The 126,154-nt window shown below is 37.5% G+C and overlaps 1 protein-coding gene across 2 annotated transcripts; it reads right to left on the bottom strand.

The window, feature by feature from the left end:
• Positions 1 to 11,234: 11,234 nt before the first annotated feature.
• LOC127504706 (netrin-G1) lies at positions 11,235 to 86,994 on the bottom strand. Of its 2 annotated transcripts, none has more exons than XM_051879639.1 (7): positions 86,859 to 86,994; positions 78,201 to 78,794; positions 49,195 to 49,838; positions 34,107 to 34,279; positions 21,434 to 21,460; positions 21,154 to 21,198; positions 11,235 to 13,281 (listed from the first exon to the last, which is right to left on the bottom strand). In XM_051879639.1, the coding sequence occupies exons 2-7, from the start codon at positions 78,471 to 78,473 to the stop codon at positions 12,986 to 12,988; spliced, it is 1,458 nt and encodes a 485-aa protein (XP_051735599.1). In that variant the 5' UTR covers positions 78,474 to 78,794; positions 86,859 to 86,994; the 3' UTR covers positions 11,235 to 12,985. The 2 variants fall into 2 exon arrangements, with proteins under 2 accessions (XP_051735599.1, XP_051735590.1); XM_051879630.1 differs by lacking the exon at positions 86,859 to 86,994 and adding an exon at positions 86,121 to 86,463.
• Positions 86,995 to 126,154: the final 39,160 nt, after the last annotated feature.

Here is a 126,154-nt window from a genome sequence, read left to right as displayed (position 1 = left end):
CAGGATGTCCCTCCATCAAGAAAGTGTCATTTCACGCCATCTGGTTTTATTGATTTTGTCTTCACACTCTTTTTTTACACCCTGATATTTCCTTCAGGCCTCTTCCTCACTCCAAACATAGCAAGTTAGACACACTTGTGTTTAAGTTATTTGTAGGTTAGCTTTTTCCATATGATTCAGCCCTTGTTGCACTTGCAGACAGGGTCCCTTATGCTCTGATACCACTACATGTTTTCAAAAGAGGATAAATGCTTTCATTCCAGACACAGGGATCTGGGGCACAATATATTATTTATAGTCTCTGTTGGTGTGATACATAAATAATTTGTTCCAGAGGGCTAGTGGGGGTTGGATCGGGGGAGGTGATTTGCAATTTAAGTCCAGATATGCTTCTTATGCCATTGAGCTACTATTTAAGATACAAACCAGTGCTATGATATGCCATGCCAGCATATCAGAGGGTGGTTACACTGCACCGTCTAGAGAGATTCTGGGCCGGAGACACTAAAGCCAAGTTTACACTACAGGTGGCCGGTGAACTGGGAGAACAATAGAGTGAGCGAGCTTTATAGTTACTTACACAGTGTTTATCTGATATGAATAAACGTCGGCAAATTATATTTGAATGGATTGTTATTGCTGCTTCCATAGACATCAGTGTATATTTCATTGGTTGTTGCGTCGCGACACGTGACACCACAGGATATCGAGTCGGCCGACAGCTCCAGATATTTAGCATGCTAGATATTTGTCTGGCGTCTGCGAGGTGTCGGTGATGCGTCAGCGAGCCTCTTTGATAAGTCGTTGAGTAGTTCATACATAAAGATTGGCGAGCCCCGATCGCTCACTGATTTCCCCCGATCACAGCCCGACCTGTCGGCGAGCAAACTTGCAAATTGGGCTTAAATCGGGCTTAAAATCCTGTAGTGTAAACTTGGCATAAAAGATTCAGAATATTCCAAATGGATTTCATAAGCAAGCAAGAATGTTTATGATTGGCTAAGCTGTTTGGCAGGCAATTAGTGATCTTGTAAAGTCGTTTTTTTTTACAGCAGGTTTAAGGCTGCCACATGAAGTCTCTGAGCTGCCTCCAAGTTCTGTGTAATGACACAATGGCACATAAAAGCAGAAATAAAATATGCAGCTCTGACTCACCTCAGCCCCCAGTATCAGGTTTCATTGTCATGACAGGGTAAATATTTAAATTATTGTTATCTAAAACTTAGAATACATTTATACTTTCATAAATTTCTTTCCATTTAAAGTGCCCCTATTATGCTATTTTAAAAGTTCCTAATTTTGTTTAGGAGGTCTCCTACAATAGATTTACATGCATTATAGGTCAAACAACACTTACGTTTTCTCATAATATGCATTGCACATTACCTCATTTCTCAAAGAGTCTGAAAACAGTTTGTTTCAATTCAGTCTCTCAAAACCCCTCCTTACAGCCAGCCTATCATATTGTTTACAAGTTCAGTATAGAGTACAGCAAGGCTCAGTACTAGGACCATTACTTTTCACCTTGTACAGGTTACACATGGGTGATATCATTAGGAAACGTGGCATTAGTTTTCACTGTTACACTGATGATACTCAGCTCTGTATTTCTTCGCGGACTGATAAAATATACCAATTCATAAAACTAACAAAATGCATAGTTGATATAAAAAACATTGGATGACTAGTAACTTCCTACTATTAAATTCAGAAAGAAACAGTGGTTTTAATTATTTGACCAAAAACCTCTGCATGTAATAATCTAGAATAATCTCTAACACTTGCTCTGTCAAGTCTTCGTCGTCAGTTAAGAACCTGGGTTAGTTCCAGAACCAGAAAATTTAGTTCATGCATTCATGACCTCAAGGATAGATTATTGTAATGCTCTACTGGGTGGTTGCCCTGCACGCTTAATGAACAAACTCCATTTGGTCCAAAAAGAACCAGGAAGTATGACTACAGTATATTAGTCTGGTTCTGTCAACATTGCCTTGGCTCCCTATTTAACATTGCATATATTTTAAAATCTTGCTAATTACAAAGCTCTAAATTATTTATCACCTCAGTTCCTGAGGAAGCTCTTATCGTATTATAGTCCTTCACGTCTATTGCGGCCTCAAAATTCTGGTCAGTTGATAAAACCTATAATATCAAAATTAACTGCGGGCAGTAGATCCTTTACCTATTTAGCGCCCAAACTCTGGAACAGTCTTCCTAGCCTTGTTCGGAAGGCAGACACACTCTGTCAGTTTAAATCTAGATTAAAAACTTCTATTTAACCTATAGCATACACATAACATACTACCACATTTCTATAAATTCAAATCCATTAAATGATTGTTAGGCTGCATAAATTAGGTCAACTGGAACCGGGAACACTTCTCATAACACCTTGTACTTGTTACATCGTAAGAAGAATGGCATACACTAATATTAGTCTGTCTGTCTCATTCATATGTCTCATCCATATTTCAAGGTTACTGTAGTTCGCCGGATCTGGGCCGTATCCAGATCATATGCACCTAGACATGACCACAACGTAGCCCTAAGTGTCAGCAGAGACCGTGTCAACTAGACAATCCTTTGTGAAGACCTTGTCGACAGGACAGCTGTCGGCACAGATTGTCAGCAAAGACAACAAGAACCAGACAAGTCCTTTGCACAGACCCCGATGGCCAGTTTCGACTCCATACCGATGTGATGAATCCTATTTTCAAGCAGAAAGTACTCGATGAAATATTTAATTGATACCAATCCACAATCTGACTTCTGACTTGTGATGCAGCCTGGAATCATAATCACACAATGTTCATTTGTTGGCCAGAGGAGAACTGCACATTAAAAAAAGGTAGATTCTAGAAAAAAATATATATTTACTAACTTTAAAATCTTGACTAAAATATTACACTATATGGGGTATAGTAAGTTGTCACAATAGAATCTGTTGATTCTATTTAAACAGCCTTTATAGACTTTTCAGCAAAATTGACACAATAAAACAATTGTTGTTTCGACACAAATTGACACAAAACAAATCATGAAAGAGCAAAAATGAATTATTAAAATGTGTCATATTTTTGTCATATAACAATTGTTGTAATCTATAAAGTTATAACACTTAAAATACTTGTGCCCATCTGACATTTATGAAAATTAACCTGTCCTGTGAACATAAATCTAAAATCTACCTTCATTATACATGTGACTAAAATTTTGAATTAGATGTTTGAAACCATTCTGCTAAAGCACTGCCACAGGGAAAACACATTTGTGTAATTGGACATTTGACTCAAAACCTTTAATCAAGCTACATTTTGCAAGAGACTTCGCAACAACATCCCTGTATGACAACTAGCCTGGTATCTCCTGCATATGCCTTTGCAGTAAGACAGCAGAACTTCAGTTGCATGATCAATCATTTTCAAATGCATTTCAGGAGTGCCGAGGCTCATAACTCAGGTGTCTCTTGATGAATCAAAGTTTGATTAGTTTATTGCGGTCTCAAAATTCTGGTCAGTTGATAAAACCTAGAATTTCAAAATCAACTGTGGGCAGTTGATCCTTTTCCTATTTAGCGCCCAAACTCTGGAACAGTCTTCCTAGTTTGGGAGGCAGACACACTCTGTCAGTTTAAATCTAGATTAAAAACTTCTATTTAACCTATAGCATACACATAACATACTATCACATGATCAATCATTTTCAAATGCTTTTCAGGAGTGCTGACAAATCAAAGTTTGATCTGGGCAGTGTGGCTTTCTGTGTGATTATACCCTCAAGTGTATACATAACTATGAACAAAACGTATTTATATTCAGTCTTCACAAAACACAAAAGTTCAATTAGAACATAATGCATGTTTTCGTGACACTCACTTCTAAGTGCTTGTGTTAACTGCTAAATATTTGATGACTGAGTGACCTAAGCGCTCTGCATTATGCATTAATGATGCCGTGTCCATCAAACTCTCTTCGTGATGCCCATTTGATGAATCATCGCTAAATACAATCCCAGATGTCTCCACTCACCACAACTATCCTTCTGAACCGGTGGCATCAATCTCAGTATGTAATGAAACACAAATTTGTAGTTGTTTATTTATTTATTTTTTACCAGTGATCTCTCTCATTATACTTCCACAGAAGCATCATGCCTGTTCAAATTCAGGTTTTTGACTTTGTTTATGCTGATAAATAAGCAGGATGTACTGAACCCTACAATCTTCATTTCTATTCCTTTCTACGTCTCCATTTATCTTTATTGTAATTTTGCAGCAACCGTGGCTCCATCAACATACTACATATTGAGACAAAGGTTATATGCAAATGCACTCATTATATCTGATAAGGCGGATGTTGATGAAGAATGTAGTCTCGTCCTCATTTTAAGACCGAAGCTTTCTGAATTCTTTCATCCTTTTAGTTTCTAACCATATGGTTATTTTAGTCCAGCAGCATTGTTATATGCAATAATGCTTAGCTGCAGTTGAAACTGGATTACTTGTTCATTGTGTGCACTAACTAACAAGATCATTGCATATAACCTTCCATTCTGGGCTGTTGCATAATGTCTGTGGTGTATGGACATGTGTCATTTGCAGCTTAGGATGATTTTGCAGAAAACCTGAATTAAAAACACAGAATTCATATTTTCCACATTTGATAAGATTAAAAATACAATGTCAAAAGCACAGAAACACAAAAATGTTTTAAAGCCCTGTAGCCAATAATTGTATCCCTTAAAACTCATCTTTAATCACCAAAATGACACATTCAAACATTTCCTGTGGAAAAAAAAAATCTTCATGCCTTAAAATAGCTTGAATGTAACTCTACACCCTTGCCTCATTTATTATATGTGGATATATGAATATGCTAATTAGCCCCGCCTCCACTCATTCGCACAAGCTCAAGAGATCCTTTTTGTGAACTTACTGAGGTAAACGCTTTACAATGTAGTTGCTGGTCTTTTGCAAGTTTCACAGAAAAATAAGGAATTATGCTGTCTTTATGTTGCCTAAAGCATTTTCCAACTTTTTGAGGGCATTGTATATCTGTCTATTAATCTTGCTTTTTTTCTTAGCCCCACTGGAAAATTGTGTTTTTAAGCATAAATCCCCAAAAATGTTAGTTATGAGATGTTCTTGTTTAAAACAGGAAACAAAAATGTTGCCAGTTAATTAAAAAAAAAAAAAATTAATTAAAAAAAAATAAAGATTACAGTTACAGATTACAGATACAGTTTTAAATAACCATTTTCTATTTTAATATTATCTATTTTAAAATGTACAGAAGTTTATAAGCTGAATTTTTAGCATTGCTACTCTGGTCTTCAGTGTCACATGATCCTTCAGAAATTATTCTAATATGCTGATTTAGTGCTCAAGAAACATTTCTAATTATTATTAATGTTAAAAACAATTGTACTGCTTAATATCTATGTGAAAACCACAATACATTTTTTTTTCAGGATTCTTTGATGAATAAAAAGTAAAAAACAAACAAACAAACAGCATTTATTTTAAATGTAAAACCTTTTTTTATCAAATAAATCTTTCGATTTTTTTTTTTTTTCAATGCAAAACAAAATAAAAATTACTGATTAAGTTTTAATGGTGAAATACCATTCCAGATCATTCAGATTCCAACTTTAACTCCTGGTAATAAACATTATTATCCCAATTTAGTATTTTAGGGATGAAGGTATAACATTCCTCTTACCCTTATCTGAACTTGTACACCCTTCACTTAAGCACTGAGGTGAGCCAGAAAAACACAGTAGCTGCCTTCACAACAACAGCTGCAATCTGATTACGTTTCCCTTATTACAGAAGAGAGGGTGCCAACAACTGAAATATACAGTGCAAGAGACATGAAAAAAGATCTCAGACGCTCACTAATGGCTTTGACCCTGGCTAGAGTGCTTATAAAACCCTAAAACTGTCTCCTAAATGGAAAATGTATGACGGTGTCACATCTCCCTCACCTCACATACAACTACAACATTTGGAGTTAATCCTTTTAGATTTATACTTTATTGATTTAACAGGATGGGAAGTAACCTGATTAAACAAAACCTAACCAGATTAAACTGAAACAGAAAAAAATGTGTGCATTGTTATGGCTGCTATTTAAAGAATCACAACCACAATGTGGCCATTGTCTGAATCAATTTTTAGTAAGACAGGAAGTTATTGTTGCTCACCAGACATTGCCTATATACCCCATATATTTTTCTATATAGACCATTAACTGACAGGTCACCAATGACTAAACTGTTGATTAATCAAGTTTTAAAGTGCCCCATTTTGCTATTTTAAAGGTTCTTAATTTTGTTTTGGAGGTCTCCTAGTTTTACATACATCCAATGTCAAAAACACTTTCATTTTCTTATTGCACATCACCTCAGTTCTCAAAAAGTATGAAAACGGTTCATTCTAAGATCCGGTCTCTCTAAACCCCTCCTTACCAGCAGCCTACTTTGCTCTGATTGGTCAGACAGCCCGGTCTGTTGTGATTGGTCTACCGCTTACAGCGTGTGTTGGAATCGAAACTATTACCATATCTGAATTTAAGCTCCCAAGGCTTCCTCAGCGCTGGATACACAGTGATATGACCATTAAAGATGTTGTTTTTTTTCCCATATCAGTTCCAGCGAGTCCTCATCCTTTTGAAGTGCATGCAAAGTGGATTCACAGCATTGAAAACAGGGTCTTCTCGACATTTTGACAACACAAACCAAACTCTTTCAGGCCTTAGCTACAACTACAGTGTTTGAGGGCGGGCCAAAGTAGTCGTCGTTCACGGGCAGCCAATGAAGACCATAGGCTGGCATTATGCAATGCCATTATGCATTTGTTACATTGTTACATAGATATGTAGCAGGAAGTGAGACTAGAATTACTGACTCATTTCAGGCAGTTCAGAATTTATTCTTTTTTTTAGGAGACAATAACTTTATTGTCTTGCACTTTGATCTTTAAAACTTTGCAGACCTTTTACCTTCACAAACAGCTATATTACACACTGCATGAAAGGTAATATGCAAAAAAGCATAATAGGGCACTTTAATTATGTATTGTATGATGCTGACTGTGGCAGAATCCAATAAATGCATTGACTATATATGTCCTAACCTTGAGTCACTGAAGAGAATTGAAAGGCATGACACACACTGGGCCAGACAACTGAAACGAAGCTCCCTGTGGTTAATATCCAGCATGGAGGCATCCGTGTCTTTGGTATGTCTTCTCCTGTGTAGTCATGCTAGATTATAGCTCCCATTAAAACACTTAGCACTGATCTCTTCATAAACCAACACAATCTACCACTAATGTGCAGTCAGCATTATTCTTAGTGTGTGTGAAGGTGGAAAAGAGGGGGATCTGTTTAAAAAAATAGCAAGGATGTATAAAAAAATTGAGGATTTATAAAAAATTGGTTCAGGTAACACTTATAATAAGGTTCCATTAGTTAACATGAACTAATAATGAACTGCACTTCTACAGCATTTATTAATCTTTGTTAATGTTAATTTCAACATTTACTAATACATTATTAAAATCAAGAGTTGTATTTGTTAGCATTAGTTAATGCACTATGAACCAACATGAACAAACAATGACCAGCTGTATTTTTATTAACTTACATTAACAAAGATTAATAAATACTGTAACAAATGTATTTCTCATAGTTAGTTCATGTTAGTTAATACATTACAATAAGACTTATTGGTTAACATTAGTTAAAGTGTTACCGACATTTATACACTGTGTGCAGAATTATTAGGCAAGTTGATTTTCTGATCATATTTTTTTCAAGCACATTTTACCAATTCCAAACCACATCAATCTTAATAACTGCTATTAATTTTGTAAGTGATATATAATTATTCATGAAGGCTGGAAATGAAAAACACCTTATATTCATCAGGTGTGCCTAATTATTAGGCAGGTTTTCTTTTACAGGCAAAATGAGCCAAAAAACAGATTTAACTCAGACTGAAAAGTCAACATTTATTAAATGCTCATGAGAAGGATGCAATACTAATGCAATACTAGAAATTGCAAAGTTAAGGCATGACATTGGACAGCAAAACACTCATTGGGTCAGCAGGGTCAGACAAAAACAGGTGGAGAAGAAAAGACACGTTAACTGCTAAATAATTAAGAATTAAGGTGAAGAATTAAGTGTGAAACCATCAGGAACCCTTTAGTCTCCAGCGCCACCATTCTCCAGAACTGCAACCTAACCTAAGCCTCTGAGATCCTGACACCTTGCACTTCTGGAGACTCCAGGTAGGTTGCAGCTCTGGAAAATGGTGGCGCTTGAGACTAAAGGGTTCCTGATGGTTTCACACTTAATTCTTAATTATTTAGCAGTTAACGTGTCTTTTCTTCTCCACCTGTTTTTGTCTGACCCTGCTGATCCAATGAGTGTTTTGCTGTCCAATGTCATGCCTTAACTTTGCAATTTCTATTATTGCATTAGTATTGCATCCTTCTCATGAGCATTTAATAATTTTTGACTTTTCAGTCTGAGTTAAATCTGTTTTTTGGCTCATTTTGCCTGTAAAAGAAAACCTGCCCAATAATTATGCACACCTGAATATAAGGCGTTTTTCATTCCCAGCCTTCATGAACAATTATATATCACTTATAAATGATCAAATACAAAATTAATAGTAGTTATTAAGATTGATGTTTGAAATTAAAAAAAAAAAAAAAAAAAAAATTATCAGTTTCCACAAACAATATTAAGCAGCAAAGCTGTTTCAACATTGATAATAATTATAAATGTTTTGTGAGCACCAAATCAGCATATTGGAATGATTTCTGAAGGATCATGTGACACTGAAGACTGGAGTAATGATGCTGAAAATTCAGCTTTGCCATCACATTAATAAATTTTGAAATATATTCAAACAAATCAGTTATTTTAAATTGTATTAATATTTTACAATATTACTGTTTTTACTATATTTTTATATTCTTGGAGAGAATAGAGACTTACAACATTAAAAAATTACAGACTCCAAACTTTTGATGGGTATTGTAAATGGTTTTTACTCATCTAATAAGATACAACATACAGTTGTGTCTATACTATGTAATCATGAGTTAGAAACACCTGCTATATATTATAATTCATTTAAGGCATGACTTTATATTTTAGGTATTAATTTCTGTATTTTTTATAAATTGTAGATTACATTGAGTAATTACAACCCCACTGTATATGTCATAAGGGAAAAGAGTGAACTACATCTCTTATGTACTGTAAGCTAGTTTTTACTCCAAAAAGTGTAAATGAGCTGCTGCATTCACAAAGTGTCACACCCTGCTTTGAATAAGGCATTACAGTCCTGTTCCTCAGAGATGGATGTGGCCATTACTCTCAAGAAAGCATCATTCTTGGTAAACAGGCCACATCCTGGAGAAAAAAAGCATAATGTTTTACGACAGTGTTATGTTATCTACTCTGAGTCTCCTGTACTTTGAAAAACATTGTGCTTCAATAATCATCCATCAAATGTCCATGAGCTATGCACACATTCTTGATACACTATAACCTTTAAAAGTTTAAAAATGGTCCAAAAAGTTGGAGGAGAACCAGGAAGGCATAAAAGATGTTTTACAGCCTTGCTAAAATGTACCTCATGTTCTCTCTCATCTCAGGTGTGGGACATCTTGGCCTAGTAACATTGTCAGGGACAGTCTCAAGTGGGAAGCTCCTCATGCTGTTCTGCAGCTTTGAAAAATGGGACCTTGAGAGTAAGCCATTAGTTTTGTAAGCCATTGATAATCCCAACGTGATGTTATAAAGACCATACTCAAAGAGATTTCACAGTCTCTGAGGTTTTTCGTGTAGTTTTGAAATAGCACTGTACAATTATTTGTCTGGAGTTTGTGTGTATATATATTCGTGCCGCTGTTGTTTCAAACAGGTGACAAATAATAGCCTCAGGATTTATTCACAGCTTGAGGGAAAGTCAAAGAATTGTTTCCCCTTTTTAGTATGCAGAGCTTTCAAAATGCACAATCAGGAACGCATTGTGTAAAAATAGCTGCTAAAATGTATAACAATAGTCTCGGTAGAAAAGAAGCTGTTTTCTAAAGAGCATCCAGTTATTATTGTGAAGTATGAGGAATGAGAAACTGCATGGGCCCTCATTGACCCCTGATGTCCATCAAAAATAGAGGTGGTAGTTTGCTGGAGGGAGTTTGCATTCAGTCTCATTACAGACTCATTAGCATTCTGACTGCATTTCCATTCAAACCTAATGAGATGCAGTACAGCTTGTTTTTGGGGGGGGGTGCAATGTTTATACTCATTTATCTGGCCAATCTTAAATTTCCATCTTGGAAGTGCAAAGTGTTTCTAATTATTTGACCACATCTATTAAGCTGAACGAAATGAGTCGAACAAAAATGGCCAACCTGGACCTAATCATCAATGGAATTTACAAAGGAGTAAATGGACATGGCAGTTATTTCTCAAAATAAAATGACATCTTCACTTATACTTGTCTTTTGGGAGAAAAGTTATTAAGATCAAGGGCGATTGAGGATTTGATTTGATTGAAATGAAGAGGCCTAATCTCACTAATGTAATCTATCCAGCCTCAGACCCGCTTTCACCGTGTGTCACAGGCACAGAATGACTTCATTTCCATTTAAGTGCCCAGCGTGGACTTGAAAATGATTGCCGTATCACGACTGCGTGTTATTCCTCTCAGTGAGTGACATTCTCCAATCCATGCTTCGTCAACACACCTCTCTTACTCATTCGTTTTGTGATTTACATTTGATTTCAGTCTCTGCTGGAAAACTTTTATTGCCGTGCCCTTAAATCCAGCCCTGTTACTACTATTTTTATGAATTGATTTCAGTTGAAATTTAAACTATGTCAGAAAATGTGCCTTGACTATAGAGTATCAGCTACTGAGTAAGTGTCATTTACATTTATGCATTTGGCAGAAGGCACTTTCATTGCATTGCATTGAAAGTTAGGTTTTTTACCATTTTTTTACCAGTTCATGCTGGGTTGCAAACCCTTGACCTGTACTACAGTTTGAGCTACAGGAATGTTAACCAATAACCAGCAATTGATGGGTACATTAAACACGAGTGAGAGACAAAAAGTAAGAATTTAAAAGAGAGTTAAAGATAGTAGCTATATTTTGCACATTTATTTTGATCTCAAATACAATAAAAACCACAAAATTATGAAATTTAAAATCGCTGTGATTTAAAATATGTTAAAAGTAATTTATTCTTGTGATGCAAAGCTGAATTTTCATCATCATTACTCCAGTCTTAAGTGTCACATGATCCTTCACAAATCATTCTGGTATGCTAATTTGCTGCTCAAGAAACATTTCTTATTATTATTGTTAATGATGAAAACAGTTGTGCTGCTTAATATTGTTTGTGAAAACTGTAATGCATTTTTTCCAGGATACTTTGATTAATATAAAGTTCAAAAGACCAGCATTTATTTGAAATAGAAACCTGTTGTAACATTATAAATGTTTTTATAATGTTTTGCGTGTCATTGATTGTCTGGAGCTGCTGTGCTGTTGGCGACTAACAACAAACTCTTGTTTGTATTTACTCTTGTGTACTGTACGTTCATTTTTTGTGCTTCCTTGTCGTTCGTTCATCATCTGTGCGAGTGGTTAGGATTGAAGGGTGAGTTTTGGAGGCGGAGCAATGAAGAGAGGGGTGGGTTTGTTTGGGTTGATTTCAGATATCAACAATGTCCAACAGCGTTTTTGAAAATCTACTTACCCCACCTTTAAATTCTGATTTCAGAAAACTGACGAGGGAGAACAATGGGCTTACATGTCTTTCATCCTTTTGTTGTGGTTATGTTATGTAGTCCGAGTTCAAAATTCGCCCACTTTGGCAGGTGAATGTTTCTACGGATTCAAGGATGTGTTTGTAACATTACACGTTTCTTCACAATCGTCATCTGTTTGGAAGAGTGCTGTTAAATTCCATATCCCTGCAATTTGTGGGATCTCTAAAGCAGTTGCGAACTTTGAAAACCCCTGAAATGAAATCACCTGCTATCTTGAATATTTTCTTTCATAAAATGGTCATAAACAGTTATTTTTCTTCTTTAATTCACAAACATAGTTGGCTTCAAGCAACAAAGGATTCCTCACCAAAGCCCTTTGGTGAAACCTCTTGTACAGTACAGTCGGTGAGAATGTAAACGCATGTTTTAAGCAAAACAATTAGCAACTGAACAGGGATATGCAACTCCATCAGGGCAATAATAAAAAGGCCGACCCAAATTCTACAGGTTGTCGCAGTGGTGCAAAAAGTCACATTGTTGGACAAGGTCTTTCTTCTTGTTCTAATTCTCACTGTCATGAAAATACCCCAGTACAAAATTTCAACAGTTGTCGCTCATGTTACTGTATTATATTTGATCATTTCTGAAAAACTGAATCATTTCTTGTGTGACATATATCATGGGTCTTTTACATGACTTCACAGAGTTACAGGAAGAAGAGAGAGGGTCAGGAAAAGGTAAAGTGTGAGAAGTTTGACAACCAGTCGTGGTAGTGTGTGTGTAAATTTAGGTGGCAGTCTACAAGTTCATCTTGATTCATCTTCACATCAATGATTTGTCTCCAAACAAATTGTATTGCGGTGTTTCAGCGCTCTGAGGTTTGAGATGAAGTCTTAATCTGACGGATGGCTTCAGAGCAGTGTAACATTGAATTGATTTGATTTCATCCTAACATTTTCAACAAAGACAGTCATTAGTGTCAGCATTTTGTGTTGTTGTTCTTGTTTCATTTTTTTTTTTTTTCTCTCGCAGTTTCTTTAGTTTTTTCAGTTTATCCATCATCTCTGGCAAACTTTAATTGACATAGTACTGAGTAGAAAACCTTGTGGTTTTGTTTTTTCTTCTGCATCAAGGGAGCATTTCTTTTTAGCCATGATGTGTCCTCTATCAGAAACTCAGGATTAGAGCCCCTGTTGAGAATGTCTTTGGGGCAAAAGCATTCCCCTCAGAGTGATGTAAGGCCCCGGGTGGCCAGCAGGGAGGGGATGAGAGATAGAAGAGCCAGCGGGAGAGTCTGGGCCCACGGGTGGGGGGCGGAGGGCCGGCTGGCTGGATTGCTGCTCCTCGCAATAGTCACCCTGGCATTGGGCCTTCTCGCACAGTATGCCGCCGAAACCTGCCGGACACTGGCAGTGCTGATGGTGGTGACACACACCACCATTCTGACAGCGCAGGAGAACGTTGTTACACACTTGAGCTGTGGGGAGCATAGAAAAAGAGAGGTGAACACACATCGCTTTTCTCCCCCCACCAGGAAACACTTTCCAAGAAAAAAGTGCATCCATCAAGATGATCATCAGGTTGCTGTGTGTGTGATTGTTTATGATGGGCACTGGTGAGAGGCTCAGCGGTGTATTTTAAGGACACCACGGTGGATGTTAGTCCCACTGTAATATTGCAGAAGTGATATGATTAATCATAGAGTGGTAGGTGCGATTTGGGGCAGGAAATATATTGTTGTGTGACACATTTTTCAGTGTGTGACCAAAATTGCAAACACCACTGCTGACTTTTGGCAAATCTCTGGCATTAAGCTACCGGTGAAAGTCCAAATGCTGCACTGCTGGTAACGCCAGTTGATTAGGCCTTTTAACATACTGTATGAAGGTTGCAGCAAACACAATCAACACCTTTTGTTTATGAACCGTTCAACAATGCTTTGATGCTTCTGTAATGGAATCCATAATTTAATTATTTTAAAATAAAAAATAAACGTACCATATATAAGATTTGAGGTTTTCCCCCTCCAAAATTCAAGTTCAAATTTAAGACAAACAGGGAATTGGTGTGCAATGAAATATACGCCATAATGCCAGTCCTGTCCGAATTGCTCTAATCTCCCTTTCCTTTACCTGTCAACAATCTCTTTAGTGGAAAAAATATGATTGCTATTGCATTGTACTTGCTTCCATTATCAAGAAAAATATTTGCTTTGGGAGGGGAGACAGGACTATTTGCCCAGAAACTGAGTGTAATTACATGCTGCTTTCATTCAGATGGATTTCATGTAGGTCCTCTGAGAAGGCACAGCAAAAAAAAAAAAAAAAAAAAAAAAAAAAAATCCTCATTTAAAGCAGCCCAAGCTTAGGTTAGCTGATTTAGAATGGTTTCCTAGTCTGGCCAAGCTGGAGTTTAGCTGGTTTAGTTTTTTTGTTTTTAAATCCGACCCCTCTGAAACCAGTATGACCAACAACGTAATTATACAACAGTGTAACTTTTATAATAAACACTGCAATGTTCCATAAAAATATAAGGACTGTCAATTTTGATTTCATAGTCACTTTATTGATGTTGTTAAGAAGGTGGTGAAGTAACTTCTGCTGTTTGATTGCTTTAAAATCGGATTAATGTAAGATTGCTGCAAATAACGAACATGGCATCTGAATGCTATTTTTATTCTCTGCTGTTTTTCGTTATTTCCTGATTGATTCAATCACGGGTTTCCTCTTAATTATTTAAGTAACCTTGGGGTACTAGAGCACATTCACACGTGCACAATGTGTGTGTGTGTGTGTGTGTGTGTATATATATATATATATATATATATATATATATATATATATATATATATATATATATATATATATATATATATATATATATATTTATTAGAGAGAGAGAGTTAACCACATGTAGTTAACCACACAATTTTGTGATGCTGTTTGTGAATGTTCAGAATGTGTTGGTAACTTGTGATCATAGTTGGCAAATGATGCCTTTGGGAAACGTACCAGAAAATCGGCTTAGGCTAGTTTCATATGTTCTTGTCAGTAGAGAATGTATGTGAGGTTGTGCTATTTCTGCAATATTATTGACTTGACTGCACTCACACTATTGGATGAGAAGTGAACTGAGCTGGATGATGACATCACTGTTTTCTCCAGAGCTGCTTTATAAATGAATTGAACTCATTCCATAACTGATGAACTTTACACAATCATCCATCTCAGTATTGTATAAAGTGCTATAGAAATAAAGGTGTTTTGACTTAATCACAGCTAAAGGGAACTGTTAGGCCTGACACAAGTGTGTACAATATATGTACATGGCCATAAAAGGTTACTACACATTAAAAAATATTTGGCACAAAGCCACAGTTTTTTTCAGTAGTTTAAAAGTAGAGGGTTTTTTTTGCACTATACTTGCAATTCTACTATTATACAAACAAACCGAAATACATCACTCCAAAAGAGCCATTTTTAAGCATTTTAAGTGCTGAGGATGATTTTAACACTGAAATATCACTTTTTATATCATATCTCTCCACGAAAAGCCCATCTGGCATGGTTTAATGGGTGCTCAAAAAAGCTCAATGTCCATTTTGAGTGACAACTCTGAAAAGATTTTGCTGGGATTTAAACTTTAAATCTCCAGGCTTGAAGTTTACTTTGTTCACTATGTATGGGATTATCCAAATGCTGACAGGCCTCCAGAGGACCCTACAAAGCTATTGTCTTTCCAGCAGCATCTGTACCCAAGATTAGTTTTGAGCGCAGGGTGCGGTTCAAGTGTACCCAGAAGACAGACTTGCTGCTGCTGCTCCTTTGACTGCTTTCTTCAAATATGTACACGCGCACTGAGGGAGCATTGAACACACCCGCTCACGTCTGTCCCAGTCTTCATCTTCATTGTGAAAGACGTGCAAGGTCATCCGTCACATAGAGAGTACAGTGGCGTGGATTGCATTTACACTTGTGTTGCGCTTTACCTTCTGACCTAAGAAAAAAAATGAAGTGTGAACCCTGGCCGAGGTCTGTCTCTCCCTGGGAGACATATGTGCTGTATCGCACCTTCGCAGAGTACAGTGAATTTTTAACACGCCAACAGAACAGAACAGGCAGCTCCTGACTTGAGCAATAGTGACGCACGCATACGACAGATCTATCCGTTCCCTGACAGGTCAGAGAAGAGGTTTCAGTGTTCCTTATTGACATGAATAATCTTAAAGTGCCGTACTGTGAATGAAACGAAGGATCTTCTTCAGTTTATTTTCTGCTTGCTCTTACTGTTTATGTCTTAATTTGATCACTTGATATTTTATAATTAAATTCTCCCAATTCTCTTTCTTTTACCTTGCACTGTTTTGTACTTTTTTCGAAGATGAAGGCATGTCACGCAATCCCACATATCAGTTAGATATTAGAGATTTTTTTCAGTCGATATTGGATATTTAATTGTTCATGCTCATTTCCCTTATTTTTACATTTAGTTTAACTAAATGTTATATGACGACAAAGGAAAGGTTACACTTAAAAAAAATACTAATTATAATACTGTTAAATGTAAAAAGGAAATGTAAATTCACCCCTGTACAGTAGAGGGCGCAGCTCATACAAAACTTTCAGCTGTGCTGCTATTCTCTAGGAAGGAAGTTCAACACTCTTACTTCAGCAATAAAAACAAATTGAAACATAAATATGATGTTTATCTAGTCAGTCTGCTTACTGAATTGGATCACTGAATGTCAGCAGCAAAGACATTAGTTAATAAAGTGAGATTAAATAAATATTTGTGTTCTTAATCTTTATTAGTTACTGGTTTTTTTTCTAGTCACTAATTATGTAACTCGCGTTACTTGTAATGCGTTACACCCAACACTGCTTTTTAGTGTTTTATTTTTCATTTATTTAGACAAACTGGTATAGATTTGAATTTTCGGTCATTTTTTTGGTTAATACACATACCATGAAAGTAATTCACAAATTTACCTGCAAAACAACCCTAACCATTTGGAAAACCACTGGTTTAGAATAAAATAAAGAGAAATGTCACTAACAGAATGGAAATATAAAATATTGTACCTGTTGCTTATCCTCTACACATGCTATTTTAAGTTCCCACTTAGTCAGTCACGTTCGGGGTCTCGCCATGGGGTCTCGCCTGAGAGCCCAATCACCTCCAAGTGGAAACAAAATGAGCCAATGAACATTGGCCAGTGAGATTTGCATGCCGAGTCACACCTACCCGGATGTAAGGGTATAAATAGGACCGGCATTACTCACTTCATTCATAATTTGTTTCGGAGCCGAGCGGTTGTACAGTGATCGCTCATTCCATTAAACTTTCAAGAGAAAGACTACATTTCTACAGAAAAGAAAAGAGCAGACATCAATTTTGATGGCTATTAAGAAGATCCTCTCTGAAAACAGCAATTTTAATTGTTATTGCTTACAGCTCATCGAGGGATCTCTCACCCAACGGTGTTGCGCAATCCAGCTTGCTTTGCACGGAGAGTGCAGCGCTTCACTCCTCAGCTTTCCTCCACGCTTTGGCGTTCAGAGCAGTTTCCCTAAAAGAGCATGTCCATGTTGCCATTGTGGTCACAGCTCTCCTTCTTCAATACGGAGGCACAAGTCCCCTCTGCTGCTACCCGACCCCCCGCCGCTTCTCATAGTAGAGCCATGGATCTGGTTAGCACTTTGGGAGATCTGAGGGTTACAGTGGGAGCTTCTTTGTCGGGCCAACCCCCCACAAGCCTCCCACTCCTCTAGCATGCCACGTGCCGTTGAGTTGCCGAATGTTGGCATGGGTCCCTCACGTCAGGCACCTTGTGTCTCATTCGATGCTCCGAATGAGGATCAGATGTCGATTGCTGCATTGGAGAGTGGGCTTTTGTCCTCTGGAGAGGATGAGGGGGCTAAGCTGCCCCCCTCCTGGGTGGTTGCTCATGCTGAATCGGATTCAGAGTTGACGGCCGTACTTTCCCAGGCCGCAGCTGGCATCAGGCTTGAGTGGACTCGCGGTTGGATGATTGGTTCCTGGGTGCGGCGCGCAGTTCACGGCCATGTGTTGCTCCAGTGCCTTACTTCCAGGAGGTGCATGAGGAGGTTCAGAATTCGTGGAAGGCACATTTTACTGCTGAAGCCGATCCTTTGCCTCCTCTGCTCTAACTACCTTCGATGGCGGGGCCTCCTAGGGTTATGTGGACATTCCACAGGTGGACAACTGATTTGAAACTAGGCTCTGGTTCTAAACTCAGCACTCAAACTGTCTTGGTGGAAAAGGGGTAAAAGAGCTGCACAAGGGGACTGACCTGGCCGTCTCTGGACCAGGAGATGGTGAATGTACCTCTCCTTCCCCCAGAGGAGGGCCAGGCCGGCTGTGTGAAGGATGCGATAGAGCCTATCCCTCCAGCTGAAATTAAGTCAGGATTTTATAGTCCGTATTTCATTGTACCCAAGAAAGGCGGGGAGTTATGACCAATCTTGGATCTGTGTGTCTTGAATTGGGCCCTTCACAAGGTCCCATTCAAGATGCTCACGCTGAAACGCATTCTCACATGCGTTCGCTTCCAGGAATGGTTTGCAGCAATCGACCTGAAGGATGCGTAGTTTCATGTCTCGATTCTACCTCGAAACAGAACGTTCCTACGCTTTGCGTTTGAGGGTTGAGCATGTCAGTACAAGGTTCTTCCCATTCTTACCCTGCTCAGGGAGGTGGGCATTCGCATCTTGAATGCCTGGCTAATTTTGGCCCAGTCTCGGTATCAGTTATGCTCAGGCACCTCAGCCATCTGGGGCTTCAGGTCAACTAGGAAAAAAACAAGCTCTCTCCCTTTTTTCGGTGTGGAGTTGGACTTTGTCAGTATGACAGGCGCGTCTCACTGATGAGTGTACACAGTTGGTGCTGAACTGCCTGAATACGTTCAGGCAGAAGACAGGGGTTTCAATGAAACAATTTCAGATGCTCCTGGGGCATATGGCATCCGCAGCCACAGCCACGCCACTCAAATTAATACATATGAGACCTCTTCGGCACTGGCTACACAGCCGAGTCCCGAGATGGGCATGGTGCTACGGCATGCTCCATGTGGCCATCACACTGTGCTGTCGCCAAACATTCAGCCCTTGATCAGACTTTGCCTTTCTACAGGCTGGAGTGCCCCTAGAACAAGTGTCCAGGCATGCTGTTGTCACAACAGATGCCTCCACCACCGGCTGTTGTGCTGTATGCAGTGGGCATGCTGCCTCGAACATGACCTTGACTGCAGTGGCATATCAATTGCCTCAAGTTGCTAGCAGTATTCCTTGCCCTGCGCTGGTTCCGACCGTTGCTGCACGGCAAGCATGAACTGGTCCCGATGGACAACACTTCGACCGTTACATCAACCGTCAAGGTGGTCTACGCTCCCGTTGCAACTTGCACGCCGTCTACTCCAGAGTCAGGAGCGGCTCAAGTCGCTGCGCGCCATTTAAATTCAGGGCGAACTCAATCGTGCTGCTGATGAGCTTTCACACCAGCTCACGTTCCCGGGAGAATGGAGACACCATCCCGAGGTGGTCCAGCTGATCTGGAGTTGATTTGGGGATGCACAGGTAGACCTGTTTGTCTCCCAGGAGTCCTCCCATTGCCAGTTGTTCTATTCCCTGACCGAGGGGACCCTCGGCACGGCACTGGCCCTGGGGTCTACGCAAGTATGTGTTTCCCCCAGTTAGCCTTCTCGCACAGACACTGTGCAGGGTCAGGGAGGACGAGGAGCAGGTCTTGTTAGTTGCGCCATACTGGCCCAACTGGACCTGCTTCCCAAAACTGAGGTGCGCTTATGCTTTGAAGTGGAGTCTGTTTGCTGAACCTGTGTCTTTCCCTGGGCAGTTCTGCTCTGCCCCGTCTCTGCATCGGTAGTAGCTCCTCCCTGGTTAGGTAGGACCTACCACAGAGATCTTCCATATGTAGCTGCCCTTCAGGTCAGTCCATATGTGTAGCCACCACACGTTACCTCCCTTTTGGCAGGGTGTGGTCTTTTCTGGCGTCCCTCTCCATTGGACTAGGCACGCTTCCCCAGCGTTAACACACTGGTCATGGCTGAAAATCAATGGGAAATGAGAACCAAAGCACTCTTCCCCGTGAAATGTCACGTTAAAGGAACAGCAGCTATGACCATCCCCAGAGTAAGCCCTGTCTCTTCCATCCCCTTCGGTATGGAGGACTACCCCTTTGTCTTACTTTGGACGCTGGGTAGGTTACGACATTGTGAGAGCAGTTGCCAAAAAGGCACACCATAGCTTGTCAGCATCTGCATCTGTTCAGTGGCTGTGGCGCTTTCCATAGGGACCCCATGACATCATTTTGATGTAACGTCTCTGTTCCCTCTTTCAGGGAACGGAGGGTTCATTAGTAACCTAGTCATTCCCATAAATCCTAAACTGTCTTATGTATTTATTAACATTTACTACTCTCTAACTCATAAATAATTCTCAAATGTATCTCACTGCCCAGTGCACAGGTCGCTTTGACGTATTTTCCACCACTATTTTCTTTCCTGTGCATCTCTTACAATCTTTCTTATGGTTTGATTGGCGGTTTCTCCACTGTATTCATATGCTCAAGAGATTATCTCAAGTCTCTGAAATCAATGCCCATGCAGTAAACTTACCACCATCTCATATATTCCTCACTTCTTTCTCTCAGATACTTGAGACTAATTACATTGAGAGGTTATCACAATACCCTGATATCCAGGAGGTCATCATTAAACACTGCTGTCTGCTTACTAACAGAAGGGTTGGATCTAGAAGATGTGGGTGTAGAACAATCTCTGTTTTGTTCTGCTTCTGGTCCTGACAGAAAAGAGACCATTCTCTGTCACTCATAATCAGCAGGCTGCTGAAAATGAGAAGCCTTCAGTTTTTCAATCCTCTTTTTATAAACACTCCATGAAATCAAAGGAGTTGTGTGGCTTTTAGTTTATCCTTAAGCTTTGAGACCATCTAAATGTTAGTGACAAAAAATATTTTAACAGCCTTTGACTAACATTAGCAACTATCAAGTCATACTTCATGGCCATGATTTTACTTTTTACTTTTTATTTTAAGTTTTCTGATTATAAGCATCTCATTGTTATCAACAACCGAACAACAAACTAACCGCAGGCGATGAGTCACACAAAATTGTTTCATGGGCTTCTTGTCTGTTGAGATTTGAGGCTAGACTGAAATCACATAGGAGATCAAAAGTAGAAACAAAGGCGTTTTGTTAGTATGAGGGTTAGGATACTCAAGCTGGACAAAAAAAAAAAAAAAACATTGGTTGGTTGTTTTACAGGCATTGTTTTATAAACCAAAAGTCTTACCTTGATTTCGGTTTGCTGCTCCAAGCGAAGAAGCATTTGGCCGAACTTGATGAAATAAAAAAAATAAGAATCAATTTATTTCTAATTTAAATTATTTAAAATTAGGCAGTATTATTTAATAATGTACAGTAGTGCTCACAATGACTTCAGTCAGTTCTGTCTATTTTAAACTTTCAATTAGGACATTTTAATATTTTACAAATCTGCATTTTCATTTACTTAAAATAATTATATGAAATACAAATTATGTTCTTTACACCATTATGAGTGAATAACTCACCAGAGGTGCCAAGATTGTTTGGGATACCTGGGGGAAAAGAAAGAACTCAGGTTAGCATCACTTAAATTACATTTATAGAAGCTTTTTACAGAGTTTAAGAGTCAGATAAATATATGAACAAACAAACAAAATAACAATCAAACCAGCTCATATGATTCTGGCCACTGTGATTGTAATGAGCAGTTCTGTGCTACACAGCATCATCACTGGAAATGACAAAACTGGCTCGAAAACTGTTGTTTGTTTCAAAAAGCACACTTGCTTTGGCATGCAGGGCTCAACAATAAGGATTTTTTTTCTGCTTGACCAGTTTGGCCTGTAGATTGTTTACATTCACATGACATATGTTTATCATATGTTCTTTTTTATTATATATTTATGTTTATTTATTATTATTATTAGTCAATATTTATCAAGTTTTTTTTTTAAATATACTTTTTTATACAATTGTTATTTTTTTATAAAGAATATTTGGAATAATAGCTGGAAATTGTAGAGTAGTTATAAGTATACAGGACTGAAACTCAAAGATGGTAATAAATTGGAAAATGATGGCATACATGGCAAAACATTCCACTTAGAAAAATAGTAAAGTCATCACATTATGAAATAACACAAAGATAAGTATATGGGATTTATACGGTATAGAAACATTCTTATATTTTAGCTTTAAGTTTTTAAAACAGTATTGAAGCAGTTCCCATTAATTAGTGGTGCTGTTAGTTAGCACATATTTTAATAATGATTTGACTTTTCTATCCATCAGATTCTTTTTTATATTATTTTCAACCATCAACTATTACAGGTGCTGGTCATATAGTTAGAATATCATCAAAAAGTTGATTTATTTCAGTAATTCCATTCAAAAAGTGAAACTTGTATATTATATTCATTCATTACACACAGACTGATATATTTCAAATGTTTATTTCTTTTAATTTTGATGATTATAACTGACAACTAAGGAAAATCCCAAATTCAGTATCTCAGAAAATTAGAATATTACTTAAGACCAATACAAAGAAAGGATTTTTAGAAATCTTGGCCAACTGAAAAGTATGAACATGAAAAGTATGAGCATGTACAGCACTCAATACTTAGTTGGGGCTCCTTTTGCCTGAATTACTGCAGCAATGCGGCGTGGCATGGAGTCGATCAGTCTGTGGCACTGCTCAGGTGTTATAAGAGCCCAGGTTGCTCTGATAGTGGCCTTCAGATCTTCTGCATTGTTGGGTCTGGCATATCGCATCTTCCTCTTCACAATACCCCATAGATTTTCTATGGGGTTAAGGTCAGGCAACTTTGCTGGCCAATTAAGAACAGGGATACCATGGTCCTTAAACCAGGTACTGGTAGCTTTGGCACTGTGTGCAGGTGCCAAGTCCTGTTGGAAAATGAAATCTGCATCTCCATAAAGTTGGTCAGCAGCAGGAAGCATGAAGTGCTCTAAAACTTCCTGGTATACGGCTGCGTTGACCTTGGACCTCAGAAAACACAGTGGACCAACACCAGCAGATGACATGGCACCCCAAACCATCACTGACTGTGGAAACTTTACACTGGACCTCAAGCAACGTGGATTGTGTGCCTCTCCTCTCTTCCTCCAGACTCTGGGACCCTGATTTCCAAAGGAAATGCAAAATTTACTTTCATCAGAGAACATAACTTTGGACCACTCAGCAGCAGTCCAGTCAAGACGCTTCTGACGCTGTCTGTTGTTCAAGAGTGGCTTGACACAAGGTATGCGACAGCTGAAACCCATGTCTTGCATACGTCTGTGCGTAGTGGTTCTTGAAGCACTGACTCCAGCTGCAGTCCACTCTTTGTGAATCTCCCCCACATTTTTGAATGGGTTTTGTTTCACAACCCTCTCCAGGGTGCGGTTATCCCTATTGCTTGTACACTTTTTCTACCACATCTTTTCCTTCCCTTCGCCTCTCTATTAATGTGCTTGGACACAGAGCTCTGTGAACAGCCAGCCTCTTTTGCAATGACCTTTTGTGTCTTGCCCTCCTTGTGCAAGGTGTCAATGGTCGTCTTTTGGACAACTGTCAAGTCAGCAGTCTTCCCCATGATTGTGTAGCCTACAGAACTAGACTGAGAGACCATTTAAAGGCCTTCGCAGGTGTTTTGAGTTAATTAGCTGATTAGAGTGTGGCAACAGGTGTCTTCAATATTGAACCTTTTCACAATATTCTAATTTTCTGAGATACTGAAATTGGGATTTTCCTTAGTTGTCAGTTATAATCATCAAAATTAAAAGAAATAAACATTTGAAATATATCAGTCTGTGTATAATGATTGAATATAATATACAAGTTTCACTTTTTGAATGGAATTAGTGAAATAAATCAACTTTTTGATGATATTCTAATTATATGACCAGCACCTGTATAACAGGCCTGACATTTCAAACCATTGCACCTATGTGCTGCTCTCCAGTCAGTCTATAGGACACTGTTCAAAGAATAACAGCACTGAATATCTCAGCATGCTACGGCTGCAAAACCACAGACCTACCAGTGTTTTCAGCACAATGCTTGACTAGCAACAGTCACTTACAGCTATTTCATCATCACATTATGTTTAGCCCTCAAAAGATCTTAGGCTCAGACGTGGTTGAATTCTTGCGTTCAGCTCTCACGACACATTATAGGCCTCATTACAGCGTTAGCGACTCAAGGCTAATTGGGAATTCTGCTCACCTGAGCTATGAATGACAAGTCTGGAAAACAGGAAGAAGTGGACAGCTGGTAGATGAGCTCAGTGTGCATTGATTAAACCAACGCACATCTTATTTATCACAAAAGTACCAAACACACATAATTCTTCGCTTCTCGAGCACCTGTTCTTCCCACATGGGACACAACAAGAGCACAGAATTGAAAATCCGCCTCTGCACGCAAAAGATCAAGATCTTAAGGTTCTGCCTGGTTAAGGCTGGCACACATGCATTAAGTATTTCAGGCATTTTTTTTTTTTTTTTTTTTTGCTGTTTATATGGAGAATACTGCTGTGTGCAATGCTAATGTAACATTTGTGCATAAAGGAATATAATAAATTCCACAAAATTATGTAGTACACAGAGCATATATTCATTAGAAATCATCTCCCTTTCAGTTCATGAGCTGGAATTTCAACTGAATTGGTCACGTTCCACAGGATGTTGAATTGAAATTTAAATTGGATTGATAGGAAGAGTAATTTACAGAATTGCAAATAAAGACATTTCTGCAGTCACACAACAGAAGAACTGCATTAGACAAAAAGAACACAATGGGTAAGTGTAGAGAAATTCTTAGGTTTCATGTGGTTTGACGTTATCATTCTATTAATTTCTGTCATTGCTTGTGATGTGGCATTAACAACCACTCAGAAAGTTATAGAGACTGACCACAGTCAGAGCTGGTTTGATTACATTTTTCCTGCATATTTGCTGTCCGAAAGCTGAAAGATTAATTAAAAGTAAAGCATACACTGTAACGAACACGCCAAACTGGAAGATAGCCTTAGGGCTCAAGTAAAGGAGTTTATTAACAGTAGTGGTACAAGACAAATATGCAGGTGAGTATATGGTTAATAACACAGGAGTAAAGTAGCCAGCCTACTTTACTCCTGTGTTATTAACCATATACTCACCTGCATATTTATATACACAGGTGCATATTATATTACACACACACACACACACACACACACACACACACACACACACACACACACACACGTTGACAACAGAAGAGTAACACAGGTAAGAATCTGGCAGACTGGATGCAGGATCACAACAGATGAGCATCACAGGCAAGTATATTGTAGACTGGACATATATAGGATAACAACAGTTGAGTAGAGTAATCACAGATACAGTGCTCAGCGTAAATGACATTTTAGACTACAAATGTCTAATTTAACAAGAATTCAACCACAGGTGAGTCTAAATATTCATTACACATGTGTCCAGCAGGCAGTTGGCTATAAAAGGGTGTTAAAACCCCTTCCCATTTCATGCTGTCAGCAATTGCACCACATGGAAGAGAAATGTCACAAGACCTGAGAAAGAAAATAACTTCTTTACACCAAAAAGGTGAAGGCTACAAGAAGATCAGCAAAGCTTTACTTATCAGTCAGAATACTGTAGCAAAAGTGGTACAAAAAATTAAAAAAAGTTGGAACTGCAACCATCTCACAGAGACGTCCAGGTCGTCCACAGAAGTTAACACCTCGACAGGAGTGTCTTCTGATGAGAAGGGTTGAAGAAAAAAAAAAAAAAAAAAAAACGACATTCACTGGAGTTATCTAAAGAAGTAGAAAGCCAAACTGGGGTGACTATTTCCCATGACACAATACGGCATACACTACAGAGGAATGGCATGCACGGGTGCAGTCCACAAAAGAAGCCTCTCCTAAAGCCCAGGCACAAAAAAAAAAAGCCCGCCTTGAGTTTGCCAGGGCCCATGCTGACAAAGATGAAGACTACTGGGACTCTATACTCTGGAGTGATGAGACCAAGATGAATGTTTTTGGAACTGATGGCTTCAAAACTGTATGGCGTCGCAAAAGTGAGAAATACAAAGGAAAATGCATGGTGGTGGGAGTGTCCTTATGTGGAGCTGCATGAGTACTGCTGGTGTCGGGGAGCTGCATTTCATTGATGGCATCAAGAATTCACAGATGTACTGCTCTATACTGAAAGAGAAGTTGCTACCAACACTCCGTGCCCTTGGTCGTCGTGCACTTTTCCAACATGACAATGATCCTAAACACACATCTAAGGCCACTGTTGGATTTCTGAAGAAGAACAGGGTGAAAGTGATTCAGTGGCTCCTGATCTGAACCCAATCGAACACCTATGGGGAATTCTGAAGAGACAAGTTGAGCATCACTCTCCAACCAGCATCCAGTCTCTAAAAGAGGTAATTCTTGAAGAATGGAAAAAGATAGATGTTGCAAAATGTTGCCAACTTGTTCATTCCATGCCTAGAAGACTTGGTGCTGTCATTAAAAATCATGGACGCCATACAAAGTACTAGATGTAGAAGTTTTTGTTGTGGGGTGTACTCATTTTTGCATCACCCTAATTTGAGTAAAACTGAAAAATGTGTAATCCAAGTTATATTATTAACCTTACTTTCATGTTATAAGTTAAACAGATGTTATATTAAACTTAGTCTTGTCAACATTTTGGAAATTGTTTTTGTGTTCATTGAGATATTGTTTAAAATGTTACTTTTCAAAGGGGGTGTACTCATTTACGCTGAACACTGCAAGTATTGGATGTTGGATAAAAGGTGAGTACATCAAAAGATACACAAATCTCCAGGGAAATAAACTGAAACAAGATTTTCTTCAACACAGGCTGCTTCTAAACAAGTCTCAAACAGAAGATAACTAAGGGAAGTATCAAACAGTAACTTTTACTTGCTGCCAAACTGACGTCCATTTCACATCCGTCCATATAACTTAAATCCACAGGTAAAGATCCATATAATTGTCCAACAAAAGGGTCTCAAAGTACATAGGAACAAGACTTGTAAGCATCAACAGAGAAGAACAATCAGCAAACAGAAGGTGAGTCCATATAGAATACACAAAGACTGACCGGTTATACTGTGCTTATATCCAAGTTCAAAACTTGGTTGAAACTCTGGAGCCAGAGTAGATTCCTGGGCTGGAGCAGACTCTGTGCCATGCTCAGGGGCTGAGGTGGACTCTGGAACGAATGCTTGGAGTGGTGATGGACTTGTGTGTGTCAGCTAATTTGGACGTCATATCAATGCTTCTAAACATTGTTCTCCTGGAATGGGGAATATCTGCACTGAAGCGACAATACCTGGGTTTGGGTAAAAAAAAAAAAAACAAGCCTAGAGCAGGACATATCTGATGTTGAAGATAACCTTCTATCCTCAGAAAATTCCACAGGAACAGACATTGAAGACAGAGAGGATTGCTGATATGTGGTATCTCCATTACTAAACTCGGGGGAGCCACACAGACACAGCTCCAGATCTAGATACTGCTGCAGAGAGATTTTTTAAATGCCTACTTGTATCCAGGAGGCAAAGTGGTTGTCTAGTCCACTCCAAAACATATCCATCAGATAACTGTCATCCCAGGTTAGTAAAATGGCAATTCTGAACAAATTCTCTCATATACATTTCAATACTGCGCCCATCTTGAAAAATTGAGCAAAATTTAGCCTCCGCAGTGACTCCCACTGGGTCCATGTTTGTAGGTTCTGGTCTTTCTGTAACGAACACACCAAACAGAAAGATAATGTTAGGGCCCAAGTCCAAGTGTTTATTAACAGCAGTGGTACCAGACAGGTAAATATGCAGGGGAGTATACAGTTGATAACACAGGAGCGAAGTAGGCTGGATACAGGTTGACAACAGAAGAGTAACATGGGTAAGAATTTGGAAGACTGGATGTAGGATAACAGTTGAGTAGTACAGGTAAGTATCTGGTAGACTGGATGTTGGATAACAGGGGAGTACATGAACAGATACACAGATCTCCAGGGAAATAAACTGAAACACAGGATTTTCTTCAACACAGGCAGCTTCTCAAAAGGGCCAACATAAACAGTCTCAAACAGAAGATAACTTAACTTGCCACCAAACTGAAGTCCATTTCACATCCATCCATATAACTTAAATCCACAGGTAAATATCCATATAATTGTTGAACAAAAGGGTCCCAAAGTACATAAGAAAGAAAGAACAATCAGCAAACAGGAGGTGAGTCCATATAGCATACACAGAGACCAGACAAAGACTGACCGGTTGTGCTGTGCTTATTTGCAATTGCAAACACAAAGTTAATTAACAGCAGGTGTGTCTCTCATTAGCACTCTGATTGTGAGTGAGGAAGTCCAGCAGAGAGGGAGGACCGATGCACTCATGACATGCACCATAGTCCGTATTTATAAACCAAAAAAATTATTCAGACATTTTATATATTTTATATATACTTTTACTAGTGGGTGCAGGACACTATAGTTCATTTATGTAAGTAAGGATAGTAAAACAATGTGACATATTATAACCAAAAATTATTCATACAATGGACTACCAGTAAAATTGATAACAATTTGGAACCAAAAATTATTCAGACACTTTGACCTGACCATGTTTTGCTTAAGTGTTATCTTACATAATTAAGATGATTTTTTTTTACAGTTTAACTCTGAGATCTTGTCATATTGTATTACCATTTTTTTAAACTATAGTGAATAAACTGTATTAATAAATGAAATGTTCAAGGTGTCTGAATGAATTTTGGTTTGACTCTCATATATATATATATATATATATATATATCTATATATATCTATATCAGGGTGTTTCCTCTGAGGGTGAGGGTTAGGGATAGGCAAGGGAGGCAGTGCCTCCTCAAAAAATTAGGATAAAAAAATAATCCATATTACAAAAATAAAACAATGCAAATATTACAAAATGTGACAATAGAGAATGAACAGAGCCCCTAAAGCGTGCAGGTTTTGTGGGGAATAATAGAGAATGAATGAGGGAAAGTCACGTGAGAGGAAGCAGTGCCTCCATCGCGCTATGATTGGATATGATTGGTTTGTGCGATAAATCCCGCCTCTTGTTTACGTACATGATGACTGCAGAGGTTTTAGTGAGCAATCAGCTTGGTGAAATTAAAGATACGTCTTCGTGTCTGTGACAATGTTTACCGAGCATGACTGATGATCCAAAATAAGTTGACTATTAAAAAGAACAGCTGAAAATCAATGCACAAATAAAATATATTGTTTAAATTGTTACTGCCTTTATTATTTTGGAATATGTAAAAATGCTTGAATGAGATTGACTTAGTTTTAATAAACAGAACATTAATTATATTGTAAATGTAAAAATACAAAATAGAATTGTATTTGTTCTTTTTTTCTTTTTTGATGTAATGTTCATTTAACAAGGAAAATGTGACACTGTTAAAAGTAACAGACATGAATTTACATTTACATATATATATATATAGTAATACAATCAATCAGCAAACGATCAAATAATCAGTTCTCATAATCATTACAGTGTGTTGGATGCAGGAGAAATGAGCAGGAATAAAGATCTCAAAGGCCAAATTGTTATGGCAAGGCGACTGGGTCAGAGTATCTCTGAAACAGCAAGGCTTATGGGCTGTTCCTGGTCAGCAGTGGTGAGAATTTACCAACAGTGGTCTGAGGAGGGACAAACCACAAACGGGCGACAGGGTGTTGGCCGCCCACGGTTCATCGAAGCATGAGGGCAACAAAGGCTATCCTGTCTTTTCTGAGCCAACAGAAGGCTTACTGTGGCACAAGTCGCACAAAATTTTAATGATGGTTATCGGAGGAATGTGTCACATAGTGCATTGCACTCTGCTCCAGGGGCCTTGTAGAATCCATGTCTCAGTGGGTTGGCACTGTTTTGGCAGCATGTGGAGGACCAACAGCATATTAGGCAGGTGGTCATAATGTTTTGGCTCATAAGTGTATACTATTTAAAAAAACAAAAAAAACAAAACACTAATGAATTTTTTAAAATATTACTTATTTTTAATCCACTTCCTTAATTTTAAATGCATAGTTCAAATTCAAATCAAATTCAGGAAGTGAACAGGAGTTTAAAAGGCATTCTCAGTTCTCATATATGATGATAAGCAAATGACATTTTGATAGTGCTAAAAAATAGTCACAAATTAGTTAACCCAAACCCAGTGTACCCCCAAAAATCGACCCTTCCAGCCTTGTTTTATACATAGAGAGATCTCCTCTACTCTGTCTGGCAGTAGGATGCTGGTGTAAAGGCACAGCTGGACACTTTCTCTTTCACACAAAATGTTCCTTCCTGACTCTCTATGCCCATCCTACCAGACAAAGACATTTTCTGCTGAATTATTAGACGCGTGGTCACGTGGAGCTATATAGCTATATAGGGTCCTGCCTACCATGAATCTTAACATAGAGATAAATTGCCCTTGTGATTACAGCAGAAGACTTGATGACAGATGAAAGCCATTACAGCTTAATTAAATTCTGTACTTTCAGCAAATTTATCTTTATGTGAGAGCCATATGTTTCATAACCTCACATGTAATACAAGCTGCGTAGAAGAAGTGCCGTGTCGCTGCGATCATGATCATTTGCAGGGAAGGGGGACGATGCAACAGTCGAAGGCTATTGATTTCACAAACCTGCAGGAGCAATAATGTTATTTTGATTTCATATGCAAGCCTGTTGCATTGTGGATTTCTTGCCAAAACAGGTGCTAATATTGCTTTTGATATAGGTGGTCCTTGGTTTCCTCTGTTGGGCACAGATGTGTCCTGGTATTGGGTTTTTAATAACTGGCTGTCAGTCTGAGCTTTGCCCCTGCATTATGAGGGCCTTTATAACAGGGGGAAAGGCTAGAACAATATTAAAGGCTTTCAAAAGCATGTATACTCATACACCGCCACCTACACACACACACACACACACACACACACAAAAAAAAAAGCACTTCAGGTGCACTGAATCTAATATTGCCATAAAAGATCATGCATGCATTGCTGCACAGTGTTGAGAATGCAAAGGAGAATATTCATAAACCGAAATGTCGCAGCTGCCTTCCACCTCGTGATGCAGCATACCATAAAATGTCCTTTGCTTGTGTCTGCATAAGTATATAGCTTGTGCTTGATGGTAGTGACTTAGTTTTGAGTGGACCTGCACTGAGGGGGCCAGAGGGTTCTCCTCCCACCATCTGGACAGTGCTGAGTCTCTCGCTGTCCCTGAGCTACAGTTACTGACTTCATTAGATTTATTAGGGCAATGAGCCCCCTGCCTTGGGCCGAGAACTTGACAGATGTGCCACTACTCAATGCCAAGATGAAGCTAAAGAAGAGGATGACTTCTAGCTCTCAATGTTGGGAAAAACACCAAGAAGTCCACAACATAAAATTAAAGTTTATACCAGAAGCTTTTTGTCTGAGGAGGCAATGGAAGCAGTACCTCCTCCAGAAAACTGATGAATATATAACAACCTGAATTCTGGAAAAGTTGGGACGTTTTTTAAATTTGAATAAAATGAAAACTAAAAGACTTTCAAATCACATGAGCCAATATTTTATTCACAATAGAACATAGATAACATAACAAATGTTTATGCACAAAATGAGCTCATTTCAAATTTGATGCCTGCTACAGGTCTCAAAATAGTTGGGACGGGGACATGTTTACCATGGTGTAGCATCTCCTCTTCTTTTCAAAACAGTTTGAAGACGTCTGGGCATCGAGGTTATGAGTTTCTGGAGTTTTGGTGTTGAAATTTGGTCCCATTCTTGCCTGATATAGGTTTCCAGCTGCTGAAGAGTTTGTGGTCGTCTTTGACGTATTTTTCTCTATAGGTAAAAGATCTGGACTGCAGGCAGGGCAATTCAGCACCTGGACTCTTCTACGACGAAGCCATGCTGTTGTAAAAGCTGCAGTATGTGTTTTTGCATTGTCCTGCTGAAATACACAAGGCCTTCCCTGAAATAGACATCATCTGGAGGGGAGCATATGTTGCTCTAAAACCTTTATATACCTTTCAGCATTCATAGTGCCTTCCAAAACATGCAAGCTGCCCATACCGTATGCACTTATGCACCCCCATACCATCAGAGATGCTGGCTTTTGAACTGTACGCTGATGACACGCTGGAAGGTCTCCTTCCTCTTTAGTCCAGAGGACACGGCGTATGTGATTTCCAAAAAGAATGTCAAATTTGGACTCGTCTGACCACTTTTCCATTTTGAAACAGTCCATTTTAAATGAGCCTTGACCCACAGAACACGACGGGGCTTCTGGACCATGTTCACATATGGTTTCCTTTTTGCATGATAGAGCTTTAGTTGGCATCTGCAGATGGCATGGCGGATTGTGTTTACCAACAGTGGTTTCTGGAATTATTCCTGGGCCTATTTAGTAATGTCATTAACACAATCATGCCGATGAGTGATGCAGTGTCGTCTGAGGGCCCGAAAACCACGCGCATCTAATAAAGGTCTTCGGCCTTGTTCCTTATGCACAGAGATTTCTCCAGTTTCTCTGAATCTTTTGATGATGTTGTGCACTGTAGATGATGGGATTTGCAAAGCCTTTGCAATTTGACATTGAGGAACATTGTTTTTAAAGTATTCCACAATCTTTTTACGCACTTTTTCACAGATTGCCCATCTTTACTTCTGAGAGACTCTGCCTCTCTAAGACATCCCTTTTATAGCTAATCATGTTACAGAGCTGATATCAATTAACTTAATTAGTTGCTAGATGTACTCCCAGCTGAATCTTTTCAAAATGTCTTGCTTTTTCAGCTATTTGTTGCCCCCGTGCCAACTTTTTTGAGACCTGTAGCAGGCATCAAATTTGAAATGAGCTCATTTAGTGGATAAAAGTGTAAAATTTCTCAGTTTAAACATTTGTTATGTTCTATTGTGAATAAAATATTGGCTTATGTGATTTGAAAGTCTTTTGGTTTTCATTTTATTCAAATTTAAAAAACGTCCCAACTTTTCCGGAATTCGGGTTGTATATTATATTATATTATATTATATTATTACAGCAACACCAATGTGTAATGGTCTCAGTCTGTTTTGGTTTCGTTTTCATTCTGTTCCCTGTGTTGTTTTTCCTGAGTTCTGTTTGCTAGTCAGTTTCTATGGTTTCTAACTGGATTACGTTCACCTGTTATTCATTTAGTTACCTTGTTATCTCTGTGTATTTATACCCTTAGTTTCCTCTGTTCATTGTTCCATGTCATCTTAGTTTTACTTAGTTGTTGTTTATAGATTTCCTGTGTTCTCTTGCGTTCCTTGAATATTGTGATTAAAAACTTAGGCTATTGTAGTAATTCTCCTGCGTTGTGCATTTTGTGCAACCAAGTGAATAAAATTTCAGAGGCTGATGCAATAAAGCCTGAACATGTTTTCTAAATGTAGTTCCAAACGTAGGTTCGGGAGGAGCCTAAACATTCAGTCCTGTCAATCATCATTACGAGCATATATAAGCAGCAGTCACTGTGTCATCCCAGCAATAATTCTTCCAGCATCCCTCCTCCTCCCCATCTCCTCCTCTATTTATCTTATTCTCCCTCTACGCAGTACTGTAATAGGGGGGGTTTAACTCGGAGTTCGAGCCGAGCCTCGGGTTTGAGCCTCCTTCGAGGACAGCAAGCCAAGTTTGTTTTACCATTAACCATTCAGACTGAATGGGCAGGCGAACTTGTGAATATAAGGTAAAAATGTTTAAAATTATTATATTATCATTTCAAGTAGGGTTAATATCTTTAACTAAAACTATATATATATATATATATATATATATAAAACATTTCCATTACTTGAAACTAAATTTTATTCAAATGAAATAAAATATTAAAAAAGTACACTTATCTTGTTTCAGCTTGCAACATTTCTCATTTTCTTTTAGTTTAAGTATTAAAACAAATAAAACACTGATTTCAAAAACCCACCATATGCTACTGGTTTATACATGTGCTGCCTACAGGCTTATTGTTGGTCTTTTTTTGTTGTTGTTCTGAAAGTAAAATGTCATTTGGAACAGGACTGAAAAGGTCACGTTTCAGTGCTTGATGGAGCACTATGCTTTCCCATGAGTCATGTTGAGAGGGAGATGGCAGGATGTACTCACAGATATTGGCAGTACCCTTGGGGATGGGCAGGTAGGAGCCCATGCTCCAGGCTCGGCCCTGGTAGTGTCTCTTGCAGCGTGCACAATCCGGCCCCGTGGTGTTGTGTTCGCACTCGCACCCCAGCTTCCCTTTGTCAAAAACACAGCTGTTGGCATGGAGATTGCACTTGCACCTAGCAGGACGGAGAACAAAACATCATAACAAACGGGAAATGTCAGCCCGAGCTACCGTTTCTATGTTGGTGGCACGAACAAAGAACCAGGCGCAACGTTTGACGTCTTATACGAATCGTAATATTAATTTCTTTGCGATGCATTTGGAGCCTCTTTGTGGCATATCCATTACAAACTCCAACCTTTAACGTAGGCTTCCCATGATGCTGCGGAAGAGAGCTTCATTATGCCATTAAAAACAGAGCTCATTTGACTGTGCCCCTGTGGAGATACTGAATAGAAGCGTGGGTCACATCTGTGACACAAAAGCAGAATGAAAGCCTCTCAGTGGTGGGGCTTTAACATTGAAAAAAGGGAAAGAATAAAAGAAGTGGAAAGTCTATCGACACTAACAGCACCTCTTCAAAGTTCCTCTGATGTCTGCTGGGAAAGAGATTTTGACAAAGAGTGACTGTTGTTTTAGAGTGTTTAGAGAGCATTAAATGTAAGAGGAAATCACGTTTCTAAAGGGTGGAATTTATGTCAAAACAAGTATGCCTTCCATGAATTTTATTTTATATGAAGACGCATATGAGTAGTTATTCATCTAAATTCCCAGTTAAAATAAAGAGAGCTTTAGAGACACTGCGGCGATTGCGGATGATTATCTTAGCTGCCACTTGAGATGAGTGGTCTCACTTTCCATATCTACTCTAAATATAATTTGCAGTCATTGATTTTGCCAGGAGACAAAAGGTTACAACCGTGTTGTGTACTTTTGACCTCCGCCTCCCTGTGTGATGGGCAGCGGTTAATGAGATCATTGAGCATTCAGGATATGCTACACCTCTCTGGAGGGTTTGTGTTCGGTATGATATCAAGGCAGTATTTGTTTTTCTGCAGCGCATTCAAGGGAGGACTTTTGCTCTTTGGAGAACCGCGGCAGTGAGGATATGTGGCTACCTTCTGCTGTGAACTCGAGACAGACGTGTTACAGAAATACATCCATTCCAATTGACTTTCTACTTTTTGTGACATTGCACATTAATGATTAATAACTGCGGGAAAACAACAGAAAATACTCTAATTTCAGCTTTCACTGTGGTCTGTTAATGTCAAATGGAGCTACAGTAAATGCTTTCGTCTGCATTGCCTTTCTTGACCCCGTTCAATGTTGTTCATTTAGACGATTTTATTTAGTTATTTATTTTTTAAAATAAGTCATTCAGTATTATCATGCAGTGAACTTCTGTGTATGTTTTAACATTAATATGAATAGGCTACTTTCCAATTTTGCCATTACAGAAGTGTACATATTCATATTCGGCTCTCTGGAGTATCATAAAAGGTAGTCAATTAAATCTCTTTCATATCTCTAATCTGTAGATGTATCTAACTGCCCTTCATCTAGATAGTAAAATTCCCTAAAGTGGTGTGCTTTGAGATCTGACCCTCGGGTTAATTAAAAACCAGCCGAAACTGGATCATCAAGCCGATGTCACGAAGTTCAGTGTATCCGTGGCGCAGCGGCGAGGGACGTGATGCTTTTGCCGTTGGCATTGTCATATTGAAATTGGAGGGACCGTTGAATATCATTCCGAGGGTGCCGCTGGGAGAATGCCTGGCACGGCAACCGTTTGTGCTGGCAGAAAGATGAAAATCCATTTAATAATTCTTTATTGGCCTTTTTTCTCCTTGCTCTCCCACAGTGGGCTTTGGCCATTATCTAAGAGTGGCACCGCTCAGTGACTCATTTAACTCCACTCTCCTCCCTCCTGTTATGAATCCAGGACGTAAGTGTTTTGCCTTGCGCACTTACTCTCTAAAGATATGGCTCAGGGCGTTATGCTGAGCGGCATTGTCTATGAGGTGTAGTTCATAACTCATATTCATGAATTTTGGCCACAAAGGGACTTCTTTTCACTATTCGAATGAATCTGAGAAATGGTTTTGAATAAAAATAATCTACCCTTCTTTTATAACATTTTAACAGAAGACGTGCGTGGCTTACATTATGAAATCATATGATGCAATGCTGTCTAAATGTTAGTTCTCACACAAAGGCGTCTATACTCCCATGCCCTATTACTATGAAACATAGCAACATCTGAAATATATAGTCTGTCTTCAGAGGAAGTAGAAAGCAGACTTTCATGTCAGTTCCTCTTTCTATGTTTCATCCTGACCTTGGTTTCTCCTGGAATGTGTTTTCCATTGACAGCCTCTCCCATTTTCCATTTTTTCTATGTTTGAGTTCCCTATACCTCAATGCACAGTATTTAAGAGACACACACTACTAAAATACAGCCTTTGTTAATGCAATTGCAGTTTTTTGCCTGGTCCCAAATGTGATGTAATATGGGAACTTGGTTAGCTCTGCTGTCTTTATGCCAATACATCTGTTCTTAGCATCTTTGATAGTTTATAGGGTTTCTTTTTTTCTTTTCGTATTTTCTTTTTTATTATACTCCATATACAGAATAATTCCAGAGTGGGAGAACAAATAACAGAAGCTATTGTCTGACAATTTCTTCATTATTGTTATTGTACTTGAATACCATAAGTTTATTGCTGAAAAAATACATATTATCTTGTAGTGTTATTACTTAATGGCCTCTGTTATTTTCAAGCCGAAGTGCTTTACAACCTCATCTCAGTCCTGCTGTTTACTATCAATTGTAAGCCTTATTTTGTATTGTTTGCAAATGCCTAAGGCTATGAAGGCTGTAATGTGAAGTCTTATCAAGCAAAGCTAATTGTTAAAAGAGATCATATTAACATATACATTTAAAAACATTATTTCTGTATGTTATTCACCGTATGTTAAGGAAACATTACATTTTATCATTTTGCAAACAATATTGGAGCTTTACTTTTAAATGTTCTCTGAACATTCTGAAACAAGTAGTAACATTTAAGATGAACATCCAATATTATATATTTTGTGCTAACCTTTTGAGAACTTTATTAAAGACCAGATAACTTTGAACAAACATTCTATTAACGTTACTGGAAGAATGTTTGTTTGTAACTTTAAGAGAATCTTGCCAGAATGTTAGCCAAGGTTCTAAGAACATTTCCTGTTAACTGGGTATAGTACTTTTTAAAATGATGAGAATGACTACAGCCATGCCAGTATAATAAAAGCTGTTTTATATTTACATGAAGCGGGTCATCTCATGGAAAGATCACATGACCACATGAAGCCCTTCACTAAAGTCTTTTCTGAGCAGCAGAAGCCTGCTTAACTTCAGGTAGTTTATTAATGCCAAAGCTGAACTGCCATTAACTGTATTCTTTAAAATGTTGTTTTCTAACTTTTATGAATTCATACTTTTAATTGATTTGAATTAAATATTTCACATTTATTTGGAATTTACCATTTAAAGATTACTCACTTTAATGAAAAATTTAAATGTGTACATTTTTTACTTATACCAGAAGAAAGTAAAACTTACATATTTATCTTAGAATAATTTTGAGCATGTACAGTAAGTAAACTTTACCAGTGTCTGTAAAAATCATAGTTTTACTCATGCTGTTTGACCCCTGGAAACTTTCTTCACCTTCTGGCCTTGAGGATTAGAAGAGTCTTAGATGTCTTTGTAGTGAGAAGCAGACTTGGACTCCAAATGTAAACTCTAGTGGAGGCACAGAGACATCTGACAGCCATCTCATAAAAAAGGAAGGTGAGAGAACCCCGTACCTGTCTGTCTTCCTGAACTTCACAGATGTAGCTGAAGGTTCGCTCACTTTTGTATGTCAACCAACCTTAGTTACTGGAGAACCTGTCCGGCTCTCGACATGTACCCTAGCAGCTTTTGTTGAGCGACAACCAGTATCGAGTGGAGAAGTAAACACAAGTGAAATGTTAATGTGCAGGAGGAAAAGGAACAAATTTAAAAGTGTGAATCTCATCAACAAAATTGCTGAAGAAAATGTTCATTAACAAATTATTTTTTTTTGATGAAAGATAATAAAGACAAAAAATATGCATCATACGGAGCCCCTAAGGGGACACAGTGGTAAAAACTTTTGCGTTCCCCAGAGAAACTTTATTCTGTTCTCACCTAAGCTTACGCTACGCCTACATCATACGTCCTACATCGGGTCAGAGGTCACCCTTCTGCCGGATCTCGACTCTCTCGTGAACTCACGTATGGCCGTTGCCAGTGATTATAGTTTATAAAGTTTTAAATATGGATATTGTTCTTACAAAAACCCATCGCTTCAGAAGGCATATATTAACCCACTGGAGTCGTATGGATTAATTTTATGATGGATGAATGCGCTTTTTGGAGCTTCAAAAACTCAGGCACTAGGACTGGGACAATACATTGTTTCTCGATTTGCGATACAAAGAATCTGGAACGATTCTGATATTTTCTGATGTATCATGATTCTCTCTCAAATCGATTCTGAGCTTAGTTTTTAACAACAGATGGCACTACCTGCTTTAGAAACACTCTGCTTGCTTCCAGTTCCTTTACACAAACCACTTAAACCTAAACAAATCATTCATAAAGTTAGAAAAGGTTGAAGCGAATTACAAGGGTGTTTGCAGTGGGCTGTGTTAACATTAATCTCGTGTCATAAAAGCATTCTGAGCCGAGGTGCAAGTGTATTTAACCACTTTCATGACTCAGCCGAACGCACGAGCGCTGTCCAGCAGTCTTCTTCATGAGCATTTGTGTGCGGTTAAAAACCAGCCTAGAGTGCCATCTACTGTTAAAACTAAGCTCAGAATCGATTTGAAAGGGAAGATATCAGAATCGATCCAGAATCATTGTATGTGTTGAGAATCAATGTATTGTCCCAGCCCTATCAGGCACTATTCAATGCCATTACAAAGCTAGGAAGAGCCAGGATATTATTTAATATAACTCTGTGTTCAGCTGAAAGAAGAAAGTCATATACACCTAGGATGGCTTGAGGGTGAGCAAATTATGGGATTATTTTCATTTTTTGGGTGAACTATTCCTTTAAGTCAGAGTAAAACTGATGATGATGAAATGTGTAAAATGTGTAAAAATAACACCGTAAATGACCAACATTTACGTTGGTCATTTGACTGTTTACGAGGCTAGTGTATGAGGATCGGCTACTATGTCTAGCTGTCACCCACCATATAATAGCAGGTCCAGTGAAATACTTCAAGCCTAGCCTATGTTATATCTTTATTCAGTTTTACATGATACTACAGCAAGTATCACAATTGCATTTTGACATGCCCAGTGCCGCGGGTGTACTGAAACTTCAATAACGACCCTAAAAGTCATGGCCACATTATTCACCATTGTGATGCAGTTGAAATGAGGATTCCTATTAGGACTGACTGACTCTGCGCGGTGGCCAATTTCCTCACTCGTCTGGGTGGAATGTAATACATCTCAGGCAAATTGTTTGTGTCTCACCTCAAAATGTAGTCGACCCTGGAGGGGCTCTCCAGATTTCAGGGGAAATATTAGGAATTCATCACAGCGTAATTCGCCTACTCCGATTATTCCACTGCATCCAAATCCGATTTGAATTTGTGGCACTCTTGTTGGCATTGCTGGGAGCTACGCCTGCAATTTGTTTCAACGACAGGCCCTATTATGGAGCATTTACTCTGATCTGCATGAATATTATGCTAATAAGGGACTCTGTCCCATCCCTGCTTTGATCAAACACAACCTCTCCCTCATCTTTAAAGCTGCTTGGATAAACAGTGAAGTGGGGACACAGCATATGTGGAAGTATGTGATAAAGTGCTGTGATTATTGATAAATATAGTGGTGGAACGGTTTCTGGAAAATGGGGAATTAAACGGTGCGTAAATATAATTGAAAAGACTGACATTGCTGTGTTTTTCAATCTAATTTGATCTGTGTTTGTATTTATATTCACATAAGTTCTGTTATAAGAGAAATTCGCATAATGTTGATTCCGAAGCAGCTGGGATAAATGAATAATGTAGTGTTATTTTGGAGAGTGCAAAATGTGTTGATATTCAAGTTTACTGCAGTGCCTCAAGGGAGAGTTTATGTTGATGTTTTTTTTCCAGTTGCTCGTTTATTATTGATGACTGCAGCAAAGCTTCTCATTAGGCATTATTAAATATCTTAGATGTGAATCAAAAATGACTGGCAGGAAACATGGTCAGTTGTGACAAACATTTGTACTCAAAAGCTCAGCCTATGACTTTCAAATCATGCCTCATGTGAACGTGGCAATTTGCAGTTTAAAAATCTGAATTGCCATTCATTTATGCTTCTGAAGAGTTCACAAGGGCATGTCATCATCGACTGATGCCTTCAGAATAAAATATTACATTCAATAAAAGAAATAATTCAATGTTTTTTTTTAATGTATATATCTGCTGTTGTGCATTAGTTCAGAGAACATAATTCACAAGAAAAATGAAATTGAAAAATGAGGATAACAGAAGTGTTGAGCTAGAAAGATCTTTGTGCAAGATGCTGTAAGTTGGTACTCGTTGACGTGTGAAGCATTTATTTTAGTATTACAACGCGAGAGTCTGCTGGGACTAAAACAGCCAAAGTGATGCAGCTTTTTCAGGGATTTTTTCTTTGGAGCGTTTCATCTGAATAATCTTTCCTCAGATCATGCATATTTAAATTCAGCTGAAAAATTGCAATGGCCTAAAAATATATTTTATTGAATATGAGATAATCTTAAAAGTGGAGCACTATGTAAAAGGGATCTTGAATGCCGTTTTTAGATCATGAGTTCTTCTATGGCCTGTTTTTGTTTTGCTGTTAAAAATCTTATGAATAGCAGTCAATAAATGTGTAGTTCACCTAAAGATAAATGTCATTAACTCACCTTTTTTTTTTTTTTTTTGTAGAACACAGAAGGTGAATTTTGAAGAATGTGCTGGTTGCTCTTTTCTATATGCAGTTACAATAAAGGAAAAAGTGTCTTTCAGTCTTCAAAAAGGATGCAAAAGCATAGATAATAATAAAATAAAATAAGTGGTTCATATAGCTGTGCTCAAAAGTTTACATATCCCTTGCAGAATCTGTAAAAATGTTAATATACTTAAACAAAATAAGAGGGATCATGAAAATTGCATTTAGTGAAAATTTTTCATTTAGTACTGCCCTCCAAAAGCTTCAGAATATACTTTCATGTTTCCCAGAAGACAAAAAGTAAAATTTACCCTCATCCAATTTAAAATGTTTACACCCCCCGGCTCTTACTGCTCTTAATGTTTCTTTCTTGAGTATCAGTGAATGTTTTCAGCTTTTGTAATAGTTGTCTATGAGTCTCTCAATCATCCTCAGAGTGAAAAGATGGATCTCAAAATCATACACTGCTGAAAAAGGTTCAAATATGCAAAATATGCTGGAAAACCAAATAATATGGAGGACTTTGAGGATTTTTCACATTGGGCAGTTTAACTGCTCAGGACAAACAAGGGACTCGTGAACAACTATCACAAAACATAAAAATAGTGACTTGATGATGTTATGCCTGATTGGTGTATATATATGGAAATTAAGTGAGATCCATATATATATATATAATATATATATATGGATCTCAGCTAATTTCCATGCCCTTATATATGTCATTACTATATATATATATATATATATAGTAATGACACAGTATTAAGAATCAAGCATATGTAAACTTCTGAGTCTTTCTTAGAAATTCAGCTATTTTTTTAATGTCTTGTTTACTATACGTAAACATCTGTTATGTGAAATATCTAATTCAAGACAGTACTAAACAAAAAAAATAACATGCAACTTTTATGATCCCACTTGTTTTATTAAAATTATTAACATTTTTGCAGATTCTGCAAGGGGTATGTAAAGTTTTGAGAACAACTGTAGAACAAGTGCACTTATTTTCAGTCTTCTGAAGAAAGCAGCTTTGTCAAGATAAGATTAAGTCAGATTTATTTGTATAACACTTTTCACAATACACATAATTTCAAAGCAGCTTTTCAGAAAATCGTGATGTTGATGTTTAGAATATCTTAATATCTTCTTGCCTTATAGCTGGCATTTAACAGATTAGAGCTAGGTGATGATATTGTTTACATTTTGTAAAGTGTACTGTGTGTATGCAGATATAGTTGGATGTACTTATATATTGAACTTTATAAAAGAGTTGGGCGATAATATAGCTTACATTTCGCAATGGTAAACAATCAAGCAGTTAAAATTCCTTATATAGAATCATATGACTCCAGAAGTCTTTATGCTGCTTTTGCATCCTTTTAGAAGACTGAAAACCCCTCATTCATTTAATAAACTGAAGAAAGTAAGCTTTGAAACAACAAGTGGGTGAGTCCATAATTACATAATTTTCATTCTTGGGGGAACTATCACTTTAATAAATAATGTGCTTACATGCACGATTTTACATGATTATATTTAATTAATGTGTCTATGTCCATTTACGTTTTGTTGGAAAAACTGGAGAACAACCAGATGAGTTCAAAATCTAATGCAAACATGCTTTTCTTGTGTTTTCAGGTTTTAATGGGCTTATTTTTTATTCTCAGGGTCTTGTTTAGATTAACACACTCAATCTTAGTTTTAAAAATGTTTGAAGGACATGACTGCAGTTTTATTCATTTCTATCATTAGAATGTAAATGAAAAACAGCTAATTAATTTACAGCATAACATTACTATGGAGCTGTAGATCCTGTTATGAATCCTAACTGCACGTGTTTATGTATGTATTATGTATTATCAAATTTCCCTCCTATATCTCTCTCTTCTGAATGCTAGAGGGACTTCTGAGGCATTGCTTCAAAACTACTAACCCCTTCCAAGTGTATAACTACACAACCCTGCAAAAAACCTACTCTGTAATATTCTGCTCTGTGTCAGAAATTTTTGGGATTAAATTGAATTGAAAACCCACAGGCAGGAGAAGATATTGGATGTGTCTGTATTCACCTCTGATTTGCCTCAGGAACTAATAAATGGCAAAATATGGTGACTGCAAAGAAGCAGAAGCCTCAGATTGAACACTTACTTAATCGTAATCAAAAGTTGTTTGCTGAAACGTACATCACGTTTCCTTTCTTACCACTACCTAAAGAAGTTCTCTTGCTTTATGTGAAAGAATAATTTTCGAAATAAGGCAAAAGAGGGTAACACTTTACTATAAGTTTTCATTTGTTAACATTAGTTAAAGGTGTATATATATTTTGTTCACTTGAGTACTTACAATATCCCAAATGTTTGCAACTATTTGTAAAACGTGAGAAAATTGCAATTTTAACCAAGGCTCCGGGACGTGTGAGGAGTCGCCTGTCAGTTGCGTCATACCCGCGTTACCCTCGGTTTCCAGTTTTAATTTGTAGAAACCATGGAAACACCACAGACGCTTTAATATTTACATGTTTTAATAGGCAAGAGAACAACTGTTTTGATATATTTATAGACAGAAAACTAAACACGTTTAGTCTTATTGCGTAATCTAATTTTCTTGATTTTTTTTGCGAGTTACCGTGCCTCAGAGAAAAACACTATTTTGTGAAGTAGCTAACATAGCATAATCAGATGCAGCTTTATTTTTAGTAACAGTAATACAGCATTTTCTCCATCATGCAATACGTTTTAAAAGTAATTGCATGCCATTTATCAACACAAGCCATCCAGCATTCAATATGATATTCTAAAATCGATCTATCTTACTGCAGTGAGCAACAAGTGTCTCACAGCCGCCACCAAGCGAACACACAGAGTAACGTTATAACATTTTCAACACACTCAAATGTATCTAATATGATAAACAGAGCTGCGTTACCTCATACTCATGACCGGAAAAGCGGAAGCAGCGCCGGCGACTGTGGCATAATAAAAGTTCCGCTGCTCGTGAGGCGTGTGTTGCGCAATCGCTCCAGCGGCCTCGTTCAGCGCCCGCAACACTCGGTCCTGCTCTGCTTCATTCTACAGTAACGTTAATAATCGCATCCATGAACATAATTTCTTCCCGAGTCCTATCCCGATTATTTCTACCAGCTATGATGTGAAAACCTCATGTCCAAAGATTCCGCGCTCAAACTTGCCGTCATCAAGCTACGCCTTTGTTTTGAATAGGCCTCTAGCGACCTCTAGCGGACAGAAAATATTACATATTGCACCTTTAATGCATTAGCTAACATTAACAATGAGCAATATATGAGCAATATAATTCTTACAGTATTTATTAACCTCTGTTAATATTAGTTAAGAAAAATGTTCATGCTAGTTCACAGTGCATTAACTAATGTTAACAGATACAACTTTCGATCTTAAAAATGTATTAGTAAATGTTGAGATTAACATTAAGATTAATAAATGCTGTGCCAGCATGAAGAACCTGATTTCGCCAAGTACAACATGTTCTTGGATCAACATTCCATTCAACCAATCAGATTTGAGGGACAAGTTTACAGTTTATGACAAGTTTAGGCTTACAATCAGGGTTTGGTGCTTCTACATCAGTGTTATTCACCTATCATTTTCCTCTAATTTTAGGAATAACTTATAGGTAGGGTTAGGTTTAGGGGTAAGTATATGGTTGGGACTAAATTTTCGGACAGGAATATTGTTTCAGGATAGACAAAATGTGTTGACCCAGGATCACGTCTAACTTCAGGACAAAAAACTAACTTCAGGACAAAAAAAAACAAAATCAGGACGTGCGTATAAGTATTGTTCATCGTTAGTTCATGTTAACTAATGTAGTTAACTAATGTTAACTAATGAAACCTTATTGTAAAGTGCTACCCAAATGACATACTCCTTGTTAAAAGAGAAGATCAAAGAATTTGACTATTTTATCACAGAATCGGTTTGCCAGTATATTTTAATTGATGCATCACATTTATGGTCTTATTGAGTGAAAACAGAAAGCAGTGTTTTTGAAGTATAATGACTCAATTGTAGCTTTTAATGAACACAAGACTTAATTTGGACTAGACTGTGGAAGACATAGTTCATAAGGAGACTATAGGTGGAGATCCTTCCCAACATCAAGCACCACAACCTCCATACCTCCCTCTTCTCACAGACTCTCAACACATCAAAGCCAAATATGCCTTCATTAAGACATAGAGCAGCTTCTTATCTCCTCTTTGCTCTGTTTTAAGTTCCAAAAGTCAGCGTGAGAGGTGCTGACAAACTCATCTTATATCTATAAGGTTTTTTTTACACAAACATATTTTTAAGTGATCGCCTGCTCAAAGTTGACAATCGACCTGAACCACCTTTTTTTTTTTTTTTTTTATATATATTTTCTGGTGTGCAGAATTCTGTCATTGACAAAATACATTTTGTTAATGGAATTGGACATACAGTCAAACCAAAATTTATTCAGACATCTTGAACATTTCATTCATTAATACAGTTTATTCACTATAGTTTAAAAAATGGTAATAAAATATGACAAGATCTCAGAGTTCAACTGTGTCAGAAAAAAATAATCTTAATTATGTCAGATAACACTTAAGCAAAACATGGTCAGGTCAGAGTGTCTGAATAATTTTTGGTTCCCAATTTTTTTTATCGATTTTACTGGTAGTCCACTGTATGAAGAATTTTTGGGTATAATATGTCACAGTTTACTTTATTTAGCTATCCTCACTTACATAAATGAACTATAGCGTCCTGCACCCACTAGTAAAAATATATAAAAAATATCAAAAATGTCTGAATAATTTTTGGTTTGACTGTACATATTTGGAATGATACGAGGGTGAATAAATGGTGACAAAATTTTCATGTTTGGGTGAAACATTAACAATCTAATATATATATATATATTAACATTGTATTGTTTACATTGCAGTGAAGCTGTCTGCATCAGGTCAAACAATTTACCAAATGTGAAAATTTTTTCTTGTTTTGTTCATTTATGCCTCAGTGGTGGACCATGTGCATGATTTCCCAAGCCTAACTTAAGATTTGTCAGCTCATTCAACTCAATAAGCAGACAGTTCCTGACACGAGAGGAGTATTGTCTACTGTGGCGTGCATGTATATGACTTCCTTTGAACTATAAAATGAGTTTGAAATATTGTGTAATGGGTCTCCAAATGGAAATGTATCAGTCTAGTGTTCTCTAAACTCTAAAGGTGTGCTTTATGAAGGATCAAAAACCATGCGCCACCATCTACATAAAATACCCTCAGTAATCATTACAGATGCAAAGTCATATTAATGTCGCCCAACAGGCACACTTGCATGGTGATGTGTCCCCAGTGGTTATTATTTAATCAGCAGTAAATGGTCTTAATTAGTAGATTAGTCTCTTTCCAATTAGCTCACTCTGTAATTGCCCTAATCTACCACTGCAGTCCTTTGAATCCTAATTTAGAGCTGTGCATTTAGATTCACAAGGGACCTATCAAATGCATCATTATGAACCAAGTTATTCTCACATAAACCAACTGCTTATGAGCCATTCCGGCCCAATTTGGAGAGCAGCTGCTGTGTTTTTGTTTCTATTGTGCCGTCATTTGACTTGTGAAGACATTATGAAGTCAAGCTGCAGTTTTTGCTTTTTTATGCAAGCTTAATGAGACCTTTGAGGTCCATTTTTTTCTTTATTGCCCATTGCAATGTCCCTCATCCAGCTTGACTTCTAATTTTAGAGTAGAATGAGAGTGGTCACTCATTATGCTTATTCTGTCATTTGACACAATGTGGAGGCCTGCAAAAGAGCCACGGCTACATGCATAAAACTTGGCATAATTTTATCCTGAAAGTGTGCTTACAAAGATTCATAAAACCAAGTTTTTTTTTTTTTTTTTTTTTTTGCAGTTTGGAAATGATATATCCGTTAAATGAAAGGTTATTGCTCTATCATATACACTCCTACACTAAACCCAACCCTAAACCTAAAACCGACAGTGTTAATAAAAGCAAACGTGAGATAAAAGCACATTTTAGCTTGTTTCAACAAGTCTTTGAGCTTTTTTATCATGATTAATGTTTCACTGGAGTTGTACCTAAGTGCTCTGCCTCGCAAGTACAATGCTATCAGGTGAGCTACCTAGCAAGTTTACTACATCAGAAAAATCATATATAGCTGGAGCTGGAGCTGGTAATGTGATTCAAATGTCAAAATGTATTTGTTTACGAATCATGCATCATATAAAATCATGCAAATCATGTAAAAGTGTTTTAAGGTCATTACATTATATTATGCATGGAACTGTGCAAAAAAAATTTTGGTAACACTTTGCATTAAGGTTCCCTTTGTAAAGGTTTATAAAGGTGTTTGTTAATGACTAATAACTCATTTACAAATGCATTATAAGTCGTTGATAAGCAGTTATAACTGCATGAATAACTTTAACGTATTACCTGCCAAATAATGAGCTTGCATGTTATAAATGTTTAATAAATTTATTTATTCACACATATTTTACTCAGAACCAGATTTCTGGTTATTTCATGATGCATCAAAAATATACTGTTATGGTGAGACTGAAGAATGATTTTTTTTGTGGTTTTCTCAAATAATATCTCATGACTTATGTCACTTTTCTCACTGTTGCTCGTCACACTTTACTCTGTGCGTTACCCATGATACTCTGAAAAATGGCCATGATGCCTATTCAGAGGAATGTTTAAAAACTGATTTCATGTTTATCAAGATGAAATGAACTTTTTTGAAAAACAAACAAACAAACATACAAGCACAACCATAACTTAAGAGATATTAATAATAAAATATGTGAATACATTATTAGTTACCTGTGAACCCTAATGAAGGGTGAACCATTTATTCATGAGTTATAAATATTAATAACTTGTGAAAGTGAACCTTAATGTAAAGTGAAGTCCTGTGAACGCATTTATTCATGATTTATAAATGTTAGTAATGTGAAAGTGAGCCATAATGTAAAGTGAAGTCCTGTGGACCATTTATTCATGATTTATAAACGTTATAAATAAAGACATGATTCATGTGTTTCCACTTTACATTAAGGTTCACTTTCACAGGTTACTAACGTTTATAACTCATGAATAAATGGTTCACCCTTTATTAGGGTTCACAGGTAACTAATGTAACTACATTTTTCATTATTAATATCTCATCAAGTTATGGTTGTGCTTGTATTTTTTTTTTTTTTTTTTCCCAAAATAAAGTTTGATTATTTCATCTTGACAAACATGAAATCAGTTTTTATACATTGCTCTGAGAGGGAGCATGACCTTTTTTCAGAGTATCATGGGTAATGCACAGAGTAAAGTCTGATGAGCAACAGTGAGAAAAGTGACATAAGTCATGAGATATTATTGAGAAAACCACAAGTAAATCACCCTTCAGTCTCACCATAACAGTATATTTTTGCTGCATCATGAGTATAATATGTGTGAATAAAACATTTATTAAGCATTTATAACATGTGAGTTAAAAATGGCTCACTATTTGGCAGGTATTACGTTAAAGTCACCCTTTTTATTCATGCAGTTATAACTCCTTATCAACGACTTATAATGCATTTGTAAATAAGTTTTTAGTCTTTATAAACCCTTTACAAAGGGAACCTTAATGTAAAGTGTTAACAAAATGTCTTTATTAATTCATAATCTGTCCCTGTAATCATAATTTGTGTGAAAAAGAATACAAGTTGTGAGTGTTATATGCCACTAGTATTTGGAATTTAGCAAAAAAGTTTTTTGGGTTTTGCAAAAATTTAGGTAGAGACAAGTTTTTCCAATGAGCCTGGATTGAGTTTGTCTTCTTAACGAATACAAAATTAATTCACCTCAATCATGCATAAAGGTTGTAAATGCAAATTTTATTTGCATTTAATTTATATACTGATGTTTCCATGTAGTATTTTTTATATATCTCTTTTATTATCAATATTTTTAGTTTGAAGCAAAAATACTTAGATGGAAACCCAATGATAGGCATGTTCTGTTCAATTAAGATTCAGCCTCAAAGAAGCATTAACTTACCTGCCCTGCACTTTGATGTCCGAGATGGCGTAGAAGTATCTAGAGAGGTTGTTCTCATCCACCATTGTGGCTCCGGTGGCAGGCCGTAGAAGTCTGATGCGAAGGTCAGTGAGGGTGAAGAAATCCCTTAGGTTCTTGGTGGTGTCCAGCTGCCCATACAGAGAAGCCATGTTGTGCAGTCTCGGGCCAGCAAGAAGGGCGAAGCGGTCTTTGATCTCAAAACGTACAGTTTTGTCGTACTTCCACACATAGCCCGTTGAATAGACCTCAGTGCAGATGATTTCTAGCATACTGCTTTGGGTCAGCTGATGTACTGCTTTTGGCTCCATAGTAAAGGCATCCAAACAGTCAGCTGCATAAAACTGATACGGCTGCCACGTACGACCGTAATCCAGTGACTTCTCCAAGACTAATTGCTCAGGTCGGCCTGACTCGAAGGTAAGGACAATGTCATCTGTGAGTTCTATTGTTTTGTTCCAGGACAGTGTGATGTTGACCTGAAGGGGCTTTGGATATTTCTTCCAGGAGGTCGACTGCCAGAATGTGGTGGGGTTTCGTCCTTCAGAGTCAAACATGAGCTCGGGCGGGTGGGCCAGCTCCTCGGTTTCAGCGTCGCATTCGTTATTACACATATATGGGTTTTCCTGAAAAACACACAGACCCGATTTGTTAATTATGCAGTACGCTAATAGTAACAGGTTTCCAGTTAGACACTGGCATTCATTTGAGGTGAAGAGAGGGAACCCACACTGAGATGTTTGATTCTCCACATGAATCACTGTGTTAATGAACATATTCTTTGGTGAAAACACTTCAGTCTCCATTAACACAATAAGTTGGACATTTTCCTGAGGTGACTGCTGAGTATGGTGCTCAGAATGGCCATTGCGTGCATTCGGAGCGGTGTGTCTCACGAGAGCTGCTCAACGGTTACCCGCTCACTCGCTACCACCCAAATTGCTAATGTAATTGATATTCTTGCTTGTTGGCCAGTTGGAATGGGAGTGGAATTCCGATGAGTGAAGTTGAAGGTACACACAGAGCTCCATGCATTTTTCATGTGTCTGTGTCTGCCCTGCACCGCTGAGCCGCTCTGTTTCAGATCAACTTTTTCATTAACATTCAGCACACCTCTGAGCCATAGCACAAATGACAATCAGCCATGAACTTTGAGGAGACGGCCATTAATTTCCGTCTTGTATACATGTTTGATCGGCTGCAATTGTCATAAATCTTGTTTTGTTTCAGGCACAAACAGCGGCGGAATGCAATTACAAAAGATGCATAACATCTAAAGGCTCTTGAGACAAAATATTCAGCTTTGTTTGTGGAATAATTTTATCCCCATCGCTGCTGTCAATGGAAGAACTGACAGATTGTGATGCTTCCTCACATCAAATTAATTATCTACTCTGCGTTGTTGGATCAGAATGTGTTTCCCTTGTTTGTTTTGTCCAGGAATGTTCACAGGGAGATGCTGTGCCGAGCAAAGACTGTTTCACTTGGGCACAATCTACTTTAACAAAAAAAATCATTTTCTGGTATTTATGTCATTCCAAACCCATATATTGGTTTCCATGAAACACAAAAATATACATTTCTGAAGAATCCTTACACAATTCTTGCCATACAAGGAAAAATTGTAGCAACCAGGGGCTTTCAAGCTACAAAAATGACATTAAAAGCACCATAACAGTAGTTTATACAATGTATATGTCATATTCCTCCTACTTCTAGCATAATTGTTCACCATTCTGAATTGATTTTTAAATTTTCATTCCAGAAATTGAAATGCGGTAGCAAACAGAATGCAGAATTGCAATTTAAAGCAGCCTGCTATGCTGCTTGATGTTGCAAACTGGTATTCGTTATCATATTATTTCAACTTATTATTGTAATCATAAACAAACTGGTTTTACTGTTTACTGCACTTTGATATTCTTCTAGTTATTTACCTTTAACAAATAATGAATCGGAAGTCTCGCACATTCACACGAAATACCTAACTTTCAAGTTGAAAAATAAGGTGGACAGAAATGTATATGTAGTTTTTATATAATTCTTTATATTAAAAGTCTTTCTTTCTTTCTTGCTTGCTTGTTTGCTTGTAGCTCAGCAGGTCTTGGCCGAGCAAGAACAATGTAATGATTCTTCAAAAACATCTAATTTTGTGTCCCACAGAAAATACATATGGGTTTAAGAACAACATGAGAGAGATGAGGGTCATTTTTAGCTAAAATCTTCTTTTAAGTCTTCAGGTTACTGAATCACCGACACCCCTCTGTGTGCATTTAAAGCAGAAGAGATTTACCACCTGCACACATATACTTTCATTGATTTCTTCCTCCACCACATTACAACACTTACATACCCTGATATAGACAATACTGAGTGGCTTAATGTGACAAAGAAGGCCAGACCTTCCACTGGATTCTCCTGCAATGGCTCCCTGACCAAAAGCTGCTGCCTTATTACAATCAATACGTGCTCTCCTCTTAGCACTTGAGGATAGAATGACCAGTGTTGAAGGTGGCCATTGAAAGATCGATGTAGATTATATCCTATTCCACGTATGGTCTCTGTTAGAGGAGGAAAGACAGTGCAGCGGTGCTCATTAGAATAGCTGACATCTCCATCAGCAGCACTGGACCACAGCAGTAATTTCCAAAGCTGCTCTCTATTAATCCCTGTTGATTAGAGTACCGCCATAGAAGTGTGCATCACAGACACTTCAACATAAAGGTCACGTTAGACCAGCCGCTAATGAGGTCCTGTCTCATAAAGCCAAAGGGGCAATCCAATATTGTGTCTCGGATAGCGGTCCAATGGTTTGAACTAGGGATGTTAGGGCATTCATCATACGATCGTGTGTTAATTGAGAATTTGTGAGCTCCAATGAAAGCATTCAATGTTATTACCCCAACTGACCTAGAGCAGAAAAACAGGTTGTAAATTTCAAACCTAAAATGAATTATGGTACGGAAATGGAAGATATGGAAGATGGAAGATATATATATATATATATATATATATATATATATACATATATATATATATAAGATTAGAAGATTAAGACATCATAGCAACAATAACTGAAATAAAAATATAATTATATACACTACTATTCAGAAGCTTGGGGTCAGTAAATATTTTCTGAATTTTTTTTTGTTAAGCAAGGATGCATCAAATTGATAACTGACAGTAATGGTGGTAAAAAAAAAAAAAAAAAAAAAAAAAGCTTTGTCATTACAGGAAAATATTACATTTTTAAAATTATTACAGTAGAACATAAATTTTAAATTGTGATAATATTTCCCAATATTACTGTCTTTATTTTTGATCAAATACTGTAAATGCAGCTTTGATGAGCATAAGAGACATTTTTAAAAACATTTATAAATCTTACTGATTTAAGTGCATAAGCTATTAAACTAATGTAAATATTGTGTTTTTGTCTAATAATGCCACATCATGTGCAGTTTTCTAGGGAAAAAACAAACAAACAAACAAAAACAATAGCAGATGTGATACACATGGGGGCTGTAAGACTGACAGGCCAAGCACTATTGATGCAATCCAGGACAGTGTATGTGGATAAGGAACATAAATTCATTGCCCAATGACAGCCGGGCCTGATGAATAGGTCCAAGCTGCCCCACAAATCAGCTGATGTAACAAATGTTTGAGAATCGGACCCCAGATCACAGACTGAAGCCTCTAAATTCTCCATTACATCTATGCTCAGAATCACTACCTGCAACCAAGTTTTTAAAGAACAAATTGTTTCCTGTGATAAAATGCACTGAAAACCATGTATGCAATTTCAGTGTTTCATGGTTTAGACTCTGATCAAGGGAATGCCTGAGGAAGCCTGGCTTCAACGTCATGTCTGATTAATCATCTTTATTAAGCTCTCTTTAGTTCTGCCTAGACAAAGACAGAATATGCTCCTCATGGAATTTACGAAGGAAGAGTGTCAATATTTCACTTACAATTCAGTTTCTTTTAATATGTAAATCTTTGGCATGTATAGATATAATGCATTAAAATGATTTGATACTGTGGTTATGAGTTCAGAAGATCTGTAATACCCAGAGAAAGTTATTAGCATTCCCATTCATCTTAATAGCAGGTGCTCGGCTACAGTGTTGTTAAATAAAACTATTAAATATGGTTATAAATATATGATTAAAAGCTTAAACAAAATGAAAATTAGAAATGTTGCCTTGTCAACTAACTGAAATAAAAATAAATTGTGGCTTAATAGAAATATTAAAATGATAAAAACTCAGCTAAAAAATTAGTTACAATTTCTAAGCTTAAACTAAAATGAAAACTGATATGACACTACAAATTAATTCAAAATTTAAAAAAATACTATAATAGTAGCCTATATAAATAATACTAAAATATACAACGTAACAGCGTGTAGACTCGACAACACAAACAATACCGGAATATAAACTGAAAACAATTTGTATGTATTTTACGAGGTGGCTAATTCGTACGACCTCACTCGTACGATTTCTTAAGCTTTTTGCTAAATCGTACGCATTTTACGAGTTGCCAAATTCATATGAATTCGTACGAATGAACTATCCCTAACCCCGCCCCTAAACCTACCCATCACTTGGGTTTAGACAAATCATATGAATTCGTACGAGTGAGGTTGTATGAATTTGTATGAATTAGCCACCTCGTAAAATACATACGAATTGGTCGTGAGATAGCGTTGGATTATATATACAAAGATAACAAGCTCATGTGCGATCAGATTTGCTGATTGAATGAGTGTCCATAGAAATGGACCAAAGGAACACAGGAAACAGTAACTGAAGAGAAACAAACTAATATTCCATGAAAATGAAACTAAACAAACAGAACGTGACAATATGGTAATGGGCGTTTCGTTTCCCACACGCACTTTAATGCTGCATTCACACGGGGCGTCAGCGTCAACGCTTGACGGAGGGCGTGTCTGAAGCTTGCACTGACGCGACTGTCATTATAACAGCCAATCACCTTACTTTCCGGTGTTGCATGAACACAAATGGCTAGCGTCTGTGATCTGATTAGCTGACGCCTGCGTTGGCGCTTGAAAAGTTGAGAAATCTTCAACTTCTGCCAAGAGCAACACGACGGAACCCGTACGTATTTTATGAGGTGGCTAATTCGTACGACCTCACTCGTACGATTTCTTAAGCTTTTTGCTAAATCGTACGCATTTTACGAGTTGCCAAATTCATATGGCTACAATTGGCTAGCGTCTGTGATCTGATTGGCTGATGCCTGCGTTGGCGCTTGAAAAGTTGATAAATCTTCAACTTCTGCCAAGAGCAACGCGACGGAACCCACAATTTAGTTCGGCAACACAATGACGTCACCCATTCAAAGTAAATGAGAAGCACAAACACCAACGCCCCATGTGAATGCAGCATAAGCGTTGGACCAATCACAACAGACTGGGCCATCTGACCATTCAGAGCAGAGTAGTCTTTTAGAAAGGAGGAGTTTAGAGAGACCGAATCTTCGAAGACTCATTTTCAGACTCTTTGAGAAATTAGATGATGTGCATTGTATATTATGAGAAAATCAAAGTGTTTTATGACCTTGGATGCATGAAATCCTGCTGTAGGAGACCTCGAAAACAAAATTATGAACCTTTAAAATAGCATAATATAGAGGCACTTTAAAAGACAGACAATATGGAAAGTTTTTAAAACCAGATGGCGAACTTCTGGTATCTACCAGCAGGGGGTAATGGCATCATGCTAACCAGCCAAACCTTGACCCTCTTGTTATGACCCCACTCAAACTTCTTCTCCAGGTCACCTCACTCTCTGAAAGCAATGATTTCTGCTTTATCTGCTCTCTAGAATGGGCCTTTCCCACTGCACTATGAGAAGGATTCAATTACAACAAGGGTCTTCACAAGCAACTATATGAGATTGAGTCCCCAATCTCTCCCAGAGGAACAAAATTGCTAAGGCTTATATTGATGTAGGGTTATGGGTTAGCCCAGAATCACAAGGATACATCACATCCTGCCTTACACAGACCTAAAGCAAGGTTTTGATGGCCGAAACTAATGCAGACTCTGTCAAGTTATAGCAATCTTAGCTATGTCTATGGTGATGTTGAGCCATGCTGGCTGGAGGGGCCTGATAATGGAGAGGGCTGAGAGGAGGGACAGTGAGAGATTGTAGGTGCTGGCGATTTGACAGAAACTCAATAGCACTTTAATGGTCCATAGTCATTGAGGTGCTTTACTGCAGTGCAGGACTTACCCCACTGACCATGGGAGAAATGAAGCAAAGCGGTGGCGAACTCTGAAGCCAGCGAGACCTGCACACGCTGCAGAATAAGATCTGTGGCGTAGGCCTGACAGATTGCCAATAGGATATGTGGAAATCACTTCATTGGCTGTAAAATGAAAACATTATGATAAGATCCTGGGCCAAGTAAATCCCCACAGGATCTCTACGTGTTAAATATCTGTGGCATTAGGTCACAGGAAATACACATCTGATCAGGTGTGGGAAAAAATGATGGATTTGTGCTGCCACATTTGTTGTGCTGCCATTAAATACTCTAATGTTCAAAAGTTTGGTTCACCAAAGAATCCTGAAAAAAAAAAAAAAATATTACAACTAATAAAAAAACTATCAAAAGAAACTATTGATGATAATAATAAAAATGTTTCTTGAGCACCAAATCAGCATATTAAAATGATATCTGAAGGATCGTGCGAGTAATGATGCTGATAATTCAGCTTTGCTACCATAGGAATAAATAACATTTTAAAAACCAAGAAGAAGAAAAAGAAAAACATTTTAAATATGAATAATGTAAAATCCAACACATATCACGCATACCTAATTTCTGGTTGTTAATATTCTATTATTAATGTACTGGTTCTATTTCTGCAGTCGTTGTGCAGTGTAGCCCCGCCCACACCAAAATCTCTCCTCATGTATATTAATCATCCAACATCTACTTGGAGAGACTGATTTTGGAAGTTCAGAAACATCTGATATTACATAACAAATTCCTCATTTTCCACAAGGAAAACCATAACAAAGAATGCTGTCTGGAGAAGCAATCCAAAGCCATAACATTAGGTTGGTATGTGTTTTTTTATGCTGTGCAGAGTGTTGTGAACTTGACAAACACTGAACTCTTCCACACGCTGTTCTGATTGGCTGTGATTTCTGTGATTTTGTTTGTGTTGTGTTGCAGAGCATTTTCTCGTTTAGTGTGGGCCGATAAATTGCTTGTCTCGTCTGGTTAGGACACAGTGTTGTTTTAATAATTTGACAGGAGTGGTGGAAGCAGTGGTTGCATCTAAGCAGAAGTGTACACATTGCTGTCTTTCCTCCATGCCATGCAGTGTGCCCTTTAGTATAAAGACTTTGAGAAAGCAGGGATTCTGAAAACAGCAGAAGGATCCTGAGCTTTGAAGTGAACTGAAAATCAAGTGCAACATGTTGTTAAGCTTCAGACTAATTGGGATTCACAGAGCATACAGAGACCAGGAGAACTTTACATTAATTAACAACTGGCCTCATTATCTATCCCATGGGGCTTCGTCCGGCTGGGGTAAACTTATCACCACTTCATTATCCAGAGGGGGTGGAAGAGGCTGGATGCACCAAGCTGTCAGAATTCAATCAACAGTTCTTCCCACCACTTCAATGTGCTAGTCGTCTGTCTCTCATGTTTAACAGTACATGGAGTTGGGTTGGGTTGAGATGACTTGTTTCCTGATGTGACTGATTTTTCTCCTCCTTGGCATTCAACAACAACGAAAAACTACATTGTAAATTAATTTTTATTAATTTAACTTTAACTTTTCTTTTTTTTTTATATAATGTACAATTATGCATTTAGTACTTTTTTTCAAAGCTAATTATACTGCATTCAAGGTACACACTTTATCATTACATGCTTTACCTGAAGTACTAAATTAATCTTCATGAATGGATGATGTTAGATTAAATAATGCTCAAATGTCTGTGTCAGTCTGGATCTGCATTTCTGTATTTGTTGTTACAAAATGTTCAAGAACCGTATTGCATTAACTCATTTAATCAAATTGAACAAGCAGCACAAATCTATTTTTTTCCCAATGTAAATGTTTTTTTTTTTTAATTCATTAATTGTTTGATGGCAAGTTGTTGATTTACATTTAAATACAGATAAATATTATGTACACATACTGTTTCTTAGTTATACCCTATAATTAACTTGTTTTTATCAGCTCATTTATAAAATGTAAAGTGAGGCATGCCTAAAGTAAGCAAATCCAGCCGCATGTAAATATTCATTTTAGCAAAATGCACAAATGCAAGCCTAGAATTTTTTTAGAAACTAATATATTGATATAGCTAAAACTATAGCTCGTTTTGTAATCACTAACAACCAGATTTGTTTATGACATGACCATTAAGGTGTAATTAATTAAATTGTTTTTTTCAGTGTACAGAAGAGAATAATAATAAAATATTTATTCAAATGAGTGAATAAATTCACATACATACATGAACAAACTCAGGGTTATGGGATTAGTTTTGAGTTCACAAAACCAAACTAATACGATCAAACTTTGTTGGTACCATGATGCTGATCATCAACTTTCTCTGTAAACTCAGGCTTTGATCCTGAGATAACGGAGCATGTAAACATGAAAGTGTGACATCAGTATAGCGAACAGCCAATCACATGCCTTGAAACAAAGAGAAACTGCGATTCACTTCTCACGAGAGTCACCGTGATTCAGTTGTCTCTTAAAGAGATTGAAGAATATGAAGTATATAAATGCAATTACACAGCAAGAAAACATCTTGCTGTATCAGTGCTAGTGAAAGTTGTGAAATTAGTTAATATAGTTAATAATAAGGTATACAGAGACTTGAACATGTAAGCCCTCATGTAGTCATTTTTAAAGCTATATCTATCGATATATGGGTATATATTTATATTATGGGTATATATTTATGTTCATTTAAATTAAATACTTAATAATAAAATTGCTTATGTGTAATAGATTAGGAGTAGAATAATTATATAGATAATACAGTACTGTCAAGGTCACCATCTATCTCACCTTCCCCGGACTCAATCACCTGCACCTGATCTCCATCACCTCATCAGCACAGCAGCATTTAAGCACACGCTTCACCCTAGCACATTGTCTGGTCTCGTTTGTTTGTATATGGACTCACTTACCTGTCAGCACTTACCTTTCTCCAGCGTCTCCCTGATCCTTTGTGTCTCCAGCGGCTTCCCCGTCAGACTCTAATCCCTGGACTCCTTCCACATTCCACCATCTCCACCTAAATGTGTGCTCGGCTGCTCACAGCTACAATCTCCTCCAACCATCTACAAAACAAAGAACTGTCAGTATTCTCATTCACTATTACTATCCTGCTTTGACTATATTACTCACCTGCCTGTTTACCTTCCATGCTATGATCATTAAAGCCTCATATTAATTTCTACGTTGTTGTTAGTCTGTGTTCCATAACAGAAGACCAGACCTACTAAAAATTAGCAGCTATGAAAAAAATGTGTGGGACTTCGTGGGACAGATCGCGTCGGCAGCGCAATCCAGCCGCAATCTGTTTTTCTACACCTCAAAATTCTGCCTCCTCTTCCAGACCAGCCTCTTGGAAGACGACAACATCAAGGCTTTGTACAAGATTGGGGCCAACTATGTCAACCCCCCAGGAACTCCCCAATCTTGCTGGGCTGAACTGGAAAGAGGCAATCTCCATATGTTGGGAAAGCTTCATTCCCATATATGCTTTCCAGCCAGCCCAAGAGCATCGTCCCAAGATGGCTACCATTCCAGAGTCTCGTCCCAAGATGGCCGCCACTTCAGAGCCACGTTGCAAGATGGCCGTTACTTCAGAGCCTCATCGCAAGATGGCCGCCACTTCAGAGCCTCGTCGCAAGATGGCCGCTGCTCCTGAGCCTCGTCGCAAGATGGCCGCTGCTCCTGAGCCTCGTCTCAAGATGGCCGCCGCTCCTGAGCCTTGTCCCAAGATGGTCGCCACCACGTCTGAGCCCTCGGTCAAGATGACGCCACCACGCCTGAGCCCTCAGCCAAAATGACTGCCATGCCTAAGTCCTCTCCAGAGCTTATGGAGGACCTATGGCTGATAGACTTTTGGTCTGAACCGAATCCAGTCCCCGTCCCGAGTCCAGAGGCGATTCTCTTCCTCATCCAGGGTCCAGAGGTGACTCCCTTCCTCGTTGAGAGCCTAGAGATGGCTCCAGTCCCCAGGTTTGCTCCAGAGTCCCCTCCAGTACCCGAGTCTGCTTAAGAGTCCACTCCAGACCCTGAGGGTGCTCAAGAGTCCGCTCCAGTCACTGAGTCCGCTCAAGAGTCCACTCCGTTCCCTGAGCCTGCTCCGTTCCCTGAGCCTGCTCCAACCCACGAACCTGCTCAAGATTCAGCTCCAGTCTAGAGACGCGTAGATCCTCCAAAAGAAATTTTGGGGTCCTGCCATGGTGCCCTGAACCTCCTGATCCGCCATGGCGTCCTGAGCCGCCTGATCCGCCATGGCGTCCTGAACGGCCAGCTCCGCCCTGGTTGCCTGAGTGCCCGGCTCCACCCAGGTCACCTAAGTTGCCGGCTCTGTCCTGGAGTCTTCATATCTACCTGCACCATCACCGTCACTCTCCTGTCAAGACTCCAGGATGTCCGCCCTCCCTCCGCGGTTGTTCCATCTACGGCGCGAGGACGCTCCTACCGGGAGGCGGGAGTACTGTCACGGTCACCATCTATCTCACCTTCCCCGGACTCCATTTCCCATCATCCCTCTTGTTGCTCACCTGCTCACACTCAGCAACCACCTGCACCTGATCTCCATCACCTCATCAGCACAGCAGCATTTAGGCACACGCTTCACCCTAGCACATTGTCTGGTCTCGTTCATTTGTATATGGACTCACTTACCTGTCAGCACTTACCTTTCTCCAGCATCTCTCTGATCCTTTGTGTCTCCAGCGGCTTCCCCGTCAGTCTCTATTCCCTGGACTCCTTCCACATTCCACCATCTCCACCTAAGTGTGTGCTCGGCTGCTCACATATATGATCTCCTCCAACCATCTAAAAAAACAAAGAACTGTCAGTATTCTCATTCAGTATTACCATCCTGCTTTGACTGCATTACTCACCTGCCTGTTTACCTTCCATGCTACGATCATTAAAGCCTCATACTCATTTCTACGTTGTTGTGAGTCTGTGTTCCGTAACAAGTATATAAATCATATAAAATAATTCTAATAAATTAAAATATAATAATTATAAATTATTATCTATAAAAGCCAGACAATTGTGTCTTTAAATATCTTTTACTATGTAATGACCTTTAATTTGGATCAAGAGAAACTGGGGGAGTGACTTTATCGCATCAGAGATATGTCACTTTACTCAAAGCTGATTGGTCCAAATTCGTTTTAAGATCTCTTACCTGGAACATAACCTGCCCCAGAGCAGTTTAGCCATGGAATGTAAGTTACTATGAAGATGAACACCGCTAATAGTCAAACCACTTTCATGGTGTCTAAAACCCAGCGCTGGCACAAACTAAACTGAAACATACCTAGCTATCCACCTAAACTGGCTTTATGATATAGGCCTGAGAAATAAAGTTCAAATGCGGAGTTTAATAACAATTCAACAGATAATACAAACAAGAGCTAATGCAAACTCGAGACCGGACAAACACAGAGTGAAGGTGAGGAACTTAAATACAACATGGTGATGAACTAAACAATGAAAAGCTGTGATGAAGATTAGTGGCGAGAAACTCAAACAAAGGAACACATGTGACTAATGAAAACAAACTAAATGTCCATGAAAACAAAACTAAGAATAAACACAACTGAATAAGTGTGACAATAATGAGGTTTATGTAAGCCCATTTCCGACAAAAGAAAAATAGTCCTGCTTAGGTAAATCATAATTATAACTAAAAGATCAAATTATGAGATACTAATTGACTTTTCTTTCAAAAATATGACTTTTTATTTCATAATTTTGAGTTTTTATCTCATAATTATGACCTTGTATCTCATAATTTCAATATTTTGTCATAGTTATTATTTACCAAAGTGTGATTTCTTTATCTTATGTGGCAGAATAAGCTTCCTTGGCCTTAGAATTGTGAAAAATGCAAGTAATTGATGGATATTATGCCTCATCGCTGCTGTCATGAATCTATTCTCCTGGTGCATACATAAGGTGTCCTTGAGGTTCATGTGTGGCACATGGCAGGACTGCCACCAAGCCAGTGACCTCTGGGCCCATCATCTCAATTGTTCACCCATACCACAAGATAGCTGTTATGTTTGCACTCCTTGATCTTTCACATCCACCCTCCCTGACACTTTGCTCCCCCGTCACCTCTTTGTTATTTTATTGTATAACATTAATGCAGCTCCGAGTCACATCAGCTCTACCGCCTCTCTGTTGCTCGGCACGATACAGAGTTAGTTTCTGTTAAACAAGTGACCCTCACTAATAATTTAAATATGTCACACTTGTGAAGAGAATTATACAAAAGACTCTGATTAACCATCTGACTATTCATGTATTCTTGATTGCCACTTTAATGCAGGGTTAGTCATAGAAATTTTACAGCATGATTAATGAGCTGTTTCTCAAATCAACTCAGTTCTAGTGGAGAAACTGAAGATGAGTTTAAGCAGTGTGACTCATTCTGATTAATATTATGTCACACCACACTGATGTTGAAGATCCCATCAGATCCTCTTCCCATAGTCTTTTTGACTCCAGATCTCAAGGTTTGGCTGCCTAGCATACCCTGTTAGCCTCGGTCAGCCCTGCTGGTATAGATTCTGTAACCATCTGCTTCTTTTTAACATCTTTCTCTATTCACGGTTGGCCATTTAAAATTAGCTGTTTATTCTAGCTATTTTTTTTTTTTTGGCAAGAAACATCCATCCATTTTCCAAAGTGCTTGTCCTATATAGGATCGAGGATGCAAGAAACATATATACTATTTATAGTACTGTTTCCCAAAGTGTGGGGCCTGCTTCCTTGTAAATTTTTTTTTCTGGTTTATGTTTCTGAATAGTCTGAATGTCCTTAATGGGCGATTGCACTGTACTGTACACTGATTACAATAAGAATGATCAAATTTTGCTGCTCATTATATCTGCGCCAGAAAGTTAAAGCGAAATAATGCTACTCTTGAAAATGAGTGGGGTTGTAGGCTACTGGAGGGGGTCCACCGATTTATTTTCTATCTTCTTGTTGTGCTATCAACCAATCATCATTGTCATGATGGCATTTTAATGCTGTTTCCCCAGCTAAAAACAATGTACTCTGAGAACGTTTTGCTTAACGTTCCCATTGTTATGAAAATACTATTTCTGAATGTTCTGAATGAAATGTAAAATTTTTGTGCTAACATTTTGAGAACATTATTAAAGACTAGATAACTTTGAACAAACATTCTATATGCTAGAAGAATATTCTATAACTTTGAACCTTGCCAAAATGTCAGCCAAAGTTCTGAGAACGTTCCCTGTTAGCTTGGGCCAAAATGATTAGTCGCATGACATTGACAGCTCTTGGTCCCTTGAGTAAAGACGCCACATTTCCACTCGTGTACTTCTTGAGGGTCCTGTGTCAGCCGAACAACTGCCATTGACATGAATGGGAATGTTAATGATAGCTTTCTCCAGGTATTAAAGACCAGATCTCTCCCAGTTTATTTTTCTAAGAAGCTCTTCATATATGCAAGTCTGCCTAATTATTCACCTTTAAAAGTGCAAATCTTTCATAATAACAGCCTATTTTACACATCGCATGTGTAGTGTTTTCACAAGGCTACAGCAGGTGAAAATACTAATAGAATTAGAAGAGAATCCTTTTTTAGCTTCCAATTAATACTACAAATTGCAAAGCTGTCACCACATTATATTAATGTACAAAGAAATATTCAGAGTTATTTTGAACCTAATGTTTAAGTACTACATTTGTGGTATGCTGTCAAATTTGACAGTGATAATTTTAACACTTTCCTCAGTTTTAAGGAACTGCATTTACAGTAGGCAAGGTTGACAATAACCTAAAAACAAAATCCTTTAAATTGTGTAACTGTAAGTGCATTATGGTGATTCAACCACCTATCCATCAAAACGCCCTCTCATAAGTCTATCTCCCATCAGTGTTGCTATTTTTAACCAAAACTAAAACTAGGCCTAATAAAAAAGTGTTTTGTTAATTGAAATAAATGTGAAATAAAATAACATATTAATAAATATTAATAAAAGTTATAAAAAAATGTTAACAAAAATTAAGTTGAAGTAAAATTACTAAACTGAAATAAAAATTAATTAAAGCTAAATATAAATATTTTTAAAAACTAATAAAAATGACAAAAGCACATAATAAAATTACTGAAATTAAACCAAAATTATAATCTGAAAATATAAAAATAAAGCTAATTCAAAATATTACTAAAATCTATAATGGTGTTATTTTAGTACAATTTATACACTGTCTCCAATCTATCTCCTTTTATCAGTTAGTTCTTAAAATTCTGACTATCCAAATATTGATGTATTGTGTTATATTGATAAAGGAGAGACCAGGGCTATAGGGGGAAGTTCAAAAATAACACAGGCTATATCTCAGTAACTAGTCAAAAGTCCAGTCACACAAATTTGTGTTTTATGCAGCAGTAGTTTTGTGAAGGTTCCAAAACAAAATCACCTAGCAACCATAAAATCCAACCTTAAAATCCCTGGTAATACCACCAAATTTGGCACAAACCAAGTCAAAACCCATATCTAAATGTATATATATTCAACTTTTTTTCCACAATTGTTTGATTATTATTAATGAAACAGACAGCCTATATTAAGACCTACTGTATCACATGGATCTAATATGATGTTACACATCAGATGTTTTTCCCCAACAGTTAACCAGTCGCCTCGATGCACCAGTCGCCGAGAAGCAGAGAAAAACAAAATTTTTCATGGTCAAAAGAAAGGTACTATTCTCAGAAAACGTACCATTAAAGATACTTTTAGATGTTTAATTGCTATTTGGAGCATTGGGATCGCTAGATGAGGGCTTAATGAACTCATTTTTCAACTTTGACCAAAATTTATATTTTTCATTTGTTTGGCCTATAGCTTAAAATTAGCCTGTGCGCATTCAGACTCATGTTGCCAGCACGGGTCACATATAGTGTTTGGATCAACACAATAAAACCATTTGGCATACATTCAGGCAAGAGTCACCTATATCATGAAAGTAGATTTTAAGTTGTCATAAATATATTAAAAGTGGCCAGACTCCCTTCACTGCCAAAACTTCACAGGGCATCAGCCACTCAGACAGGTAGGCAGATCTTCCTCTGGCCCAAAAACACCTCAGGCTGACAAGTCCACACAGAATAGTTGAAGAATGACACTTTTTTGACAAAGAAAAATCTCAAGCCATTAAAGCAACTGTTGTTCCCACATGCCACATGAAGTGCAGCAGTGTTTATGACTATGGCATTTTATGAAGTATATTACTCACAAAGTACCTCTCCAGAAACTGTCCAAACTAAAATGCCTTTCTGTTGCTTCAGTGCTTTTGTATTTCTCTGTGAGTGAAGAGGCTTTCAGCATCTGTGACCCCTGTGATCCTGAACAAGCCTTCAGTCCAGCACTCGCTCTCTTCGGATGCAGGTCTGACACATGCTCATGAGGCTCTGCCTCAAAAACTGCCAAGCCGCTCAGATCAGAAGGAGGATGGGAAATTCACAGTGCCAGCCAGCAGGCCAGACTCTGAAAGGAATCCCTTGCCGTCTGGAGCACGTTGCTGGCAGACAGTTTGCGCTGGATTGCCAAAAGCCCTTAGTTTCATTAATTTATTTGCTGGATCTTGGCTTCAGCTTGGGTTTTTGGGGAAATGAGACTGCTAAGGCAAGTTGATTCTTGATAATTTATGTTAGGTTGGTTTTCCTTCAGCAAGAATACAATGTATAGCGAGCGGTGGAATAAAATGTGAGGAGTAAATAAATTTGTAAAATCTTCCTACCAACATTAACAGCCATAGTCTATGCAATAACATGCATACAGATTCTTGACATATATATTTCTAATACACAGACACTTTAGTTTTTAGACATCTTGGAGCCTTAAAGCCCGTTCTCACCAAGGACGATGACTATAACGATAACGATAAAGATATAGTTCTAAAAATCATTCTAAATATAGGCTAAATGAGTAGCAGAGTCCTCTCCACAAATATAACAATAATACCACACAACCATTCCTTTACTAGTCTCAACCTCAGATGTTATGCCTACGGACCATTAGCTGAACGTCTGATGCATAAGGCACTCAAAATGGGAAGAACTTCGGGAGTTTCGAAGTCGTCATCTGATTGGTTAAATTCTACAGGATTTCCGGGAGATGTGTGTGTCATGTTCTTTAACAGTCCGCCTGGAAACAAAGTCGTTGTGATGTCAAACCCCCTCATGGAAGAAGGAAACCATTGTGTTTACAACAAAATGAGCACTTATCAGAATCAACTAAACACTGGATTTTCAAAAGTATCTGAAGTTCACGGCACAGACTAATTTGCACAACTTTCTTGAATGAATAAATTATTGGTTGCATGCCAGTCTGTTATTGTAGGAAAATAAACTTTACATTAGCCCCTAAACATGATGCTGAACAAAATAAACTGTGCTTGGTTGCTTTACATGTAAGTCTTTAGCCAATGAAAGCTGCTATGGAGCCCAGACCTTCTGGCGTCAGTCTGAAGGTCTTTCTACACAAGACTATTCCTTTACAGCCTTTCATCACTCTCAGCAAACATATAACATTCTCCAAAGACACGCTCTCACCAGATTTCACTGACAAATTTGTGCATATGCATGGTTAGTGAATGAAAATGCATAGTTTTCTGTGATGGGTAGGGTTAGGGGATAGAATATACAGTTTGTACAGTATAAAAATCATTATGTCTATGGAAAGCCCCTATAAAACTGAAAGAGCAAAAAGTGAGGCTAAGAGATGAAATCTCCTATGACAACTTTTAGTATTACATATCATCAAGGCAGAGAAAAGAACACAACCCTGCAGACAACAGGTAAATGCCGTTATCACTGTTTTCCATGTTCGTGATGTTTACAAGGCTTTTGAAAAATGCCAGGTGCCGGTGTTTGACATGCGTATACTGTATTGCTGGTTTAGACCCTACTCCTTTAGGTTTAGACCCTAGTTCTTGCAGTGCGAACACGGCAAAATCCGGGTACTTCAGCCAATTTAGGAACTATGAAAAGGTTCCTCCGGTGCGAAAGCCCCTATGGAGACCAAACATGTGTGTGTGTGTGTGTGTGTGTTTAGGCATAGGTAGCTTTTTCACACTCTTCATTTCTGAATGCAAGCTCTTTCACTACTCTTCACATCCACAATAGAATTGCTGGTCCTGGAAACTGACAGTCTTGTTTATACATCCCTGCATTATTTATCTCTTTGCACATTTATTGAGAAATTAAATGTCTGGATGCTTCAAAGTCATATGTCCCTGCACAATGGCATTTTATCCTCATCCAAATACAAGCTGAGAAAAAAAATACCATATGGCCTTGTCAGGGCTTGTCATGATGTCATTGTCCGTAGAGTGTTTTGAACTAAATTCAGTGACTGACAATTGAACTACCAAACAAGAGGCTCCATAAATAGCTCTGCTTATCATTTCTAAACAAAGACAGTTCTGCCATAAAGCCTGTCAATATTCAGATGATCTCAGAGCAGTTCTAAGCTGCACACTCATCCTTGTTTTCTTGCGTAAGCCACTTGAGGACCACATTGTAATCTGGCACCTCTGTTCATATCATGCGTTCTGCAAGAGCAGGTCAGAGTTCAGAAGAATTATAGTAATCTAGTGACTCAGAGCGCTGCTGCCAATGTGCTCCACAATGCTCATCAGTTCTTTTGCTTCGAGCTGGAGGAGTCTCACTTTGTGGTCTGGACCAATCTCTCTCTCTCTCTCTCTCTCTCTCTCTCTCTCTCTCTCTCTCTCTCTCTCTCTCTCCATCCATCCATCCATCCATCCATCCATCTATCTATCCAACCTGAAGCAAATACTAAAGAAACATTTTAAATTTGCATATCTGCTAGAAGTTAACCTTTGAGTACACACCGTATCGATTGCCTTAAAGGGTTAGTTCACCCAAAAATGAAAATAATGTCATTAATTACTCACCCTCATGTCGTTCTACACCCCTAAGACCTTCGTTCATCTTCGGAACACAAATTAAGATATTTTTGATGAAATCCGATGGCTCAGTGAGGCCTTTATTGCCAGCAATGTTACTGCACCTCTCAAGATCCATAACGGTACTAAAAACATATTTAAAACAGTGGTTCAACCTTAATATTATAAAGCGACAAGAATACTTTTTGTGCGCCAATCAGTGGTTCGGAGCGCCAGTCACGTGATTTCAGCAGTTTAACAGTTTGATATGCGATCCAAATCACTGAATCGAAACAAAAAATTCATAAAGCTCCGAAGCAGTGTTTTGAAATTGTCCATCACTAGATATTCTTGAAAAGTCATTATTTTGTTTTTTTGGCACACAAAAAGTATTCTTGTCGCTGTATAATATTAAGGTTGAACCACTGTTTTAAATATGTTTTTAGTACCTTTTCTGGATCTTGAGAGGTGCAGTAACATTGCTGGCAATAGAGGCCTCACTGAGCCATCGGATTTCATCAAAAATATCTTAATTTGTGTTCCGAAGATGAACAAAGGCCTTAGGGGTGTAGAACGACATGAGGGTGAGTAATAAATTACATTATTTTCATTTTTGGGGTGAACTAACCCTTTAAAGCAAACACACGGAAAATCATAAACATCCTAATTTTGTTTTTATGTGGTCTTTAAGTAACGTGTCCAGTAGCATGTGTGCTTCATTTTCTAAATATGGCAGCATCCAAATTTTAAACATCCATTTTAAATAGAACAAGCTATTAGAATTTGATGAAAAGGCAATTAAGTTTATTTATAATGCAAAGTCTTTCCTTTGAGATTTTTCAGCATTCCTTGAAATGATTTAATATTCGCTAGACTTCAGAAGTACCAGTGTCTCTTAGGTGTTTAGCTTGTCCCACTTTAGTAGTCATAATTGATCTTTAAAATCTTGCAAGAACATCCTTGTACTCATGGCCCCTCCTCAAAACACTTAGAATAGATGTAGAGTAATTGAACATTTTGTTTTAATTAACAAGATTAATGTGTTATGCTAAACCCGGTTTATTAATAACGAGATCTAGCTTTGTGGACGAAATTATGTTGTGAAGCCTAAATATCAAATTACAATGCCTAACAGGTCTTTCCATATGCCTGTTTGCATTGTACAGTGAATGGACAAAGGGAGAGAACATTGCATTGCTTTGTGTTTTATTCTGTGTTTTTGTTGATGTTGCAAACAAGCTGAAGATGTAAGGTTAGAGAGAACTAGAGGAGAAAAGGCTCATCTACATGTTTTTGGACACACTCCCTTGTTGCTGCAGCTAAAAATAATATCAGGGTTAACTCCCTGCTGTAAAAAAGCTGTCCCATACACTCCATCTTCTGCTATGTGTGTGTGTGCAGCCTAGACTCCCACCTCTGTGTAGGTGATAAATGAGTGAGAGCAGTGATAGATCATAAAACATAACAGATTCATTGCTATTGTGGAACCACAGGTCATGTTGTCCTCATGCTCAGGCTTCATATAGAGTGAGGTAATATTTAGGGAGCACAAATTAGACTAACAATGACTGTTTGTTTTCTCTTTGTAATAATATTGTCCAATGTCACATTACTGAGGTCACTATGACCAGCAGCATCATGGCCATTGAAACTGAGGGAACATGTCGTCTCAGATTTGAAACCAAGAGAAATTTAATGCAGCTTCTAAAAATTGTATCTTTGATCATTGCTAATCAATTAGTGGCAGAAATTATGCATTCACATACACTGTCCGGCCAAAAAAATGTTCTTCTAGGAAGGAAGACACATCATGGCCATATTCCAGGATGACAATGTCAAGATTCATCAGGCTCAAAAGGAAATAAATGCTGTGATATTTCCAAGAGGTGCATTAATTTTTGGTCAAGATCTTGTATTGACAATACAAGAGTCAAGCACTCACACTCGAGCGCACACACACGCACACACATACACACAAAAACTTATTTGTGATTTTTTTGATTACCGTATAAAAAAATAAAATAAAAATATAATAATAAAAAACAATAATTATAAAGTTTGTAATATTTTTTAAAGAAATATTATAATATTGTAAAAATGCTACAGTAAAAACCTGTTAATTGGTTAACTGTAAGTTACCTTACCATAAACGGCTAAACATTCTTTATGGTAAGGTAAATGGTTTTTACAGTAAATCTCTTGCCTTTTTATATTTTATTATATAAATCTATAATTGACATATAGATTATATTTTATATAATATATAAAGACTAGAGATGACTGAACCAGTCCAAGGTTTTTCCATACTTATTTTCCATGCAGTATACTGATTATGGAAATGAAATACAGTATGTAATGACCATGAGACTATATCTTCCCTTCTCTTTAGTGTTATTAGAGATGATACTACTGATCCACACTGGAATATAAATGCTGGCTAGGTTCATGAAATGCCTTTTGTGTTTTTAGCTTAGATTATTTTAAACAATCTCTCTCCCCAGGAACATGTTTAAAGTCTTGCACCGCAAGCTACTTAAAATTCCTGTCATGAATCTACCTGTGGGCAGACTTTTCTGAAATCTTAGACATCTTCAGGAAAACAGTAACTTCAATAAGATAAGATTTCCCCACAGACATACTTAATATTCGAGAAACAGTAAATTATGGGGTATTTTAAATACACCCTGTTTTTTTCATAGATAGAAGATTCTTTTGGCGGGTAATTTTAAGGACATTAACTTTTCTCATAACAATGCCTATGGTATCATTATACAAATGCTTAATGGAGATTTGTCTGTATTTAAACAGTGAGTGTCTATTTACACCTTGTTGGCAGAGGCTATTTACTCTAAATCCATCTACCAATGTCTAGTTGAGCCAGACAAAATTACAAAAGAAACCCATATGATAACAGAGTAAAGCAGGTGGTATTAGCTTTTGATGCAAGCGACCTGGGTTCGAATTCGCCCCATTTTTCTGAACCAATTCTTCTCCCTTATTCCATCGCATCTCAGCTCGGAGAGGAATTTATTTGAAATAAAAATTAAGAATATATTCAAAAAGTGGCAGTAAGGTGCCTAATGGGTATTTGGGAATAAAGTGTTTTATCGGGTAGGGTTAGGGGTAAGTGTAAGGGAGGGTTTTAGTGACAGGGACAAATAGTATCCCAATAAGGGAGCATCCATTTATGATTTTAATAAATACAATCACATACACTTAATGTTTTTATTATCACATACTGTTTTATAATGAACTGCAATACACTGAGGTGCAAACAGTATCTGGCATCTAATTACTATTTACACTTAGTGCAAACAAAATACTGCTATTTTAACTTAACCCTCTGATGATGTTCGGTCATTTTAGGCAAAAAAAAAAAAAAGTTTTGAAATTTTAAAAATCGCTACTTCATCGGAATGTTACGAAACTCTGTGACTTCTATGGTCAGTCACTATATAGTCTCAGCCTCAGACGTCACGCCCACGGACCGTTGGCTGAACGTCTGATGCATATGGCACACTTATCTGGAAACACTTCAGGATTTCCGAAGTTGTCATCTGGTTGGTTGAATTCTACAGGATGTCCGGGAGACGTGTGTGTTGCGTTCTTTAACGGTCCGCCTGGAAACAAATGCCTTGACTCCAAACACCCTCGCGGAAGAAGAATGCCATCATGTATACAACTGTGACAACGAGCGCTTACTAGGATCAACTAAATGCTGGATTTTCAAAAGTATGTGAAGTTCGCGGCTACATTGTTGCAGTAAACTTGCACAGCGTTCTTGAATGAATAATTTGTTAGATGCATGCTGGTCTGTTATTGTAGGGACATTGACTTTACATTTTCACGCCCCTAAACATGACGCGAAACAAAACGAACTGTGATTGGTTGCGTGACATGTCAGTCAAACGTCCTCTTGAGCAGGCCTTGACCAATGAAAGCTGCAATAGAGTCTAGACCTTCTGCCGTCAGTCTGAAGGTCTGGCTACACGAGACTAGTCACTATGTGACCTTTTTTTTTTTTTATTATTTTCAATAGGAAAAAAATGATCATAATTATTGCATAAATATTAATTAGTACCATGAAATTCTCTCAAAATACAAAAGAAAAAAGAAAAAATATTATTGAACAAAAATATATTACATTCATTTTACTGAAAATAAAATAAAAAGTTACATTTCAGGTGTTCGGTCACTTGACCGCGAACAACACAGGTTAAATAAATAGCATCTATTGCTATTTGCACTTAGTGTAAACAGCATTCAAATATTTACCTCTGCCATATTTAAAGGTGCAATCAGTTATTTTCTTTTGGTTTTGTTGTGCTGATTGATATGACAGTCATCTTAGACTAATACTCATGTTGAGTTTCCGATACCACTGTAGAAATATGTCATAAACAGTCAGCTATGATTAATATACTCTGTGACTGAGTAAAAGTGAACAGTAATATGTCTTCAACCTGCTCCATGAAGAATAAAACTGCTTTTATTAGGCAGCTTATGACTGGTGTCTTTATCTCATGTAAGTCAAAAGATGACTCCACACATATTTAAAACCATTAAAAATAAATCAAATTTAGTCAAAAGTACCATTCATTTCTTGGTCTGAAAACATTTTAAATGTGTGTGTTCAGGTATTCCTTATGTGTGGGGACATTTTTTGGTCCCCATGAGGGAAACAAAATTATGTTTTTTTGTTTTTGTTTTTTTTTTAAATGTAAAAATGCAGAGTTTTCAGTTTAGAAGTTTAGAAGTAGGGGATAGAATATACAATTTGTATGGTATAAAAACCATTATGTATATGGAGAGTCCTCATAAAACATGGAAAACCATGGAACATGGAAATGTGTGTGTGTGTGTGTGTGTGTGTGTGTGTGTATTTCATTGAATTTATGTTCCACACAAGGTGAACTGTTGAGCATGTTGGGATGGGGCCCACAGCAGTGTTTTATTTTCTTGTTTACTTTACACCAGTCATCTGTGTTCTTCTATCTCACATTAGGGGGGTTACTCATAAAAATTTGATAGCATCTTAAATTAACCATCTGCTGTTCCTTTTCCCTTTATCATATTTGATCATGCCAGGAAGTTTAAGCTTCTTAGCAAACACAACTGATTGAATCTTTTAATGGATTGAAGCCATGGTGTGGAGTTAGTAAATTAGTTTAACTGTGTAATTATATCAGAAATATTGCACTCGCCTCCCACTATAAAAAGCCTAATGAGGCATCAAGAGAAAATATTGCTGAGTAACAAGATACTCTGTGTTCTGTACCACCAACCACTGAGCATTGCTATTGTGCCCTTGAGCACTGCACTTAACACATAACTCCTCATTGCTGTTACATGACACCTCTGTTTCCCCAACCTCACTTCCCCCAAGGCACAATGGAGTAGAAAAATCAGCTCTCATTGTTTTACCGGCTAAGACGAGATCAACATAGACCTCCATGACTGTCTTGTTACCTCAAATGAGGCTGACCTTACATGGGTTAGAATGACCTGAAGCTTGGCACCACTGTAATGCTGATGTTCATTAGACTGACTGTCAGTTTGTTGTCAGATTACTGTCATGAAAATAAAAAACAACATTTTATTACAAGCTATAACTGGTTGTAATTTGCCTAATGTGAAGATGCACAAGGTGGGCAGATATATTAGATGAACAGAAATTGGTATGTGATTGGGTATTAATCCTGAGAAAAATTACAAAAATTAAATGACAGATTATTTATAGTTTTCACCATAACAATCTAGTAGAGGAAACTTGTTGTCTAGTAATACAACTGTGAAAACTAGTCTATTTTAATCCGGGTATTATTTCTCAGGGTTGGTTTATTTTTGAAAGAAATTTGCTACAAGGTAGGGTTGATATAGAATGGGAAGATGGGTTTTGCCACAATATATGGGGTAAGTTGTCACAGAGAGAACCTGCCTTTTATAGGCTTTTTGGCAAAATTTAAATGGTGAAGCAATTATGTAGGGAAGCTTGTTTCCACCACAGAATAATTTTGCAATTGTGTAAAGAAAAAAAAAAAGGTCAGAATTGTGATATAAAAAGTCACAATTACCTTTTTTTTGTGTTTTATTCTGTGGTGGAAACACACTTCCATAATTATGAAACACAAAACAAAACAAATAATTTGCAACATGTGATTTTATTACATTTATAGATAATATACTTAAATTTATAAATCATTAAATTACATTAAATTACTTGCCCAATCTGACATTTATGAAAATACATAACTTTGCTTAAGGTCAGCATTAAAAATATGATGATGTCGGAGTTCACAAAAATATTCTAAATTATAATGTGCTTTAAACCAACATACAAAACACCTGCTAGAGATGTTACTGATATTCAGCCCATGTGACAACTAGCCCCTGTCTCTCCTGTACACAACTACCAAAGGTCCATTTACTGCATTCTGCTTTCTGACAGTTTATCACTGCTTGACACTATTTCTTGGATGTGCTTCTGAATAAAGCCCCTCATGAATAAAATACATTACCTTCAAACATGTTAAATAATTGACGTTTCACTTATATCAGGTTATCTGTCACTCTACGTGCCAGGAGTTCCTTGCACTTTCTCTATTTTGATTTGCTGATCCATATTTTATTGTAAATGTTGTTGAAATATATATATCTCAAAAAAAGATATAATGGATTATAATGGAATGGAAAATATTTTGGTATGAACATTTTATTAGCATAATTTTATTAGTATGCTGTTATATGTGTCAATGAATCAGCCTTCTGATATTAACTGTACTCATCATGCTCACATACGAGCACCTTGCTGCAGTTCTGCTGACCATCTGTGAGATTTTCACAGAATATGTTATTTGTGAATTCAGTGAACATGAAATAGATTAATATTTAAAGAACATTTTATGACCTTGCCTTCTTTCAGTGTACACCTCCTAAGCTGTACATGTTTACAAAAAAAAAACAGACAAAAAAACTGTCTAGTTTTTTAACATGCTGCATAAATGAAAGTTCCCTTTCAAGGAAACTCGCCTCAGAATGCTGTGGGAACGCCTTTGCGTGATTGCATCATGAAGTTCCTATGGAATCAGTCCAGTGGCGTGACGAACATCATAGGCGGGTGAGGTCATCGAGCAGGAAACTATAAAGCATACCCAGACCAAACAGCATTAGCTTCTGTGTCTTCAGCAAGCTCTCTATGTGAATCGTATGTCCTATTTATTGTTCGTCTTTCTCATTACACAGTTCAAGCATATATATATATATATATATATTTATAAATATTTATAATGGTGAGCGAACAACAGTTCAGAAAGTGTGTTCATCCCTGCCCACGCTACATCACGGGTGGGGATACACATTTGATGTGTGTTGTTTGTTTGGGAGCGCAGCATGCCCAGATTGTGAGCACTATGAGCAGCTACCATTGAGAATGCTGCGCTCCTGCCGGGCACTCTTTGAGGAGGGTGCCTTGGCTCACACTCCTTGTGGCTCGGGTCCCGCTTCTGCAGAGTGGCGGCTCACGTCATGGGGTTCACAAATGGATTTGACAGAGGGGTTGGAGACGGGCGCTTCCCTTTCTCTGCCTTCACCTGTCAGGTCCAGTGCCTCATCATAGGGTTTGGAAGCATGCTCTGTGGTGACTTCCTCCCCAAGTGAGGCACCGGTACTGCACATATCCAGTTCTGAGGAATTGGATGTTGTGAGTATCGAGGCAGGAGAAAGTGAAGACTTATCACTTCATTCTCCTGTGTGTACGGATCCCACCTCATTATACAGTGCCCGTCTCCCTTCGGTGCCCCCTACGTTTTGCCAACCTTGCCTCTTTGCCATGCACAGAGGTTCCTAGTGAGTTACCTGAGGGTTACTCGCTACCTAAGAGGAGGGCTTTAGAACAGTCAAGCCAGTTATTCCCTGCCGGCATGCCGCTTCAGGGTGCTGTGCTTGCTGTTCAAAATACACCAGAGGCCAGTCTTGAGAGACTGGTACCCTTAGTAGATTTTCTGGCAGAGTGGAAATGTCTACCAAATGTATTGCGCTGGGTCCTGCAGACAATCAAAAAAGGCTATATCATTCAGTTCAGGTCTTGCCCACCCAGATTCAGCAGAGTCCTGCCCAGAGTGGTGAGCCCTGAGCAGGCTCTGGTCATGGAACAAGAAGTAAAGGCTCTTCTGCAAAAGAAGGCTATAGAACGGGTTCCTCCTCCCATCAGGGAGTCTAGGTTTTACAGTTGGTACTTCATTGTCCCAAAGAAAGATGGGGGTTATGTCCGATTTTAGATCTGTGCCTATTGAAATGCTCTGTAGGGAAGCTCAAATTCAAAATGCTTACTCTCAAGCAAATTACGCCCTTATACAAACTGCCTCACCAGATCCTCTTGTGGGTCCAAGGGAAGCTGCTCTCTCTGAGGACAGTTTACATCCCAGGGTATTTAAATCAGGGAGCAGACATCCTGTTGAGGAAAGGGCAGAGGCCCGGGGAATGGAGACTCCTGTGGGAGACTTTCAGTCAAGCGGAAGTAGATTTGTTCGTATCTCTAGAGACAACACTCTGTCAACTGTGGTTCTCCCTTACTCATCCAGCTCCTCTTGGGCTGGATGCTATGGTACAGATAGACGCAATGTCTGTACGCCTTTCCCCCGATTGCTCTGCTCCCGGGAGATCTGGAGAGAATTCGCCGGGACGGGGTCAGTCTTCTACTAAAAGCCCCGTATTGGCCAGCCCGAGTATGGTTCTTGGACCTTGTGTCTCTCCTCGACAGCTCTCCTCTGGAGATTCCAATAAGGAGCAACCTTCTCTCTCAGGCAAAAGAGAGAGCCCCCGTCCAGAGTTGTGGAAATTGGGGGCTTGGCCTCTGAGGGGACCCAGCTCATAAGTTCAGGTCTCTCAACAAAGGTTGTTGAGACCATCCTCCACTCCAGAGCTTCATCCACAAGGAAACTCTATGCCTTGAAGTGGAGATTATTTACTTACTGGTGTGGAAATCACCAGTTGGACCCAGTTAACTGCCCAGTGGGTGCAGTGCTGGAGTTCATTGCAGGAGCGATTCTCCGCAGGGTTATCCCACTCCACAATAAAGGTGTATGTGGCAGCCTTAGCTGCTTACCACACTCCTTCGGGTGGTGTACCTTTGGGGAGACACCCTCTAATTACCCGTTTCCTTCTCCTTGCTATTACATCTCTCAAAAGAATTGGAGATATTCAAGCCCTCTCAGTTTCTCCCTCGTGCTTGGAATTTGCACCTGGTATGGAAAAGGCTTTTCTTTACCCTAGACCGGGCTATGTTCCGAAGGTTCCTACTAATAGTGTAAGACCTATCATACTACAGGCATTTGTACTCCTCCCTTCAGGATGTCAGACCAAGAGAAACTAAATCTGCTCTGCACAGTTAGAGCTTTAGATGCTTATGTCCACAGAGCTTCCCTGTGGAGAAAGTCTGAACAACTGTTCGTTTGTTTTGTTTTACCCAGGAAGGGGTTCCCCGCATCAGCAGAGAATGAACAAGTGGGTGGTCGAGGCCATCTCACCTGTTTATGAGTTAGCTTTCAGCTTTTTGTTGGCTGTACGAGCCCACTCTACCAGGAGTAAGGCTGTTTCTAAAGCATTACTGTCAGGAGCTTCTCTCCAGGATGTTTCTGGAGAGAATCTCACATTCGTGAGGTTTTATAACCTTGACCTCAGCTCCACTCCAGGGGCATGGGTGCTCTCGTCTTAGTGTGCACATACAACTTCACACGGACAGGCATTTGCTCGTATGGCGGTGTGGGTATAGCGTTCTCACAGCGCGAGTTCCCTTGAAAGGAACATCACCCTGCCATACTTCTGGCAAGCCTGTGATTGACTTGCTTCAGCCTACCAGAAGCTAACACTGTTTGGTCTGGGTATGCTTTTTAGTTTCCTGGTCGATGATGTCACCCGCCTATGACGTTCCACCATTGGACTGATTCCATACGTGCTTCATGACGCAATCACACAGAAGCATTCCCACAAGCATTTCGCTCCCTCTTCAGGGAACCAAGGTTACATACATAACCAAGACCTTTATATGCATCACCTATTTTGCCCTAAAATTTAATTTAATTTAATTTTTAATTTTGGGATCGATAAGAATTTTTAAAAATGTTTTTGAAATGATCCTCTTCTCACCAAGGCTACTAAAATTGTGAATTATTATTACAATGTGAAATAACTCTTTTATTTTAAATTGGAATTGTAATAACACCGCCTAAACTGTACATGTTTACAAAAAAGAACTGTCTAGTCTTTTAACATGCTGCATAAATGAAAGTTTATATGCATCACCTATTTTGCCCTAAAATTTAATTTAATTTAATTTACACTTCCGTTCAAAAGTTTGGGGTCGATAATAATTTTTAAAAATGTTTTTGAAATTTTTTGCTGCTCTAGAAGCTTTTGTGGAAATCGTGATACATTTTTTTCAGGATTCTTTGATGAACCGAAAGTATTGATTTCTTTAAAAGAAAGAAAGAAAAAAAATGACGAACCCCAAACTTTCGAAAGGCAGTGTACAGTCTACCACTCCTTATGTGGCTACTTATCAAATAAATAAATGGGCATGTAATTGAAACTGAGTTCACTGTACAAAAACTTTGATTGCTAAATGAGAATCAGTCAGAATCAAGTATTCCAGCCGTGTAATAATATAGGCAATGTAGAGTGTTTTGCCTAGTGTTATTGTATACCAGTTACATGGTTCTCTTTGACACTCATCAAGAAGTTCATAAAACTGTTTCAAACTCACCAGGGCACAGTACATCTCAGGTGGGTCTCCACAGGTAATGTTGGGGGGGTCGAGAGACACTCTCAGGTATTTGGTCATATCAGTAGCTTCAGGCTGGCAGGCCATGTAGTGCCAGGCCAGGCGGTCCTCCGCGTATACCTGGGACTTACAAACATCATAGTGCCCCCATGAGGCCGGGTAATGCTGCGTGGCGTGACACCAACTCACCCACAGGGCCTGTAGTACAAATACTAGCAGCAAGTACATGGTTGCGCCTTTCTTCTGATGCCTCATTAAATGGAGTCTGATAGATAATAAGCAGGCAGAGGGTGATGAGGCAGACTGCCTCTATGGTAACACTGAACTTTAAAGGGGAAAAGAGGCCAGCATCAGTGCCAGGTTTTACTCAGCTTCCTTAGGCCACTCTGATTTCATTTATTTGTTTCTTTTTGTCCAATTGTGTTGCAGGGGCGCTTGAATGTGTTTTGACAAAGTTGCGGTAAGTGTGGGTCACCGGTGTGAAAGAATGATATTAATTCCTTCTTGAAGCCATTAGTGGAGGCCATTTCAGATCATCCGCCTGTCCATCTCCATTTCCAGTGTGCTCTCTGCAGTCTGTGGGGGATAAGAACAAAAGAAGAGGAAAACAAGAGTGTGTCAGTGGAGGAGCTTTCAGGATTGGTGTTGTGTGAATAACGAGGAGACCAGTGGAAAAGGTGAGGAGGTGCAGGTCAAGTGTTTTCTATTGTTGAGACGGACTTCATAGAGAGATATCCTAAAAATACCTGCTTATTACGGAAGACAAATAGCCAAACATCCCTGCAGGCACAAATATACCGTCTAAGTCTGCACATCTCTCCACAGTGCAACTCTCAACAGTCTCTCAGCAATTTGAGATTTTAAAAATTCTGTTCTAGTGTGAGGCAAGCAGTGGCAGAAAGAGGTCATTATTTTTCTAGATATAGAAATGGTATGCATACTTCATATTTCATAGACCTTAATGCATTTCATAGACCTTTTAATGTCAGAGACAGAGGCTCTTGTTACTACTGCTACACTGCAAAAAATATTTTGTCAGGTGGCCTAAAATGTGCTTCATGTGATAACATAAAAGTAACTGGTTTTATATAAGTAAGAAATATTTAACTAAATTTATTTAATATAACTGAATCAACCAGGCCACAGTAGGTTACAGCAAATGAAAGTCATTTTTAAGGGTCAAGTCAGGTTTGAATAGCTGTCGGGCTAGTTCACCCAAAAATGAAATTTCTGTCATCATTTACTCACCCTCATGACCAGGGGCTGTCAAGCTCAAAATATGGCAAAAAAAGCATCATAAAAGTTTCATCAAAGTTGTCTGCATGATTCAAGCACTGCATTTAGGTCTTCTAAAGTCATTCGATAACTTTGTGTGATGAACAGACGAACATTTAAGTTGGTGTTCATAAAATCTCCCATCTGTCATAGCTCTTAATTTTCATTTGTGAGATATTTGTTTTAAATATGCACATATTCAAATTTGGTACATTGAGATCAGTTACAAGACATAAGAAACAATGACCTTTGGCATCACAAACATCAAACCTGATGGGACAAACATTTTGATGCACCATACTGGAAAATACATGAACATTAATGCAATTTTAAAGGTGCATCAGAGGAACAGATTATCAATTAATAATGGGTTTTAATAAATTTCTGCCTTTTCCTCATGCAAAGCTATCATATGGTTTTAGAAGACTTGGAATATAACATGTAAGTAAAGGCATGTTCACACCAGGGACAATAACTATAACTATAAAGTTGTTATAATTGTTCTAATTCTATGGGAGTAGCAAAGTCCACACCACAACTATAATGATAAGTACTCTATCTGTCAGTCAATTCAACTTCGACACTAGGGGTCACTTGGGAGCCCCAAACAACTCTGATACTTTGAGAAAAGGCCAATGAGAATTGGCGACTGTAATGTGCATGCCACTCCCGCGGACATATGGGTATAAAAGGGAGACGGCGTGCATTACTCATCCAGATTTGTTCTTTGTAGCCGAGTGAGTGTCACTTATACGTGAGTTCAATCCATTCATCCTCTGTAAAGAAAGCGAATTGTTGGGGTGATGGCGCATTGCAGCGGTCTTTCTCGTCAAGAGGGCGTGGATAAGTGCAGTTTCCCATAAAAGAGTTTTTTTCCTCTAAAACACACTGAGACATCTTTTGTGGATGGCTTATGTCCTCATTGCGAGAACATGACCAAGGCAACACTGTGATAGCGACTCTCTTTTCTGGTAAGAGAGAGAGTCACCTCAGTTGTTTATCATCATTGTGTGATGCACAAGGCCCCGGTGACTAGTGCTGAAGGCGATGCTAGAGCAACGGGAGCATTTCCGCCGAGTCAGTCCCCACTGGCCTCCCGTTCCTCGTCTTGCACGTTATGCCTGGTGGAGCACCCGGATGACTTTGACGGTGCGTCATACGACACACCTGATTTTTCATTGGGGGCTCCGGATGAAGACAAACTATCGATAGCAGCATCGGAGGATGGGCTTATGCCTTCTGACACTCAGCTGGACTTCCACCATCGGGTGCAGTAGCTCAGACTGAGTCTGATACAGAGCTGGCAGCCATGACTGCTCAGGCTGCTGCAAGCATCGGGCTGGAGGCTGGACATACAGCCGAGCCCTGCCCCACCCCGCCCCAGTGCCTTTCCATCCAGAAGTACGTGAAGAGCTGACAAAATCATTGAGGGCACCTTTCATTGGCTGGTCCCGCTTCACAAGCTCTTCCATCCTCACTACCCTTGACGGTGAGATGGCCAGGGGGTATATGGAAGTTCCACAGGTGTAGCGTGCGGTTGTGTTCCTCATTCTCTGGGTCACATAGAACTGCCTTGCGCATCCGGTTGGTGAGGTCTGAACGCGCGTTCTGATGACAGAAGTGATGTCTCGCGCTTATACTTCAATGAGTGCGAGACATCACTTCCGTTGTCAGAGGGCGTTCAGACCTCACCAACCGGATGCGCAAGGCAGTTGGACATAGTGGTGTTTTAGAGGTGAAAAATGATATAAATACTGTTCGGTTTCTAGCACAAACCGATCGTTTCCTGTCTTAGGACATCAATGTGTTGTCACGAGCCGCAGGGTTTAATTTGGATTTGTCTGTGCATGTTTTTTTGACTCTTATAGATGGAGTTACCATTGACAAGCATTATACGACTGACAGACCGCAACGGTTGGAGTTAAAAATCATCATTTGTGTTCTATTGAAGAAACTAAGTCACCTACATCTTGGATGCCCTGAGGGTAAGCAGATAAACATCAAATTTTCATTTTTGGGTGAACCTTTAATTTGTGTTCCGAAGATGAACGAAGGTCTTACAAGTATGGATCTACATGAGGGTGAGTAATTAATAACAGAATTTTCATTTTTGGTAGAACTAACCCTTTAAGGTTGGATGTGGTCTCCATAGTGTTCTTTGTCCTATCTGTTTCCTTGGGAGATCCCTAGTGTCAGTCATCGACACCATGTCGGAGTGACTGACAGATAGGGAATGTCTCAGTTACTGTTGTAACCTCCATTCCTCGATGGATGGAACGAGATGTGGTGTCCCTTCTGCCACAACGCTGAACTGCCTGCTGAAATGGCTGGGATACTGTCTCAGCTCCTCAGCACAAACCTGAATGAGTGATGCACGCCGACTCCCTTTTATACCCGTATGTTCAGGGGAGTGGCATGCAAATTCCACTCGCCAATTCTCAATGGCCATTCCTCAAAGTATCAGAGGTGTTTGGGGCACCAAAGTGCGACCCCTAATGTCAGTCATCACCACCACATCTTGTTCCCTCCATCAGGGAATGGAGGTTACAATCCACCTGACTTTAAAGAGCTTGTACATTTAAAGCAACAGACAAAATACAGTACCTGCAGTGTGCACTTATAATAAAGAAAATGTTATCCATTGCTGTGGACGCTAATATAGTTATCTTTATTGTTATCGTTCTTGGTGTGAACAGACCTAAATACATACTTGTTTTATGGTGCTCTTTCACATTTTTGGATTTTGAAAGTCCCTGATTACCTTTCTTTTTCATTGTATGGGTAAGAGAAGTGTGAAAATGCTGCTAAACTTCTCATTTTGTATTCCACAGAAGAAAGTCAGTTATACAGGTTTGGAGCAATATGAGGGTGAGTAAATTTTTGGGTGAACAAGTCCTTCAGGGTAACATTTTCACTTATTACAGTGCATATGTAACTATCAATCATTTAAAATCAATGATGCACTCATTGGCCATACAGTATAAAAGAACAGGTCTCAGATTGCACTCCATTATATCCATGAAAACAAGCAATCCTTGATGGTGGGGTATGATTGGTTGACTTGATTAGGTCCGTGCCCCCTCAAATTGGGGGACGAGCCATGATAGATGAGACAGAGCAGCCTCTAAATGTGCTTTGTCAATCATGCTGACGTCTAACAAGGAGCCAATTACCACGTTCAGCCCCCGGCACGGAGCAGGATGTGATTAATAAGACATTACTGTATAGCCGTCAGCATCATGAGTTTCATAAAAAATGTCAGTAATAGGACTGAAATAGTGGCTGCTCTAAAGTGCAAGAACAGACGATAAGTTAAAGGCGGCAGTCATGGATAGAAGGATAGATAAGGTGCAGTCCGATATCACACAAGTGTTTTATCACACTCCTAATCCAGATAAAGCTTCAGACTCCCAGTCCTGTGATTGGGTTACAGTAGAGATGGGAGAGACTTTTTTCCATGCACTTAACACTAGGAATTTGAGAAGTGTGAGCTTATCAGGCTTGCATTAGAGAGGAAAGTAATACATCGGAGGATGATAAGAGAGGAACGAGAGCTTCCTGGAATTTTCTAGAGATGAATGGAGACTGTGGAAGCGCCACCTCATCATAAATAAATGGAGGGTTTTTCCAAAATCAGTCAGTGTTGGCTTCCTCACCAACTATGTATTGAGATATATTCTTAAAAAACATCCAATCTCTCTGCCTTTATTTCATCATAAATAGGGATGTGACATATATCGGTAACATATTGGCTGATTTTAATTTTATATCAGCAGTATTCAGCAGTGAATATCAGTCTTTCCTAATTTTAATCATACTAATTTTTTATTAACAAAATAGTGTAGAACTGGCTATTTGTCAGTTTTTGGCCATAACATCAAATAATGATGAAATCTCAAGTTCCAAAGTTCCAAACTCATTCTTCCGTGAAACACAAAAGGAGAAATTAGAAGCTCCCTTGAGGAAAATATTATCAGTGAATAACTATTGGGAATATACATTTCACGAGTTGTATGAACCACTTTTATGATACTTTTATGGTTGTTTTGTCACTTTTTTGTAAATTATGAAAGCTTCAGTCCCTACTAATTGTAATTTCATGGAAAACATTGACAACTATTCTTCAGAACTTCTCCCTTTGTGTTTCACAAAAGAAATAATGAGTGTTTGGAATGACATAAGTGTGAACAAATTATATAATTTCATATTATTATATAATATTTTAATATTAATTATATATTTTGGGTGAACTGTTCCTTTAAGAGGGACAAGTACCATTTGAAAGATTCTGTATTTCTCCGCTGCAGAGAGCAAAACGTTATTTTATTTTATTATTATTTTTTATGTCTTGAATCCAACAGTAGGAAAATAAAAGATGATGCTATTAAAAAAAATGACCATGAATGTTTTACAAGTGCCCCATATGTCTAGGGAAAAAAAAGTGTTGTGGTGGCTTGGGTATTTTTACATCCCTACTTTTTTTTTTTCTCAGAACCTCTGAAAACACCCCCCTGTGTCCACTTGTATTTTACTCCCCAGGCAACTGAAGCATACCAAAGTGTTTTTAAGTCAGTCGACACTCATAGCACATGGCTCGCGTTGGTTACAGACTCTCAGGTACCCTGTAAAACCACTGTGGATACTTCTATTTATTCAGTGGTCTTTCCGCTATCCTTGTTGTCCCTCACTGTGTCAGTGCTGCTGACATGCCTTGATCATTACTGCTTTTTCCCTTAACCCCCTCTGCAATGTTCTCCTGCTCTCAAACACAAACCACATGCTTCCATGTTAGCCTTGTGTGCAATGGGACTGGAGCTGTTCAGGTGCTGAAACTGAAACAAGCCCTAACAACTTAGCACCCTGCAATCTTTTTTAAGGTTGTGAAGCTTTGTTTTCTGTCAGTTTCTGAACTGACAGATTAGCATCTGCTATAGTGTTAATGATGTCACTAAGAAAATGAAGAATTGTGCATATCTACACTCTTACAAATAAAGCTTCCAAAAAAGGTTTCACAGCAAGACTCAAATGGAAAGAACCTTTCAGTGAATAGCAAACTTTTTTGTGTGTGTGAGAAGAATTTTTTAATAATCTAAAGAGACTTTTTCAACTACAAAGAACCATTTGTTCATTTGAAAGGTTCCATAGATGTTCTTCATGGAACCATAGATGCATGCCAAATAAAGAACCTTTATTTTTTAGAGTGCACATTTAAAATTTAGTTTTTCTTTTTAAAGAAAGCAGGAAAGCAGGAACTTTGCAGGAAAGCTTCACACATCAAAAGTGCTTGGCATGTTCTTCTAAACATGCTTGGCATGTTCTTCTAAGCATGCTCTAATAAACTTCTAGACCTTTCCATAAGTAATGCCAATCAGCCTGTCGCTTGCTTCCCATTGGACCACATTCACCACATACCAGAGGAACATTCATAATTAACTGCCTCATTCCTGAAAGGTTTGCATGCTCTGACACACACACTAAGTGACATGTGGTCTAAAGTGCTACTCGCATTCCCATACTGATGTACCACCACACCGCTGAGATCAACACAGAGTCATGTCCTTCCAGTTAACTCCATTGAAGTAACATATCTGTGTTGAGCTCCAATTAAGAGTAAAACAAAATGCCAATGAATGAATAATCATTAAGGGAATAAAATGTGCATTGACTTTGAAATCCATCTTGCCGTCTATCTGTAATCTTCCCTTATTAGTTCTTTTTTATTTTAATTAAAACATTCTATAAGGTTTAGACATTCATGATTAATGATCAGTTACTCTTATTGTTAAAAAAATAAAGGTTTTTCAATGGTGCTTTTAAAAGGCTGAGTAAAGATCAGTCTTCTCATTTTAGCTGTAGTACATATATATTTCTTGAGCTGATTATACTGCGTGGTTCTTTAAAGATTAATATCTTAGGATTAGCTAAATCTTGATGTCTCGTTAGAGTTCTTCATTTCAGTAATATGTTTTCTGGGTTCTTAAAAGCACCTGTAGGTTTTCTAAATAACTAGAGAATAAAAAGGGCTTCTTTTCGAAATTAAAATATGCTCCTGATGCACCATAAACGCCTTTTTGTTTCTAATTTTTAATAGTGTAAACAAGAAAAAGTGCAACAGGCGAGGCGTATAAGAAAATAGTTTTTAACGACAAAGCACTAGACAAAACACTCTCATTTGGAGACAAAACATTGTTGATCTTCTATGTCTTAAACAGTGTCGCACCTGGAACGCTCGAGCGCATGAGGCGTTGAAAGGTAATGGAATAATAAGCTTGTCAAGTTAAGAATTACAAATTGAATGTGCGATATGCATTATAAAAGCAAAAATTATAGGTATAATTGTAAGAAAAGACAAACTGAGCAGTTTAGAGGGGAATGTAGTTTAAATTTTTATAAATCCGTTCTGCTATCGATTAATGGACGAATTAGAGGTGTCAGAAATAAAATAGCCTAACTATTTACACAGAAAAAAAGATCTATTTTACATGGAAGCGTGGGAGATTGCACAACGGCAAGTTTTTATACCTGCCTCACTTGATTTCCTCCAAATATGCTGAGAAAATGCCTACACATGGATGATGATTAGACTCTTTTGGTTCATGCAACATGCAAGCGACAAAAATAACCCACCTTGACAGTTTTCCAGACAGAAAACAAATCCAATGAATGAATCCGGTCTTTACTGATCAGATCATGTCCCAGAGATTTTACTCCACAGCAATTGACTAAATGCAGTGTACAGTGTCTCCTATACGTCTGTCAATTGTTCATCCGAAAGCTGAACATACTTTACTGATAAGAAGTCCAGCCTTTTCAATAAAAAGTCATTGTAATGACACTCAGCCGGTAAAATGCGAGTTAATACGACCAAAACTCCAGTTAGATTTAGTTGCTGTCAGCGCTTACCTACCCTGTCCGGGAGAGAACAACTAACCTGCTGAAAGCGATCATCTCCAAATGTAAGTTTGAGGGAATGAAGCGTATTCAAGCCGCGCACTTGAGCTCTCCGCTGGGTCCTAAAGGACCCTCAGCCGCGAGAATATTTGGACATCTGCTTAAACAGGATAAACTGCCAGTTTTACATACTCTTAAGTCTGCCTAGGCTACCTAGATAACATTTTGTCCAATATGGGAACACCGTTAAGTTCTATAGGCTAGTCTTAAGAAAAATAACCAGATTAATTTTGCTAAACATATCCATCAGAATAGCCAGCCTGAAGATTTTCAATTGGCATTTATTTGATAAATAGCAAATATAAAAGCGCTAATGTAAAGATGACCGTCATTTTCAAACCTGCATCCACGTTAAGTCACAGATTGTTGCTTAGGTAAATCAGATTTTATAAAAAGTAATTGAAGGTTACCAACCTTTCACAGAAATAACTAAAATGTTGTTTTCCGCTGACCTCTTAGGACTGATGATGAGGACCATATAACCTCTTTCCTCGAGAGTCTTTTCTGCAGAGTTTCAGATCTCGCGCATGTTGAGTGAGCAGCAGTGACACTTCCACATGAGTAGAGCCTATATGTACATCGACAGCATCTGTATCATTACTTACAGATTGGTTTATTTTTAGTGCAAATTACCTTAAAGTAAAGTTAAAACGTTTTATTTATTGATACATTTGATAAACAGCGAGACAAGATTTTAAACTGTTGGTTTGTACAACCACACAATACAAATGTTAATTAACAGCAGCTTATCATATGTGTTCTTTTTACAGTAGCTTCCTTATATTACAGTTTAATGCAATATAATCTGATTTTTAGATCAAATCATACAGCCACACAAAGAAAATGTCATTTATTTTTCTCATGTAACACCTTTTCTTATGCTAGTGAATGAGAACCGGAGTTGTCAGGCTCCAAAAACGACAAAATGTTCCATACGAGTTGTGCAGTATTCCAAGTGCTCTCTGAAGCCATATGATAGCTTTCAAATCTCTCACATTCAAAATTACCTAATAGTCTTGTCATAAGCATGGCAGATTTTAATGTACTAGATTTAAAAGCTGTCACATGTCATCAGAAGACTTGCAGTGAATGAATCATATGGATTTTTATGGTGCATGACAGCCCCAGTTTCTACTCACTTCTATTGCACTGAAAATCAAAGAAAATTTTCTTTTCTTGATGTATCCTAGATTTAGGTTTAGGGTTGCAGTTAACCTTAGGGGAAAAAAAATACAGTGCTAGAACAGTCTGAATTTGATTAATTTGAAAATGTATTGATTTTCCTCAACAAGAGTAGAATTTGTACATTTTTGTATGAGTGAACTCATACTGCATCATATGATTTTGCCATCTGTTTAACTATGAATCATTACAAGTTCAACATGAGATCACATGAGAGGTTGGATTTGTAATTTTCCATTTTCAGGGTGTGGACAGTTACCACACGGAAAAAGAACAAGCTGAATTGCAAAGGTTAAAGGGATAGTCCCCCAAAAATGAAAATTCTGTCATCATTTACTCACCCTGGTGTTGTTGCAAAACTGTGAGATTCTTTCTTCTGATGAACATAAAAGAATATATTTTGAGAACTGTCTCAGAGGTTTTTGTCCATATAATGGAAGTCACTGTTAACCAAAACACTTTGGTTCTTTAAAATATCTTCTTCATACAGGCTTAGAACGACATGAGAATTAGTAAATGATGACAGAATTTTTATTTTTGGGTGAACTATACCTTTATAGTGTTTCCGTGACATCAATAATTTCCTATTTAGTTTTCATCAATATGTGGTGGTGCTATGAGTTGGTACATAGAGAGAGGGTAAATGTGTTTGTGCACTCAAAAAAATTAATTGTTGGATTTACTTAAAAAAGAAGTGCCAAGTGGTTCCACGCAACTATATTGAGTAATTTGTACAAATAACAATTTAGTTGTATGAACAAAAGAAATTCAAGTAAAGCTGACAATACTCATTTTTTAGTGGAAACAACTTAGTTAAATTAAGTTCATATAGTTAGTTCATGTAGGATGGTTTGAGTGAAACTAACAACAGTGAAATTTCATTTTTTTGAGTGTGTGTGTATAAGAGAGAGTGGAGAGAGAGAAACAACTGTGGTGCGGCTTGTTTAAAGATGTGTCCATTTAAAAGAACAGGCTCTAGTGTAAATGGAGAATGATTGTAAAGGATTTATCATTGCAATACAAATTACTTTAAACCGTGTCTTTGCTGATAGAGATCCTGTGTGATTGTGATCTCGCGTGTGACTCAACAAGCACACATTGTTATTGATTACCTAAGCCATTTATATGCAACAAAGCCCTATAAACCCATTAAAAAGTTGCAAGGCAATTTCCATTCTGATGAAGAGGAATTTGCAGCAGCCAAGTCCTGAATAGCTATTAACATTTGACCGAAGCACACAACTTGGTGAGCGTCGGAAGGTGCAGCCTTTGCTTGCAGTCAGCGTTGTGCTGTACTTGACATTTCTATTAAATCTTTGATCATTCAATCAGCATAACCACTAGCTACCGGTCAGCCACATGCGCTGAAGCCCTGCATTTGTGTGGTTTGCTTCGATTGGATCGTTAATGGGATCTATGGATTCTGCAAGCGTCAGTGTTTTGCTGTTAACTGTCTATATTTTCTGATAGCCGAGTCTCTTTTGATTTATTCCAACTGGATTACCTTACTAAGCGGCAAGTTTGAAGCAATGTTTGGTTGATTCGTATGGTTGTTTTGTTGACTTCTGCATGCATCACTTACCATAATTCCCTGTTCTTGGCCTGACACCTGTTATGAGGGACTGGAAAGTTTGGAGTCCTGTTTGGCTGTTGGGTTTATTGATGGCTTCAAAGAGGAGCCCACCTGCCATGGCTTTTATCAGTTACAACCTCCCACACAATGTAAGCAGCACAGAGTGAGACATCTGGGAGCTGCATTGTTCTTGTTGCTTCATGATGAGTAAGACCTGAAAACTTCATGAAAACACATCACCGTATCAAACAATGCTGAAACACTACTGTGCCACTGTTCCCTTCCCCTAGCAACTTTATTTTAGTGACTTGTGCTGTCAATTATATTATGTCATAGTAGTAGGGCACTGGAGGGATACGCTTTGATTATTTTCTGCCTTTTGAGTATTAAAACTAGGTAAGATTAATATAAACAATTTCATTTTTTTTTCTGTAGGTTGTAACCAGGGTCCAAAACACTCACCAAGCATAAACTGAGTAAACTGAGGTGAGAAAGTACGGTAAATAAAATCTAAAGCACAGTTACTCAATAGTGGCTATAGAAACTGAAACATAATACATGGTTTTAGTCAAACAGTCATTTTAGTATTATTTATATACTGGTATTTAATATTTTGAATTAGCTTTTAATTTTTATATTTTCAGTTTACTTAATTTCTTAGTAATTTTGTTGTTGTTTAAAATTATATTTCTATTTATAAAATGGTTAGTTCCTGTCCTTGATTCTGATTAGTCAGTAGCTCTGTTTTATTCATGATAAAACACGGCTATGACCACTTCACCCAACAGTTCTGTGTATCACTACACAACACCCTTAGCAGCCACTCTTAGCAACGTAAACTGTATGTTCTCAAATTATATTGCTCATTGAAGCTTACTGTATTATGTAGAAGAATATTGTGAGAAAAAGATCGGGTGAGCAAGTTTATTACCTGCATTCAGATTCAGCATTTTCTTTCAGGTCCGTCCTATGTTCATAATAAATTAAAATTAAATGTCCGATGTATTATCTTTTCTTTTTAACAGTTAAGGGGTTTTCCCGTGACTGACAGCGCTAGTCAAAGCATTTGTCAGTTGCGCCTTGTTCCGTGTTCACAACAATTCAGTCTTTTCAATGTAAAAGTCCTCGCTACTGACTGACACACTCATAAAGACAGCCTTTGCCGCCATCTAATGGCGTAATAATGTAACTTCTGTTGCTGTTCACGGTCAGGGACTATTTTTTCCGGCGGATGGAAGGCTTTTATTGAAAGTTTACTTCATGACAGTTGCATTGATACATATGTTTGGCTTTAATATTTGTGTTGTGTGGTAACCGTTTTATAAAAGCAATAAGGTACTCGAGGCCAGTGCTGTATCGTGAATAAGTCACGGCTGAAGGGGTTGCAGGCACTCCGCTTTACTGCGCCCTCAGCCATGACTTATTCACGATACAGCACAGCATCTCGTACCTTATTTCAGTTAGTAATTTTAGAACTAGCAACATTTCTCATTGTCGTTTAGTTTAAGTTTTTTTAATTTGTGTCAAGTGCAGATTTACTGAGAAACTGAGATTGAGTCATTAACATGCAAAGAAAATGATTTAATGCCACTTTCATATGTACATATGGCTGCTGAATTGTCTGAATTCACTCACCACTGGCAGGTGCGGCATAATAATTTGGATTCTGCTTTTAAATGTTACATAATTAAGAGAAGTGATATGAGGATAAAAGTCTTCTTTTTGTCTTCTTTTTCCCACAGTGTAACAAATCTAATTTCTGGAGCAGAATCAGAATAAAGTGGTTGTGAGCTGTCTGACTCTGGCTGGTGAAGAGCAGGCATCATGCCCATCTCTCAGGCACCTGAGCCATATTGCCTGCTATGATGGATGATATCTTTTATTTTGACGAGCAGAACATTTTAGCACTCACATTCCTCTGGATCCTTTCATTAGTGACTTGTTTTATGGCAGCAGCTTTATACCTCATGCTCAAGCTCAACTTTAGTTTCATTAGATCTTAAAATCTTCTTCCTTTTTTTTTCCACTTGTCACATGACTTCGAGCAAACTCCAGCTGTAACTTAAGGTCAGGCTTTTTCAGAAGCTTCCTTACAGCCATTTTCTCACAAAGGCAAAATGTGTGTGGAGTGCTTCCATTTTGCTACAGTGGGCTTGCTACAAGAAAGTTTCAGAGATGTGCCAGTTCTTAATAACCTTTTTCTTGCTTTTCTTCTCATGACAGCAGGAGTGATCTGATCATTTTTCTATCAAGCGACTGAACACACATGCTCCAAAACAGCAGAATGAAAAACAATAATCACGGAGTAAATATTTCTGAAGAAACAATACAAACAGCTACATTCTCATAGATTAAAAATCCTTTTTATTTTCACAATTACTGTGAAACCAAAGCAGAAAGTAACCAGAGGACTAAAACTAGCAATTTGTTCTTAGAAGTGAACGTATCTCACTCAGCAGCACTCATCATTTAAATGCTATGTACAATTGACCTTGAATTGGCATTACTATAAAAGAACCAAAGTACTTGAGACAATACAAGCATTATAATAGGCAGAATTAAGTGGATATCACCAGCGTAAATAATAAATGAAGACGCCACAGGGGAGGCCTAATTGGAGAGCGCATTTGCCGAAAAACTGAGTTTTTGCCATGCCGCACACGGAATAGAAATTCAACAAGCCAATATATTTAAACAATGCCCATGAGGATCGTGATTTGCTGGTTTCATCTCTCAGTGTAAGTAATCTTTGTAGATGTGTATGTATACAGATGTGAACTGTGCGAGTTTGTAATATAACCAGAAATATTTCTTGTTTGAAATTTTTAAGAAGACATAGCCAATTGTCATTTTTAAGAACAACGTCATCAGATATAGCCTGTTGTCTGTCAGTGTCCAGGTAGTGGGACACTTGGCGCTTTTTTATTTTTACTTTTTTACATATTTATGTAATCATAATCTTAGGTATCAAAACAATTGCTTTACCATGGAAATGGTTCTTTAAATCCTTTTAGCGGTCTCAATTTTTGTGATATCAACTTCAAATTTGGAACACAACTTGGATAGATAAACTTCTATAACCTTTTTACACTTCCTTGTTTTAAAGTGCTTTAGCAATAATCTGCGGAGTACCTTAGGTCTGTATTCCAAAGCATTCATGAATTCTAACCATTCACTGTAGGTTCAGAGTTATGCTCAAAAAGGGGGGTCACATTTAACAGGTTGTTTACAACACATAAGCATTTTTTGAAGATCTACACAAGGCCCTGGCCTGGATCAGTTACATTCCTACAGAATGAGATTATAATACATTACAGAGAGCAACCTGCTACATGAGATCTAGCGATACTTGCATGGCTCTCAAAAGCCTCCAAAAATTGCATTCTGTTCTATTTTTAAGTGTAAAACAATTTTGCAAGATAGGTTAAGGGAAAAGCTGAAATGCAATAGTGCACTAATTTGTCTATTTTGTTCAAAGCTGTATAGCATTTGACCCATCAAGGGTCATTTAGTGAAACATGCATCATGGAAAAGATTAAGCAGGAAAAGTAAGATTTGTAAAAAAGGCAAATTCAACATTTTGTCATTGAGAAATTATGCAAAAAGCCAAGCTGTGGTTGTCTTTGCTCACATTAGGTTGTTGATGTCAGCCTTTAGGCTGAATCAAGCAGATACACTTAATCCAGAAGAAAAGATGATGTCTCTAAATTCATTCTCAAAAGAGCTGCTTTGACAACCCTCCATGTTCCAATTTAGAATAAATCAGGGATTAAACTCTGCTCTTTGATGCACTCACTTACCTCAAATTACATGCCCGTCTCTGTTGTCCTTTTTGTGTGCCCTTCAAAGAAAAAGATAAGCCAAACAAGCGGGTGTTCTCTAGCTCACTGGGAGCTCTGCTTTCAAAAGAAATTCTGTGAGTATTTAGGCTGTATTTAGATGGTAATTTTGATAACGATGTTTATCAGAACCATACTCAGTGAAAAGGGAATATCTCAGGATATTCTAGCAACCTTAGGTTATACTTATTTTATTTTAGAAGATGGTTTTGTGGTTAATCAGTGAAATGATTACAAACAGCCGTGAATCGCTGCATATTATCGCATTTCATCCATGCTATTTAAATGTTATCCTCAGATTCTCACATCAATGGATCATACCCATTCCTACCAGAGGAGCCCATGCAGGGATATTAAACCAGCTATGTAATAACACTCTCTATAGGTCCAGTGGGGAAATGAGTCTGACTCAGATCCAGTTCTCTCTGATGGATTGACATGTTTTCCAGTGGGATTTTGCTGCCTTGGTGGTCTGCTCTCTTTTTCATTTCGTCCAAGACTAGACTAAATTTTCACCAGAGCTGTCGATGTACCTGATAGACAGAGATGAATGTGTCTCATTTTCTTATATTGGTGTGGAATGAGCTATAGTTTTACCACTCATCTACCTCTTACAAAATGTTACAAAGGATTTCTATTTCAGATGCTGTTCTTTTTAACTTTGAATTCATCAAGAATTCTGCAGTAAAAATGTATGTCACAGTTTCTAAATAAATATTAGACAGCACAACTGTTTTCAACATTGATAATCATATTCATTTTTTCCTGTGAAACTCATATTTCAGTAAAGATAGAGATACCTTACAGTGAAAATGACCCCATTACAAGTTACAAGTCACCAATTCCAATACGACTTGAGTAAAGGTCTTACCCCCAGTTTCAGAGACAAAGCTTAAGCCTAGTCCCAGCCTAAAATGCATGTTTCAGCAGTTTTAATTGAAAGCAACGTGTACTGACATATCTTACAATTTGTCAGTGCCACTGTTTTGTCTGAAGATGCACACCAGTAATGTTTTTTCTAAGGCATGTTTATAAAAGCTACTTAAATGTCCTAATTGAACTAAGGCCTAATCCTGGCTTAAACTAAGCCCTGTCTGTGAAACCAGGCCTTACAGTATCTGATTTTATCAGTAGGGGAGAGTGGGGTAAGATGAGCCATTTTTTACTTATGTGGTCCTCAAGATAAGGGAAAATGAGGCAGAAGTGCAATGGAAGTATTTAAAGTAATTTCAGGATGTTTCCTATTGTTTTAAATTATCAGAATACATCTATGACAAAGGGTTCTAAAAATATGGCTTCTTATAAAAAAAGTGTTCCTCTGGCTCAATTTACCCCAGGTAAGGGGTAAGTTGATCCGAGTCAGTAGGTGGGTGTAAACTGACCATCTAACTGAATCTGAATCAAACCCATGTGAAATTTTAATGATAATGTACCTATTTTAAAAACTAATTTAATAATCACATTTCCTTTTACAAATATTCTTTGTTAAATTATTTTACAAATATTTATTTTATTAAAGCTAACTTAAACAACATAAAACCAACCAAATGAAGTTGAAATTTCAGTATGTTTAATTGTTTGCATTTCTGAAACAATATGTTGAACACCAAAGATGTAACCTTCTCATAAACAGACTAAACAGAGAGTTTTTTGAGTAAAATTAAATAAAAACTAAATAAGAATGAATAAATGTCACTGAAGCTAATAAACATTTTAGTCAAATGGTTCTTGACATGGTAGTTTTTCTGCAATGTCGACCATGTTAGACCATTAGAGACTACAGATGGAAAGATATATGATTAAACATCCTCTGGTTCGTATCAGAGAAGGATTTGGTGTACTTGTACAGTGTTCCTATCAAATAAACTCGAAAATAAAGATAAACTAAACCAGTTGCGTAATATTACATTGAAATGACACCAGTTTATACTTCAGATTTAACTTAAATTCAGTGCCTTATCGTGGGGTAAGTTAAAACACTGGCTCAATTTACCCCACAGCATTTGGCTCACTTTGCCCCATAGCTGCCATTTTAGGAAATGCTAGCTAGCTTACCAATTCAGAATAATATTTAGCTTAATGACTTGCATGGTTTTATACATTGCTAAATCACCAATATTCATCATAAATATTTTTAGACCTGGACAAATTTGCTTTGATGAAACAGCCATTACATCTGTTATGTTAAAATTTTACTTTGACAAGCCAAAAACAGTTTTTAAAGTAAATAAGCGACTTCCACTCCTCCCATGTGCTTCTCCTTTTCACAGTCTAGCAGAAATGATGGGTGGTTCTAAAATATATGGTCACATGACAATAAAATGGTATGGTTGCCAAGATACAGGGGGTGGGTCAACTTACCCACTGGCTCATCTTACCCCACTCTCCCCTACTTAAGTATTTTACATGTACTGAATGTAGGCTCAAAGATGTATTAGTCCTTAACACCTAAGTGAAAAAACAAGAAACAGTTTATTTGTGAGGAGAGCAATCATGTTTATTTTCTAAAACTGAAACAAAACTGAACACCTCAGGATTGCAAAAAAAACAACAACACAAAAGCCTCTTAAATGTCTACAAACTCAAGGCTCAGTTAAGCTTAAGTGCTCAAAAAGGGCATAAGAGAACCAATATCCTTCAAAAAGTTCTCTTCATTATAACAGACAAATAAAATAATGTTAAGTAAAATTAAATAGTCAAAGCCTACTTGCACTGGACATGCTGTTTTCAGCTGCAGCCATGTCCTTATCTCATAAATGAAACACCTGTGATTCAGCAAATACCTGCTAATGCACTCACATTCTTATAAACTAGCCTTGTTGAGAAGTTTGAGTGAGTAAGGGCAAAACAAACAAGATATAGTACACTCACTGCCCTGTAGATGGTGATATTTGTTGCCGAAATAAACTGCTGCAGAAAAGGTTAGGTGTCTTGCAAAATGTAACAAGTGACTGCATTACTCATTACAGGTGATTCTCATTTATTATTTGTGCATCCTCATTTCCACCTGTGTATCCTTGCTCATGACTCCTTAGAAAGCTTCTTCACTCCTCGTTCCTCGCCTCCTCACTGTGCAATTAGAGAATTGAGATGCTCTTCAAGATGGCTGAGTTCGATCGATTTCCGGGTCATAGGCTGGAAGATGGAGGAGCGAGGAAATGAGGAAGCATCAATATGAGTATTGAGAAGCACCCTACAAATGAATTGGAGTAAAGAGTGTATATACTTATTCATTAAAAAGCCTGTGTGTAACACATTTTGGACTGTTTGTTCTACAAGCAGCATGAATAATACCTCAAAGCTTGAGGAGGAGAGTTGTGCTAATAGTCGCAAAAATCACCTCAAATAATTTGAGATAAATAATTCAAATAATATGAACTAAGAGTTGCAAACTAAGAATAAAAGCCAAGAGATAAATGGAACCTGCCACATTGCAAAAGATACTTTTTCTTTGTTGATTTCCTTTCAGCTTGCCAACATTTTATAAATTGGCTAAACCAGCATCCTGGCTTCCTTCATTTACATGCTTCAGGGCATTGCTATTCAAATACTTAGATTTGCATATTATTTTGCCTTATTTTCTCAAAAATGGAATTCTTGTCAGGGCACAAGAGTTCTGTTGTTAAAATCTTTAAATTAAATCTAGTCAGAATCACAGTGTTCACTCTAATAATTATCTATAGCCTCATGCTGACTCGTGTGTAAGAATGCTGTGGCTGAAGCTCTATAGAGATATAAACCAGTGGGGCTTGTTTTAATTCAGATCAGACATAATTTTGAATTCTGATTAGGTCAACAGAACATGACCCTGAACATCATGACTGAATGAAATTAAGACGTTTGTCACAGTACCAGGTTGCTTGAAATGGAGTTTTTTTTGTGATGTCAAATGTTGCATATCTATGACCATCTCTGTGTTTATAAGACATTATGGCTCATATATAGTAAATATGCTTACACTCAAGGATGAAAAACACAATCATTTTATTCAGAGGCCCAAACTGAGCAAAATTTGGCAATTTGTTGCAGCTGCTGATTTTTATATGGCCAAAATGTAAGATAAAAAAATTGTGATAGCTTCTAATGTAAATCAATAAGATCTTAAAAGTTATAGCACTCTATATCTTCATATATGAAGCACAGCTCAAACAGGAGTCATTTTCAAACCAGCCAGCTTTCTGTTGATCATTGCGGCAAATTCACATGACCAACTTGAACACAAGTAAAATCTGCTAGGAAACCTTTTTTTTCCCCTCAAGAGAAACTCTCAATCGCCTTGATTTCTATTGAAATGACTCGATTTTGTCCATTTGTAATTGCATGAAAAAGAGCAACTAGCACAATCTTAAATATGTCTCCTTTTGTGTTCCATTTAAGAAAAAAATCATACAGGTTTGAAACGATATGAATGTGAGGAAATGAAGTATTTTCATTTTGAGGCAATTAGCCTTTTACGGATGACAGGAAATCCTTACTCATTAAAAAAAAAAAAGAGTAGTAAATGTAGTGGAAAGGCATCTTATTAATAGATGGCATCTCTTCATAACTTCTTTGTTCCATTTCCCTTCTTTCTTTATTCAATGTGGCAAACCCATTACATGATTTTTCACACAATTATCCATTGTCACTGAACAAATGCTTGGTGTCTCATTGCTCTCATTACGGTGGGAAAAACAGCTCCCCCAACTTCCTTCTAAAACTCCTAAAAGTGTGATTCATCCACAGTATATCTGTAGAGAAGCACTGATGCTGTGAGGAAAGAGAGGGAGAGAGACAGAGAGGATGAGATCAAGGTCATCTCTGTCTAAAACGAATGAATCATGCATGTCCAGGCAACAGCAGGATGACTGCAGCACCTGACGTTCACATCCTGATGAAACCGAAGAAATGAGACGGGTGACATTTCATTGGTCATGGCATTGGCACATAGTCTTCTGATAAAATTAAAAAAGAGGCGCTACTTAAACAAGAGGGAAGTTCCAGTGCAATTAACCTTTGAATTACACAAACCATATATCAGTTAACCATTTTAGGCAGCATGTTAAATTCAAAACCACATGACACCTTGGTGAAAAGTGGAAATGGGTGTTTTTAATTAATGTATTATTATTATTATTATTATTATTATTATTTATTCAAGTACTATCAAGGCCAGTTTCACTAATATTAATGCCAATACCTATAAAGGATAAAATGTAGGTAAGGCCATTTAACATTAAAAAGCAATTATTAAAATATAATAATAATAATAATAACTATTTTCAAAAGTTGGTTTTTTTTTTTCCAAGGATGATGCTATACATTAATTTCCATGATAAAATTAATAATAGAATTACTCTTTTTTTTATATAACTATAATTTTAAGTCCAGATCAATCCTCTCAATATAGTATCGGAAGTTTAATATTTCATCATTCATATTTCAGATCATCCGCTCATCCCTGGAATGGATATTGAATGAACAAAAGCTAGCAGAATCAGTTTTTGTATGTTTTATAAATCTATATTCACTTCCTTCCTGAATGAATAAGTGCAGAATAACAGCAAATATCCTTTCAATGGCTAAAGTCATAAAGGATGTTTATGCTGCAGGGCCCTGAGTGACAGTAGTACTTTGGCTTTACCTGAACCATTAAAGTTCAGCTTGACTCATAGGGACACATTCCAGGCCTGTCACAGTGAACACGGGAGTCGACTGGCGGGAGGGGGACGGGGACAGAGGACCCGCCGGATGGAGAGAGCATGATACGGGTGAACGGGAGCTAGCGACTGGTGAAAGGTGCACACCGTCTGAGATCATGAATTGGCTCCAGATGGGACCTGGCAGCCGGAAAAGGCGGAAGCGAATTGTATCGACAGGCTGTGCTGGCCGGGCCCCGAACAAGGCCATTAGTGATGCTGTACAGTCACCTGGGAGAGCTCTCTCACACTGAGATTTCACTTTAGCTAAGTGTTGATTTGAACTCTCCAGCCAGGTTGAGTGCAATGGGAAGTACACTCTGAATGTTCAGGCCATAGCTTGTATTGTTGAAGTAACAATGAGGCCTTTCCTGAAATTTTTGGGGGGATATAATGCCAGTATAGTTTCCTTTTAGCATTGATATGAGCATGACTGCACTGATAAGGGTTTGTTAGCACCCTACGGCAGCACATTTCCACACATTAATTACATGAGTCATCTTTTTATTTTCTGTGATGGAGCAGCCACCAGCCTCTTGAAAATATTAGATAATGCTATCAAGAGTTTACTGTGATGTCGTGTCATCTGGTTCATCCATGTCTGGCTCATCCTTGTTTTATTAAGTGAAGAACTGGACACTTGAAGCATTTACATGCAACAGCAGTTCAGTATGCAATATTGCAGTTAAAGGGGTCAGGACAAAGATTTGTAAAATTATTTTAATATGTTCCTTGAGGTTCACTTATGATGTTAAAAGTAATTTTGCACAAAATATTAATTATAATGTCATTTTGCAAAAAATAAAAAAAAAAAAAAAAAATATATATATATATATATATATATATATAAAGTATAACCTCGGAATAAACTCTTCTTTTTGTAGCCCCTCCGGTTTGAACAGACCGCTCTAAGCGGGACACAAACCCATGCCCGTCCGCATGGGAGTCGGGCGCTCTAACAAGAAGGGTAAAGACTGCAGTAAGCCTATCCAGCATCAGTCGCTAGAATGCCTCTTGAATTCAGGGGAGTAAGGTTTACATGCACAGCTCTTACTGGCCTACGTCCGTTACACTCGCCCCCATAAACCTCACTTCCATCCCCTTTCTGTAATGCATGTAGCCTATCCAGTTCAACCCACCCGCTCTAAGCGGGACGCGAACCCAAGCCCGTCTGCATAGGCGGGCACTCTAACGAGGATAGTCGCTAGAGTGCCTCTTGAATTCAGGGGAATGAGGTTTACACGCACAGCTCACACTAGCCTATGTGCCAATAAAATCCAGGATGCCAATAAAATAAACCATCCACTTGTTTCTGACACTGGGATCCTTCTGAAGTCTTTACAGAGATACAATTTTAAGTCTAGCTGTTTAAACTAGATGCGTCTATGTGATTATAATGGGCTCTATTTGCTTTTGATTCAACGCAAAATGTCAGCCGTTAAGCAACTGATTGCCAGTGGGCGGGGCCTATGGTAGGATGATGTTTAACTATTTGTCGATGTCTTGCTCTGGAGGCGGTCACATGCAAATATATTTGCCCGTGTGATGTCACAGATCCCACGTCATGACCCCTTTAACATGTATCTGTCTCTATCATGTAATCGTTTTTTTTTTTTTTTTTTTTATGGGCCGTTTCCACAGAATGTGTTATTGCACTAGACACAACCACCACTGTTTCTGATTGGCCAACTATTCTGAAACTTGATGAGCTGTGGCCAGTGTTATTTTAGTATTATTTATATACTATTATAGTTTATAATAATACTATAGTGTATATACTATTTATACAGTACTATTATTTTATATTAGCTTGTATTTTTGTAATTTTACTACTACTACTACTACTACTAATGTTTTAGTAGTTTTATGTGCTTTTTTCTTTTCTTTTTTTTCTTCTTTTTTTTAAGTTTTTTTTATATTTCCATAAAGCTTTAGGTTAATTAACTGATTAAAGTTTTTTTAATCTAATATTTATATATTTGATTTCAGCTTTATTTTAGTTTTAGTTAACAATTACAACACTAACTGTGCTGTTAAAAGTGTTAATAATTTTAACTTGACGTCATGCACGGGATGATTAAAAAAGAAGTGAGGTGTGGCACAACAGGAAAAGACATCTATCTGTGTACTAATGGAGCATTATTATGAAGTATTACCAACAATTCTTATGTACTACAATAAAAGCAATCTATCCATGGCTATTTAGAGTACTCTGGGAAAATTGTTGATTCTCAATAAAACATAAAACCATGTTTTATTCCCCCCTTATTGACTCAATAAATGTGCTTACAGGAAGCCTTGCAAATGTACATAGGTGGCTCAAGGATATGACTGTTTATGCCATTTTAAGATAGCGGGGCTCATATTGTTTGTTCTGTAACTAGTTCCTGAGGGAGTGTATATTTCCACTGACAGTATCTTCCTGACAGCGGGCAGAAAGAGCATCTGTGGAAACGAGTGTGTTGGAGACACCTCAGCACTCAGTCTTCCACCTCCTCTTGTCTGGAAGAGCGTCTAAACAAGCTACAGCTCCTCTGGGGCAGGAATGTATGTATTCAAACACAGCTCCAGCAAGAAGTGTGAGAAATCCACTTTCTTGTATATAACATTTCTTTACTGCTGCTTTTAGCCTTGAAGATAATGTAATTATAGATTTCATTCTATTCTTGCATCTGTTACTTTTATACACAGTATCAGACTACAAGTTTTTGTCAATTAAAAATAAATATATAGTTATGGTTTGCCTTTAAGGCCAACATTTCATTTTTAATATATTTTGCAATGTGTGTATATGTAGTGATTACATTAGAATCTGACATTGTGTTAACTATATTTGTCCTCATAACATAGATAACCACTAGGCAGGTTATAATTGTGCTGTGCAAAAGGATGGTAGGTCCATTTACAAGGTTAATAGCAACAATTTGGAAACCCTGAATGTACGATGCTTGTATTGTGAATCTATTATTATATGGTGACTGAGGATCACACTTAGGACAGGCTCATTTTTCAAAAGGGCCGACCATTTTCCTGTTGCTCTTTCACAGGCTGTTGATGAATTGAATCTGACTACAGGCTATACCCTCTTTTAGCTGATGTAAATGAATCACTTCAGTAGCTGAACAGGTACATTTTCGACATTGCGCTGTTGAGAGCAGTCCTAATCAAGCCCTCCCCTGATTCCTCGGTTTGACGTCACCACATCAGAATTACTTTTCTGATGGAGGTGGACTTGTGAACAGTAAATAATTTAACTGTTAAATGGCTTTATCATATGTATATAAATGATTTTGTAATAGTTTTCAAATGGATTGATGTCAGAGCTTTTTCTGAATATGAATACTTACATGAGGTCTTGTGTCAACCAGAAGCATATAATGTCACATCCTTATCCTGTTTTTGTCATGATAAGTATGTCATGTCAAATTAGTCACTCACAGTATTGTCAGTCCACACCTACAGTATGTTTAATCCAAGCAAACATTCATGCTGTACATACCTAGATAGCTAGAGAGCTGAATTTCCGAATCACATGACCATGGCCAAAATATTGGCTGATATTCAGAAAAACAGCACAATTGCGAGTATGATATTGCTTTTATAAAACAGTTCAATAAACACAAGCTAATACTGAATAACTTATATTGTAGACATAAAATTAAGATAATTTACATCAGTTATGTTTTGCAGACATTAATATAATGGCAGTTAATGAAAATTGTTCAATGAAAATTGTTTCAAAGAAGCTACTATAGAACCTCTGCGTGTCTCCAAGCAACACACAGTAGGCTATTACAATACAGTGTTTCATTCCTGAACAAATTAGCTGTTTTGAACGTATTGGTTGAATGAATGATTCAATGACTCATAAAGACAGCCTGTTTTGTTTTTGAATGAATCAGTATATTTGATTGCATCAATTGAGTGACTGATTCAATGACTCACTCAGAAAGATAAAAGTATTATTTGAATGAATCAGGTGATGACAGTCTGTCTGAAATGCACAAACATAGGAGAAAAGTCACAGTAGGCTAGGACTGTAATTTAGCACTCTTGGAATGCTGCTCAACCAGTATATGTTCTATATGTTCTTTTTCCCCCCTTTCTTTTGACAAATAACCAAAGAGCATTTGACCTTATGAGAGTAAAAAAATAGATGTTGAATTATAGAGAAAAGGTTTTTTTTCTTCCTGCTCAAACAATGATTCAGCAAAGGGATTCAACAGCATGAAACAGACATCGATAAAACACTGTCACCTTTTCTAAATGGGGAGGGATTAACATCTTTTGGTCGTACTAGGCAATTAGTATTTTGTTCGCACGGAACATGAGCACAGCTATTAAATTCTTACAATTGCAAAATCTGCTCTTGAATACAAATGGCCCCACAGCTCCTTGTCTATATTTTTGTGGTTAGATGACTTAATCTTCATTATTCTCTTTTTCATATTTTTTAATCAGATGTAAAAGAGGCCCACTGAAAATGCAATAAAATTTAAAAATTGTATTTGAAAAATAACAATAATAAATGTTATTATTTAAATGTTAGATAAAAATAAAATAAATGTTATCTCTTGGTAACACCACGATGCAGCGTTTTTCTATCTTGGAACATTACATTTCAGTTTTAACCTAAAATGATAAAAGAAGATGAAAATATTACTTTTAACAGCAATCATGCCTCCTTAAGAGCAGGTATCTGATCATTTTTAGCTTACATGGTGAGGTAATGGATTCAAGTGTTTGGAATGAAGATAAGCATGTACTTAAGCTCAGAGATCAAATGTGAAATTGGAACACTGTCACATTCCCTTTCAAGTCAGAGACTTCTGAGTGGCTGAGGAACAGATAAAAGACACGCTACACACACACAAAAATGAGGGTTTTCGTAATGAATAAGGGGACATGCTAATACTATAGTGCTTTGAACAGGATTTGGCTGACAGGATGTTGGCGTTTCGATGTTGACAATATAGGAAAAATGACCTTTAAGTACTCTTGTGACCTGAGGGGGAGATCATGGCCTTGTCTACTCTGTTCTTTATTCAATTCTTACATCAGATAGCTTTTTGATGTTTGTTTACAATAACCACTGATTCATGTCAAACAAAAGTATTCAATATAGTGCTAATATAAACAATGCTTCCAAGAAATATGACTAAAATGTTAAAAAGCATAACTGTGCCATTTGTGGATGTTGATTTCATATTTTCATATATTTCTGATCAGTATATTTTACTTTGCTAGAAACACATTCTGATTACTGTGAATTATTTGGTTTAACACAGTCTGCAATTTTATGTCTTGAAATGTATTCCTTCATTTAGGGTATCATTATAACAGTTATGTATGTATTTATTTATTTATTTATTTATTTATTTATTTTTCAGCAGACTAAATGGAGTTCTCAGTTCTTGGGAGAAAGAACAATAGACAAATTATAGATGCCAATTGTTGACATAAGGGCTTTTCACACTGCGCTTAACCCCCGGGTTATCGTCGTTCTAAACACTGCTTTTAACCCCGGGCAAAGGAGCATTTCACATTTGTACTTCAGAAGCGGGGTTAGCATCGCTTTTTAGCCAGGGTTATGAAACCCTGCTCTGGAGGACAGTCACGGAAACACCTTGCATTGTATATAAACAGTAAATTCAGTGTTTGAAAGGAAAAACATCAAATGCTGAGAGAAAATGCGACAATTTGAGTGAAAAAGAGACCATTTCATTCGTACCTTTATAGTTCAAAATGTCCATTCAGTATAAACTCGATAGTACAGTCGGCAATACGAGGATGCACAATGCTAGAGCTATATGTAAACAGGTCGCGTGCTACGTTTATCCAGTCAATGACACTAACACCGCAAATATGCAAATGAGAAAGTTTAACCCTGGGTTTAGGAATGTACAGTGTGAAACATCATCTTATGAATACCCAGGATTAATTGTTAACCCCAGGTAAAATATGAGCAGTGTGAAACGTGACGCAAAATAACCCAGGGTTTAGAATAACCCAGGGTTAACTATTTCAAGTGTGAAAAGCCCTATACAGTATACATGCAGTGGATAGCACAGCTCAGATTATTTGGTATTAAATGAATCTGAAGAAATATTTGAGTTGATATTTTTTATTATTTTTTTGAGTTGAAATTTTTCACTTAATTGCCGAATTTGCAGATCTGAAAACAATTGTGATATTATTGAAAATCTAGAGGAGATGCATATGAAGTTGCTAGTTATTTAGACAAAGGCCTCTATTTGCTTTTCATTTAATCTCATTGCTTTCTAGGAGAAAAAATATGACACATTAAAAAGTTCTCATTTGCAACGTTTCTATGCTCATGGGTGGTTGTTTTATTTGCTGGATCTATCAGATCAATAACCTGCCTGACATCAGTCAATATCGAACACATGGAGCAAACATCCACCATAGTTACTAATGTTTAAGTAATTTAGCTCTAAAGCCTCAGGGTATAAAAGAGATTCACATTGGTCAAGACCTTGTATGGTCAGTCATGTCACTGTGACAGGTTGATCAATGATAATATAGCCAAAGGAACACAGATTATTCGTTTTTCAGCACACCATAACATCCTCAATCTTCAGACCCTCTACGCATTAAAAACCCATATCTGAACTGGATCATATAACTAGTAGAGGATTTGATCTCCAAACGGGGGCTTGCAATACACCTGAAATCTTTTCTACACATCCTTTTCTTGTCTAATTCCCAGACACATCTCTCATATTGGATTGTTTGTTGGTCCTCACACTGCTGACCTTTGAGCTACCAAGAAAAAATACAGAAGAATTCATATTAGATTATCTCAATCCTTTTGAAGGTCTATAAAAAAAACTGTATTTTGAGAGTACATGAAAGGCTCTGCCTTCAGTAATGTTGGATGATTGATGTATAGATTATTAAGTCTACAAGTTTTATGGGTTGAGTTTGTGAAAGCAGAAACATGAACTTTCATGATGTCTCATCTGCCAAATTCATTAGAAGTTATATAGTTTGAGCGTGTGTCAGTGACTAATCTCAACACAGCACACAGTGAATAATGAATGCTTTTGTCATCTCTTATTCATTAAGACAAGGGGTCAGTGCTTCAGTTCCTTTGTCCTGTCTTGATCCTGCTTGGACAGCTTTTCTTGTAGTTTCTGACCTTGAGAACGGAGACAAAAGTCAATGTGGCATGACACTGGCAGCTGAAAAACAACAGAAGGGAACAGGAGACAAAAACAGCATTTAGTATTACTTGAAGACTTTCACATATATCGTATTATTGGCATCTACGAAAGAGCGATGAGACGTACAAAGCAACGTATGGCTATAGAATTGGAGGAGCTAATTAAAGTGAACGATTTTCAGTATATTCAAACGCTATTAAATTTCTCTCTCTGTTGAATTTTAAAGGGATAACCTAACATTGAAATTTCCCTGTGCCATGTACTATATTTTAATCAGGGGTTTTTAACCTGGGGTCTGGGAACAACCTGATTGCAATGCAGTGCTATGGGGACGATAAAAAAGAAAAAAAAAAAAAAAAAAGAAAAAGACTACTTTTAGGACAGTCAAAGTTAACATGCACTTTAGATATCAATGTAAATTTGATAATAAATTTCATCATTCACATCAGTGTTATTTTAGTATCATTGATAATAATATTATAGTTTCGTTAATATTTTAAATGAGATGTTTTTAATATTTTCTGTTTTCATTTTAATTTTAGTTGTTTTTTCACATTTTTATGTCTAGTATTTATTAAGTTTCAGTTTTTCTTTATTTAATTTATAATATAATATATATAATATATAATATTTTATTTCAAATAATAATTTCAAGTAACCTAATGTTTTTTTTGTTTTTTTTTAGTTTTAGTTAACGATAATAACCCTGATTCAAATTTGATAAAATTACCATTTCATTATGCTTTCTAAAGACTGAAATCATTGAACTAATTCTAATTATTAAATTGTTTTGATAGTAGTAGTTTTTAATAGTAAGGGGAAAAAAGCAATAAAAACAAAATCTGAATATAAAATGTAGATATTTTCCTGATAATATTTAAACAGTTTGCTTCAGTACAATGACAATTTAAAAAAATCCAAATATTTAAATAAGGAACCATTTTTGTTGTCTTTATAATATCACATTTTTCTCAAACATTATAAATGGATCTTTATACATTAAAATATGTAACTGCCATCCTTGGCATTTCAAACTTGGCAAAAGTTTGAAAACCCCTGGTAAACACTACTAATTATTTATCATTATTTATTTATTAATATTTTCCATTTTTTAGAATAAAAAAGGGTCTTAACACTCCAACTTAAAAAAAAAATCTAAAACATTAAAAATATCTAAAAAAAAATAAATAAAATAAAAACAATAATTCTGATGTTTCGTAAAGAAATTAATATGTAGGGACAATTTACATTTGTCTGCAAAACTAAGTATCTTAAGCATAAATCTGTCATAAGAAACATGAATTCCAACCCGATCTCACGGCAAGAGTACGTATTTACGAGGTGGCTAATTCATGAATTCATACGAATGACCTCTAACCCCGCCCCTAAACCTGCCCGTCACTGGGGTTTAGACAAATCATATGAATTCGTACGAATTAGCCACCTCATAAATTACGTATGAATTGGTCATGAGATAGCACTGAATTCTGTTAGTGTATGTGTGGAAAATTGAGATGTGTTAATTGTGTTAATGACAGACGGTCAAGTGTCTCTGCGTATTTGTCAGAGCATAGGTGTATGTGAGTGTGTGCTGGCCTCATCCTGTCAGGGCTGGATTAGGCAGACTGAGCGAGTGTGAGGTTGGAGGAGGATGTCTCGGGGGAACAGCGAAGAGAGAAAAACGCCTGAGGATCATCCCACCTTGTGGAAGAGCAGCTTCTCCATCTGCCTGAGAGCTGCCACGCATACCTATTTGCTCTCACCTCCACTGCGCTCGCGCACTGTCTTATTCCACTCACTCATGTGTGGAGCCCTTTATAGCTCCACTCGCACAGGATACGCAGGGATAATAGCAAATCCACGTCCAATAAACCTTTGTGTGCTGAGCATAATAAACTTTGACAAGTCTGCTAAAATCATCACTTAAAAACGGTCTTTTTCTTCTTTTTTGAATGGGCCTCCGTCGTATGGGCTCACTTTGTGCGTTAGGTGAGATATGACTAAAGGAATGTCTTGAGGCTAATATTTTGCTAAGCAAGTAAGGAGTTTAAATCCAGATGTAATAAATTATTTTATTTTATTTTATTTTACTGACCTAGACATGTATTTTTTCTGGTAATAATTTCTGGTTCACTTTAGTATAAGGTTTAATTTGTTAAGATTAGTTAACTTATGTTAACAAAGATTAATAAGTACTGTAATGTATTGCTGCTGTCCATAACTTTTTTTTTTGGTTAAAAATGATTCAAAATCAATTTTTGAGCAAGTAGCCTACATAACCAGCCAGTGTTCAAAATGATCTCCTTTACAGCCCGATTTACAACGGTAAGCTTGTAATAATGTTTTATAATAAAATCGATTCTGGTGGGTTTCCGCGGGAAATTCGAGCATGCCGCCGTTTGTCTTTGCATCATTACGTCATGTCTGTAAACAGAAAGAAGGAGTCCCAGCTAGTAGGCTATGAGGATGCTACTGGTAGCGGATCACTTATAGCGTTTTCTCACAGCAGCTGGAATAATTAAACTTATCATTTTGATGGTGTATTCCAGAAAGGTCCAAATGACAATCATCAGTGACACCTGGAGATTAACCCTGTAGGCAAAAGCAAAAGACTTCGGACTGCAGAGTGGCTACAGACATTGAAATCTACAGGTAACTCTAATACATACTAAATATACAGTCACGCAATGCTTATGTTGTTAGCATTAATAATTTGAGAACAAAGTATAACAATAATAATCATTTGCACAGTTTGATGTGATATGAGCTAAACGATCGTTAGATTTAATCACATTGGCAGCGCTATTTTTATGCTTTTTTCTCAGTTGGTCAGAACAAAAGTGGCAGATTTGTTACTTGTTCAGATGACATTTTCCGGTGAAAATTCTTATTTTGGTCATACTTCCAAGATGTAGAATCTGTGATTCTGAAGTACAGTATCACCAATGTGATGACTGACAGCCAAGCAGCAACCTCCCCCGTTTCTCTTGAAGCCAATATGGAAGTGACTTAAACTGCAATTCATCGACTAGCCTCTAGGGACAGGCTCCAAAAGAGAGCAGAATCTCATTGAGCCCCATGTTTAAATGTCCAACTTTACAGCAGAAAAAAAACATGTTTACAGCCTGGTACAAATTGTGGTTTTGGTCTATATAGTTAATTTTGCCCTTGATGAGAACTCTGAGGGGGGTGAACTCATCCATTTAAATTATATTAAGTCTTAAATTCCAGCATAATTAAGGGCGCAGCCACTTGAGTGACAGGTGGATTGCCGCTGCTGTCACCACTAGCCATTTGTCTGCTGCCGTCACATCACCTCAGCTCCACCCACGTCCCGCCTCTTTGTCCATTTTCTGTTATCCGGGAGTGACGTGCTGCCAAGATAGCAACGGCCGGCTTTAGATTTCAAAAATGCTCTTCAGAAACCTACGGGTGACATCACAGACACTACGTCCATATTATTTTACAGTCTATGCTGACAGCAAACATTAGATTCATCCGCGCTGAGGAGCCGCGCCAATCCACAACCCACATAAAAATGATAATTCCACTAATAACTGCAATTGCAGGTTTCAAACAGACATGGCAACAAAGATGCAAAACTTAAGGACTGCAGTTTAATGTTTAATGCAATAAATAACATTAACTAATGGGACCTTATTGTAAAGTGTTACCATTTGTTTAAAAAAAAAAAAAAAATGTAGATAGATGAATAAGAAGATATGAAGATTTAGATATACACACTTTTTTGCCTGCAATAATCATACTTTATTTTTTATTTTTATTATTATTTTTTTATCTTTATTTTATTTATTTATTTATTTTATTTTTTTGGAAGTTGCATTCAAAATTCACTCAAAAATATGGAAGGGCACATGCACTGGCATGGTGCTTCTGCTTTTTAAAAAAAATGCACAAGGTTGACCTTTTGGTTGTAGATTGGGTTGTTTTTCCTGTTGCCTCTATAGATCGTCTCTAAAAGCTGAGATGGTGACATGAGGCAAAGCCTTTGAACACACACAAACATTAGGAGTATGAAAATACTCCATTAAGTTAAGAGGGTCCCAGAACAGTGACCTTCTCTTTTTTAATTGGCCCTGATGAAAGTGACTTTTATCTGGCCTCACCATCACAGACTTAAGCGTTTCAGATTTTTACCTCTTTGATACCACTGACTCCTGTGATCTGCCGGACGTGCCTTGTTTCTCATTCTGGTGCTTTTGTCTGTGATTGAATGGAGCCGGTGCTCCCTAAGCCAAAATCACAGTGAGTATAAGATGTACATGGATATGTTCAATGCTTTTGCTTGTTGTGCCATTTTAATCAGATTATTTCTTTTCTTTCTGAATCTGGATGCCTGCATATAGTTGATATTTCAGGTTTAGGTTAACAGTTAGTATATCTTCCTCATTAGAAATGTTTAACAAATAAAGCCATGAGGCTACTTTGAAAAATATGTTTCCTCAAAATGAAATGAAAACTCGGCCACCTCATGAGGGCAGCCATGTTGAATTCACATGACTAGCCAAGTACTATTCGCTTTTTCTTTGTAATCTGCCTGTTACTGGATACTTTTTACTTGCAGACTAAATTAATCATGATTGTGAAGAGCTGCTACAATGGCATCGGTAACTAAAACATTTGTTTTTGTGTGATGCTGCATCCACACCACTAGGTGTCACTATAACTCTGAGATGACTGTATAAGACAACATGAACAAAATAAATAAATAAAATACTGAGTACATAATGGTCATGGATTTATAGATTCATACTATATATATTGTTTTATTCATATTACAAAAAAGAAAAAGAAAATTAAGAAACACAACAAAACAAAGTTGTTGTTTTTTTCCCCTTTCTTTTTTATAAAATACCTTGGAGCATCCTCATATCCTCATAGTGTATTTTGGTCTGCTTATGTCTGGCCTGTTCATTTAATTTGGTTTGCTTTCTCGTTCAGAATATATGTAAGGATTATTAATGAATATAATTAAGCTTTCCTTCCTTTCTTCTTTTTTCTCTTCCAACAATCCTAATCTAAGCTGCATGAAGCTGCCTGAAAGGCTGCAGGCTGATTATATTAATAAACTAATTATGTAGGAAAGCTCCCATAAACCAACAATGATTATTCTTCTGTCTAATAAAGCCTGACTCAAGGCTAACCATCTATAACCATGCTATATTTTTATTGAAATGAAGTCTGCCCTGATCAACACTGGTTTCCTTTATCCTCCTCTCATTATTGTGAATATTCTTTAGCTGTTTGTTGTTATTGAAGGGATGCTGGAGGCTCATGTCTACAATAATTCAATAATGGTTACTGTGGCAGTTGCTATATATTACATATAACTATTACAACTACCCAGGCTTTTTTATTTTATTTATAGTGAATTAAAAAGACTGTAATGAATTGTCATTACTGCAGTACCACAGCTGAGAAAGAGACCAAGAATTATCCTAAAATCATCCTGCCAATCAAAACTGATAAAAAGCCCTCATTGTAATTTATATTCTAATCACAATGTGCTTAGCATATTTCCCAGGAAGCTACAAACTGAAGAAAGAAAACACACACAGATCCACAAACAAATACAGACCGAATGGATTTTCAAGACTTGACAGACAGGAAACAGAATATGTGACATACTATTCTCCGTCTCCCATTGCCGTCACCAGTTTCCACCCTTTTAACATTCCATGCAGCATCCTTGTCTTTGACAAGACTCTTCACCTCGATTTCTGTTTTCCTTATGAATTGAAGGATTAGAGATCACTCTTGCACCACCAGTCTGCCAGTTTTATTTTAGAATTGCCCAGAGCAAAGAACTACATTGCCATGCCACTGGCTTGCATCATAGTAACTTATGTGATGGATACAGTGTTAACTAACATGCTGGAAGAGTTTTATGTATTTTTAATATGTTTAAGCAATTTGCTTCTTCTATAGATTATAGGTGGCTTGTTGTGTAAATATGAAGCATGTGGTCTTATGTTTTATAATATCTAGCAGTGTGTATTGATCAATGTCTTTAATTCACAGCTTATCTTATTGCTAATCTCCCCTCCCCCTTTTTGAAGCAGGTGGTGTATTGATTTTTATCTCATAAGTGCGTGTCATATACTGTGATGTTCAAAAGTTCAGTTTTTTATATAGAGAACCAAATATTAATTATTGATTCAAAAACTCCCTTGACCTTTTTTTGTTGATATTATAAAATGATTGCAAGAGACTGTACATTATTGTAAAGTTACTATAGATTAAATAAATATATAGGTAACACTTTATAATACTGTTACATCATTAATAAATAACACAGAAACAAATGATTAACGCAATATTAACATTCTAGTATCTACTATTAAATAACAAAAAACTCTGATGATAAGCATGATAACTCCCTAGTAATGACTGAAGTCATTGTAAGCTTTTGAAAGTTTTGTAAGGTTTTGGATAGTAATGACTCAAATGTTACTACATCCTTCTATAAAGGAATTACTGGCCATTTGGAACAGTATTGTAAAGCGAACATCATGGTAACCCACTAGTAATGACTCAAATGTTACTTCTTCCTTCTAAAGGAATTACTAATTATTTGGAGCAGTATTCTAAAGTGAAGATCATGGTAACCCACTGGTGTGGACGCTAATATAGTTATTGTTATAGTTACCTTTATAGTTATCGTTCTTGATGTGAACGGGCCTTAATTCGCCATTGGTTCCCTCGAGATTTTCCTATGGGTTTTTATAATTGGATTTTTCAATTTATGGGCAAAGTAAGGTCTGTGGTGAAAAGATAACTTGACGACACTGTGATGTTTTGGGTAACACTTTATTTTACAGTGTCCGTTACACATTTAACATGTAGTTACGTAAGCAATAAGGTACGAGAGGCTGCGCTGTATCGTGAATAAGTCGCGGAGTGCCTGCAACCCCTTCAGCCGTGACTTATTCACGATACAGCACTAGCCTTGAGTACCTTATTGCTTTTATAAAACGGTTACCACACATATAAATATTAAAGGCAAAAATATGTATCAATGCAACTTTCATGAAGTAAACTTTCAATAAAAGCCTTCCTTCCGCCGGAAAAAATAGTCCCTGACCGTGAATAGCAACAGAAGTTACATTATTACGCCATTAGATGGCGGCATAGACTGTCTTTATGAGTGTGTCAGTCAGTAGCGAAGACTTTTACATTGAAAAGACTAAACTGTTGTGAACACGGAACAAGACGCAACTGACAAATGCTTTGACTAGCACTGTCAGTCACTTAAAGGAATAGTTCACTTTCAAATAAAAATTTCCTGATAATTTACTCACCCCCACGTCATCCAAGATGTCCATGTCCTTCTTTCTTCAGTCGAAAAGAAATTAAGGTTTTTGATGAAAACATTCCAGGATTATTCTCCTTATAGCGGACTTCAATTGGCCCCAAACGGGTGAAGGTCAAAATTACAGTTTCAGTGCAGCTTCAAAGGGCTTTAAACCAGATACCAGACGAGGAATAAGGGTCTTATCTAGTGAAACGATCGGTCATTTAAAAAAAAAAAAAAAAAAAAATTATATACGTTTTAACCACAGAAGCCTGACGGCAGAAGGTCTGGACTCTATCCCAAGAGGACGTTTGACTGACATGTAACACAACCAATCACAGTTTGTTTTGTTCCACGTCATATTTAGGGGCGTGAAAATATAAAGTTGATGTCCCTACATTAACAGACCGGCGTGCATCTAATAAATTATTCATTCAAGAACGCTGTGCAAGTTTACTGCAACAATGGAGCTGCGAACTTCACATACTTTTGAAAATCCAGCGTTTAGTTGATCCTAGTAAGCGCTCGTTGTCACAGTTGCAAACACTATGGCGGTCTTCTTCCACGAGGGGGTTTTGCGTCACGGCATTTGATTCCAGGCGGACCATTAAAGAACACGACACACACGTCTCCCGGACATCCTGTAGAATTCAACCAACCAGACGTGACTTCGAAACTCCTGAAGTGTTTCCAGATAAGTGTGCCATATGCATCAGACGTTCAGCCAACGGTCCATGGGCGTGACGTCTGAGGCTGAGACTAGTCTTGAACTAGCACTCTTCTTCTTCTTTTCTATTAGAATTCCGGCAGTGTAGATGCTGCTAAGTGTATTACTGCCCTCCACAGGTCAAAGTTTGAACTAAATATACAATATACAATATGCTAGTGCAAGTATACAAAAAAATTGGTTCAAACTTTGACCTGTGGAGGGCAGTAATACACTTAGCACCGTCTACACTGCTGGAATTCTAATAGAAAAGAAGAAGAAGAGCGCTAGTTCAAGATGAGCGTCTATGGTTAAAACGTATATAATTTTTCATTTTTTTTTAGAAAATGGCAGATTGTTTCACTAGATAAGCCCCTTATTCCTCGTCTGGTATCGTTTAAAGCCCTTTGAAGCTGACCTGAAGTAAAATGCTAAATCTGAATGCAGGTAATAAACTCGCTCACTCGATCTCTTTCTCACAATACACTTCTACATAATACAGTAAGCTTCAATGAACAATATAAATTGAGAACGGTTTACGTTGCTAAGAGTGGTTGCTAAGGGTGTTGTGTAGTGATACACAGAACCGTTGGGTGAAGCGGTCATAGCCATGTATTATTGTGAATAAAAAACAGCTATTGACCAATTAGAATCAAGGACAGGAACTAACCGTTTTATAATATATTAATAATAGTCAATTATGCATAGTTACATGCAACTAACCCTAAACCAAACCCTAACCCTAATTATATAGTAAGTACATGTAATTAATTACTATTACTCGTTACTTAATTGTATAATTACACTGTAACAAGGACACCTTAAAAGTGTTACCATGTTTTGTTCTACAACATAAATTACACACACACACACACACACCAATAAAAACACAAATTTTAAGCTGTTTTTTTTTTTTTGTTGTTGTTTGTTTTTTAAATATATATGTTTCTAATAAGTAACTAGATATGAACATTTGGGGTGTGAGTGTGTGTAATTTACATTGCAGAACAAAAGTTATGTTTACCACAGATTTATTTTACTCATAAATTGAAAAACCCCAATATAAAAACCAAAAGGAAAATCTCGAGGGAACCAGTGGTGAATTAGTCTTCCAGGTTTTGATGTCATCCCTGCAGCACTCTATTGTGAGGCTCTATGATGTAAACAGACTCTAAACTAATGAAGGACAGTAGTTACTGTAAGAAGAAAAAGAAAATATGACTATTTCTATAGCATCCCTTGTGGTCATAAGTTATGTACCATTATATACCGTTATGAATTGCATTCTAGGTAACTGTTAACTCTATTTATAAAGACAAATTAAATTCTGTGCATGGATTCACAATGAATAAATATCAATTTTCAAATAAATAGAACACCTTTAGATCAATAGAGCATGTGGGGTAACTGACATAAGCCAGTCAGTCAATCTAAAAGTTCCCTGAATATAACAGAAAAATGGCTGCTATAAACACAAACCAATAACAAGAATTAAACATAAAGTAAATCTGCAGTGTATCATGGGCAGTCTTAAGTGACACCATACTACTTTTATTTTACGGATGCAAACATGACAGAAAAATATAAACTTTCAGTGTATATTTTTTGTATATGAAACAATATGACATTCCATACTTATAGTACATTTCAGTCATATATGTGAGAGCTAGAAATATTCATAAGGGTTATTCAGTAGTCTCTTAACTTTGGTGGGGACATACTTTAATCATGCTGCATACTCAGTGTTTTCTACAGTCCACTCTAGCTGACAGCCTCCTGTCCTTGTGCTTTGGAAAACCTCCATGAATATGGATTTTCCCCCACTTCGCAAACTTCAGGCCTCAAAGACAACACACCCCGAAGTCTGCACATTCCCACATCATCTGTCCCCGGATTGCACTTTCTTCATTTAACCCCTTCATGATTATCTTGGTTTTATAATAAAAATAAAAGCCTCTCGGCGCAAATTGCACACAGAAAAGTGGTTAGAAACAAAGAAACAAAAACAATTTCTAATGTTGGAGGTTATGAGAATTAATTTCTCTATTTTTGCTGCTCATAGTGTTTCTAATGTGCTTTGTTATAAGCTCTCTACTGAGTGGTTTAATCATCCCATCCATCCTGTGAGTCACTATAGCCAGGGCACAGTAGGGCATCACGGCTTTAGTAAGCCTGTGTTTAAACCAGAGCAGCAGCAGCGAATTCATAGGAAATTATTCTTAGCACCATCCTAGTTTATTGACATGCAGCACATATGACTTTTTAAACTTACTTTACTTTACTTTTACTCGTATTACTTACTTTACTTTTACTTACTTTACTTTTTATGTGATTTTGTCTTTCCGATCTGAATGACTACAATGAATGGTTTATATATATATATATATATATATATAAATTATTTTCTTGAACTTCCCAGGAAGAAAAGTACACAAATAAATAAATAAATTTAATTTTATTTAATTTTATTTTGAATTCCCTTGAGGCTAAACAAAGCTTCTCATATCATTTTGATGGCATGACTTGATATAAAAAAGGTAGACAACAGATATTCATCCGATACAGATACAATAGATATTGATTTTGTCACACAACCTGTGAAAAGTTTCAGGGGTAATGAAGTTTAGTGACTGACAGAGAACATGATGCTCAGTTCAAAAGGCCCCATTTGCATCCACAACAAGATTCTTCTTGATAATTAAGCAGCTGCTCACAGCAGGGTGACCCTGATAAGCATTTTGATGGATGTGATGTAATCAACCAGGTTTTGCATATATATTTATATATATGCATATGTATGTAACTGTAGATGTCAGGTTTCTGTGTGTAAACCAGCATAGAGCATTAAGTTGCAATGTTTTTGGAGGTCAGATATTTTAGGCAAGATTTTTAATCAAAAATAGTCACTTAAAAATGCCATAATAATGCAGATGTTTGACTTGGCTTAAGTAACCCATCACTCTACAATATGATGTCATTTGGGAGATTTTTAAAGTACAACGTATCACGCAGTAGTTAATTGTACATTATTCCTAAATAATCCTGTTTGTAATAGCTAATTTTGCCATTAACTCTCATTAGTACTGTTATTCCATTTACATACTGTATGCCTTTATCACAGCTCTCAAGCTCACATATACTTTTCCGGTCTGCTGTTTTGGGTCTGTTTGTTGTTTGCCATTCTTCTGTTTTAGCTTTAGCTTATGCAGCTGAGATCCATCTGACTGACAATAACAAAGGACACACAGGACTTTGACCATAAAGAGGATCTTCAAAAAGACAGATCAAGCTCAGAATATGATGGCTGAAGCGTTTGAAGTACACATGGGAGAGCAACACCAATGAGGTGTGGTTTGTAGGGGGACCCCGCTGGATAAAAGCTACACCCGCTCCTTTCAGAAAAGCAGGCTTTATTTCTTTTTCTAAATGATGTTTCCAATACTGATGTCTGTGGTAACTCTATCTCTTCTATACATGGAATTCCTTATTCTTTAACATCTGTACGCATCAGGAAGAATGTTAAATACTGCCAAAAAGTATGCAGACACCCAAACACTACACCCATATGTGCTGAGCATTTGAATCAATTCCAACACCAAGAACATCAATTGGGAACTGATTACAACAGTTTCCTTACACTAGACCAGTAGTTTTCAATCCTGGTCCTGCTTGGGGACCCACCACTCTGTATATTTTATGTCTCTCTTATTTAACACACCTAATTCAGATTATCAGCTTGTTAGGTGGGAGCTCTATGAACTGAGCTGAGGTTATGTTTACCCAACAACAATGTAAAAAAAAAAAAAAAAAAGAGGAAAGTTTTTTCTTTGTATAGTTGACAAAGCTGTCAAAACAATCCCCGTTCACACGGATCCGCTAAAACGACTAAAAACACTGTATTATGAATGCCAGGTCAGTAGTTGGCACTTTGTAAAGAAAGACTACGCATCAGGATTGAAAACCACTGCACTAGATGTTGCAAAATGGCTGTGAGAATTTGCTCCCATTCAGACATAAGTAAGGTCAGGCACAGATGTTGGGTGTATGGATGGGGCCTTGCTTGCAGTGGTCATTCCAGTCCATCCCAAAGGTCTTCAGTGGACTCTTTTCAAAACTTAAATCTTTCCAAGCTGAAGTCACCATGGCTGTATGCTGTATGCACCTCTTAGAAAAAGGTGAAGCTGAAATAACTAGGGGTGTGACGATACACTTAGCGCACATGACAAGACGATACTCGATATTGGGTTCATGAGAATGAGACGAAATTATATTTTAAGTAATGCTATTTTTAAGAAATCTTTAATGACAAAATACATGACTGGAAAAATAGTCTTTTAATCGACTGAAAGTTACAAAATGAAAAACAATACAGGTGCATTTTGAAATGTCTTAATCTATGGCTGTCATTATAAACATAATTGTCCAATACTTTTGGCCATGTTTTTCGTTTACTCACAAAATGTTTACTTTCCCCCCAGAAATTCATACATCGTTATGTCATAACTGCTTTCGAAATCTTAATGGTTCACCGCTGGCGTTTCGAACGCTTCAAAACAGCAGCTGCATCCGAAATTGCATACTTCCCTACTATAGTAGTCGAAAAAACAGCATGTGACAAAAGAAGTATGTCTGAATTCACAGTACTCATAAAGGGTTAGGCAAAAAGTTCCCGGATGACCTAGCTCAAGATTTTAAAGTGTGCATAAGATGGATGAGGCCACGGGAGAGGATTTGTGAATGCCGGTAATCATGTTCACAATGGTTGAACAATGCATTAGCCGTGTAGAATAAGTTACCAGGGTGATGAACACCGCTAAAAACCAATCCACCTTCTTGAGCCGGAAAAAACATTTTTTTCTCAAACTAATCTCAAACTTACCTGGGTAGCAACTGAAACCAGCCTCATGCAACAGGCCACTGGTCTTGTCGTATGGCTGTGTGTTTGTTGTTCTCAGTTGTGCTCCCTGGTGTTTTTGTTGTTTATTGTATTATTTTGACTCTTATTTTCATTCAGTCTTGCTCTGTAGTTGGATCCAGCTCTCCCTCGTTTCTGAGTTCACCTGGTGTTACAGAAATTTATCTAATTGTTTTATCACCATGTTCCTTTAGGAGCTTTGTGTGTTCTTTAGTTAGAGAAGCTTAATGAATCATAAGTATTTGTGCTTAACACTGCCCATGTGGGCTATATACGCAACTGATAGCTATCCACTTGTTATGTCTGACGTCATGTGTCACAGTTTCTGGGTCCAAACACTCGATCACACTCTTACAAATAAAGGTTCTTTATTGGCATCAATGTTTCCATGAAGAACCTTTAACATTCATGGAACCTTTCCTTTGCACAAAATGCTCTTTTTTTAGAGGAAAAAAAGTTCTTTTAAGAATTGTTCACTGAAAAGTTCTTTGGGGAACTAAAAATGGTTCTTCTATGGCATCATGCAAAAACCCCCTTTTGGGACCTGTAAGCAAACAACAAACAGCGTTAATGTACACTCACGGTGTGCTGTAATACCAAAAAATCCTGATCCTAACTTTTATCTCCATACCGAAAGCTCGGATGGCCAGACAGTGATTTAACTTTTATGAATCATTAAAATATTGGTATCTGGGATGCCGTGAGCCAGGACACTGTGAGTTTTTAACAGCTTAGCTTAAATGTGTTATATGAATAAATAGTGCTCATAAACGCTGTTGAGATCATAGTCTCAAATAAAAGGAGTAGAGGCTTGGACCCAGAAACAGTTTTCTTTACATTCACAACATAAGTGGATATTCATACATTTTTATGTTTGTTTGTTGTCTGGAGAGAGTTCTGTATTCCACTTGGCAATGCACATTCAGAGTTACCTTCTTCAAGACAAACTTAATCAAATTTAATTGAATCATATGGCTAACTGAAAATTTAGTGGAACAAAACTGAGTCAATATTGCAGATAAATGAAAATAAAGTAAAAAGCTAAAGACCATGTCAGACTGCTTTACCATAGAGATGGTAGTTTTCTGGTCTAGTGCCACTGAGGTCTTCAACGGTGCTTTCAAAGCAGCAGATCGACAGCGCTATTGATTTCCTGATTAATGCAGCACACTGCTATGGGCACCGTGTGCTAAAGGCACTGTTTTCATTTGTGCATGATATCTGGATTGCTGAATCCACAGAATCATTTGGCTCTGTTCTGGTAATTTCATTCCCAAACTTTTGCCAAGCTGTTTAGTTAACCCTAACATCTTGGATTAGAAAACAGATTAAAACTGCTCTATCACTGATAAATAATGATGAGATGAATCATCATCCACTAGTAATGATTTGCAATCAGAATATACGTTTGATATGTCGAACAACAATATCTGGTATGAAAGCAATTTCACTTGGTGAACTAGTGTTATGGGTCATTCTACAGAAACGTCCACTTTTGGTATGGCAAGATGTCTTAAAATGTATTTCTTTTTCTAACATTTAAACTTAGACCACATTATTAGATTACCCTTTGACTTTATGAATACACATAAATGACAGCTTAATGATGTTTTTTATTTTTTTGTGCATTTATTTAAAGACTGCATGCACCATTTTTTTGTCACTGGTGTTACCTTACTTCTCTGGCAATTTTAAACATTTTTATGAAATATTATTTCTCAAGTTTTTCGGCACATGCAGTCAGAGTTACAGAAAAATAATACTAATGCAAAAAATAAGAAGATTATGTGTTATTTATTTTAATCAGGCTAGTTAATAGTGTGATTGAATGATGTTAGTTCATTTGCACAACCATATATTTGCTATAACAAATTTTTGAAATATTTGAAAAATAGTTAAACAAGTAATGATGCAATCCTTTAAATCTTAATTCTTAAGCATAGCAGAATTCAATGGTGTAAAATTATTATGTCACATATAACACATTTTATTTAATGTGACAGACAAAAAACAGTAACACCAGTGACAATTTTCATAAAAAAGTAACACCACTGACCGTAACACCAGTGACAATTTTCATAAAAAGGTAACACCAGTGACAATTTTCATGAAAAATGCATTTTACAAAATGGCTGCTGCAAGGTATCAATCCACATGTTGTCAATCATGGTATACTTACTAAATTAAGTAGTTTAATCCATTTGTATTCTAGTTTTTTTTTTTAATTCCCTAACAATAAAGTAGGTAATACCAGTGACTTCAACTAAAAGCTTCATATGAAATTATGATTTTCTAATTAAAATTTCTGATAACTGAAAAGAGATAGTGGACTTTCCATTGGCCTTTCTTCATTGGTCTTCAGGAAATAGGAAGAAGGAAGTCAAATGATGTTATCAGTGTGATTTTTTTTATTATTATTACAAAATAAGAGATTTTTGTTAAAGGTAACACCAGTGACACAACTCTAGGGGACCACTACATTCATTAAATATTTTATAATATTTATTCAGCATTTGTTTTTTGTTTTTTTGGGGGTTTTTTATTTTTTATTTTTAATGTCATTTATACATGTATTTGATAGTTATGTATAATTATTGTATTTTAAATGGTAGAAAAAAAACAGTTTCTGACCTCAAAATGAAGCACTTTCCCTCTGTACATGACTGTGGGGACAAGCACTTTTGTGGCGCTTGGAATTTTTATAATTAATTAAAAAAACAAATATTGCCACATTAATGGCTCAAGAGGGTTTAATTGTTCAAAAAAACATATTGTTTCATTTTAAAATATAAAAAAATTGTAATCCTAAAGTGTTTTTCAAGTGTAATATTTCTATAAAGGCTAGGGACAGAAAAGTGGACGTTTCTGTAGAATGACCCTTATTTGAAAAACAGGAAAAGAGGAAAAAGGACTGGGCATCTCGAAAGCACTACAGATTACAATTAAAATTCTTTTCAGGTCAAATTGAATGATGGTCAAGTGTCATACCTTGTTCGGACTTGTCATCTGTTATGATGTCCATTTTTATATTCCTCAGGCTGCTTCACTCAACAAACTGTACAAAGGGATCCGTAAACAGGAGGATTTTTGATTATGGACTGCAATCACTGCAATTTTAAATAAGTTCTGCCAAAATATTACCAACAAGATACAGTTCTGCTCATAAGTTCACATACTGTAGCTACCTCTTGTAGAATATGCAAGATGGTAATATTACATTAAAACTACACACACTAGCGGCTTTCGCACCGAATAGTTCTAGGAACTAGCTACTAGGGTTCCCCGGGAACTAATTTCTCCCCCGGGCCATGTTCCTGGTTGCATTCGCACTGGGAATAGAAACTGTGAAGTGGCCGACAGCGGCGTCTTTAAGCGCGGCATTTACAAAAAGCTAAAAACCGGTGGATGGAAGGCGCTATGATCGGAGCTATGTTTGGTGTGTGTCGTGGGTTTCGTGATAACGGAGATGGAATGTAAACGCATAATCTACGCGACTAAAAGAGCAAAAAGTGGGGCTAAGTGGGACCAAATCTCCTATGACAACTTTCAGTATCGAGGCGAAGAAAAAAAACACAACCCTGCAGACAATAGGTAACTGCCGTTATCGCTGTTTTCCGTGTTTGTTAAGTAAATATGTTTACATGACTTTTTAAAAATGCCTGGTGCCAGTGTTTGACATGCGTTTGAACAATAAACGTACACTCATGTCACTAGTTCCTATAGAACTGGTTTAGACCCTAATCTGAAGTAGGAGCTAATTTAGTTCCCCCAAAAGGAGTTCGTAGAACTAAAATCGTTCCTAGTTCCTGCGGTGCGAGCACGGCAAAATCCGGGTACTTCAGCCAATAATTCTAGGAACTATGAAAAGGTTCCTCCGGTGCGAAAGCCCCTATTCATACTATATAAAATGTACTTTTTTAGCGGTCAGGAAGTAATTACTTATTCAGAATGAGTACCTACTCAAGAGAGTAGCCTATGCGATTTCGGACGCAGCCTTTTTCTTGTTAGAGAAGCTGTTTCACTCGGATATATGTCACAATAGGGAAGAAATGACTATCGCAACTTCTGTTTCCTTTTTACTTTAAAGGAGTAAAATAATATTGCTGTTGTAATATTACATTTGCATGTAATATGTAACAGAAGATGTTGTCACACGGTTTAAAGGGGACCTATAATGCCCCTTAGATGTAATGTCCCCAGAATGTGTCTGTGAAGTTTCAGTTCAAAATACCCCACAGCTCATTTATTATAGCTTGTCAAATTTACCCCTATTTAGGTTCGAGCAAAAGCATGCTGTTTTTGTGTGTCCCTTTAAATGCAAATATGCTGCTGCTTCCGTCCCCTTTCCAAAAGAGGGCGGAGCTTTAACAGCTCGCGCTTTGGTTGCTCAACAACAACAAAGCTGGAGAATTTCATGCAGCCAAAATGATGAATGTCAGTGACGGTGTTCAGGCTTACATTGTTCAAACCGGAGTCGGACACTGATAGAGAGACTCAGGAAGACGTTACAACTTTTAGAATGCAACTGGACGTTTCTTAACGGTTAGTGGATAAATGTATGTAGTTGCTGTGGAGTTGATTCAACTCATCGACTAGCATTCGCCGTCGTGTTAATCTTTTGGGCAGCCCAACATGGCCTCGCCCCCTTTGTTGCGTGTTCTCGGGGGCAAGGTTTGTGTAAATTTTAGGGTTAGTGATGTCACTACCCTGGAAAAAAGCTCATTGTAGTCCTTACCAGCCATTTGTTGTAGTTCTTAAGCCCCGGGTATACTTCACTGCGCGCCCGGACGCGTCTCACGCGCAGTCGCGTCCGCGCATCTTTCAAAGTATACTAAACCACGGATGCGCGCGGATGACCGAGTTCGACACTTTTTTTTCTATACTTTTACCAGACTTCATGTCATCAACGGGACATTAGCTGGGCAGGATCGGAGAAGAAAAGTAGTGCATCCATGATTGCAACATAGTTCAGAAGATACACCAAGAGAACAGGAATCGAAAACGATGGAGAAGGCATGCTTCTGAGTTTACTCATCTTGTTTTTGAATCGCTCTTTACACACTCTTCTTCGATGACTGCACATTGTGCTCAGTATTGTGCATATTACCACCTAGTGGACTCTTCTGTCCTGCTTGCGCATGCGCTGTTGCATGCGCACCATCCGCGCGGTCTCGAAATTTGGGCTGCACACAGACAGGGTTTGCATTGAACTTCGAGCGTCGCAACTTTGCAGACGTTTATGCTCTCACAGCAACATTACACACTAACTAAAATTAAAAAAGTGAAATAATCAACCATCCCTTTAATATGTGGCTGGGAATACAGTATGCGACAGCTTGTGATAACTAGCCCCAGACTCCGCAATAACATGAACACTATGTAAAAAGTGACCACTTTTATGTAGGTTAAACAAGACAGATTTCAGGCAGCTGTGTCGATGCCGCAGGGCTGTGATGTCTTTGAGGGAATGAATGTTAGGTTGGATAGGAGATGGTGTGCTGGGAATGTTTTACATGCAGGAGTCGGAGAGGGTCTGCATAAGGATATTGATTACTGCTGGGATCACCGGGCAATGAGCATATCTCTGTCCAACAATGTAATCATCCAAACACCAATTGTAATTCACTAGATGCTATGGCCGCATCAAAATGAGCCGCGTAATGGAGCCGGGGAGGGGGGCTGACAGAGGCTGAATGCATTTGCCCTCAGATGTCCTTCAGCTCATTACAGTCTCATTGCACATAAGTTTATGCTCCTAGCTTATAATGCTAAACTAATAGGGAAAAAATACTGATTAAGGTCATGAATTGAATTTAAAAAAAAAAAAGAGTAAAATATGGTAGTTACATCCAGCTGTTTGATTATTTTATTTATTTATTTAATATTTTTAGGAAATATATAGTGAATGTTAACATCTTTGATTAAATGTATAGATCAGTCATAAATACTGTAAATATATTCTGTCATTATTTACTCACCCTCATATCATTCCAAACCTGTATGAACAAAAGTAGTGAAGCTCTTTAGAATCAGAACTTTTTTCTTTTTATTTTTCAGTTTGAACACCAGTTTGAATGATTTGTTCACTAATTCAGCTGATCCTGTACTCGAGTTTAACTCACTCATTCAGTGATCTGGATGCAGAATAACTTGCTGGAATAGATTATCAGTGATCACACTGTAAAAAATTATTTTCATGATTTGTTATCACAACATTTTTTCTTTTGTCAAATCAACTAGATAATTAATGTGGTTCAGATAACATAATATTTTGAGTTTCTGTTGATTAAACCAGTCGCCTTCATTGTTTTAACTCAAATTTTTAATTTCAATGAATTCAACATTTTAACCTAACCAGGTAACTTACTTTTTTGAGTTAAACCAACAATTACCCAGAATGCATTGTAATATACAGAAGTAATGTACTGTAAAAACAATGCATTTTGGGTTATATTTGTCATTTTTGAGAAAGTATCCTATAGGTTACTGTCTCAAAAACGACAAATAATATTACCCAGAATGCATTGTTTTATGGTATATTACTGTTTCAACGGAAAATGGTATTTTACTGTGTAAATTTGTTTAGTCTTTTTACAGTTATTTTTTAGAGTGTACCGGTTTGCAACAATATAAGAATATAACAATATAAGTCTTATCTTAAGTTCAGAAAAGTGCATCAATTAAAAAAAAAAAAAAAAAGATTGTTTAAGACTATGCCTATGGAATTATTTGACCTCTGAGAAGTGTATTGTGACAAAAAAAAGAGATGCTTGCCTGTCATCAGCTCAATTGATCCCTTGACAGGCATCACCTAACAACAAGTCAATCCAGAAAAGTTGCAGGCAGCGGCGGGTTGTCAATACTCAATCAAGAAATGCCTTCTGGTGGTTAATGGTGAGGCTTGATCCTGGATAATAATGATATCCAGCTTCAGGTGAGGGCGAGGTTGTGAAGGTCTATCCTCCCTGGGTGTTCTGGATTGGCAGCAGGAATTAATCCTCCGCACCTGCACTTTGCCGACTGCCTCGTGAAACACAAAGTGTGGATTACATGACCAATGTTTGGACAAGGGAAATTATTTCAAGCCATGAAATAGGACTGAACTTTGAATGTTTAAAATGATAAAAGAAAAGTGTTGGCTGGAAAAGAAAGGACGTAATTATATTTTGCTGATAAATGGCAGGAATGTTGGCAAAACCAACTGGTATGTATAAGATGTTTTGTGCAGTAATTCTGTCTTGGTAACTGAAAAGGGGACCAAACAGACCAGTATGTTCTCAAAGACTGTAGTGATTGAACTATGTGTGACAACTGC

The sequence above is a fragment of the Ctenopharyngodon idella genome, chromosome 2 (genome assembly GCF_019924925.1).
Source record: "Ctenopharyngodon idella isolate HZGC_01 chromosome 2, HZGC01, whole genome shotgun sequence".
In the NCBI taxonomy this organism is placed as follows: Eukaryota; Metazoa; Chordata; class Actinopteri; order Cypriniformes; family Xenocyprididae; genus Ctenopharyngodon; species Ctenopharyngodon idella.
The sequence above is the reverse complement of the archived record's forward strand: the minus strand, read 5'-3'. Positions and strand labels throughout refer to the sequence as shown.

What these genes read in the sequence shown, in the direction of transcription:
- LOC127504706 (XM_051879639.1), bottom strand. Translation starts at nt 78,473, where the DNA reads ATGAGGCATCAGAAGAAAGGCGCAACCATGTACTTGCTGCTAGTATTT. An exon ending in AAACAATCTTGGCACCTCTG is followed by an intron (nt 21,199 to 21,433) that starts GTGAGTTATTCA and finishes TATTTCATCAAG; the next exon opens with TTCGGCCAAATGCTTCTTCG. An exon ending in AGCAGCAAACCGAAATCAAG is followed by an intron (nt 13,282 to 21,153) that starts GTAAGACTTTTG and finishes TGCTCCCCACAG; the next exon opens with CTCAAGTGTGTAACAACGTT.